This window comes from Nicotiana tabacum, chromosome 22 (assembly GCF_000715075.1).
Source record: "Nicotiana tabacum cultivar K326 chromosome 22, ASM71507v2, whole genome shotgun sequence".
In the NCBI taxonomy this organism is placed as follows: domain Eukaryota; kingdom Viridiplantae; phylum Streptophyta; class Magnoliopsida; order Solanales; family Solanaceae; genus Nicotiana; species Nicotiana tabacum.
In genome coordinates, this window is record NC_134101.1 from 165298862 (window position 1) to 165443040 (window position 144179).

The 144179-nt window shown below is 38.7% G+C and overlaps 3 protein-coding genes across 7 annotated transcripts; all 3 read right to left on the reverse strand.

The window, feature by feature from the left end:
- Nucleotides 1-24157: 24157 nt before the first annotated feature.
- On the reverse strand, nt 24158-36257 carry LOC107832312 (DNA mismatch repair protein PMS1-like). Of its 5 annotated transcripts, XM_075244823.1 has the most exons (11): nt 35699-36257; nt 34845-35168; nt 32659-33891; nt 32231-32505; nt 32017-32143; nt 31369-31437; nt 31144-31217; nt 29935-30000; nt 25266-25369; nt 24813-24994; nt 24158-24481 (listed from the first exon to the last, which is right to left on the reverse strand). In XM_075244823.1, exons 1-11 carry the CDS (start codon nt 35930-35932, stop codon nt 24350-24352), a joined length of 2820 nt encoding a protein of 939 aa, XP_075100924.1. In that variant the 5' UTR covers nt 35933-36257; the 3' UTR covers nt 24158-24349. The 5 variants fall into 5 exon arrangements, 1 of the variants encoding a protein (XP_075100924.1); XR_012705412.1 differs by lacking the exon at nt 31144-31217 and having other exon boundaries at nt 35699-36247; XR_012705410.1 differs by lacking the exon at nt 25266-25369 and having other exon boundaries at nt 35699-36247.
- Nucleotides 36258-37270: 1013 nt separating this feature from the next.
- Nucleotides 37271-90525, reverse strand: LOC107788774 (thiamine pyrophosphokinase 1-like). Its single transcript, XM_075243231.1, has 4 exons — nt 90481-90525; nt 89409-89567; nt 37696-37945; nt 37271-37473 (listed from the first exon to the last, which is right to left on the reverse strand). The coding sequence occupies exons 1-4, from the start codon at nt 90523-90525 to the stop codon at nt 37334-37336; spliced, it is 594 nt and encodes a 197-aa protein (XP_075099332.1). The 3' UTR covers nt 37271-37333.
- Nucleotides 90526-94053: 3528 nt separating this feature from the next.
- LOC107788775 (uncharacterized) lies at nt 94054-111905 on the reverse strand. Its single transcript, XM_075243486.1, has 27 exons — nt 111519-111905; nt 111129-111321; nt 110899-111026; nt 109238-109360; nt 108950-109093; nt 108189-108841; nt 107883-108004; nt 107693-107784; nt 105085-105309; nt 104852-104910; nt 103601-103749; nt 103419-103489; nt 103160-103333; nt 103004-103075; nt 99352-99453; nt 99176-99265; nt 98729-98804; nt 98540-98636; nt 98335-98404; nt 98053-98232; nt 97681-97803; nt 97519-97602; nt 97173-97357; nt 96921-97059; nt 96733-96792; nt 96371-96475; nt 94054-94527 (listed from the first exon to the last, which is right to left on the reverse strand). Exons 1-27 carry the CDS (start codon nt 111603-111605, stop codon nt 94414-94416), a joined length of 3717 nt encoding a protein of 1238 aa, XP_075099587.1. The 5' UTR covers nt 111606-111905; the 3' UTR covers nt 94054-94413.
- Nucleotides 111906-144179: the final 32274 nt, after the last annotated feature.

The window sequence follows — 144179 nt, forward strand, 5'->3', positions numbered from 1 at the left end:
TGTGGGTCGGATAAATCCGCTCATGCTTCCATAACTGCCTTGAAGCATACGCAATTACTTTTCCATGTTGCATCAGGACATATCCTAACCCGACACCTGAGGCATCACAATATATGGCATAACCATCTGGACCCTCTGGAAGTGCTAGAACTGGCGCTAAAGTCAACATGTTTTTAAGCTCCTAGAAACTCCGCTCGCAAGTCTCCGTCCACTGAAACTTAGTTGCTTTCTGCCTCAACTTTGTTAATAGTGCCGAAAGAGAAGAAAAACCCTCTACAGACCTCCGGTAGTATCCTGCTAAGCCTAGAAAGCTATGAACCTCTGTTGGAGTGGTAGGTCTAGGCCAGGATTTCACGCCTCAATCTTCTGAGTGTCTGCCTTTATACCTCCATCGGATGCAACGTGCCCTAAGAACGCTACAAACTTCAACCAGAACTCACATTTAGAAAACTTAGCATATAATTTACTATCATGGAGGGTTTGGAGTACTGCTCGCAGGTGGTCCACATGCTCATCCTCTGAACGTGAATAAACCAGAATATCATCAATAAAGACTATCACGAATAGATCTAAATATGGCCAAAATAGGCTATTCATCAAGTCCATAAATATGGCAGGTTCATTCGTCAATGCAAAGGACATGACAAGGAACTTGAAGTGGCCATATCGGGTCCTGAAAGCTGTCTTGGGAATATTTTTCTCCCGAACTCTGACCTGGTGGTAACCCGACCTCAAATCTATCTTTGAAAAGCATCTAGCTCCCTGCAACTGATCAAACAAGTCGTCTATCCTTGGAAGTGGATATTTATTCTTAATAGTTACCTTGTTCAGTTGCCTATAATCGATAGACATCCTCAATGAGCCATCTTTCTTCCGTACAAATAGTACCGGTGCACCCCAAGGTGAGGTACTGAGTCTGATGAAACCTTTCTCTAGCAAATCTTTTAACTGCTCCTTCAACTCCTTCAATTCGGCATGTGCCATTCTATACAGAGGGATGGATATTGGTTGCATTCCCGGAAGCAAATCGATGCCAAAATCAATTTCTCGCTCTGGAGGAATACCTAGAAGTTCATCTGGAAATACATCTGTGTACTCTTTGACTACTGTAATAGACTGAAGTGTAGGTATCTCAGCATCTGCATCTTTAACTCGCACAATATGATAAATGCACCTTTTTGCGATCATTTTCCTCGCCTTCATATAGGAAATAAATCTACCTCTAGGTGTCGCTGTATTACCTACCCATTCAAGGATGGGCTCACCCGGAAAATGAAATCTAGCTATCTTTGCTCGACAATCAACTGTGGCATAGCAAGCTGCCAACCAGTCCATGCCCATGATAGCATCAAAATCCAACATCTCTAGCTCAACTAGGTCGGCTGAGGTCTGACGACCACAAATTGACACCGTACAACCTCGGTAAACCCATCTAGCAATAATAGATTCTCCGACTGGTGTAGATATCGCAAAAGGATTACTTTGTATTTCAGGCACTATACCAAATTTCCCCGCGACAAATGGGGTAATACACGACAAAGTAGATCCTGGGTCTATCAAGGTATAAGCATCATGAGAGCAAATGGTCAACATACCTGTCACAACGTCTGGTGAAGACTCTTGGTCCTGTCGACCCGCTAATGCATAGCTACGATTCTGGTTACCACCTGAACTGGAACCTCTACCTCTTCCTTGACCTCTACCAGCCAAAGACTGAGACTCGCGCCCTGAAGGATGCACTGACATAGATGATCCTATTGCTGAATTCGCTGGTTGCGCCCCCCCCCCCAAATCTCTATTTGGGCAATCTCGCATCATATGCCCCGGACGTCCACATGTATAACAAGCATCTAAACCGGCTCGGCATTGGCCCAAGTGTCCTCTACCATAGATGGCCCACCGCAGCGAAAATGGTCATATCTACCCAGAACCTCATTGTCGCTGCAAACATGACGCTTGGGAGCTCTCACCTGGTCCTAACTAAATATAACGGTCATGCCTGTAACCCTGTGACTGAGGTGGCGGAGGTCTAGGTGGTCATTCGAAGTACTAGGCCTATAACTACCCTGAGACTTCTCCTGAGATCTGGCAAATCTCATCCTTTTACATTGCTCTGACTCAATCCTCTCCGTACCCTGCTGCCGACATCTACCCCTTTCTATATTCTGGGCAAATGCCTGAATCCGGGAGATATCCATACTATCCTGTAATGCAGCGGTGCCATATGCCTCGGTCAACTCTAGGGTCAACCCTGCTATAAACCTGTCGATCTTGTCCCGCATAGTAGCAAGTATGGATGGTGCATATCTGGCCAATGAGTCAAAACAGAGACTATACTCTCGAACACTCATATTGCCTTGCTTGAGGGCTAGAAACTGATCGACTCGGGTCTGTCGGATCTCCCGCAGTAAATACTGGTCAAGGAAGGCATCTGAAAAATTCTCCCAAATAGCGAGAGGTGTATCACATCCCCTGGATCTTTCCCATCCCTCGTACCAAAGGATGGCTATATCTTTGAGTCAAAAAACTGCTAGCTCAACTGCCTCTTTCTCTGTGGCATGCATAACCCGAAAGATCCTATGAAGCTGATCTATGAAATCCTGCGAGTCATACCTCTGATCTGTCCCAGTGAACTCTGGGGGACCCAAAGCAATAAACTCTCGGACCCTTGAACTCTCAGATCCCTCAGAAGGTCCTGCACTAGTGGATGCCCTAGCCTGTTGTTGTGTAGCTACCAACTGTGCCAACAAATGCACCGCTCTCCTCAAGTCCTGATCTGATGGAAGCGGATGGAGAACTGGATGTACGGTCTCCCTAGGAATCTCCTCAAGTGGCGGAGGAACCAGTAATGGCTGAGTAGGGGTCTCTCCCTGGGCCTCCGATTGGGCCCCATCTACTGGGGGTACCCTGTTGGTCCCCTCACCTACTGTTGTCTCTCTCCTCTGGCTAGACGTAGCCTTCCTAGTTATCGTCATTTGTGCATGCAAACGCCAACACGTAAGTTTAACTCAAATTTCCTATAACTCAGCTCTACAATACGATTTAAATTTGAAAGAAGGGTAACCAAGCCTAAATGCCTTGTAGTCCTCTACTTATATAATGTGGTGCACCATACATCTATAAACAAGACCATACTAGACACGACTTGTAAACTCCCTAGGAAAGAACTGCTCTGATACCACTTTTGTCACGCCGCGAGCCTGGGGGCAAAACCGGCACCCGGTTCCTCATCTATCCTTGCGTACCAACTTGCGACTCAAGAATTCTGGACATATAATGTCATACTTTGGCCAGGGGCCACATTGCAAGACAATTTGCGAAGCAAAATATAAAACTAAATAGAGACTAACGCTAACTAAATGTCAACATAAAGCTGGGCCGGCAAGGTCGTCATAACTACTATATCTGACAAGCCAACAAAATATACGTACAGGGCCTATAAGCCCAATATATTGCACTAACTAACATGATATGTCTACAAGCCTCTACTGATGGATGTACGGTGATCGGAACAGGGCCGCGACCTACCCATAACCTATCTACATACATACACAAGATATACACAAAACATATAGACCCGACAACTCCGAAGACGGGTGTCACACCTCCTTTTTCCGCACCCGAGAGGGTGCAAGGGAGTTTTTTCCAATTAAAGGACAATCGAAACGGGATTGGTTTATTTATTTCAGAGTCGCCACTTGGGAGATTTAGGGTGTCCCAAGTCACCAATTTGAATCCCGAATCGAGGAAAAGAATGACTCTATATTACAGTCTGCGTACCAAAAATCCGGATAAGGAATTCTGTTAACCCGGGAGAAGGTGTTAGGCATTCCCGAGTTCTGTGGTTCTAGCACGGTCGCTCAACTGTTATATTTGGCTTATTTATCTGATTTTAAATACAATATGAACTTATGTGCAAATTTTATCTTTCAATCGCTTTTATCATTTACCGTTATTTTTATCAAGAATTGCAACGTTATAAAATGTATCTCGAACCACGTTACAATCAATGTACCCGTGGTCATCGACACGCTTTGACTCCGTTGAGATTTGGATTTGGGTCACATCAATGTGCACCCGAGTTTAAGGAAATTAAATTATTAAAGGCGCGCCTAAAGAGACTAGCGTATTTATTTTGGGTAGGACCGTGAAATTTTACTAAACGGTCCATCCCGAAGTCTAAACAATTTTTAAAGCAAATATTTACTGAGGGCCCCGCAATTTATATTTTATTTGGCGAGGCTCATCTCATTCTTATTTTTTAAAATGAATTTTCAACGTCATGGACACGCATCTCGAACCACGTCACAATCAATGTACCCGTGATTAGAAACACATTTCAACTCCGTTGAGAATTGGATTTGGGTCACATAAATGTGCACCCGAGTTTAAGAAGGTAAGATTTATTAGGGCGCGTCCTAAAGAGTCTAACGTGTTGTTATTTTAGGAAGAGGCCGTGAAGGTTCATTAAACGGCCAAATCCAAAGTCTATTCAATGGTTATGTATTTTATTGAGGGCCCCGACGGTTTGTGATTTATTTGGCGAGGCTCGTCTCATTTTATTTTAAAGGATAAACCTATAATGACTATATTTTCTATTAAGTTCATCTCTAAAATAAAAGAAAATCTCTTAATTATTTACATGCTGAAAACGTAACTTATTAGTTATTAGTTTACGGCTAATGCGATTGGAAAATTGCGATCGAGTTTGTACAAAGAAAAACTGCTTTCATTTTTATATTCTATTATTTACTAATGCTAGAACATGAGATGGATACACAATAATATCAAAGCAGATTAACTATTCTTCAAATACTTTAAACTAGCATTATTAGATGAAGAAATCATACATATGCAGCTTCATTACTCGTTAATTAATCGACTACATTTTTATACAAAGAGAGAAAAATTAATATTCAAACACAGATCCAAACAAAAGAATTCAACAGGAACAAGAGCCTGATTAATATTTCATTTTTCGCTTCAAGCCAAGAGTGTACAAATGTGTACCTGGAAATAGCAGTACAAGAACAAAAGAAGTAGGAGTCAGCAACAGTAATAACGCGGCAACAAGCAGGTTCAGCAACACCGCAAAACCAGTAACAACCAGTAGAATGACCCAGTAACAGATTGAAAACTCAACAGTGCAAAAGTACAATCGCAGTCAAAGCAGAAGAGAGAAAAGATACGAGATGCAGTAGTTTCTGACTTTTGAATAACACACGAAGAAAAGCAAACAGAATTGTTCGAGTGAAAGTTCAAATTGTCTTTCTCTTTTACTATCACAAACTCTCTCAAGTATAAAAGTATGTCAACTCTCAAGTATAAAAAAAATCTCTCAATAATCTCCACCCTTTTTCTCTGAATGTTCAAGTTCTAGTCCCCTTTTTAATGTCAAGAATGACTCTATATATAGCAAGACAAGTCTTCCATTCCCAATCCCAAAATTATTCCCCCAATGGCATGCTTTGGCCCACTATTAAATGTCTTCTTTATTTTAAATTTTGTCCCCCATGCCTACATTAAATAAGTACATCCACACAATCTCATTATAATTTGTCTCCCATGCTTATATTAAATAAGTACAAGATTCCTCCCCATTATGTTTTGTCTTGTCCCCCATTATATTAAACAAGTACATCAAAAACCCCACCCCATTATATTTGTCCCCCATGCTTAACATAAAGAATCAAAATAATGTTCAATTACAAAACTACCCTTCCGACCTTATTGCAATTACACATCTACCCCCCGAATGCAATGCAATTTACCAAATTACCCCTCTGCTCTAAACAATCAATTAATCATAACTCAACCAAAATATAGTCAAGATGACCAATTTCTCAACAATCTTCAACAACAATTTACATGAACACGATGAACAACACAAACTCCAAATTAATGGAAATAAATCAACCATATCGGGAACCAATCCTGGTTAATTTAGACCATTAATGGATGAACAAAGAGACAATAATACAAACAACAATATGCATGATTCAAATTAAACTAACAAATCAAAACAAACATAAACTCACCTTAAATCGCTGGATTTAAACATGAACTTCAAACAAAGATGAACATGAATTAAATCTGTTTTTAAGCAACACACATGACGGATTCTAACGATTCAAACAACATTAATATTTTCTGGAAACAACATGAAACAAATTGAAGAAATAATTAATTAAATTTCAATTTGAATCTAACAAACATAAAACTAACAAATATTCACTTAAACAACAATACAAACATGAAATAAACATGAAAAATAACTAATTAACTTCCATTTGAAATCTGAAAAATTAATTTAACAAACAACACATGAACATGAACTAAAAATTAATTCAAACGATAAACAAAACAAACATTTGCCGATTTTAGATTCGAAAATATCAAAACAAAATACGGACAAACATAAAATTCAAAAACTACTAACCGGATCAACACGACATATGTATGAACTGTTTTGACAAAACTCAAATGGGAATAAATCTGTCCGGACTCAACGACGAACTCACCTCCCTTGTAAACTTGACGAACTCAAAACGACGCTCGACGACCTCGACTAAAACTCAAACGAGCAGCTCGTCTGAAGATACAGCAGCTGGACGAAGGAGAAGTGATGAACAGCAGCAGCTCGGAGGAACTGGACGTCGAGCAGCAGCAGTCCGGCGACAGCCTGGCCATGGTGATGCCCAAGCTCGGAGAAGCGAAGCAGTAACGGAGGTCGTTTGGCCATGGGGAAGATGAAGCCGTGAAGCTGGTCGACGCAGCAAGCAGAAGCAACTGGTCGACGACGTCCATGGCGAAACGGTACTGGACCCGATGGCAGCGTGCGAGCTTGGCCGTGACGAGCAGCGGCGATGGGAGCTTCGAACAACAGCTGACTCGTCGAGGCTGTGGTCGTTTGGTTGTTTGGACGATGAAGTAGAAGGCAGGAGTAGCAGGTTGTTTGGTTGAAACAGAAGCAGCAGCGACATGGACGTCGAGCTCAAGCTTGAGCTCGACGAGCTTCATCAATGGCGGATAGGGCTGGGGTCGTTTGAACGCGAAGGAGGTTGTGTCATTTGGTGGTGTTTGGGACGGGAAGCTGGGCAGCCATGGATGCTTGGTTGGAGCTTTGGAGGAGTTTTTTGAGTTTGGGGAAGAAGAAGATAGGGAAGGGGCGGATGGGTTAGTTTAGGTTTTTAGGGTTTTTGGGTTTTTTTATTTTTTTGTTTTGTTTTGTGTTTTGACAAAATGAAAAAGGGGTGTTGGGTATTTGGGTCATGGGGCGGACCGGGTCGACCCGGTCTGAAGTGGACTGGGTCGTGGAGAAGATTGGGCAATTTTTTGGGCCTTTGGCTTACAATTGAAGAAGTGGCCCAATCCGATTTTCTTTTGTATTTTTGTTCTCTTTTCTTCTTTTATTTTCTAAAACTAAATTATAAAAGTACTTAAATTATTATTAAGAACTAAATTAAGTTATAAAAGCGCAAATTAACTCCCAATAACAATTAACGCACAATTAAGTAATAATTAAGCATAAAATTGTATATTTGGACATTAAATGCTAAAAATGCAAAAGGTGCCTATTTTTGTAATTTTTAATTTTTGTAAAACTAATTTAATTACTAACAATTGTAGAATTAAATCCTACATGCAAAATGAGACATATTTTTATATTTTTTTATTAATTTAACAAATAAGCAAACACAAACAAATACAAATAATTATCCAAAAATATCACAAAAATACTCAAAATTGCACACCAAGGAAAATCATTTTATTTTGCATTTTTTGGGAGTATTTCTCACATAGGACAAAAATCACGTGCTTACAGCTGCCCCTCTTTGCCCGGAGACACGAAGGGTTTTCGTGCAAAGATAAAGCGAGCGATTTTTGCCCATCCGAGTACTCCGTGTGAAGCGTTTTTTGAAAAAGATTTAACCGAACCTTTGCTTCAAAGGTTTCCTACATATCCCTGGCTAAAGGGGAATCAGGTTAATGTAGTTCGGGAAGCTTTGGTAGCTGGGACTACCGTGGGACTGCAATGTTACAGTTGTTGCATGCTGTTATCACTGCTTACCGATCTCCTTGTTACACCGTGCTTAAAAGAAAATAAGAAGCTAGGCTAGACTAAAATTTGTTCTTGTTGCCTTGCTTTCTTGTCGGCTTGTGTATCCTCCGGTGCTTTTCTTTCTTGAATTTGGGCATGATACTGGCCTTTTGCTTTTCTGAATACCAGTTTTCATCATTTTGCTCGGTCCGCTAGGGACATGGCTTTCTTCATCAAGCTTTTTGGCGGTTCCTCTGGTGGGTACGGCTCTCTTCATCAGACTTGTTATGCTGGGCATGATTTAATGTTCACCAACTGCTTCTTTCAAGACGCCTCTTTTCTTCCTTTTGACTCATGCGCCTGAATTTGTGCTGGGACCTCTTGTTGCAACCTTCTGTTTCCGGTGTTGAGATTTTATTGTTTCCTGCTGGAGATTCTTGTTGTAACCCTCTGTTTTATTGTCTTCTGACTTGATCTTGAAATGTATGCCTCTGTTATTATGGGTGGGCTCCCAACTTCGACACTTGAAAAGTAAAGACTGAAATGTATGCCTCTGTTATCTGGGCGGGCTCCCAACTTCAACACTTGAATTTAACAACCTCTATTCTCCAGGCGGGATCCTACAACCAAAACGAACAAAACAAACGAAAATTTCCTAACCCAGTTTGCATTGGGAAAATTTTTGAGTCGTTAGCAAAATTGTAACCTATTTATACTACTGATGCAATGATGAGAGTAAACTAAAGACTAGACTAGGATGTGCATCTCCTACGAGTAAAACCAAAAACTCTTGCTAGCGAATGCGTCTGCTAAAATAAACCTCAATGACTCAAACTAGAAAGTGCTTCTTCTATGGTTGAATCAGAATGAGCTAAACTAGGAAGTGCGTCTCCTAAGTGTGAAAACTTCAAAGAACTAGACTAGGAATTGTGTTTCCTATGGTCGAACTCAAAATGAATCAAACTACGAAGTGCATCTCCTAAGGGTGAAATCTCAATTCCGGAAGTGCGTCTCCTGAAATAAAGTATAACCTGAAAAAGCCAAACTAGGAAGTGCATCTCCTAAAGTAAAAGTATAACCTGAAAAAGCCAAACTAGGAAGTGCGTCTCCTAAAGTAAACTTAATTCAGGAAGTGCGTTTCCTATGCACGAAATTAAACTTAGGAAGTGCGTCTCCTAGGGGTTAAATAGTCTTAGGAAGTGCGTCTCCTATGGGTGAAACCTTAATGATTTTGAACTAGGAAGTGCGTCTCCTATGAATGAAAATAATTTAGGAAATGCGTCTCCTATGGGAAATCTTAATTTAGGAAGTGCGTCTCCTATGGGATAAAAGTAAACTTAGGAAGTGCGTCTCCTATGGGCAAAACTAAACTTTAAGGAAGTGCGTCTCCTATTGGGTACAATAAACTTAGGAAGTGCGTCTCCTGTGGGTACAATAAACTTAGGAAGTGCGTCTCCTATTGGTAGAACTGAACTTGGGAAGTGCGTCTCCTATGGTAAAACTGAACTTAGGAAGTGCGTCTCCTATTGGTAGAACTGAACTTAGGAAGTGCGTCTCCTATGGTAAAACTGAACTTAGGAAGTGCGTCTCCTATGGTAAAACTGAACTTTAGGAAGTGCATCTCCTATGGTAAAACTGAACTTAGGAAGTGCGTCTCCTATTGGGTACAATAAACTTAGGAAGTGCGTCTCCTATTGGGAAAAACTAAACTTAGGAAGTGCGTCTCCTATTGGTAAAACTTGGCTTAGGAAGTGCGTCTCCTACTGGTGAAACTATTCTTAGGAAGTGCGTCTCCTATAGGTGAAACTATTCTTAGGAAGTGCATCTCCTCTTGGTGAAACTTATCTTAGGATGTGCGTCTCCTGTTTGTGAAACTAACTTAGGAAGTGCGTCTCCTCTTGGTGAAACTATTCTTAGGAAGTGCGTCTCCTTAGGATGTGCGTCTCCTATTGGTGAAACTTAGCTTAGGAAGTGCGTCTCCTATTGGTGAAACTTAGCTTAGGAAGTGCGTCTCCTATTGGTGAAACTATTCTTAGGAAGTGCGTCTCCTATTGATGAAACTATTCTTAGGATGTGCGTCTCCTATTGGTGAAACTGACTTAGGATGTGCGTCTCCTCTTGGTGAAACTTACTTAGGAAGTGCGTCTCCTCTTGGTGAAACTTAACTTAGGATGTGCGTCTCCTGTTGGTGAAACTAACTTAGGATGTGCGTCTCCTGTTGGTGAAACTAACTTAGGATGTGCGTCTCCTCTTGGTGAAACTATTTTTAGGAAGTGCATCTCCTTAGGACGTGCGTCTCCTATTGGTGAAACTTTTCTTAGGAAGTGCGTCTCCTCTTGGTGAAACTAACTTAGGATGTGCGTCTCCTCTTGGTGAAACTATTTTTAGGAAGTGCGTCTCCTTAGGACGTGCGTCTCCTATTGGTGAAACTTTTCTTAGGAAGTGCGTCTCCTCTTGGTGAAACTAACTTAGGATGTGCGTCTCCTCTTGGTGGAACTTACTTAGGATGTGCGTCTCCTATTGGTGAAATTGACTTAGGAAGTGCGTCTCCTAATGGTGAAACTAAAACAAACTTAGGAGGAAATGCATCTCCTATGGGTGGACTAAAACAAACTTAGGAGGAAATGCATCTCCTATGGGTAAAAATAAACTTAGGAGGAAATGCATCTCCTATGGGTAAAAATAAACTTAGGAGGAAATGCATCTCCTATGGGTGAAATAACTTAGGAAGTGCGTCTCCTATGGGTAAAGCTTAGGAAGTGCGTCTCCTATTGGTAAATGCTAGGCTTAGGAAGTGCGTCTCCTATTGGTAAAGGCTAGGCTTAGGAAGTGCGTCTCCTATTGGAACAGACGTGGAATGTATTCCCTTGTTATACAGGTGGGCGCCTAATGGTAAAGACATGAAATGTATTCCCTTGTTATACGGGTGGGTGCCTGAAATATGAAATGCACAGACAACAAGTATTCCTCTCGTTATTCAGGTGGGCGCCTGTCTATACTAAGACATAAAAGTATTCCTCTCGTTATTCAGGTGGGTGCCTGTCTTCGAGAAAATTTTCACAATGAGAAAATTTTCTGCCCCGGTTTGATGATTTTCTTTATGGCCTGTCTTTCCGCCATCAATAACGTTCATTTTCCCTGTTTCTAAATCAAAGAAAAATTTGTTAGTTTAAAAACATGGTAAGCGGTCATGCCACTCTTGTTGGGGATGGTTTCCTCTTTCTCCTTTCCCAGCTTTGTGTTCCATTATGCTATCAAACTTGTTGGGGATGATATTAATTGCTGACACTGGCCCATCCCTTTTATCAATCTCATCTTGATGGGGATACCCTTCTTGATACGGGTTTTGCGCCTGTTCCTTGTACCACTTGGATGTACTAGTTGATGGCCTATTTTGAAGTCATTTCCCACTGGTTCCGACCAAACAGACTCTACTAGGGAATTTTCCTATGAAAGGAAAAAAATAAAAAGAAACAAAATAAAAGACAAAGGAAAAGATGACTCTTTAACAAAAGAAACTATAAATAAAAATCTATCAAACGCAGATACCGACTCTAATGGCCATGACATGCGTATGTGGCCTATCTTCTGCAGTCAATCGTCTCTCAAGACCTTCCCTTGACGATTCCCCATTTGATTCCCAATCTTATTCGACTTGTAGTGCCCGAAGGGTTTTCACTATCAAGCCTCTCTCATTTTGGTTTTCTCTCAGCTTTCATCGCCTTATGGTGCCTGTGAAGGTTTTCACCGATAAGACTCTCTCATTTGTATCACTTTCCAGCTGGGGATTTGGAGTGTCGCCGGTATGACTCTTTCTGTTGGAGATTAGAGTCCTTTCTACTGTGGAACAGAATGTTATGTTCGCCGGTAAGACTCTCATTTGTCTGACTTGGCATCTTTTGAAGACTGGTCAGAAGGTCTTTCTTTGGACCGTAATGTGGGTTTTGGATAGGCTAGAAAGAAAGGGTATAAAAGGCTCAACAAAAAAATACATTAATTTTGGGTTATTAGTTACAACCTTCGGAATTAGATTTATTCACAATAAACGCAACCTTTGCCCCAGTTTCTTGCTTGGGGATATCCTAACTGATTTTTTTTCATTTTTCAAAACTATGACCGAGCCGTGAAGCGCCTACGTATCCTCTTTGAGGAATCAGGTCAAACGTAGTTCCCAATTCCTCTTTTTCATTTGACTTTCTTTTGTTTTTTTTGTTATCATTTTTCTTTTTCTTTTGTTTTTTTTTCTTCTTGTTTTTTTTTTCTTTTTCTTTTTGTTGTTTTGCTATTCTCTTTTTCATTTATCTTCCATGTTCGTATCTTCTAGTCGTTGCCACTGATTCCGAACGAGGGGTATGAAAGAAAAGTAAGTAAGGCTCAAAAGGGGTAACGAAGGATAAAGTGTTTAGGTAGCAGAATAAAATGTTTTCGTCATTCCAGTCTTCAAAATATGCCAAGTGCAAACAACACAATTAAACAAAGATTTGCAGTCTCTTCCGATGGTGCTGGATTTTGACAATTATGTTAAACATTTTATTTTTCCTTTGTCATTTCTAAAGCACCGTTGGGCGACACTCTCATTATCATGAACGACTCTCATGCCAATTTGGCGAATCTTGATTTTAACGGTTTTCTTTGTGTTTAACTTGCCCCAGTTCCACATGACTCGGGCTTCAAATAATCCCAAACCGTTCTTATTTCCTTTGAATGCTTTGATCACCTTCCCAGGGTTTTATGATTAACTTTTAAGATTAGGCCCAAACTGAGTGCGCATGTCATGTCCCTAGAATCGGCATTGAACGAAATGATAAAAGGACTAAACAAAAAAACGACTGGAAATAACAAAAGACCGGCTTTGTATTAGACTACCAGCGAAATGGTTTGATTAATAAAACAAACAAAACAACCAGAATAAAATCCTAACACAAACTGGACAAAATTTAAAACAAACTGCTATGACAAAATGGAAAGATAAGAAGGTTTGACACAGGACAAAATCCAAATTACAACCTTAATAATCCGGACAACAGAAATGACAACAAAATAAGCCACCAAATGCTTCTTTCTTGTTAACCAAGGAACAGAGCGTCCTTCCACTTTATCAAGACTGGCATCTTAGCCACTGAGCTTTGCATCGATACTGCCAAGACCATTACCAGCTTCAATATCATCAACATCGGTCAACAAGTTCTCAAGAGGATTCGCGTGCTCCCTGTCACTATCATCGATCACAATTGCCCCTTCCTGAATCATTCTTTCTATTTCCTTTTTCAAAGAACGACAGTCTTCAATGCTATGTCCTTGGACATTAGAGTGATACATGCATCGTACAGCAGGATCAAATCCTTTTGCATATGGGTCTGGAGTATAGCCAAGGAGCGGCTCAATCAGTCCTGAAAGCTTTAGCTTTTCAAACAAACTTGCGTAGGACTCCCCAATTGGCGTGAAATTGTTTCCTTGCCTTTGTTTTCCCCCATGCCCCTGTTTTCTAGGGTCGTTGGGTTCTTGAAAACGTTGTGAAGGCAAGAATGCATTACATGGTGCTTGCTCTCGCCAGCGGGGGTGACCTGATGGTTGACCCCGCGACCGGACCTTGTTCGGAGGATAATACTGAGGCGGATTATATGGAGCTCGGGGGCAGGCTTGGGCATGATGGTCTGAAAAGAGTGGCTCTGATGGTGGGTAGTAGGGTTGTGGAAGGTTGTATGGAGTGTGTGGATAATTTGGATGACTGGGCCTGGGCTGGTAGTGAGGGGAAGGACCTCTGAATTTGGACACAGTACCTGCTTCGACTGATGCGACCTCGAGCGCACCACCCGCGCCGCTCTGAATAGCCTGGGTCGTTGCCTTGAGCGCTGAGTAATTTAGGATTTTGTCAGACCTTAGGCCCTCCTCTATCATGACCCCTATCTTTACCACTTCATTGAAGGATTTCCCAACCGTTGTCACCAAGTGACCAAAGTAAGTTGGATCCAGTGTTTGCAAGAAGTAGTCCACCATTTCTCCCTCTTTCATGGGAGGATCAACTCTGGCCGCTTGTTCTCTCCAGCGGAAACCAAACTCACGAAAACTTTCCCTAGGCTTCTTTCCGGTCCTCAGCAATGTGAGACGGTCAGGGACTATCTCGAGATTGTATTGAAAATGACTTGCGAAAGCCTGCGCCAGATCATCCCAAGTGTACCATCTGCTGGAATCCTGCCTGGTATACCATTCTAGTGCAAATCCACTCAGACTTTGGCCGAAATAAGCTATCAGTAGCTCATCTTTGCCACCTGCCCCTCTCATTTTGCTAAAAAATCCCCGCAGATGTGTCATGGGATCACCGTGCCCTTCGTACAAATCAAACTTAGGCATCTTGAACCCAGCCGGGAGTTGGACGTCCGGGAAAGGGCATAGATCTTTGTAAGCTACGCTGACTTGATTGCCCAATCCGTGCAGGTTCCTAAAGGACTGCTCCAGGCTTTTGAACTTTCTCAATACCTCCTCCTGTTCAGGGGCTTTAACCGGCTTTTCAATCTCTGCCGGTACCTCCAAGTGCGGATTGTAGGTCTGTGGTTCGGGGGCATGGAATGTAGGCTCAGGGGGATAGTATTGCGTATCGTGAGCCTGAAACAATGGCTCACTGGTCGTCCTTTGCAAGGTGGCTGATGTGGGTCCCACAAAAGTGGGAATATTGGGTATTGGGAGAGGTTGATGGGGTGGTGGAGCTTGGGAATCATGAGGGCTTCTTTCTTGATGATAACAGGGATTCGGAAGGCTTGTTAAAGGGCCGGAATGAGGGTATTCCGGCATGTGCCCAGTGGCTCAGGGCTCTTTTGTGCTTTGGCTAGAGCTAGCTGCATTGCATTCATCTCTAGTCTCATCCTTTCTATCTTTTCCATTGCTTCCTTTAACAACTGGCTCACCGGCCTTTCTTCCTTGGTACTATTCTCTGAAGTAGTCATGCTTGTTGTTATCGGTCCTTTTGATCTAGTTTGGTAAGGGTGTGTTGCCAGAATTCTTTAACAACTAACTGTTTGAGATTCGGAAAACAACAAACTTGTTAGCGTTTAGAGTTTAACAGATTTGATAACAACACATTGAGGATGCAATGCTCCTAGGCAGTTAACCGTTTCTAACATGCTTTGCTTCAAACAACATACGTCACCCCGGCTTGCTTATTTGCCCCTTTGAAGTACTTTGGGAACCCCTGTATTTATTCTATTTTGTATTTTCTTTTTCTTTATTACTGGCGGTCGAATCTTATGGAGATTGCCTACGTATCATGACCCCGCATGAATCAGACCTTGCGTAGTTCGGACCAATGAGAGATAAACAATAATAAACATTTTTTTTTTCAATTTTCATATTAAAACAGACCGGGTTTCAAAGGTTTGAAGATGACTTACAAACTCGAAAATCAAACAACCCACATATTCTAATCAAAAGATTTATAAACTTCAAAACAAATGGCCAACTTCCTTCCTCCGTTTGCTAATTTTAACCAAATGGTTATTTTTGCAAATGTGGCCCCTTCCAATTCTCACATGAATTTTGAGGCCGGGGAGGATTATTTTATGACATTTTACCAACTTGTCCATTCTTTTACGAAAACAACCTTTCGACAACTGAAAGATACTCTAAGGCTATTTCGGCAAGAACGGTTTAAGACGCGGCCGAAGCTGGCTCGGCTTATTATGACAAAATTCAAACGGTATTCACCTGACCGCCGACTCTTTGTTTTTTTTTCAAATTATAATAAAAACCTGGTGTTGCAAACACGGCCCTTCAGCGCCTCGGGGACGAAGATTTTTAAGGCTGTGTGGGTCCATATCTTAAAATGACCCAAAGGTGGCTGTTTATGCCAAGTCAGCCTTCCGGCGTCCCTTTTGGGAACATTCGGCTATTTATGACAAAACAGCATCACCTGACTTATTTATAACTCTTTTTTATCGTTTTTGAATTTAGAAAAGTCAATATTGCAAACACGGCCTTTCCTTGTCTCGGGGACAAGGATTTTTAAGGCTGTGTGGGTCAACTAGACCAAATCTTAAAAATGACCCGAAGGTGGCTGTTTACGCAAAGTCAGCCTTCCGGCGTCCCTTTCGGGAACATTCGGCTATTTATGACAAAACAGCATCACGTGACTTCTTTATGATAAAATTAAACTTTGACACACATTTTTTTTATTATTATTGTTTATTTGTTTTTTGGCTATTTTAGCAAAAGGCGGGGTTGGACCCGATGAGGGTTGCCTACGTATCTCACATCCGGTGAGAATCAAACCCGCGTAGTTCGGGCCTCGCGAATAAGTAAATGAACTAACATTTTTTTTAATTGGAATTTGTGAAAGAACTGCTTCAAAAGAAGAAAGGAAGTATATATATATATTTTTTTTTGATTGATTTCTTTTTGAAAGAAAGACTTGTAAAAATTCTTTTTCTTTTGATTTGCACTTTGAGAATTTCAAAAGTAAAAGGAAGATATTTTTTCCTGAATTTTCATTTGTTTTTTTTTTTAAAAAAGAAAATATTTTTTGGAATTTTACTTTTAATAAAAGAAATGCTTCTAAATTTTTTTTTGAATTTTGAATTTTCTTTTCAATTTTGAAAGAAGAATCAAAATATTTTCGGATTTTTTTTTTTTTTTAAAAACATTTTTATTATTTTTTGTTTTATCAACAATGGAAAATAAAGATATTTATATTATTTTTGCAAGACATATCTTTTTGGAATTTTACTTTGAATTTTCTTGGCAAGACAAATACTCTTTGCAACAAATAAAGATATATATATATGTTTTGCAACAAATAAAGACATATATATATTTTTTTGGAAATTAAAAAAAACTTTTTGGATTTATATATATACATATATATTTGTGACAAATAAAGAAAGACTCTTTTATTATTTTGTATTTTTGCATTTTCATAAAATAAAAAAAACATTTTTTTTTTAAAAAAAATAAGACTCTTTTCATGGCAAAACAAACTATTTTCTTTTCTATTTTTTTTTTTTGAAAAACAAAACAGAACAATGATGATATTTTTTTTATATATTTTTCCTTTTAATAAAACAAACTAAATATTTTTCTTTTCTCATTTTCTTAAAATTTCGGCAGAGTTTTGACAGTATTCGGGCATTTGGTTTTATTCAAAAATAAGCAATCAATTCTCTAACCGCTATTTCCTTTTTTTCGCATTTCAAAATATTATTCCTGATATTCACAAGACAGTCAACACACAAGTCTGAATCAAATAAATGCGCAAATAGTAGCAAGTAAGATGCATCAGGATGGTCATTTCCATTTTTGGTACACCTGTCCTAGACAGACCCAACCCCTGTGTTGAGCCTCCAAAGTCAAATGCACGTGATGCAAACAAACGTTCCTACTAGGGATCCGGCATGAAGCTGAGTTATTCTAGGTTCATAACCTGAGTATTTGGTCTAGACTGTGTACCCAAGCGGACAACTCGAGTCGAGGAGGGGGCTACGTACCGGGGACCCGCGGGATCGTCCGGCTTTGTAACTTATCCGGCCTCTTTCTTATTTCAGGTATCGACACTAACAGAATATGGAGTCTCGGCCAGCGAGCTTCTCCCCGGAGGTAAGAAGAGAATGGTTTCTGCACAGTTTATATGTACAGTTCAAATAATATCAAAGCGGTAAAAGCAACATTTAGCACATTAGGATCAAACATGTAAAAATCAGATAAAACCAAATATAACAATTTATCTAAGCTCGAATTTCTAACCCTGAACCAGTGGTTCTGGGTTTAATCCCCAGCAGAGTCGCCAGAGCTGTCACACCTCCTTTTTCCGCACCCGAGAGGGTGCAAGGGAGTTTTTTCCAATTAAAGGACAATCGAAACGGGATTGGTTTATTTATTTCAGAGTCGCCACTTGGGAGATTTAGGGTGTCCCAAGTCACCAATTTGAATCCCGAATCGAGGAAAAGAATGACTCTATATTACAGTCTGCATACCAGAAATCCGGATAAGGAATTCTGTTAACCCGGGAGAAGGTGTTAGGCATTCCCGAGTTCCGTGGTTCTAGCACGGTCGCTCAACTGTTATATTTGGCTTATTTATCTGATTTTAAATACAATATGAACTTATGTGCAAATTTTATCTTTCAACCGCTTTTATCATTTACCGTTATTTTTATCAAGAATTGCAACGTTATAAAATGTATCTCGAACCACGTTACAATCAATGTACCCGTGGTCATCGACACGCTTTGACTCCGTTGAGATTTGGATTTGGGTCACATCAATGTGCACCCGAGTTTAAGGAAATTAAATTATTAAAGGCGCGCCTAAAGCGACTAGAGTATTTATTTTGGGTAGGACCGTGAAATTTTACTAAACGGTCCATCCCGAAATCTAAACAATTTTTAAAGCAAATATTTACTGAGGGCCCCGATATTTGTATTTTATTTGGCGAGGCTCATCTCATTCTTATTTTTTAAAATGAATTTTCAACGTCATGGACACGCATCTCGAACCACGTCACAATCAATGTACCCGTGATTAGAAACACATTTCGACTCCGTTGAGAATTGGATTTGGGTCACATAAATGTGCACCCGAGTTTAAGAAGGTAAGATTTATTAGGGCGCGTCCTAAAGAGTCTAACGTATTGTTATTTTAGGAAGAGGCCGTGAAGGTTCATTAAACGGCCAAATCCAAAGTCTATTCAATGGTTATATATTTTATTGAGGGCCCCGACGGTTTGTGATTTATTTGGCGAGGCTCGTCTCATTTTATTTTAAAGGATAAACCTATAATGACTATATTTTCTATTAAGTTCGTCTCTAAAATAAAAGAAAATCTCTTAATTATTTACATGCTGAAAACGTAACTTATTAGTTATTAGTTTACGGCTAATGCGATTGGAAAATTGCGATCGAGTTTGTACAAAGAAAAACTGCTTTCATTTTTATATTCTATTATTTACTAATGCTAGAACATGAGAGGGATACACAATAATATCAAAGCAGATTAACTATTCTTCAAATAATTTAAACTAGCATTATTAGATGAAGAAATCATACATATGCAGCTTCATTACTCGTTAATTAATCGACTACATTTTTATACAAAGAGAGAAAAATTAATATTCAAACACAGATCCAAACAAAAGAATTCAACAGGAACAAGAGCCTGATTAATATTTCATTTTTCGCTTCAAGCCAAGAGTGTACAAATGTGTACCTGGAAATAGCAGTACAAGAACAAAAGAAGTAGGAGTCAGCAACAGTAATAACGCGGCAACAAGCAGGTTCAGCAACACCGCAAAACCAGTAACAACCAGTAGAATGACCCAGTAACAGATTGAAAACTCAGCAGTGCAAAAGTACAATCGCAGTCAAAGCAGAAGAGAGAAAAGATACGAGATGCAGTAGTTTCTGACTTTTGAATAACACTCGAAGAAAAGCAAACAGAGTTGTTCGAGTGAAAGTTCAAATTGTCTTTCTCTTTTACTATCACAAACTCTCTCAAGTATAAAAGTATGTCAACTCTCAAGTGTAAAAAAAATCTCTCAATAATCTCCACCCTTTTTCTCTGAATGTTCAAGTTCTAGTCCCCTTTTTAATGTCAAGAATGACTCTATATATAGCAAGACAAGTCTTCCATTCCCAATCCCAAAATTATTCCCCCAATGGCATGCTTTGGCCCACTATTAAATGTCTTCTTTATTTTAAATTTTGTCCCTCATGCCTACATTAAATAAGTACATCCACACAATCCCATTATAATTTGTCTCCCATGCTTATATTAAATAAGTACAAGATTCCTCCCCATTATGTTTTGTCTTGTCCCCCATTATATTAAACAAGTACATCAAAAACCCCACCCCATTATATTTGTCCCCCATGCTTAACATAAAGAATCAAAATAATGTTCAATTACCAAACTACCCTTCCGACCTTATTGCAATTACACATCTACTCCCGAATGCAATGCAATTTACCAAATTACTCCTCTGCTCTAAACAATCAATTAATCATAACTCAACCAAAATATAGTCAAGATGACCAATTTCTCAACAATCTTCAACAACAATTTACATGAACACGATGAACAACACAAACTCCAAATTAATGGAAATAAATCAACCATATCGGGAACCAATCCTGGTTAATTTAGACCATTAATGGATGAACAAAGAGACAATAATACAAACAACAATATGCATGATTCAAATTAAACTAACAAATCAAAACAAACATAAACTCACATTAAATCGCTGGATTTAAACATGAACTTCAAACAAAGATGAACATGAATTAAATCTGTTTTTAAGCAACACACATGACGGATTCTAACGATTCAAACAACATTAATATTTTCTGGAAACAACATGAAACAAATTGAAGAAATAATTAATTAAATTTCAATTTGAATCTAACAAACATAAAACTAACAAATATTCACTTAAACAACAATACAAACATGAAATAAACATGAAAAATAACTAATTAACTTCCATTTGAAATCTGAAAAATTAATTTAACAAACAACACATGAACATGAACTAAAAATTAATTCAAACGATAAACAAAACAAACATTTGCCGATTTTAGATTCGAAAATATCAAAACAAAATACGGACAAACATAAAATTCAAAAACTACTAACCGGATCAACACGACATATGTATGAACTGTTTTGACAAAACTCAAATGGGAATAAATCTGTCCGGACTCAACGACGAACTCACCTCCCTTGTAAACTTGACGAACTCAAAACGACGCTCGACGACCTCGACTAAAACTCAAACGAGCAGCTCGTCTGAAGATACAGCAGCTGGACGAAGGAGAAGTGATGAACAACAGCAGCTCGGAGGAACTGGACGTCGAGCAGCAGCAGTCCAGCGACAGCCTGGCCATGGTGATGCCCAAGCTCGGAGAAGCGAAGCAGTAACGGAGGTCGTTTGGCCATGGGGAAGATGAAGCCGTGAAGCTGGTCGACGCAGCAAGCAGAAGCAACTGATCGACGACGTCCATGGCGAAACGGTACTGGACCCGATGGCAGCGTGCGAGCTTGGCCGTGACGAGCAGCGGCGATGGGAGCTTCGAACAACAGCTGACTCGTCGAGGCTGTGGTCGTTTGGTTGTTTGGACGATGAAGTAGAAGGCAGGAGTAGCAGGTTGTTTGGTTGAAACAGAAGCAGCAGCGACATGGACGTCGAGCTCAAGCTTGAGCTCGACGAGCTTCATCAATGGCGGATAGGGCTGGGGTCGTTTGAACGCGAAGGAGGTTGTGTCGTTTGGTGGTGTTTGGGACGGGAAGCTGGGCAACCATGGATGCTTGGTTGGAGCTTTGGAGGAGTTTTTTGAGTTTGGGGAAGAAGAAGATAGGGAAGGGGCGGATGGGTTAGTTTAGGTTTTTAGGGTTTTTGGGTTTTTTTATTTTTTTGTTTTGTTTTGTGTTTTGACAAAATGAAAAAGGGGTGTTGGGTATTTGGGTCATGGGGCGGACCGGGTCGACCCGGTCTGAAGTGGACTGGGTCGTGGAGAAGATTGGGCAATTTTTTGGGCCTTTGGCTTACAATTGAAGAAGTGGCCCAATCCGATTTTCTTTTGTATTTTTGTTCTCTTTTCTTCTTTTATTTTCTAAAACTAAATTATAAAAGTACTTAAATTATTATTAAGAACTAAATTAAGTTATAAAAGCACAAATTAACTCCCAATAACAATTAACGCACAATTAAGTAATAATTAAGCATAAAATTGTATATTTGGACATTAAATGCTAAAAATGCAAAAGGTGCCTATTTTTGTAATTTTTAATTTTTGTAAAACTAATTTAATTACTAACAATTGTAGAATTAAATCCTACATGCAAAATGAGACATATTTTTATATTTTTTTATTAATTTAACAAATAAGCAAACACAAACAAATACAAATAATTATCCAAAAATATCACAAAAATACTCAAAATTGCACACCAAGGAAAATCATTTTATTTTGCATTTTTTGGGAGTATTTCTCATATAGGGCAAAAATCACGTGCTTACAACGGGGAGCTTACTAATGAAGTTGAACTCGGGCAACACCTACTGAGGAGGTCTACCGGTCTGTCTGTCTGAACCTGCACGCATGAAATGCAGCGCCCCCAGAAAGGGACGTCAGTACAAAATAATATACCAAGTATGTAAGGCAATATATAGAAAGCTGAAACTAAACTGATAATCTGAACATATGCTTACCTGCTGATACTGACTCAACTCTCTCAATATAGCAAGTAAAAGGGTATATATATATAACTGCTTTGTCGTAGTATGCTCGCTCATAGGCACTCGGCCATATTAGGCTCTGTATCTCGACCAACTGGGCTCGCTCATAGGCGCTCAGCCACAGTAGGCTCGATATATAACTTACCATCTGATCAAAGGTTTCCCAACAGGGGCCTGCCCATCGATTATAACTCGATGGTAATGAAAATACTGTAATACTGTATAAAAAATTCTCTGCTCTCATGACTGGAAAAAAATATACTCAATTGAATATGAAGCCCCGATAAGGAGAATATTGTAACTTACAAGACTAGGAAAATATACGTAAATTTCGGGATATGAATTTTTCTTTATGCCTCATTATCAAACTCGTGTAATTACGAGATCATGCCAAAATGAAGAAAGGGCTTAGCCTTAACATACTTGGAGGGAAAAATCCGTATGATATTCTTGAAAAAGGTTGCATGTACTCCTTTAGAACCGCAAAATTTTACGTTGCTATGATTTCAATAATTCTTGTTGGAATTGTGTTGTTGCAAGAAATTTTGTTGAAACTTGCTAGATTATAGCGTCTGTTTGAATTAGGAAGGTGTTATAAGATTTCTTACAAAAACTTGCTAGATTGAGAGACGTCGGTTAGAAATGTTTGAATTAGGAAAAATGTTATAAGATCTCTTACTTTGTTTCTTTAAGTCCAATGAAGCCAAATACTACATGACTTACACGTATTCACTTATGATGCCACCTTTCAATTAAGATCATTAGTCACTTATTTTAAATGAAGGGGCTGCCACATTTATATCACATATATCCCTAATTAATTAGGTAATATCCCATTACCCAATAATTAACCAATTACCCACATAATTAAGAATTGTCTCAACTTACTTAAAATACTACTCATTTTTAATACACCTTATACATCATACTATTGTGGTCATATGGTACCTTGTATGGTACTAGTCCTTAAGTATCGGGTATTATAGCTCGGACCGTATTTTATCCAAATTCGACAACCTTTAACGAAACTCATTTTCTTTAATTCGTGTACCCTTTCCTTCATGGCAGTTATTGCTTGTTATAAATAGCATAAATATGCTAACCTCAAGATAATCTCATCCCCGAGTTTATGTCAATTAACTGAAGACGAAACTTTAACGTACGAAAAATGTGAGATGTAACATAATGCGTATTACAAGATATGTGTACTCTTTTTCCTTCACTAAGATCTTTTCCCACAGGGTTTTTTCTTAGTAATGTTTTAACGAGACACATTATCTATAGACATCCAATGTGGAGTGTTATGAAATATTATATTATGTAGTGGATGTCTATAACTCCTAAAGAAGTTACTTCCGCTAATCTTCTATATTAACCTCCCACTACTTCTTACCATTATGGTTGTAACTCCCACACCTCCATAACCTCCTCCATCATCTTTCCCCATTATCTCAAAATTTACCATGACATCCCTTTGTATTACCTAAATATCATCTTATAAATAGAGGGTTTGGGCATCACATTGTACATATTTCAATAAGAATCTCTCATCTCCTGCTCCCAACATTCTTATCTATTTTCTTGTTTTATATTATTACTTTGAGCTAAGTTTCTTAATAGATTTTAATTAATTTAAGATCAAGGCTTTGGTTCATTGACTCTTCATCTGATTGTTGACGCAATAAATTCTCTTTCTGGCAAGCAATTGTTGGCACAATATTTCAGCCTTCCATACTTACGCATTTCAAGGAAGTGTAACTTGAGAATCCACTCAATCAGTTAATTAAACCTCTTGCTCATTGTGGAAATGGAGAAAATCGAACAAACAGAGAAATAAACACCGTTAAAGGAACAAGATAAAGTGTTTGCAAGAAAGGTATGTAATAAAGATCGCGCTTTAAACAAAAACGAAAAAAAGAATGTATAAAACGAAGTAAATGGAAAGCAAAAGACCCCTTTCTGTGTTCTCAATTAATTCCTCAACATTTTGATAATTCTAGGCAAAATGCAGCCTTGATTTACAGGTTTCCAATAATTTACAGAAAGAAGTGCCCGTTTCAGTTTGGTGGCTGTGTTACCAACTGGAGTTTATAAGGCGGTCTCATTCTCATCCGCTTCTATTCTTCTATGTACAGTCCTCAGATCAACCAAGTGACGCATTGTTGGTCTACCATGTGGACAATTCCACGGAGACTTGAGTCGTGATAGATTTTCAAGTATCTGAAACAATGAATTTTATATCTCGGGTCATGAAGCAACCAGAGGGAAGAACAATTTTTGGCCAAAAACTCCTGATAGCTGTTCTCAAGCAAGTTCTCAGAAATATGAAATGTTTTTCAGAGTTTTGGAGAAAAAATAAAGCTTTTTTTTGCATAAACTATCAAACAAACACTTCGAAACTAGAAATAGTATTTGGCCAAAATTCTTTTTACCTTTTTTCCCTTCTATATTAAGCTATTCAATTGCAGAAGTGCAACGCAGAGAGGATGATACCAAAGATACTATGATATGAGCATAAATTTCAAGACCACGGTAAAATGGACAAAAATACCTTTTGCATCTCATTTCTCCCAAGTGGATCTCCAATAACAATAGATGATTTGCAGGCACGTGATGCCAACATTGCACGAACTCTAGGAGGACATAGTGAATCGGCGGTATCATCCTTATAAGTACCCATCATGGAACATTCTTCCTGACTATCGGCAAGAATCGCAATGAGTTCTTTCACATCTGCAAGGACAATAAAGTATATTAAAAAAAGATGAGCCAAGTTTCTTAATGCAATAAAGCAGATGCAGGAGCTAACACGACTTGTCCCCCCTTACATTCTGTAGATTACATCAGGCCCCCCTTAATGCAAAGCGCATTCCAAATTATGAAGTTCTCTTTAGTTATTTTTTTATGATGCTCTTCTTAGCTATCTTATCAAAGATGAAACACTGACCAATGTCCTGCAGACCTTCAAGTTCATGGAAGGTATGGAATGCATCTGAGTGATTACCTGCGACTCCAAAAGTTATATTTTTGCTGAAGGGAACTGCTTTTAGCTTAAATCGATGCCCTGGAGGAGCATGCAGATCCTCTTCCAATAGAAATCCATTTCTCCTGCGAGCCCAAAGACAGAAATGATATTGTCATCACTTAAGAGAGGACATATCGCACCAAATAGTTTTTAAGCTAATATGATTAGTAGTTTATCAAACAGAGAAGTGCCAGATGCCAAGATGATTCTGTGGACTGCATTTTGGCTGCTATATCACAAGATCTATTTATTTCATTGACCTCTATTTGATTAAGTAGATAAAGAACCTTCCAACTGTTAATTTTTGGCACTTCTATCTGACTTAAACCTAAAAGTCTTTTCTTACTCTTATTCTCATTTGAAATGTTTTCTTTTTCTTTTCTTTTTTAGTTTCTTCACCAAATTAGATATATCTGAAAATAGGTAAAAGGGAAACAGTAATACTCTCTATCTCTCTCTCTCTTTGTGCGCGTGTGTGTTAGGTGAAAGAGTGAAGACAACAGTCATTTTTTTTTCTTTTTTGACAAGGTAAAGTTTTATTGATAAAAAGTACCAAGTACAGAAACATAAAAGCACCAGACAACATCTACACAAACCTCCAATTACATCTTCCCTAGCAAATCCAAAAATTCCATATATTGATCCTTGTTTTCTAATATACAGCTCTTACACCAAAAAAACAAGTTATGCAGACAAGAGTTTTGATTCTAGAAATCTGATTTCTTATGTTCTCAAAACAAACATAGTTCTTCTCACTCCAGATGGTCCAAAATTACATAATGGGATAGTTCTCCAAATCTGCCTCATTTCCTTCCTTATCTTCTGTCCATGCCAGCTAGCCAATAGATTTCTAATGCTTGAAGGCATAACCCAAGTAACTCCACAAAGGTTCAAGAATAGCTCCCAACATTGCTTTGCAATTTTACAATGAATAAACAGATGGTTGACTGATTCCAAACCTTCTTCACACAGATAGCACCTATTGCTTAAATTGAAACCTCTTTTCTGCAAATTGTCTCGAGTTAAGCAGGCCTCTCTGATAACCAACCACTCAAAGCAGGCTACTTTAACAGGTGCCTTTGTACTCCATAGCATTTTCCATGGCCAATTAGATAAGTAATGGTCTGCTTGTTTTTGAAGAAGTTTATAGTCACTATTGACAGAATACTTCATATTTGCGCTTGCTGTCCGAGCCATGGTGTCCTCCTTATTTTCCTCTATCATAACTGTGTCCATTAATTGAAAAAAATTGACGAACTTCTTCCATCTCCCAATCATTAAAATCTCTTCTAGAATTTATCTGCCAGCCATTGGAAGAATAATGTTCAGCCACACTTCCTTCTTTAGTGAGGGAGCAGTTGTATAAGGACAGAAATCTGTCTTTCAAGCTCACATCCCCACCCATACTTAGACCGGAATCTGATTTTTGTCTCCTTTTCCCAACTTTAATTTAGCATGTTGCTGAAATTCATTCCACAGTTTACTTATGCTGCTCCAGGTGCTCCCTTTGAGGAAATAATGATAACTGGAGGGCTCCATATTTCCTTCTTCTCATACTTGGCATTTATAAGATTCTTCCAGATGCTCTCTTTTCAATCATTACATCTCCATAACCATTTATAAGCAAGCTTTTATTATGGAATCTCAAGTTTCTAACTCCCAGTCCACCTCCTTTCTTAACAGTCATCACCTTTTGCCATTTGACCAGATGTAACTTCCTTTTTTCTGCATTAACTTCCCACAGAAAATTGCTCCTCATAGTATTCAGTTTCTTCTCCACACTCACCGGTATCTGAAATAAAGATATCAAATAAGTTGGAATCCCATCCATTACACTACTAACCAAGGTGAGTCTGCCTCTAAGGAATAAGTATTGCTTTTTCCATGGAATCAATTTTTTGCAACATCTATCAACTACCCCTTGCCAGATCCTCTGTTCGTTTTTCCTAGCACCCAATGGAAGCCCCAAATAAGATGTTGATAACTGCTCCACTTCACAGCGCATTAACTCGGCAAGATCACCTATACAATGTTCTGCATTAGTGCTAAACATGCTACTCTTTGCCAAATTCACCTTCAAACCCGTTACTGCTTCCAAGACTAGCAAGACCCCTTTGAGATAAAAGACTTTTTCTTCTTTAGCTTCACAAATCAGTAAGGAATCATCTGCATATAAAATATGCGAGATGACACAACTTGCATCACCCCTTCTTTCAATATTTAAGCCTTTAATCCACCCCAATTGTTCAGCTTTCTTTAGCATCTTGTGGGCTTCCATTAATAAGTACTAAAAATCTTACGGTAGAGATGCAATATTCAATCCATTTTATCCATTTCTCACCAAAATTCATCCGCCTCATGATATCCAATACACATGCCCAATTAATATGATCATATGTCTTTTCTAGCTCTAATTTATAGAGTACTCCTTGCTTTTTGTTTCTGATCAAATACTCCACACACTCATTTGCAACCATAGAAGCATCAACTATTTGCCTCCCCTTTATAAAAGCATTCTGATTATCAGAGATCAAATTTCCCATCACCACCTTGATCCTTTTTGCCAGAAGTTTAGCAATTATTTTATATACACTTCCTAGGAGGCTAATTGGCTTGTAGTCTTTTATTTCCCAGCATTTTTCTTTTTTGGTATCAAGGCAATAAATGTAGCATTAAAACTCTTAGTGAAATTACCTTCTTGAAAACAGAAAAAAATTACAGTGTTCCATACATTATTTTTTACTGTACTTCAACATTTCTGAAAGAAGTGGAGAGTAAAACCATCTGGACCTGGAGCTCTCCCTTAAAATAAACCGTTTCCACTTCTTCCATTGTAACAGGTCTTTATACCCATTCTTTCTCCTCCTCTGTCAGCTTGCTTAGATCGTCTCCTAATCATTTTTGCCTTCATGCTTCAGGTTCTCTAAACAAACTTTTATAAAATCCCAGAATAGGTTCCTTTATTAATATATCATCTTCAGTCAATTCACCTTCTATAACAATCTTGTCAATGCAGTTGTACCTTTTATGCACATTTGCCTGTTTATGAAAGAAACTGGTATTTCTATCTCCATGATCAATCCATAAACATCTGGACTTTTGTCTCCAAGACATTTCCTCTGCTTTGGCAATATTTTCTAGCTCACTTTGGATAGCACACCTTTTAGCCTCAACTTGATCAGAACTTTGAGTCAAAATTGCTCTTTGATCCAAGACTTCTATTTTTTCCGAAGCCTTAATTTTCCTTTCTATCAGATTGCCAAAGACCTTTCTATTCCACTTTTTCAAGTCTTTTTTCAATAATTTCAGCTTTTTAGCCAGGACTTCATCAGCTCTGCCAAGTACATTGTATGAGTTCCACCAATTATCAACCAAGTCACTGAAATCTTTATGTTCAAGCCACATGTCCTCGAATTTAAAATAACCCGTTCCCTTACTCCAATCCCCACATTCTAGCAGAATGGGACAATTGTCTGAAGTAACCCTGGGCAACACTCTTTGTTTTAAGAGTTTAAATTGCTCATCCCATCGTTCAGCAAAAGAGGATTCTGTCTATTCTAGAGGCACATGTACTATTTCCCCCCCTAAACCAAGTGTATTTGCCACCATGAAGTGGAGGATCCAGTAACATCAATTAATCTGGAAAATTCCCTCATAGCTCTAGTGTTTCTCGCATTCCCTTTCTTTTCTGCTTCAAATCTGACCACATTAAAATCTCCAACAATAACCCATGGCTGTGAAATCAAGCCATAGATTGCACCCATCTCTTTCCACAAGCTCCTCCTTATCTTCCGATCACAAGGTGCATATACCCCTGTGAATGTGCAGTCAAAGGCAGTATTTTCCTCCTCCATAAAAGGAGTACCAGAATGTTGTCCGACAATTTCTCCTTGCATTTCCATCTCCTTTTGTCCCAATACACCACAATTCTCCCACTATTTCCTTGAGCCTCCAATTTAACTCCAACTTGTTTAATACCTTCCTGAGTTAGACCACTTATCTTTGTTTCAAAAAGACAAACAATGTCTGCGTTCCAATTTCTGAAAAGCAAATCTACCCAGTTTCTTTTCTTTTTATCAACAACTTCATTAAGAAATAGCCAAAGCCCTCCTACCTTTGCCTCTACCAACACCCACCCCCCCCCCCCCAAATAGATTTCCCTTTGAACTTCACCACAAATTCCAGCAAATTTTTTTCTCTCATATTTTTTGCCAGGAGAAATATGCGTTAGAGTGCAAAGAATGGGAGGAAAAGATAATATGCGTTAGGGTGCAAAGAATGGGAGGAAAAGATAATCATAACATTAGACCAACCAAATGAAGAAGAGAGTGTGATGTGACAAACTAGATAAAAGAATTAAACAACAAATGACATGTTTATTAATTCTGATTTAAGTTAAAAAGTAAAGGACTGCTTATCCCTGACAACTGACTGATTGGCTTAAGCATCAGTGCAGTCATGCTTTTGACTTTTCAAACAGGTTGATAAAGTTAAGGATAGCATGCAAAGGTTGAAATGATGTCATCTTAACCTCAGAAGTTGAACATAACCATACTGCAGATCTTTCAGGCAGAAACACAACCAAATGATGAAAAGAAATGCCAATAAGAATTCACCATAAACAAGAGCAATAAGGATTCTCAATCACCTGAAAGTATCATTGTGGATGGAAATAACTATTTCTTCTTCAGGCGATAACTCCATCTTCAAGGGCCTAGATTCAAGAAAAAAAGAATTACATTTGGAGCCAGGAATAAAAAGTTCTCAAGGGATGCAGAAAAGAAATATTACAACTTACAGCAGCTCCAATCAACAACAATTCTACTATAGAATATAGCATCACACCTTCAAAGATAACTGATATTAATTACAACCCATAACCCATCCCTGCTGCCAGGACAAAACAGATGATATGGGAGAACGATAAAGGTTCAGCAATCAGAGCAACTAGTCATCATGCATAAATAACTTATAAACATGTAATTTCACCTGCAATATTCCGAACAGATTGCATGACTCTCAATAGATCAACATGTCAAATGGAGTAGCATGTCAATTTGAGAACTTGCACCAATACAGTGCGGTTACATCCCACATTCGAGAAATGTCCAAAATTTCCAAGCCGGAGAATGTAAATGTAGTTGAGGGATATGAACTCAATTTTGAGAGGCCAACATAAATGCTAATTTATCATCTTTAGCATGAAATATGGAAAAGATGAATTACGAGGATTATAACTTTGACCTAGCATCTGCATGAGCCAACTTATGACATACATCAACCATACGGGCCTACTGATCTTACTTTTCAGATTATCTAGCCATGACACCAAGAAGAGAATATTTTGATTAATCCACTAGTTGTTCCGAGTTTCAACATCTAATGACTTCCCACATTACGGATGAAAGATAAAAGCAGAGATAATCACAAAATCATTCACCAAATCCTGCACCAACTCAAACCAGATAACAAGTTACTACTTTAAGATTGAAGCATCAAGATATGAGTTGGCATGTAAACTTGTTTAGTCGCTTCGAGTAAAAGTAGCTCAAATCCCATTCGAAGCAATTAAAGAAACAAAACACAAGGGACAAAAATAAAGTCTTCTCCCAGTCCCTGCTTTTAAAATTTATGCTGCTATTTTTATCGTGCAAAATGACTTATTGAGAAGGAAAAAGAGAAGGTAATCCCTTTATTCTTTTGGTCGAGTAAAGTAACATCAGTATAGATTTACCTTAATAAAAACACATCATTTTCCAGCTACTATTGTGTTGGAGGGATTGCATCTATCTTGATCCATTATGAACTTAAAAACAATCTTACACAAAACACATAGCAGGAGAATGAAGACCCTCACCGAAGCAAAGGTTGCTGATTCAAGATAGTTGACTGTGACAGACGCTCAAAATTATACTTCTCGTCTGCAGCATGCTGACCAACCAAAGAAAAATGAAAAAAAGAGAGAGAGAGAGAGATCATCCAATTCAAATCACATAAGCAACATTCAAAAACCAAACTCAAATGATAGACTAATTTACTTTTACTACAGAGAGGTCAGTATACAAAAGCAACGGAATAATACCTGATCAACAATAAAAAGGTCCTCATCCAACTTGCCTATAATGAATCCAAGATTGAATTGCCCAATCACCTGCATAACCAAATTTTGAAGTTGAGAATTTTCAAATGCTGATACTAAAACTCTGCATTTCTGCTTAAACTACTAATGACAAAAGTAAACACGGACATGGAATGATTGCCAATTGCATGTAAATAAACTAGTGCTTGACCGCATTTAGTATTGGAAGCATGACAACCAAATAGCATGCAATAAAACTCACATTTTACAGATATATAGCACAAATACAGCTCCGCAAATACTAAGAAGTTCAAAAGAGTAGGTTTATATCAGCATATCCAAGAGAGGACGACAAAAATCACTTATTATGGACTAGCAAATCTGTTACAATAATTTAAGTCAGAACACTGAAGGTTTCATGGTGTAAAGAGAGGAAAAAGAGATCAGACAAATTCCAAAATGCAAATAGTGACTCCTGTCATGCCTTGGATTGGATTGATTTTACAAAGAATAGCTGAAATTGAAAATGAGTATTATCTAGCGTTAAATGAGGGAACATGTTCAGACTGCACTTCAGAGTTGCATTACGGAGTGAAGAAGTGGGTTTATAATACAGGTTTGCTTTTGAATACTAATGGATGAGTTTTGGACCTTCATTTTAGTAAAATCTTCTTTCTTGAAAAATCTCTCCAGCTCACTGGTAGCAGCAATCAAAGCCTTTTCCTTGGCCACTTCATTTTCTGATTCGGTGAGCTCCAGGGTAGCTGCAGCATAATCCCTACCGAAGCCAATTAAAGAATTTCTTTTAACTAATTGAAAGACCAAAAGCTCTTTTCCCAAGTCAAAGGAGATTACTGTATAGTACCTTTTTGTTTTCATTCTTTGAGATGTACGATTAAGGAGTTGCAATCTTGACAGTCTCTGCTTCCTTCTTGATATGAGGTCATTCACACTAAATTGCAATGTCGAACCAATCTTTAAATCAGATGAAGCCTTAGGAGCATCCAAAGTCAGACTAGCAGGCTGTTCAAAAGAAACAGCATCTACCATATTTTCTGACACATCGTGAATGTTGTTGCAAGTAGAATTAACAAGCACCGATTCAGTCACACATAACTCGTTCATTTGAACCTCATGCTCCTGAAAATGAAATGGTTCAAAACTAAAAGGACTAACAAAAATAGCATAGAGAATGAATTGAAATTGTCTCCTGTTGCAACTATAATTCTAATCCAACAAAGCAAGGATAGTTAAAAAAACTCAGAAAGGAAATATCTACTAGTTCTCTCTTACCTCCTCAAATTTTCCATTTTGTATACTATTTCCAGGCCGAATTAAATTATTTGTTTGATCAAGGACTGTATCCGTTCTTGACTGCTTCACTTGATGAAGAAATCTATCTATCTTTGTGAACTTGGAAGATCCAGACTTATCACTGGTTACTTCATCACACTTATCAGCCTTAACTGGATTATCTGGAGATCTTAAGGATGTCGTATCCTTCAAATAATTGTCTTCTCCTGAAGGACATAGAGTCAATCTATTTCTCAGGAGAGGTACCTCAGATAATGCAGTACTCATACTCTCGTGCTTTCTCTTATTTACTGTAACAAATTTGGTGAGTGATGACTGGACAATGGTTGCACGATCCACATAATGTGCATTATCGATACAGCTTTTATCTTTTGATCCTGGGGTGAGTGCTTGTCCATCAGCAGTAATCAGACCTCCGACTTCCTTCCAGGGACTTCTGGAACTGCGATTGTCTTTCTTCTTTCCATGGAATTGAAGACTGAAGTCTTTCTCTGTTGACCTGTTTCCATCATTTAACATGCCCGTGACAGAAGTATCTTTTAATTCCTTTAGAGGTTTTTTGAGATAGTGACCATCTTTATGTAGCTCCCCAATGCAGTCACCTTCCTGAGTATCATCGCTATCTGACAATAATTGCTTGGATTGAAACTGAAAGGCCTCGAGTTGGGAATGAGTGGATGTATGTTTTTCTTCAAAAACCTCTTGGAAACTATTAACAGCATAACTAGCATGATTTGATGAGTATATCTTCTCTAAAGCTTCTCTCAAAGAATGCAATATGGAGCCTTCATCGGACAGAAATATTTTTCTTTTATCAGGAGTTACGTTGACATCAAATGCTCTGGGTGGGATCGTGAAGTCCATGATTGCAATGGGATATTGTCGAGAGTTTGCACCTCTGTACAACTCATTGACAAGCTTGCCAACTTTTGGCATATCTACTGGCCGTCCATTCACAAAAAAGTATTGTCGATCCCCTATATTGCGTCCACTACCATAACCAGGCTTGGAAATGAATCCTTCAACTGTGCAACCATCAGAAGTACATACTTTAAGAGGCTCCAGACAAGTAAAGGTACTCATACCAAATACTGTTATGATGTTATCTTTCAGGGATCCACTTCCCTGAGTCTTCAGAACTACAGACTTTGCATTTCTTACAGCTGTGTTGGTGCAAACTATTCTGACTTCCTTAGAAATAAGAGCATAGGCCTAGGAGTGCAAGAAAGACAAAAAAAATAAATAACTTAAACAACTAAAGCATAAAAATACTTCTTCAACAGGATGTCATGCCTATAATCTCTTATTAAGATTAAAAATATTGACAAGAAAAAATTATATAAGAAGGCTAACATGGATGATTTGGTCACCAAGGTTATAGCAAAATGCGACTTAGAATTGCCAGAAGCAAAGGTTTTTTTTGATGAAGTAAATCAATTTCATTAAAGTGGGAAAATCTCCCTTATGATGTATACCAAAAAAACAGATAACTTACACAAAAATATGGTTCTCTACAAATTGCACCCAATCTTCTATATAGACAGGAACCTCATTTTCCAAGGAAGATCTCTATTTTGCACAGTTGCATCCCTCTTAGAATTTGAGTTTATAAAGGGACTCAAATTCAGTCAGGTATTTCCAACTTACTTTAAGCATTTCCGATCGAAAAAAAGAGGAATATAAAAAGAATTAGCAGACATATAAAGAATATTCAAAAAACACTACAGCACAAACACAGCACAACTGCTAATATACAAATTCATCTACAATACGGTGTCAGTTAGATAATTATTCATTATCGAGATACCTCAAATAGAATGATTAATAATATATTTCCAATATAGTGAAGAAATTCTCTTCCTTTAACTCTTTTTTTTTTTCCTTTTTTGGTTGAAATAAGTATGTTCAACAAATTTCTAAGTTTAAAAATCAATGTCCTCCAAAATGTCAAAGACAGGAGTGCTACTGTAACACATAAAAGTTTGGAGCTTGAAGTCTGAACCAACTTGAACTGAATCGAATTATACCACCACGAACTGTCCTACAGTTTTGAAGGCACCAGTTGAAATTTTGATCTTCAATTATTTAGTTGAATTACAATTAAATTCTTCCTAAGAAATCAGTAGCCAAAGGCAAGTAGATAATGCAGATTAAAGGCATCATACATTCAGCAATGTAATAAGCTTTCCATATTCCTTTCGGATGTTGCGGTGAAACTCTTTACTTCGCACTGGTAAAGTGGAGAACAACTTCTTAACAGTGACAGTGGTACCAACTTGGCGAGCTGTGTTCCTTTCAGCTAACAGAAGGCCCGAACGATCAAAAGTCAAGTGTGTCGCCACTTGCTCATTCTTTGTTCTTGTTTCAACCATCAAATCCCCTAAAGCACAAAGTGAACTCAATGCCTCCCCTCTAAATCCAAAAGTCGCTAATGACTGAAGATCAGGAAAATCTGATAGTTTTGAGGTATGATGTTTTAGCGTCAGTACCTTCAAAACCAAACACACACCACTTTGTACCATTAGACCAATTCTCAATGAACACGACAAACAGTGCACTTAATCAGCACAAACTAAGAAATATTAACAAACAGTGAAAAACAGCAGCAAGGGAGCTACAGAGGACAAGAGACAACCTTGATTGAAAATAGAGATTAGCATAGAGAAAGTTTAAATGTGATACATAAGGAAACACCACACATATATATACACAATTACACACACTGGCACACACACACACAAAACACACACATGACACATATACACATATACATAAAGACACACAAAACACACACAAGACACAAATTGATTGAAAATAGATAGTAGTATGGAGAAAGCCTACACACATACACATATACAGGCATAACCGCATAAGTGTGGGTGTCTGTATGCATAATACACACACACACAGACACACACAAAACACAATTTTACTGGCTTATTCACAAATAACAAGCAAATGGAAGAGAGAGTGACAAAAATTTAGGACAAGAGCAGAAAATAGAACGGCAAAGAGAGACCTTGAAATTGTGAGGCGAGATGCCACAACCGTTGTCGATAACCTGGAAGGATTCAGCGCCATAGTCTTTGAGCGAAACCTCGATGCTGGTGGCGCCGGCGTCCAAGCTGTTCTCAACCAACTCCTTGACGGCGGAGGAAAGGTCCAAAATAACTTGACCAGCACAAATTCTATGCACGACGCCCTTGTTTATGGGCTTTATAGTCGATGGTGAAGCTGCTGGTCCTCTGTCCATTTCAATGGTGCTCGATTACAGGGCAATGCCGGTACCTGTAAGGTATCAAATCGACTTCATGCTGAGAACTTAGGGATGCATATCTGCAATTTTTTAAGCTTTTAACTGATTATTGAGTAGTGGAGCTTCAAGGACCAGAAATTAAACCAAGCAACAAAACCCTATGGTTTCCATTTGATTACTGTTCAGAAAATCACTTATTGGCCGCCAAAAGAGAATCTATCCCGGATATAAAATATATTGAAACGAGGTAACGCAATGCTGTTGTGGTGTAGTTGGTTGTGACGTCGGTCTAACTCACTGAATGTATCCAGTTCAACTTCTGGCGACGCCACTAATATATATTTTAGTTGTATTTTTAACTCGATATCATTTGGACTTTGGTGTTTTTTCAAAAGAAATTGTATTGGTCTTAATTGAAAAAAGTTTACTCAAAAATATAGACGTGTCTTTGTATATTAAACATAGTTATGTTTCAAGTGCAAGTGATATATTTTCATTCAATTTTAGAAAATTATAGTAAAGTAGCAAGGTTCAAAGGAGCAGCAAAGTTTGTCGGATGTGTACTTGCGCTTCAACTTGTCACTCGGTTAAAATGCTTGATTTACGCACACACTTGGTGTCTTTTAACCTTTGTTATCTTTCCTTCTCATGTCGAAGACAGAGAGATATACTATATATATTATGGTGCATATAAACGCAAACACCTTAAAGAGAGACACGAGCGGGCACTCTACCTTTCGCGGAATCAGATTCGAATATGATTCTTCACCATTACATTTTCTAAAATGAAATCGTCTACCATCTTCTGGTCATTCTAATTTTTAAGTAGCAAATATTTGGTAGTTCCTCTTAAGCATGCTGATTTGTTGGTGCCCGAGAATTAAACACCATTAGGAACAATTTTCAAACGATCCCTTTCTACGAGCAATTGAACGAGCGAACCCTTTCTCTCATTTATATTGCAATCTTCCGTATTTACCAACTATAGACATGTCAGTGTATCACCGGAAAATAAAAAATATACTTTTCCATGTTTCATTATAATGGTAAAAGAGTTATGTATACAAAAGATTAGAGAATTGTTGGACCAAATGCGTTTAATGAATCAAGCACACAAACAGAAGTTGATAATCAAAGTTAACCCCCCACAAGTACTCTTTACTCATAAGACCCCGTGTTGTTTGTTTCCCCAAGACTACTGCAATACAGGCACTTGACGCCAAAGAAATCTGTTGTGTGCCAGCACACAATCGGACTGGAGAGATACTATATTTCCAAAAAAATAAGAACCCCAACAATTTTCAAACGCTGCGAAACTTCTTTATCCGGAAAGAATTGAACAGAAAATGGAGGTCAGCACCCACGATTCATCTAGCAAAATTTGGCTCTTCATTTGTGTCATCTGCAAGCTGCATCCTTCATTCTTTTTTTTATAGAAATCGTCCATAGGAGGTCAGATTCAGATTGCACTGTTACTATATTCTCTTTCACGATATTAGATGTACTGACTAAACCACCAAACCTTATTTCTGTCTTGTCTGAAATAAAGTCAAGTGAACACAAGTCAATCTAGTAGAAAAAGTAGATACCACCACTATGATGGCATCAAATCTGGAGAGAAATTTATCCTTCTTGTATTGAACCAAAAACAAATAGAGATATGCAGCACATAAGGCATCAACCTATAACAAATTGAGGCAGGTTGAGTCTAAACTACTATATTAAAAGTTAATAAGAAAAGAGTAGATGGAGCTGCTCACCCAAATTCCATTTGAGACCTGTGGTTGTGGTTCTTCTAGCAGCCGTTCCAATGGGTATGAGTCCACAATGTGGGCCCTCAACAGAGGACTGGATATGAATCTTGTGATGATGTGTACTCGGAAGAAGTTGGATGAGGCAATCATCAGAGAGAAGAATAATCGGTATGGACGAGAAACGACATATGACATTAATATTTCCCATCTCATGGTCAAACAATCCACCAAGTGCTCCGGTGGCTAGAATACACAACTGTAATTACACACAGATACAAGTCAATCCTACTTAAACTACATTACGGCATTTTTTCCAGTAATGGAGTCCTATAATCTTCTAATTGCTCTGAGATTATGCTAAATTGTATTTTGGCTCTCCCTGTGTGTGCTTGTAATTATCATCTTACTATGTTAGAGTTGTAATATTGCATCAGATTTGTGATCTTTATAATAGTGGCTTTTCTCTAATGTCAGTAGATCCACTCAAAATCATAATAATGGTAATCATAAAAAGACAATAACAAATATACTGTTCATTTTAATACCACTTTATACTTCGTCATCCTGTCAAATGTTTATCATTTGTCAACTTTTAGTTTGATCCAGCACCCTTAGGTGGTGGTAGAGATGTTAATTAATTAATTGTTCAATTGGTTACAAAATACTTTACTATATTTTTTTAGCAAAGGTAATAGAAGTTTGATCAATCATGCTTACAAGTAGAAAACTTCTACTATATATGAAAAGTCATATCACATTTTTTTCCATAATAACCTTACAACATACCCTACTAGAGAGGACAAGGAAGAGTTTTTTTTTTTAAGGTAAATTGTATTAATCAAAAGGGGGAGAACTCCCGTATACAAGAAGTATACCAAAAAGTAGAAAATTTACATAAGAATATGATTCTTTACAAAAGACGCCCAATCTTCTATACAAATAGGGGCTATATAAGTGTACTAAAAAGCGATCAAAGATAAAAGACTATTCTTAAGATGTGAAAAAAGGAGACTAAATCCCCTCACAAACCCTATCTCTAAGAATCACAAGATGGCTGGGGCCTGTCTTGCCCATATAACAGTGTCAATAAATCTTAGAGCTCCGCAATCTCTCAATCTTGCATGTTCCTTCTAAATGAGAGGTCTCATACTACCTCCCCCCCCTTCATGCTCCTTACGAATCTGTTGGACCATCAATTCCTTCTGGTTTGAAACTTTGAAGATGTGGGGAAGGAAACCCTCAGAGTATCCTCTCCACACCACCTATGATTCCAAAAGCTGATTCTCCTTCCATCTCCCACCCTGTGAGAGATGTTGCCACTGAAGGATGTTCCTCCACATGCCACACCCGAAAGGTGTTGTGATAGCATTGGTCCTCCAACCCCCTCCCGTGGAATCGTACTTTTCTATTATGACCTCCTTCCATAGAGTATGCTCTTCTACCCCGAATCTCCACAACCATTTCCCCAATAAAGCTCTGTTGAATACCCTAAGATCTTTTACTCCAAGGCCACCCCACTTCTTTGGGGAAGTGACTGTCTGCCAATTCACTAGATCATACTTTCTAGTTCCATTCGCTGCATCTGAAAGAAAATTCCTTGGAAGCCACTCTAGTTTTTCTGTGATGCTCACAAGAGCTTACAACAAGGACAAGTAATAGGTGGGCATACTCGATAAAGTGCTTTTAATGAGCACTTCCTTTTGACAAGTACCGTTTTTGTCAGCCTGCTAATCTTTTTTCAACCCTTTCGATCACTGGATTCCAAACTGTACTATCCTTATGTGAAGCGCCCAATGGGAGACACAGGTAAGTAGTAGGAAGGGAGCTCACCTTACATCTGATAACATAAGACAAAGCATCAATATTAGCAACCTTACCCACCGAAAAAATCTCACACTTGCCGAGGTTGATTTTGAGACCTGATACTATCTGAAACCACTGCAGGACCTGCTTCAGGTAGGTCAACTGATCCATATCGGGATCACAGAAAACCAGAGTGTCATCTGCAAAAAGCAAATGAGAGACTCTTCGGGCACTGGGCACCCCGATCGGAGCTGAGAATCCTCTCAAGAAGCCTTCACTCGCCGCACGATCCATCATTTTACTCAAAGCATCCATCACTAGAATGAATAGCATGGGGGATAGCGGGTCACCTGAGACCCCTGGAGCTGTCAAAGAAACCACACGGGCTACCATTAACCAGGACAGAGAATCTGACTAAGAAAATGCAGAACTTGATCCATCCCCTCCATCTTGCCCCAAACCTCATCCGCATCATAATGAAATCCAAGAACTCCCAATTGACATGGTCGAAAGCCTTCTCAAGGTCCAACTTTCATAGTAAGTCGGGACCTCTATTTTTCTTTCTAGAGTCTACAAGTTCATTTGCCATCAAAGCTGCATCCAGGATCTGCCTACCTTCCACAAACGCATACCTTCCACAAACGCATTCTGGGAGGATGAAACAAACACGTCAAAAACCTTCTTGAGTCTGTTGGAAAGCACTTTAGAAATAATCTTGTAAATTCTCCCCACGAGACTAATAGGGCTATAGTCACTGATACAAGATGCACCTTCTTTCTTAGGCACAATAGTAATGAAAGAAGCATTGATACTTCTCTTGAAAACACCATTCACATGGAACTATTCAATGGCTTCCATCAACTCCCCCTTGATGGTGTCCCAACAGAGCTGGAAGAAGGCCAAGGAGAAACCATCAGGGCCAGGGGCCTTATCACCAGCACAACTCGACACAGCCCTCGTGCACCTCCTCCTCCTCGAAAGCCCTTTCTAGCCACTCACTATCTCCCTCCCCTATGTGGTTGAACTCTGTTCCCCCAAAGTCGGCCTCCAACTAACTTCCTCTTTGTATAAGTTCTCATAAAACCCCACTATCGCTCCTTTTACCTCCTCCTCTCCCTCAATCCTCACCCTATCCACAAAAGGACTCTGTCGCACCTCCTTTTTTCTGCGCCCGCGGGGGCGCGTGGGGAGTTTTCTCCAATTAAAGAACAGTCGAAACGGGATTTGTTTATTTGTTTCAGAGTCGCCACCTGGGAATTTTAAGGCATCCCAAGTCACCGGTTTTAATCCCTGAATCGAGGAGAATATGACTCTGTTTGTTATTCTGCGAACCAGAAATCCTGAGTAAGGAATTCTGTTAATTCGGGAGAAGGTGTTAGGCATTCCCAAATTCCGTGGTTCTAGCACGGTCGCTTAACCATTTTTATATTTGGCTTAATTATCTTGATTTACTAAATACCCTTTTTCTTGTTACCTGATTTTATTACCGCTTTTGTTTAGATTGTTTACAATTATATAAACGAATCACGCGTACGTATATTCGTATTATATACCTTTTATAATTGTAGAGAATCGTGCCACGCATACGTGTACACAAAAAGGTTGATAATATTTTTTATATTTTTATTATAAAAAAAAACCATACGTTCAAAATTAAAAATAAAATTAAGAACATCGTCGCCCTTGTATGATTAAACAATGAACTGCACATCTCGGGTTTTTAGGAAATTAATTTGTTATTCTCCGAAAAATCCCTTTTATTAAATATTCGCTCGAAGTTGCGCGAACGCATAATCCGAATTGCTTTTAGAAATATAATCAGGTTACGCGAACGTATCCCTAATCACAAAAATATTCTTGATGGTAGTATAAATTTGTTTACATATTGTTTATTACATCCATATTATTTTTATGTGAAAATCATGAGAAATCCCCATTTGAGATGCCCTTAAATTCTTTGAAAAGAATTCACAATTTATTAAATGTTGACCGCTGATTATATTTTTACGTGTGAATTATATTCTTCCGAGCCATTCAAATTTTAGGAGTAAAAATAAACAAAGTGTGATTAATACTACCATTTTTCTCGTAAATCCAATATATGTATACCCAAAAAGTGAATTCCATATGAAACTAAAAAAATTGAATTATGAAAGGAAGAGATGTTTTCGAAGAATTTTCATTATTTTATTTGTAACGAATGCTATATTACATTCTTAAAATTGTTACAATTTATAAGCCTAATCTCCTTCCACATCACTTGTTCTTAATCCGATATGCATGATTATTTTAGTTAATTCTGCTTATGATTGAGTTTGGGATATACCTAATCGAAACGATTTTATTCTCAACCTATGCGAACTATTAGCAAACACTAACTTTACACGTAAAAAAAAATTGTTGACTTATTGTTTACATTATTTTTTAAAGAAATGAGGTGATTGCATTCAAATAACTAGGCCATTTGTTATTAAGAAAAGAACTAATCTACCTGTTGTCTTTAATAAGACGATATCATATATAACATGAATATACCCCTACACCATTCACCATATTCCAACATTGTGAACCTAACGGATTTTATTAATGCATCTTTCGACTATTGATTATAAACATAACCATTATTACGCCATATATGAACAAAATGCAACCAACATCATCTAGCCTTAAACCACAACCAAATAATTAACAAAATATGCTAATAATGTATTTTCTTGACATTTCCATACTATTCTGTACCTAACTAACAATGTCACAAGACTTAATTAATGGCCAACTTTATGCCATGTTCCCTATCTTGACAATTCAGATATAACTATACTAATGAGATTTCGAAATGGATAACATTATTACAAAGCTTTTATACGAATTTCAAAATAAGATAATTAACTTATAGCCATCGTGTCGAACTCACTACTAGTTAACCAACATGAAACAAAGCTGAAATTTAAACTAACGAACTTAAATGTATAGAAGACAGAATTACAATTCGAGCTTCATTTATTTGTCATGTTGAAAGCTTTGCATGACATGAGTTTACAGATATGTACCTGGAAATGAAGGTAGAAGAAGTAAATTTCAGCAGTGACAGCAGTAACAAAATCAGCAGAAAATGCCAGTATTTCCACAGATTTGAGAAACAATACAGAACCCGAGAACCCAGACACAACGTAGAATGACTCTTTAAGAAATTTCAGACTTTAAACTCAACAATGGGATTTGAACAAATCCAGACAGATAAAACACAGTATTTCTGATTTTTCAAGACTTAGGAGAAGGCAAACTAACAATTTCAATCTCAGATATTCAACCTTAACACTAGCTTCTATTGTAGAAATCTGTTTTTTCCTGCTTCTGATTTTTCTTTCTTTATTTCTGTTTTCTTTCTTTTTCTTGAATCAGATTTCTATTTCTGCTTCTGTGTGTTTTTTTTCTCTCTTAATTTCTGTCCAGATTTTCTCTCTGTCTCTCTCTGTGTATATGTATTTCTGTGTGTATTAAAATCTCAGTCCCTCTCTCTTAAAATCTGCCCCTTCTTTATAAACAAATCCCTGTATTTATACAGGTCTGCCCCTTTTCCTTTCAGTGCTGCCTGGACCCCCTTCTTCTTTTAAAAATCAGAAAATCCCATTAAAATCTGCTTTTACTACTTTAAATCCCATTAAGTGATCTTATCCTGATTTTCAGCATCCCCATTATCCTTTGTTTCCCATTATCCTATTAGATTATAGCCATTAACAATCCACCAACAGCACACTAACATTATCATATGACTTTCACTGTTTCATTCCCAAAACACCCCTGAAATCCTACTGTTATTACTGTCCTTAATACAAAAATCAGAATCTAGTACAAAACATATTTAAAAATTTGTTCAAACTTAATTATCAACCTGATTTAAAACAGCTATAACCAATTCTCTTAAGTTCTGGACTGAATCTTAACTGAGAATGCAATTTTCTAACACAATTGTATCTAATCAACATTTGTGAAATTGAATTTAAACCTAACATCACAACAACATCACACAGAATTCAACAGAACAATTTAAACTGAATTTGAAATATGTATGAATGCAGGGGCATTGTCAGTATATTGACACTGCCTGAAACCAACTGCTCAGAAATTAGTACACAAATGTTTGATAAACTTTCTGACTTATTAAACAAGAACCAACTAATTAGCAAGAACTACTTAACTGATTACAACAACATGATAATAGTCAATCAAAACAGGTGAGCAGGTTATTACAATGCATTATCATAAACGGGAATTCATAATGTAACTAATCGACGAACTTAATCGAGTCGATTACACACATTGTAAACAAACATAACCAACAGAAACAATTCACTTATTTGATCAAATATACGGGTATGAGACAGAATCACAGAATTTAAATAAACAAAAATGTGAAAAATAAATTACACAAGCTACTGAAACAGGCAACAATATACACATATGATACAAAATGAAATAAGAAAAATACCTCTGAATCTTTAAATTTACACGGACTCAAGCTTGACTTTGAATTCGGACCTTTTTGAGGCTGAACAGACTTTATTCGAAGTATTCTCAATTGAGAATACCTCGATTAAAGTCTCTTAGACCTCAATCCCTTATTTAATTCGGGCAAATTCCATGTTTTGAAATTTTTAGGGTTTCTGATTCTTGGATCTTAAATTCGAACACTTCTGGGCAGATTCGAAGGGAACCAAAGATGACACAAGGGTGAGGGAAGCCTAGGGGTCATTTGGTGTTAGTTTGGAACGAATCTGAGTGAGTTCATGTTTGGTTCGAACCTTCAAAAGAAGATTCGAAGAACTCTGAGGTGATTCGAGCCAAACAAATACCAGATCCATAGCTAGGGTAGTTAGGGGAAGCTACGGTGTTAATTTGGAAGTCATCGGAGAAGGTTGGGTTTTCATACCAACCTTCAATCGAAGATTCGAGACTATGTGGTCTGATTCGAGGGAAACTAACCCCGGATCCGTAAAGAGGGGGTTGTGGGGAGTCGAGGGTGTTAAGGTGGGGTTGTTTGGACTACCGGAACCGCCGTGAGGCGATTTCCGGTAGGCGGTGTACGGTGGTAAATGGCGGAGTTCATTAGACCTCTTGAAAGAGATGATGAACAGGACACAGGGGTGGGGTATTTGGTTTGGGGGGCTGGGGTGTGGATTAGAGTTATATACGAGTGAGGTGGATTGATCTCATCCGTTGGATCAATTAAGATGCACGGTTAAGATCAGTTCATTAAACCAAACGTTGTCGTTTGGTTAAAGGTTGGGGTCAGGCTGGATTGGGGCAGTGGGTCGGGTAAGGGTTACGGGTATGGTCAAAACTCTAAGAGCCCTTGGATCAAATACACTGAACGGATCTGATTAAATATGACCATACGTCGCTGTTTGGTTTAGTGAAAGAGCTGAACTGGACCGTTAGATCAACTTGATCAACGGTCCAGATAAACATACCAATACGACGTCGTTGACTGTCTGGAAATCAGCTAAATGGGTACCATCAAAACGACGTAGCTTCTGCCCTATACTACGTCGTTTGATGTCTTTTGGGTTGACAGATCTGGGCTGGGTAAATGCTTTGCTTTGGGCTTGAATTTTTTGTTAATTAAAACGGCCCAATCCGTTTTTCTTTACACCTTAATTCCTAATTTTAATTTATAAAAAATCTAAATTACCCTTTAAAAATATTAATTACCTTTTATTAATACATAGACAAAACATTAGTCACACAATGACAAAATTAAATGACCAAAATAAGATAAATGCCTATTTTTGTGATTTTCTTTAAATTAACTCTTAAATGCATAATTAAATCCTAATTATGCATGCAACATGTGTTTTTATTTTATTTTTCATTTTAACAAACAAAGTAGACATTTACGGACATAACACAAATATTTAATAAACGCCACACAAATTCTAAAAATTGCACACTAAGCAAAAATTGTTTTATTATTATTTTTTATTTATTTTGGAGTAATTTTCGTGAGGCAAAAATCACGTGCTCACAGCTGCCCCTCTTTGTGCGGAAACTCGAAGAGTTTTCGTGCAAAGATAAAGTGAGCGGATACGAGCGATTTTTTCCCGTTCAAATACTCCGTGGGAAGCATTTTTTGAAAGATTTGACCGAACCTTTGCTTCAAAGGTTTCCTACATATCCTTGGCTATAAAGGAATCAGGTCAATGTAGTTCGGGAAGTTTTGGGTAGCTGGGACTACCATGAGACTGTGATGTTACTGCTGTTTTGTGCTGCTTTTACTGCTTGCTGACCTCCTTATTACACCTTGCTTCAAAGGTAAAACAAAAGCTAAACTAGACTATGGTATATAAATTACAAATCTTATCTAGATCATGCCCTTGCGTTTCTTGTTGTCTTGATGTCTTGGTGACTTTTGGGCATCTTTTGCTTCTGACTTGTTCCGCATTTCCTTTCATTGTGCCTCTTATTTCCTTTATTTGTTTGGGACTCTTGTTGTTTCTTGCTGGGGATTTGGTTGGACTCCTCTACTTTATTGACTTTACGTGTGCTCCTTTCTCACATGGGCGGGCTTTTGACTTCATCCGTAATGTCAAACTACATTGCCATTCTGTTCTTCAGGTGGGCGCCTGACTGCTGATCCTTCAATTGTATTCCCTTATTCTCCAGGTGGACGCCTGATTGCCTTTTCGATTCTTCATCCTCATTCTCCAGGTGGACGCCTGATTTCTTCTTTAATTCCTCATCCTCATTCTCCAGGTGGACGCCTGATTTCTTCTTTTATTCTTCATCCTCATTCTCCAGGTGGACGTCTGATTTCTTCTTTAATTCTTCATCCTCATTCTCCAGGTGGACGCCTGATTTCTTCTTTAATTCTTCATCCTCATTCTCCAGGTGGACGCCTGATTTCTTCTTCAATTCTTCATCCTCATTCTCCAGGTGGACGCCTGATTTCTTCTTTAATTCTTCATCCTCATTCTCCAGGTGGACGCCTGATTTCTTCTTCAATTCTTCATCCTCATTCTCCAGGTGGACGCCTGACTTCTTCTTAAATTTTTCATCCTCATTCTCCAGGTGGACGCCTGATTTCTTCTTTAATTCTTCATCCTCATTCTCCAGGTGGACGCCTGACTTCTTCTTAAATTTTTCATCCTCATTCTCCAGGTGGACGCCTGATTTCTTCTTTAATTCTTCATCCTCATTCTCCAGGTGGACGCCTGACTTCTTCTTAAATTCTTCATCCTCATTCTCCAGGTGGACGCCTGACTTCTTCTTAAATTCTTCATCCTCATTCTCCAGGTGGACGCCTGATTTCTTCTTTAATTCTTCATCCTCATTCTCCAGGTGGACGCCTGACTTCTTCTTAAATTCTTCATCCTCATTCTCCAGGTGGACGCCTGATTTCTTCTTCAATTCTTCATCCTCATTCTCCAGGTGGACGCCTGATTTCTTCTTCAATTCTTCATCCTCATTCTCCAGGTGGACGCCTGATTTCTTCTTTAATTCTTCATCCTCATTCTCCAGGTGGACGCCTGATTTCTTCTTTATCTCTTCATCCTCATTCTCCAGGTGGACGCCTGATTTCTTCTTTATCTCTCATCCTCATTCTCCAGGTGGACGCCTGATTTCTTCTTTATCTCTTCATCCTCATTCTCCAGGTGGACGCCTGATTTCTTCTTTAATTCTTTCTCCGGGTGTTTCCTGACACAAAATGTTGTTTTTGCCCCTGTTTCAAATCACAGAAAACTTCGTTAGTTTAAAGCAGGGTGGTTAACTGGGGCATTCTTGTCGACGGTGGGGTTTCTCTTCGTCTTGTTTTATTGCCTTGGAATGGTTGAGAAGACTGTTTTGTCCTTGTAATTGATCCTTGACTATAGGATCCCCAACTGTTGTTTTCACTTCAAACCTTTTCAACTGTAATCATATGACTCTCCTGACATTGCTGAACCACTTTTGATTCCACTTTTCTTACACCCATAACTTATTTTTTTTTATTTTTATATTACCTCCTGCCCATCATGGCCGTATTTTTGTCCTATGCAATCTTGAATCTTGGTAGTATACCTTGACATTCCTTCTTATTTGTTTGGAACAAAACTCATCTCAAAAACTTTAGAAGAGTAAGATTATCAGTGACGAAAACATGACGATTTCGAAAATCTAGAATGAAAAGAAAAATCCAAATTTGGATGACTGTTGGAAAAGGAATAAAAAACTTATCTGATTGGGATCACTGGCACCAATGATCAGGGTATGCATTTTGGATTAATCAACCCAGTCTTTTTAACCAATCTCTTTTCCAATTGTTTCATTTCGTTTTCCCAAAATTTCCGCAACCCAATTTTGCTTTTGCTAATTTACAAACCTTGTTCGACTTGCAGCATCTAAAAGAGTTTTCACCGACAAACCTTTCTCATTTGTTCATTTCTTAATTCCTTTTCGCCTTACGGTGCCTGCGAAGGTTTTCACCAATAAGACTCTCTCATTTTTCTTTCTCTCAGCTTCCGTCGCCTCATGGTGCCCGTGAGGGTTTTCACCTATAAGACTCTCTCATTTTCATTACTTCTTCTTGTTTGGACCAAAGTGTTATGAATCATCTTCATTTGTTTGACTCGGCGTTCTTTCTAAAATTGGTCGAAAGGTCTTTTGGTATGTGGTTGGAACGAAAAGGTATCAAAAGTTAAACAGTTTTGATATGGGTTTATAATTACAACTCTTGGAATCTTTTTCTTATTTCCAATACAAGTCCTGCCCCAGTTTCTTGATTGGGGTCTCTTGATGTTTCTTTTTGTGGACATTATGCATATCGTATACCCTATGACCGAGTCGTGAGGCGCCTACGTATCCTTCTTTGAGGAATCAGGTCAAACGTAGTTCATTACAATAATAGTGATTTTTTTTATATTGTTCATATTTGATTTTCATTGATTCCAAGAGAGGGTAGGAAAGAAACAAATGTGGCTCAAAGGGGAAGCAAAGGGTATAGTGTTTGGATAGCAGAATAAATTGCTTTTGTCATTCCAATCTTCGAAATAATGCCGAATACAAACATTTAATAATTATACCAAAAAATCATGCATAATATCTCTTTACCACATCAGAATTGATAGTCATGTCTATGCATTTTCCTTCGATATCTGTTAAACATAGTGCACCTTTCGATAATACTCTGGTCACAATGAATGGTCCTTGCCAATTCGGGGCAAATTTGCCTTTTGCCTCAACCTGATGTGGAAGAATATGTATTAGCACATGTTGACCCACTTCAAACTTCCGGGGACGCACCTTTTTGTTGTATGCTCTTGCTATTCTTCTTTGATACAATTGGCCATGACACACTGCGGCCAATCGTCTTTCATCAATCAAATTTAATTGTTCCAGACGGGTTTTGACCCATTCATCATCATCAATCTTTGCTTCGGCGATGATCCGAAGGGAAGGAATTTCAACTTCTGCAGGAATTACTGCCTCAGTGCCATATACCAACAAATAAGGAGTTGCTCCTACTGAAGTGCGAACAGTAGTGCGATATCCCAATAACGCAAATGGTAGTTTTTCGTGCCATTGTCTTGAACCTTCTACCATTTTCCGAAGTATCTTCTTTATGTTTTTGTTGGTTGCCTCGACTGCTCCATTCTCCTTGGGCCGATATGGGGTAGAGTTGCGATGTGTAATCTTAAACTGTTGACATACTTAGCACCGTAATCTGTGATGATCACCTTTGGGATTTCGAATCGACATATGATATTTGAGTGGACAAAATCGACCACAGCTTTCTTGGTCACTGATTTGAATGTTTTGGCCTCAACCCATTTGGTAAAATAATCAATGGCTACCAGAATGAACCTGTGCCCATTGGATGCTGCCGGCTCAATTGGTCCAATCACATCCATGCCCCAGGCGACGAAAGGCCACGGTGCCGACATTGTGTGCAACTCGGATGGTGGAGAATGAATCAAATCCCCGTGTATCTGGCATTGATGACACTTGCGCACAAAACTGATACAATCTCGCTCCATGGTAAGCCAATAGTAACCGGCTCGGAGGATTTTCTTTGCCAACACATATCCGCTCATGTGGGGTCCGCAAACTCCCGAATGTACTTCAGACATAACAGCTATAGCTTGTCTGGCATCTATGCATCTTAATAATCCAAGGTCTGGTGTTCTTTTATACAAAACTCCTCCGCTTAAGAAGAATCCATTTGCCAATCGCCTAATGGTCCTCTTTTGATCTCCTGTGGCTTGTGCTGGATATATCCCCATTCTGATATATTCCTTGATGTCGTGGAACCATGGTTCACCGTCAAATTCCTCCTCAACACTATTGCAATAGGCATGCTGATCGTGGACTTGAATATGTAGTGGATCCACATAAGCTTTGTCCGGATGGTGCAACATTGATGCCAAGGTAGCCAATGCATCGACAACCTCATTATGGATCCTTGGAATATGCCGAAACTCCACTGATCGAAACCGCTGACAAAGATCATGTAGACATTGTCGGTATGGTATGAGCTTCAAGTCGCGGGTTTCCCATTCTCCTTGAATTTGATGTACCAGAAGATCCGAATCTCCCATGACTAAGATTTCCTGGATACCCATGTCTGCGGCTAGCCTTAACCCCAAAATACAAGCTTCATATTCAGCCATATTATTGGTGCAATAAAATCGTAGTTGAGCCGTAACAGGATAGTGATGCCCTGTTTCAGAAATGATTACAGCTCCGATCCCGACTCCTTTCATGTTAGCGGCCCCATCAAAGAAAAGTTTCCAGCCAGATTTTTCAATTTGCTCCATCTTATCGATAATCATTATTTCTTCATCGGGAAAATAGGTTTTCAATGGCTCGTACTCCTCGTCGACCGGGTTTTCAGCTAAATGATCAGCCAGTGTTTGGGCTTTCATTGCAGTCCGAGTCACATAGATGATGTCAAATTCTGTGAGCAATATCTGCCACTTTGCAAGTCTCCCTGTTGGCATAGGCTTTTGAAAAATATATTTCAATGGATCCAGACGCGAAATGAGGTAAGTAGTGTAGGACGACAAATAGTGTTTCAACTTCTGAGCTACCCATGTTAGGGCGCAACATGTCTTCTCCAGATGAGTATACTTAACCTTATAAGATGTGAATTTCTTGCTAAGGTAGTAGATGGCTTGTTCTTTTCTGCCGGTGAGGTCATGTTGCCCTAATACACAACCAAATGAATTTTCCAAGACCGTCAAGTAAAGAATTAGAGGTCTTCCTGGCTCTGGCGGGACCAGCACGGGTGGGTTCGACAAGTATCCTTTTATCTTATCAAATGCTTCTTGACACTCATCGGTCCATTTGACCGCAGCATCCTTTTTCAACAATTTGAAAATAGGCTCACAGGTTGTCGTAAGCTGAGCAATAAACCTGCTGATGTAATTCAACCTTCCCAACAAACTCATTACTTTAGTTTTGTTCCTTGGAGGTGGCAATTCTTGGATGGATTTGATTTTTAATGGGTCTAGCTCGATGCCTCGCCGACTGACTATGAATCCCAGCAACTTTTCAGATGGAACTCCAAATGCGCATTTGGCAGGGTTAAGCTTGAGGTTGTACCTGCGAAGTCTTAAGAAGAATTTCCTCAGATCCCCAACGTGGTCGGCCTAATGTTTTGATTTTATGATCACATCGTCCATGCATTCCTCAATCTCCTTGTGTATCATATCATGAAATACCGTGGTCATTGCTCTCATGTAAGTTGCCCCGGCGTTCTTCAAACCGAATGGCATTACCCGGTAGCAATAAGTTCCCCATGGTGTGATGAATGCTGTCTTTTCTGCATCTTCTTCGTCCATTAGAATTTGATGATACCCGGCATAACAATCCACGAAAGATCCTATCTCATAATTGGCACAATTATCGATCAAAATATGGATATTGGGTAATGGAAAATTATCCTTCGGACTTGCTTTGTTGAGATTGCGGTAGTCGACGCATACTCTAATTTTGCCGTTTTTCTTTGGTACAGGAGCGATATTAGCTAACCAAACAGGATATCGAGTGACTCGAATGACCTTTGCTTCCAACTGTTTGGTGATTTCTTCCTTAATTCTCACACTCATATCAGGCTTGAATTTTCTCAGCCTCTGCTTGACAGGAGGCACCATTGGATCGGTGGGCAATTTGTGGACCACTAAATCAGTGCTCAAGCCCGACATGTCGTCATATGACCATGCAAAAACATCTTTGAATTCTATGAGTGCTTTAATTAACTCTTCTCGGATCCTTGGTTCGAGATGGACACTTATTTTAGTTTTTCGGATATTATTCGTGTCCCATATGTTGATGTCTTCGGTATCACTCAGGTTAGGTTTGGTTTTTTCCTCAAAGTGAATTAACTCTTTACTAATCTCTTCAAAAGCCTCTTCTTCATCATATTCTGATTCATAATCACAATATATTTCTTGAATTATTATTTCGGAACCAGATTGATTTTTAAGACTGGGCTGAGGATTCCTCATGCATGCCATATCACTACAGCCAGCGTAAAAAGAACTGTACAGAAAAAGAAGAAAAGGAAAAGCAAACTATCAGGAATGATAATGAAAAAGGAAATTGTATTTTATTGGATGATGAAAGATAACAAGGTTTGCACACTTCAAACAAACTGTAAGATAAGCATTGGGATTACAACCCTGAGGTAACCCAAACAAACTTAAGGAAAATCAAAATAAACTTCCAAGACTCCTTTCGAATGGGGAGAGGAGTGGCTTTCCAATTATTAAGCTTTGTTTCTGGCCCAACGAATTGAACTTCTGCGTTGCTACAACCTTCCCCGCTTTCCACCATATTCACATCGTCAAACAATTTCTCGAATCTTTCAATTAATTCCTCCTCAGGATTGACCAATGATTTAGGAATTGTTGTTATCGGGCGATTTTTAGCACCGGTCTTGACAAAAGACTTTGATAGATGTGGGACTGGTTTTGGAAGAACCCATGCCTTTTGTTTCAGCTTTCTGGCCTTCCTCACGTCTGTGACAGTGGGTATGAATCCCAAACCAAATGTTCCCCAGTTCTCGGGGAGAGATACTGGTTGTATAATTCCTTGCAAAGATGAGCCCAGACCTTTGCCGGGTATAAAACCATTTTTTAACATTTCATAGGCTACCATGACTGATGCAGAGGTTATCTTTGGATTCGGAAGGTACTTCCCCTCTGGAATTTTCTCTACCGACACTGTATCGGACACTTGGTATACCCATGGTCCCTGGTCATTTTCTATTCCCTCGACCGGTACAATGGCACTGCTGTGAGCATTTAAACTTTCTTCCCCATGCACAACTATTTCTTGATGATCCCATTCAAACTTGACCGCCTGGTGTAGTGTTGACGGGACTGCTTTAGCAGCATGGATCCATGGTCGACCCAACAACAAATTATAAGAAACAGTTATGTCCAGTACTTGAAACTCCATCGTGAATTCAACCGTCCCTATTGTCAGTTCCAACACTATGTCGCCAAATGAATCTCTGCTTCCATCGTCAAACCCCCGTACGCAAATGCTATTTTTCTGGATCCTCTCCTCTTTGATTTTCAATTTGCTTAAAGTGGAGAGAGGGCAGATGTTTTCACTTGACCCGTTGTCAACCAATACCCGGGTTACTACGGAGTTTTCACATTTTACGGTGAGGTAAAGAGCTCTGTTGTGCTCAGTCCCTTCCATAGGCAATTCATCATCAGAAAATGTAATTCTGTTCGCCTCAAAGATTCTGTTGGCTATTCTTCCCAAATGATTTACAGAGATTTTATCAGGAACGTGAGCCTCATTCAGTATTTTCATCAAAGCTAGACGGTGCTCCTCTGAATGGATTAGTAATGATAATAATGAAATTTGAGCGGGCGTCTTCTTCAGTTGATCCACAACAAAATAATCATGGAGCTTCATTTTTCTTAAGAATTCTTCCGCTTCTTCTTCCGTCACAGCTTTCTTTATTGGTGTTGGATTATTTTTAGTTTTTCTTAACTCTTCGGGAGTAAAACATCTTCCCGAACGAGTCAAGCCTTGCACCTCACAGACTTCTTCCTTGACTTCTTTTCCCTTGTACATTACAGTCACCCGTTCATAGTTCCATGGAATGGCCTTGTTGTTGATCACTGGTAGCTGGGTTATAGGTTTGATAATAACCCGATCTGTACGGGCTCCTTCCACGAATACAATGGGTTTGTTGGCAACCCCTGGTACTATCACTTTCGGCCTTTCTTGCTTTGTGGCTACTTTGCTCGAAGATCCCTTCTCGACTACCACAAATGGTTCATCACTATTTCTGTTCTGCTTAGGTACCGACTTCTCCTCTGTTAACTGCTTATCCGGCTTGGCTTCATGAGACCTGATCATCATGACGGTTTGTGACGGCTTCTTTGTCTCCCCATCAACCTGTACTATTTCTATCATATTAGCCTCCTGATGGGCTGGCATTGGATTTCTGTTGATATTGGGAGCTTCGGGGGTTTGAACCTCGATTTTATTAGTATCAATCAGCTCTTGTATTGCATTTTTTAAATGCCAGCATTTTTCCGTATCATGGCCTGGTGTACCGGAACAATACTCACAGCTAATGGTGTAGTCCAGATTCTTTGGAGGAGGATTGGGTAGCTTGGATTGTATTGGTCTTAGCATGTCCAGCTGTCTCAGCCTGTGGAACAGACTAGTGTAGGACTCTCCCAATGGAGTGTAGGTTTTTTTTTCTGTTCCCTTTCTCCCCTGAATGCTGGCCTAGGCCTGAAACCTGGTCCGGGATAGGCTCGTGGGTAAGTACCTGGTATGACAGGAGCACGCCAGTTAGCGTGTGCAGGTGGATGATTATATGCTTGTGCATGGTTGATGGAAAAATAAGGTTCCGAAGGGTGATAGTAGTGTTGAGATGAATTGTGGTGGTGAGTTGATTGGGGAGGTCGAGGTTGATTATAGTAAGGAGGTGATCCTCTGGATCCTGTCCAAGTTCCTGAATCAACTACCGCTGCTTTCTCCCTCTTCTTTCTTCCGATTCCTCCTACCCCGCCTTGAATAGCTTGAGTAGTCGCCTTAATAGCCGAATAGCTCATGATTTTATTTGTCTTAAGGCCTTCTTCCACCATACCTCCCATCTTCACTACTTCGTTGAATGATTTTCCTACCGCTGAAACCAAATGGGCATAGTAAGTTGGTTCCAAGGCTTGAAGGAAGTAGTCTACCATTTCACTCTCCTTCATAGGAGGATCCACTCTTGCTGCCAGTTCTCTCCACCGGAAGCCATACTCTCTGAAACTTTCATTGTGTTTTTTCTCAAATTTTTTCAAAGATAGTCGATCTGGGATGATTTCCAGATTGTATTGAAAATGGTATACAAATGCCTGTGCCAGGTCATCCCAGGTGTACCATCTCCCATGGTCCTGGCGTGTATACCACTCTAAAGCCTATCCGCTTAAACTTTGACTAAAGTAAGCCATCAATAATTCGTCCTTCCCCCAGCTCCTCGCATCTTGCTGCAGAAACCTCTTAAGTGGGCTACTGGGTCGCTGTGCCCATTGTATAAGTCAAATTTAGGCATCTTGAAGCCAACTGGTAATTGTACATTTGGGAACAAACACAAATCCTTGTATGCTACACTGACTTGTCCACCTAACCCTCACATGTCTCGGAACGATTGTTCTAGGCTTTTGACCTTCCTGAACATCTCTTCTTGTTCAGCATTTTTGGCTGGCTTGTCAATTTCGGTCGGGAGGTCAAAACGAGGAGTAGTTGAATGGATTTCGGAGGCTTTGAGGGTGGGCTCCGGGGGTAATATTGGTTGTCCTGGGCCTGGAATGTAGGCTCACTAGGAGATTTGTGGAGTGTAGCTGTGGGAGGTGTCACAAAGACAGGAGTTGCAGGTGGAGGAAAGTATGGAACTGGTTTAGGAGGGGGAGACTGCGGTGTCTGAGAGGTGGTGCCTCGGTAGTGTTGGTAGATGGGGAAATTTGGGGATAATTCAGTGGTAAGATTATCCTGAGTTTGGGCTATTGATAGAGCAAGGTTAGTTGGGTAAGATGGGGGTGACTGCCCTGTAGACCAGACCCGGTACATCTCAGCCATTTTCTGCTTGAGTTTAAACATCTCTTCTTTCATTTTCCCAACATCCATCTCCTCTAGCTCAATACCTGTGTCAACATCTGGGATAGACATACTTTCGGGTATTGGTCCTTTTGATCTCGTGTGATAATGATAATATGCCAGTATACTCTTTAGAGAAACTAACTGCTTGAATTCTGGAAATGAGCAAACTTGTTAGTTTTGAGAGTTTTAACACATATATAATTACACGTTGAGATGCAATGCTCCTAGACAAATAACCCATTTCTATTATGCATTTGCTTGGCTGCTTGTGTCATCCCAGCTTTTCTTGGTCTTTTATTGTTGTTCACTCTTATTTTATTTTATTATTTTTTTTATATTTTTTATTGTGGTCGAATCTTATAGAGATTACCTACGTATCATGCCCCCGCATGAATCAGACCTTGCGTAGTTCGTACGTAAGGCAAACACTTTTATTTATTATACAAAGATGGAACACACATTACATTTGAAAACCTTATAAGAAAATGGTTTGAAACACACACACTCAAAAAAATAAAAGACACAACTCTTAACATCTCTTATCATGCTCCACTTTCCACTTTTGTTGTCAATCATTGGATTATCAGCTCAATGTGGGGCTTGACCTGGATGACCTCCCAGCGTACGATACATCCTTTCTAACTCTATTGCTAGATGACGGGCAAAAATAGGTGCATGCTCTGTAAACCTTTCATAATCCATTCCTTGGCAGTTTACATAACTTTGAGAGGTGTAGACCGCCAGGTCGTGGATTTGTGCCCTGAAATCTTGGAGACGTTGGTCTTGGTTCTGCAATTGCTGTTGGCGAGTGGTGGCTATATCTCTGATACGGTCCTCACGATCTAAAGCTGACTCTAACTGAGCTCGGAGTCTGGCCAGATCGAGTCTTGCCTGTGCCCTTTCTCTGTCGATGTCCACACGTTGATGTTCTCTGTTGTATCTTCTCGCCTCTTCCAGTTGTGCACGAAGTTGGTCTTCTGAACGTATCTAATGGTCTTTTTCCTTCTCGAATTGTGCCCTGTCTTCTTCGAATTGCCTTACTTGGCGTTCCTTATTAGATCTGGCTTCTTCATTTAATTGTTGGATTCTTTCTTTAGCTTTGCTCAACACCCTTTCATTTTTTGCAAGAATGGAATCATAATCTTGCATTCTTTCAAAAAGATTGGCGATGGTTTTTTTATCCTTCCAACTCCTCATTGGTGTTTCAGAAGCTTTTTTCATTTTTTGAAATCGAGCATGAAAATTTTCATTCTCACAAGCTAAACTCTTCTTCTCGCCTTCGGCTTCTTGTGCTTGCAAATCTTTCTCCAGACTGAGGCTTCTCAGATTTTCCTTTAGGGCATGGATAGTTGCTTTGTACCCTTTTTCCTTTTCTTCCCAAATCAACCGCTCTTGGATTTTATCATTAAAGGTTTGAACATGGGGTCTTTTTGTCGGCCTTCTTAGCTCGGGTTCTGGTACATCATCCACGCGAGACCGTTTCTCAAACCACCTTGCATATCATGGATTTATCTCGCCCCTTGTAGTATCTGGGACTTGAGTATCACTTTTCAAGTATCGACATCCATTCCACATCTGCTGGATTAGAGCCTCGGGAATAGTGGCTTCAGGGTGTAATTCGATTACTTGCATACTCAAATCTTCATCATCAGAAACTACTTGGTATCTCCCTAGTTGTCTTAGAACTCTTAGTGGCGCATATGGCTGGATGCTTCTCAATCCCAATAATAGCAAATAACTATTTGAGGTTGACATGTGTATCACTTCCCTCATCGGGAGCCATCCCAAAGTCCACTCAATTTGATTTGACGTTAAAGCCCTTAGATGAGATACCCAGGCTTCTATCCCTTCTAGGGACTTATAATCTTTTATTCTTTCCTCATAACTCTCGATGAAATTATCATTGCTTGGCCCATACTGTATGATCTTGGGCTGATGTTGGAGATGTTCAATCACCCACATTTGCAACAAAATTTTGCATCCTTCGAAGACTTTTGCCCCTGATTTACATAAAGTCAACGCCCGATAAATATCTGAGAGAATGATCGGGACAAGAGTGTGATTTTCCTTGGTGGTGAGGACCTGTACAACTTTCGCTGTGCGAATATCAATTGTTCGCTCTTTGTTTGGGAAGACCATGATTCCTAGAAAAGCCACCATGAAGGCGAAACGATGATGAATCTGCCAGGTGTCTTTGTTTTGCTTGTTAGTAAGGCCTTTCTCATGAATTTCAAATCCATTTGGCTTTCCGAACCTTGAATACAAGAAGTTGAAAGAACAACATCCGTTGATGACATTGTTTTTCCTGATTTGATTACTGATGTTCAGAAAACCGAAGAATCGATGTACCGAGGGAGCCTTTGTGAATATCAGGTTTTGATTTCTTAGACTTCCGTCAAAACCAACATATCCAGCTATCTCTTCTAATGTATGAGTAAGCTCGAAATCAGAGAAACGAAAGACATTGTGAACAGGGTCCCAAAAAGTTACTAACGTCGCAATCAGATCATCACGTGGTTTAACTTTCATAATATCTGTGATATTTCCCAAATACTTAATACCCATTTTTGACCATCTTCGCCTAACTCATACCACCACATTTGAAGCTGAAATAGAAACTCGTCTGTATTCGTGGACGGGGGGTTTTGTATGGTGCTCATTTTGTATCTGAAATTTAATTTTAACAAAATTAAGACTCATTTAGAAAATATACACTCAAAATAAAAAAAATCATTTTTATTTATTTAACACTTTTTTTTTTCAAGATTTAAAATTATTTTTGGGAATTTTCTAAAACAACCCATTTTATTCCTCGGCTCTCACAATGATTTCGATTAAGCTGGTCAACAAGCAAATCTGAGGCAAATGAATGCACAGGTAGCAAGTAGGATGCATCAGGATAGTCTTTTCATCTTGGGTTCAGCTGTCCTAGACAGACCCAACCCCTGTGTTGAGTCTCCAAGGCCAAATGTATATGATGCAAATAGACGTTCCTACTAGGGATCCGGTACATGGCTGAGTTATTCTAGGTGAAAAACCTGAGGCATATTGTTCTAAACCTGGCTCACCCAAACGGACAGTTTGAGCCGAAGTGGGGGCAACGTACCGGGAGCGCGAAAGTCTACCCGGCCTAGTTACTTATCCCAACTTCGTCTTATTTGGTATGACCTTTAACAGAAAGGTGGGCCACGCACACGTGTGCACCATAAATTCAGAAGACTCAGAAAGAAGGGGGTTTCGTAGCAATTGTATATGCACAATTCAAATAATATTAAAGCAGTAAAAATTTCATTTAGCATATTGAGCATATATCATGTAAAAATCAGATAATAAATAAAGCCAACTATAACAGTTATTTTAAGCTCGAATTCATAAACCCTGAACTAGTGGTTTTGGGTTACAGTTTTCACCAATTCCCCAGCAGAGTCGCCAGAGCTGTCGCACCTCCTTTTTTCCGTGCCCGCGGGGGCGCGTGGGGAGTTTTCTCCAATTAAAGGACAGTCGAAACGGGATTTGTTTATTTGTTTCAGAGTCGCCACCTGGGAATTTTAAGGCATCCCAAGTCACCGGTTTTAATCCCTGAATCGAGGAGAATATGACTCTGTTTGTTATTCTGCGAACCAGAAATCCTGAGTAAGGAATTCTGTTAATTCGGGAGAAGGTGTTAGGCATTCCCAAATTCCGCGGTTCTAGCACGGTCGCTTAACCATTTTTATATTTGGCTTAATTATCTTGATTTACTAAATACCCTTTTTCTTGTTACCTGATTTTATTACCACTTTTGTTTAGTTGTTTACAATTATATAAACGAATCACGCGTACGTATATTCGTATTATATACCTTTTATAATTGTAGAGAATCGTGCCACGCATACGTGTACACAAAAAGGTTGATAATATTTTTTATAATTTTATTATAAAAAAAACCATACGTTCAAAATTAAAAATAAAATTAAGAACATCGTCGCCCTTGTATGATTAAACAATGAACTGCACATCTCGGGTTTTTAGGAAATTAATTTGTTATTCTCCGAAAAATCCCTTTTATTAAATATTCGCTCGAAGTTGCGCGAACGCATAATCCGAATTGCTTTTAGAAATATAATCAGGTTACGCGAACGTATCCCTAATCACAAAAATATTCTTGATGGTAGTATAAATTTGTTTACAAATTGTTTATTACATCCATATTATTTTTATGTGAAAATCATGAGAAATCCCCATTTGAGATGCCCTTAAATTCTTTGAAAAGAATTCACAATTTATTAAATATTGACCGCTGATTATATTTTTACGTGTGAATTATATTCTTCCGTGCCATTCAAATTTTAGGAGTAAAAATAAACAAAGTGTGATTAATACTACCATTTTTCTCGTAAATCCAATATATGTATACCCAAAAAGTGAATTCCATATGAAACTAAAAAAATTGATTTATGAAAGGAAGAGATGTTTTCGAAGAATTTTCATTATTTTATTTGTAACGAATGCTATATTACATTCTTAAAATTGTTACAATTTATAAGCCTAATCTCCTTCCACATCACTTGTTCTTAATCCGATATGCATGATTATTTTAGTTAATTCTGCTTATGATTGAGTTTGGGATATACCTAATCGAAACGATTTTATTCTCAACCTATGCGAACTATTAGCAAACACTAACTTTACACGTAAAAAAAAAAATTGTTGACTTATTGTTTACATTATTTTTTAAAGAAATGAGGTGATTGCATTCAAATAACTAGGCCATTTGTTATTAAGAAAAGAACTAATCTACCTGTTGTCTTTAATAAGACGATATCATATATAACATGAATATACCCCTACACCATTCACCATATTCCAACATTGTGAACCTAACGGATTTTATCAATGCATCTTTCGACTATTGATTATAAACATAACCATTATTACGCCATATATGAACAAAATGCAACCAACATCATCTAGCCTTAAACCACAACCAAATAATTAACAAAATATGCTAACAATGTATTTTCTTGACATTTCCATACTATTCTGTACCTAACTAACAATGTCACAAGACTTAATTAATGGCCAACTTTATGCCATGTTCCCTATCTTGACAATTCAGATATAACTATACTAATGAGATTTCGAAATGGATAACATTATTACAAAGCTTTTATACGAATTTCAAAATAAGATAATTAACTTATAGCCATCGTGTCGAACTCACTACTAGTTAACCAACATGAAACAAAGCTGAAATTTAAACTAACAAACTTAAATGTATAGAAGACAGAATTACAATTCGAGCTTCATTTATTTGTCATGTTGAAAGCTTTGCATGACATGAGTTTACAGATATGTACCTGGAAATGAAGGTAGAAGAAGTAAATTTCAGCAGTGACAGCAGTAACAAAATCAGCAGAAAATGCCAGTATTTCCACAGATTTGAGCAACAATACAGAACCCGAGAACCCAGACACAACGTAGAATGACTCTTTAAGAAATTTCAGACTTTAAACTCAACAATGGGATTTGAACAAATCCAGACAGATAAAACACAGTATTTCTGATTTTTCAAGACTTAGGAGAAGGCAAACTGACAATTTCAATCTCAGAAATTCAACCTTAACACTAGCTTCTATTGTAGAAATCTGTTTTTTCCTGCTTCTGATTTTTCTTTCTTTATTTCTGTTTTCTTTCTTTTTCTTGAATCAGATTTCTATTTCTGCTTCTGTGTTTTTTTTCTCTCTTAATTTCTGTCCAGATTTTCTCTCTGTCTCTCTCTGTGTATATGTATTTCTGTGTGTATTAAAATCTCAGTCCCTCTCTCTTAAAATCTGCCCCTTCTTTATAAACAGATCCCTGTATTTATACAGGTCTGCCCCTTTTCCTTTCAGTGCTGCCTGGACCCCCTACTTCTTTTAAAAATCAGAAAATCCCAATAAAATCTGCTTTTACTACTTTAAATCCCATTAAGTGATCTTATCCTGATTTTCAGCATTCCCATTACCCTTTGTTTCCCATTATCCTATTAGATTATAGCCATTAACAATCCACCAACAGCACACTAACATTATCATATGACTTTCACTGTTTCATTCCCAAAACACCCCTGAAATCCTACTGTTATTACTGCCCTTAATACAAAAATCAGAATCTAGTACAAAACAGATTTAAAAGTCTGTTCAAACTTAATTATCAACCTGATTTAAAACAGCTATAACCAATTCTCTTAAGTTCTGGACTGAATCTTAACTGAGAATGCAATTTTCTAACACAATTGTATCTAATCAACATTTGTGAAATTGAATTTAAACCTAACATCACAACAACATCACACAGAATTCAACAGAACAATTTAAACTGAATTTGAAATATGTATGAATGCAGGGGCATTGTCAGTATACTGACACTGCTTGAAACCAACTTCTCAGAAATTAATACACAAATTTTGATAAACTTTCTGACTTATTAAACAAGAACCAACTAATTAGCAAGAACTAATTAACTGATTACCACAACATGATAATAGTCAATCAAAACAGGTGAGCAGGTTATTACAATGCATTATCATAAACGGGAATTCATAATGTAACTAATCGACGAACTTAATCGAGCCGATTACACACATTGTAAACAAACATAACCAACAGAAACAATTCACTTATTTGATCAAATATACGGGTATGAGACAGAATCACAGAATTTAAATAAACAAAAATGTGAAAAATAAATTACACAAGCTACTGAAATAGGCAACAATATACACATAGGATACAAAAAGAAATAAGAAAAATACCTCTGAATCTTTAAATTTACACGGACTCAAGCTTGACTTTGAATTCGGACCTTTTTGAGGCTGAACAGACTTTATTCGAAGTATTCTCAATTGAGAATACATCGATTAAAGTCTCTTAGACCTCAATCCCTTATTTAATTCGGGCAAATTCAATGTTTTGAAATTTTTAGGGTTTCTAATTCTTGGATCTTAAATTCAAACACTTCTGGGCATATTCGAAGGGAACCAAAGATGACACAAGGGTGAGGGAAGCCTAGGGGTCATTTGGTGTTAGTTTGGAACGAATCTGAGTGGGTTCATGTTTGGTTCGAACCTTCAAAAGAAGATTCGAAGAACTATGAGGTGATTCGAGCCAAACAAATACCAGATCCATAGCTAGGGTAGTTAGGGGAAGCTACGGTGTTAATTTGGAAGTCATCGGAGAAGGTTGGGTTTTCATACCAACCTTCAATCGAAGATTCGAGACTATGTGGTCTGATTCGAGGGAAACTAACCCCGGATCCGTAAAGAGGGGGTTGTGGGGAGTCGAGGGTGTTAAGGTGGGGTTGTTTGGACTACCGGAACCGCCGTGAGGCGATTTCCGGTAGGCGGTGTACGGTGGTAAATGGCGGAGTTCATCAGACCTCTTGAAAGAGATGATGAACAGGACACAGGGGTGGGGTATTTGGTTTGGGGGCTGGGGTGTGGATTAGAGTTATATACGAGTGGGGTGGATTGATCTTATCCGTTGGATCAATTAAGATGCACGGTTAAGATCAGTTCATTAAACCAAACGTTGTCGTTTGGTTAAAGGTTGGGGTCAGGCTGGATCGGGGCAGTGGGTCGGGTAAGGGTTACGGGTATGGTCAAAACTCTAAGAGCCCATGGATCAAATACACTGAACGTATCTGATTAAATATGACCATACGTCGCCGTTTGGTTTAGTGAAATAGCTGAACTGGACCGTTAGATCAACTTGATCAACGGTCCAGATAAACATACTAATACGGCGTCGTTGACTGTCTAGAAATCAGCTGAATGGGTACCATCAAAACGACGTAGCTTCTGCCCTATACTACGTCGTTTGATGTCTTTTGGGTTGACAGATCTGGGCTGGGTAAATGCTTTGCTTTGGGCCTGAATTTTTTGTTAATTAAAACGGCCCAATCCGTTTTTCTTTACACATTAATTCCTAATTTTAATTTATAAAAAATCTAAATTACCCTTTAAAAATATTAATTACCTTTTATTAATACATAGACAAAACATTAATCACACAATGACAAAATTAAATGACCAAAATAAGATAAATGCCTATTTTTGTGATTTTCTTTAAATTAACTCTTAAATGCATAATTAAATCCTAATTATGCATGCAACATGTGTTTTTATTTTATTTTTCATTTTAACAAACAAAGTAGACATTTACGGACATAACACAAATATTTAATAAACGCCACACAAATTCTAAAAATTGCACACTAAGTAAAAATTGTTTTATTATTATTTTTTATTTATTTTGGAGTAATTTTCGTGAGGCAAAAATCACGTGCTCACAGCTGCCCCTCTTTGTGCGGAAACTCGAAGAGTTTTCGTGCAAAGATAAAGTGAGCAGATACGAGCGATTTTTGCCCGTTCAAATACTCCGTGGGAAGCATTTTTTGAAAGATTTGACCGAACCTTTGCTTCAAAGGTTTCCTACATATCCTTGGCTATAAAGGAATCAGGTCAATGTAGTTCGGGAAGTTTGGGTAGCTGGGACTACCATGAGACTGTGATGTTACTGCTGTTTTGTGCTGCTTTTACTGCTTGCTGACCTCCTTATTACACCTTGCTGCAAAGGTAAAACAAAAGCTAAACTAGACTACGGTATATGAATTACAGATCTTATCTAGATCATGCCCTTGCGTTTCTTGTTGTCTTGATGTCTTGGTGACTTTTGGGCATCTTTTGCTTCTGAATTGTTCCACATTTCCTTTCATTGTGCCTCGTATTTCCTTTATTTGTTTGGGACTCTTGTTGTTTCTTGCTGGGGATTTGGTTGGACTCCTATACTTTATTGACTTTACGTGTGCTCCTTTCTCACATGGGCGGGCTTTTGACTTCATCCGTAATGTCAAACTACATTGCCATTCTGTTCTTCAGGTGAGCGCCTGACTGCTGATCCTTCAATTGTATTCCCTTATTCTCCAGGTGGACGCCTGTTTGCCTTTTCGATTCTTCATCCTCATTCTCCAGGTGGACGCCTGATTTCTTCTTTAATTCCTCATCCTCATTCTCCAGGTGGACGCCTGATTTCTTATTTAATTCTTCATCCTCATTCTCCAGGTGGACGCCTGATTTCTTCTTTATCTCTTCATCCTCATTCTCCAGGTGGACGCCTGATTTCTTCTTTAATTCTTCATCCTCATTCTCCAGGTGGACGCCTGATTTCTTCGTCAATTCTTCATCCTCATTCTCCAGGTGGACGCCTGATTTCTTCTTTAATTCTTCATCCTCATTCTCCAGGTGGACGCCTGATTTCTTCTTCAATTCTTCATCCTCATTCTCCAGGTGGACGCCTGACTTCTTCTTAAATTTTTCATCCTCATTCTCCAGGTGGACGCCTGATTTCTTCTTTAATTCTTCATCCTCATTCTCCAGGTGGACGCCTGACTTCTTCTTAAATTTTTCATCCTCATTCTCCAGGTGGACGCCTGATTTCTTCTTTAATTCTTCATCCTCATTCTCCAGGTGGACGCCTGACTTCTTCTTAAATTCTTCATCCTCATTCTCCAGGTGAACGCCTGACTTCTTCTTAAATTATTCATCCTCATTCTCCAGGTGGACGCCTGATTTCTTCTTTAATTCTTCATCCTCATTCTCCAGGTGGACGCCTGACTTCTTCTTAAATTCTTCATCCTTATTCTCCAGGTGGATGCCTGATATCTTCTTCAATTCTTCATCCTCATTCTCCAAGTGGACGCCTGATTTCTTCTTCAATTCTTCATCCTCATTCTCCAGGTGGACGCCTGATTTCTTCTTTAATTCTTCATCCTCATTCTCCAGGTGGACGCCTGATTTCTTCTTTATCTCTTCATCCTCATTCTCCAGGTAGACGCCTGATTTATTCTTTATCTCTCATCCTCATTCTCAAGGTGGACGCCTGATTTCTTCGTTAATTCTTCATCCTCATTCTCCAGGTGGACGCCTGATTTCTTCTTTATCTCTTCATCCTCATTCTCCAGGTGGACGCCTGATTTCTTCTTTATCTCTCATCCTCATTCTCCAGGTGGATGCCTGATTTCTTCTTTATCTCTTCATCCTCATTCTCCAGGTGGACGCCTGATTTCTTCTTTAATTCTTTCTCCGGGTGTTTCCTGACACAAAATGTTGTTTTTGCCCCTGTTTCAAATCACAGAAAACTTCGTTAGTTTAAAGCAGGGTGGTTAACTGGGGCATTCTTGTCGACGGTGGGGTTTCTCTTTGTCTTGTTTTATTGCCTTGGAATGGTTGAGAAGACTGTTTTGTCCTTGTAATTGATCCTTGACTATAGGATCCCCAACTGTTGTTTTCACTTCAAACCTTTTCAACTGTAATCATATGACTCTCCTGACATTGCTGAACCACTTTTGATTCCACTTTTCTTACACCCATAACTTATTTTTTTTTTATTTTTATATTACCTCCTGCCCATCATGGCCGTATTTTTGTCCTATGCAATCTTGAATCTTGGTAGTATACCTTGACATTCCTTCTTATTTGTTTGGAACAAAACTCATCTCAAAAACTTTAGAAGAGTAAGATTATCAGTGACGAAAACATGACGATTTCGAAAATCTAGAATGAAAAGAAAAATCCAAATTTGGATGACTGTTGGAAAAGGAATAAAAAACTTATCTGATTGGGATCACTGACACCAATGATCAGGGTATGCATTTTGGATTAATCAACCCAGTCTTTTTAACCAATCTCTTTTCCAATTGTTTCATTTCGTTTTCCCAAAATTTCCGCAACCCAATTTTACTTTTGCTAATTTACAAACCTTGTTCGACTTGCAGCATCTAAAAGAGTTTTCACCGACAAACCTTCCTCATTTGTTCATTTCTTAATTCCTTTTCGCCTTATGGTGCCTGCGAAGGTTTTCACCAATAAGACTCTCTCATTTTTCTTTCTCTCAGATTCCGTCGCCTCATGGTGCCCGTGAGGGTTTTCACCTATAAGACTCTCTCATTTTCATTACTTCTTCTTGTTTGGACCAAAGTGTTATGAATTATCTTCATTTGTTTGACTCGGCGTTCTTTCTAAAATTGGTCGAAAGGTCTTTTGGTATGTGGTTGGAACGAAAAGGTATCAAAAGTTAAACAGTTTTGATATGGGTTTAAAATTACAACTCTTGGAATCTTTTTCTTATTTCCAATATAATTCCTGCCCCAGTTTCTTGATTGGGGTCTCTTGATGTTTCTTTTTGTGCACATTATGCATATCGTATACCCTATGACCGAGCCGTGAGGCGCCTACGTATCCTTCTTTGAGGAATCAGGTCAAACGTAGTTCATTACAATAATAGTGATTTTTTTTATATTGTTCATATTTGATTTTCATTGATTCCAAGAGAGGGTAGGAAAGAAACAAATGTGGCTCAAAGGGGAAGCAAAGGGTATAGTGTTTGGATAGCAGAATAAATTGCTTTTGTCATTCCAATCTTCGAAATAATGCCGAATACAAACATTTAATAATTATACCAAAAAATCATGCATAATATCTCTTTACCACATCAGAATTGATAGCCATGTCTATGCATTTTCCTTCGATATATGTTAAACATAGTGCACCATTCGATAATACTCTGGTCACAATGAATGGTCCTTGCCAATTCGGGGCAAATTTGCCTTTTGCCTCAACTTGATGTGGAAGAATACGTTTCAGCACATGTTGACCCACTTCAAACTTCCGGGGACGCACCTTTTTGTTGTATGCTCTTGCTATTCTTCTTTGATACAATTGGCTATGACACACTGCGGCCAATCGTTTTTCATCAATCAAATTTAACTGTTCCAGACGGGTTTTGACCCATTCATCATCATCAATCTTTGCTTCGGCGATGATCCGAAGGGAAGGAATTTCAACTTCTGCAGGAATTACTGCCTCAGTGCCATATACCAACAAATAAGGAGTTGCTCCTACTGAAGTGCGAACAGTAGTGCGATATCCCAATAACGCAAATGGTAGTTTTTCGTGCCATTGTCTTGAACCTTCTACCATTTTCCGAAGTATCTTCTTTATGTTTTTGTTGGCTGCCTCGACTGCTCCATTCGCCTTGGGCCGATATGGGGTAGAGTTGCGATGTGTAATCTTAAACTGTTGACATACTTCCTTCATTAAGTTACTGTTAAGATTAGCACCGTTATCTGTGATGATCACCTTTGGGATTTCGAATCGACATATGATATTTGAGTGGACAAAATCGACCACAGCTTTCTTGGTCACTGATTTGAATGTTTTGGCCTCAACCCATTTGGTAAAATAATCAATGGCTACTAGAATGAACCTGTGTCCATTGGATGTTGCCGGCTCAATTGGTCCAATCACATCCATGCCCCAGGCGACGAAAGGCCACGGTGCCGACATTGTGTGCAACTCGGATGGTGGAGAATGAATCAAATCCCCAAGTATCTGGCATTGATGACACTTGCGCACAAAACTGATACAATCTCGCTCCATGGTAAGCCAATAGTAACCGGCTCGGAGTATTTTCTTTGCCAACACATATCCGCTCATGTGGGGTCCGCAAACTCCCGAATGTACTTCAGACATAACAGTTGTAGCTTGTCTGGCATCTATGCATCTTAATAATCCAAGGTCTGGTTTTCTTTTACACAAAACTCCTCCGCTTAAGAAGAATCCATTTGCCAATCGCCTAATGGTCCTCTTTTGATCTCCTGTGGCTTGTGCTGGATATATCCCCATTCTGATATATTCCTTGATGTCGTGGAACCATGGTTCACCGTCAAATTCCTCCTCAACACTATTGCAATAGGCATGCTGATCGTAGACTTGAATATGTAGTGGATCCACATAAGCTTTGTCCGGATGGTGCAATATTGATGCCAGGGTAGCCAATGTATCGGCAACCTCATTATGGATCCTTGGAATATGCCGAAACTCTACTGATCGAAACCGCTGACAAAGATCATGTAGACATTGTCGGTATGGTATGAGCTTCAAGTCGCAGGTTTCCCATTCTCCTTGAATTTGATGTACCAGAAGATCCGAATCTCCCATGACTAAGATTTCCTGGATACCCATGTTTGTGGCTAGCCTTAACCCCAAAATACAAGCTTCATATTCAGCCATATTATTGGTGCAATAAAATCGTAGTTGAGCCGTAACAGGATAGTGATGCCCTGTTTCAGAAATGATTACAACTCCGATCCCGACTCCTTTCATGTTAGCGGCCCCATCAAAGAAAAGTTTCCAGCCAGATTTTTCAATTTGCTCCATCTTATCGATATGCATTATTTCTTCATCGGGAAAATAGGTTTTCAATGGCTCGTACTCCTCGTCGACCGGGTTTTCAGCTAAATAATCAGCCAGTGCTTGGGCTTTCATTGCAGTCCGAGTCACATAGATGATGTCGAATTCTGTGAGCAATATCTGCCACTTTGCAAGTCTCCCTGTTGGCATAGGCTTTTGAAAAATATATTTCAATGGATCCAGACACGAAATGAGGTAAGTAGTGTAGGACGACAAATAGTGTTTCAACTTCTGAGCTACCCATGTTAGGGCGCAACATGTCTTCTCCAGATGAGTATACTTAACCTCATAAGCTGCGAATTTCTTGCTAAGGTAGTAGATGGCCTGTTCTTTTCTGCCGGTGAGGTCATGTTGCCCTAATACACAACCAAATGAATTTTCCAAGACCGTCAAGTAAAGAATTAGAGGTTTTCCTGGCTCTGGCGGGACCAGCACGGGTGGGTTCGACAAGTATCCTTTTATCTTATCAAACGCTTCTTGACACTCATCGGTCCATTTGACCGCAGCATCCTTTTTCAACAATTTGAAAATAGGCTCACAGGTTGTCATAAGCTGAGCAATAAACCTGCTGATGTAATTCAACCTTCCCAACAAACTCATTACTTCAGTTTTGTTCCTTGGAGGTGACAATTCTTGGATGGCTTTGATTTTTGACGGGTCTAGCTCGATGCCTCGCCGACTGACTATGAATCCCAGCAACTTTCCAGATGGAACTCCAAATGCGCATTTGGCAGGGTTAAGCTTGAGGTTGTACCTGCGAAGTCTTAAGAAGAATTTCCTCAAATCCCCAACGTGGTCGGCCTGATGCTTTGATTTTATGATCACATCGTCCACGTATACCTCAATCTCCTTGTGTATCATATCATGAAACACCGTGGTCATTGCTCTCATGTAAGTTGCCCCGGCGTTCTTCAAACTGAATGACATTACCCGGTAGCAATAAGTTCCCCATGGTGTGATGAATGCTGTCTTTTCTGCATCTTCTTCGTCCATTAGAATTTGATGATACCCGACATAACAATCCACGAAAGATCCTATCTCATAATTGGCACAATTATCGATCAAAATATGGATATTGGGTAATGGGAAATTATCCTTCGGACTTGCTTTGTTGAGATTGCGGTAGTCGACGCATACTCTAATTTTGCCGTCTTTCTTTGGTACATGAACGATATTAGCTAACCAAACAGGATATCGAGTGACTCGAATGACCTTTGCTTCCAACTGTTTGGTGATTTCTTCCTTAATTCTCACACTCATATCAGGCTTGAATTTTCTCAGCCTCTGCTTGACAGGAGGCACCATTGGATCGGTGGGCAATTTGTGGACCACTAAATCAGTGCTCAAGCCCGGCATGTCGTCATATGACCATGCAAAAACATCTTTGAATTCTATGAGTGCTTTAATTAACTCTTCTCGGATCCTTGGTTCGAGATGGACACTTATTTTAGTTTTCCGGATATTATTCGTGTCCCCTATGTTGATGTCTTCGGTATCACTCAGGTTAGGTTTGGTTTTTTCCTCAAAGTGAATTAACTCTTTACTAATCTCTTCAAAAGCCTCTTCTTCATCATATTCTGATTCATAATCACAATATATTTCTTGAATTATTATTTCGAAACCAGATTGATTTTTAAGACTGGGCTGAGGATTCCTCATGCATGCCATATCACTAGAGCCAGCGTAAAAAGAACTGTACAGAAAAAGAAGAAAAGGAAAAGCAAACTATCAGGAATGATAATGAAAAAGGAAATTGTATTTTATTGGATGATGAAAGATAACAAGGTTTGCACACTTCAAACAAACTGTAAGATAAGCATTGGGATTACAACCCTGAGGTAACCCAAACAAACTGAAGGAAAATCAAAATAAACTACCAAGACTCCTTTCGAATGAGGAGAGGAGTGGCTTTCCAATTATTAAGCTTTGTTTCTGGCCCAACGAATTGAACTTCTGCGTTGCTACAACCTTCCCCGCTTTCCACCATATTCACATCGTCAAACAATTTCTCGAATCTTTCAATTAATTCCTCCTCAGGATTGACCAGTGATTTAGGAATTGTTGTTATCGGGCGATTTTTAGCACCGGTCTTGACAAAAGACTTTGATAGATGTGGGACTGGTTTTGGAAGAACCCATGCCTTTTGTTTCAGCTTTCTGGCCTTCCTCACGTCTGTGACAGTGGGTATGAATCCCAAACCAAATGTTCCCCAGTTCTCGGGGAGAGATACTGGTTGTATAATTCCTTGCAAAGATGATCCCAGACCTTTGCCGGGTATAAAACCATTTTTTAAAATTTCATAGGCTACCATGACTGATGCAGAGGTTATCTTTGGATTCGGAAGGTACTTCCCCTCTGGAATTTTCTCTACCGACACTGTATCAGACACTTGGTATACCCATGGTCCCTGGTCATTTTCTATTCCCTCGACCGGTACAATGGCACTGCTGTGAGCATTTAAACTTTCTTCCCCATGCACAACTATTTCTTGATGATCCCATTCAAACTTGACCGCCTGGTGTAGTGTTGACGGGACTGCTTTAGCAGCATGGATCCATGGTCGACCCAACAACAAATTATAAGAAACAGTTATGTCCAGTACTTGAAACTCCATCGTGAATTCAACCGGCCCTATTGTCAGTTCCAACACTATGTCGCCAAATGAATCTCTGCTTCCACCGTCAAACCCCGGTACGCAAATGCTATTTTTCTGGATCCTCTCCTCTTTGATTTTCAATTTGCTTAAAGTGGAGAGAGGGCAGATGTTTTCACTTGACCCGTTGTCAACCAATACCCGGGTTACTACGGAGTTTTCACATTTTACGGTGAGGTAAAGAGCTCTGTTGTGCTCAGTCCCTTCCATAGGCAATTCATCATCAGAAAATGTAATTCTGTTCGCCTCAAAGATTCTGTTGGCTATTCTTCCCAAATGATTTACAGAGATTTTATCAGGAACGTGAGCCTCATTCAGTATTTTCATCAAAGCTAGACGGTGCTCCTCTGAATGGATTAGTAATGATAATAATGAAATTTGAGCGGGCGTCTTCTTCAGTTGATCCACAACAAAATAATCATGGAGCTTCATTTTTCTTAAGAATTCTTCCGCTTCTTCTTCCGTCACAGCTTTCTTTATTGGTGTTGGATTATTTTTAGTTTTTCTTAACTCTTCGGGAGTAAAACATCTTCCCGAACGAGTCAAGCCTTGCACCTCACAGACTTCTTCCTTGACTTCTTTTCCCTTGTACATTACAGTCACCCGTTCATAGTTCCATGGAATGGCCTTGTTGTTGATCACTGGTAGCTGGGTTATAGGTTTGATAATAACCCGATCTGTACGGGCTCCTTCCACGAATACAATGGGTTTGTTGGCAACCCCTGGTACTATCACTTTCGGCCTTTCTTGCTTTGTGGCTACTTTGCTCGAAGATCCCTTCTCGACTACCACAAATGGTTCATCACTATTTCTGTTCTGCTTAGGTACCGACTTCTCCTCTGTTAACTGCTTATCCGGCTTGGCTTCATGAGACCTGATCATCATGACGGTTTGTGACGGCTTCTTTGTCTCCCCATCAACCTGTACTATTTCTATCATATTAGCCTCCTGATGGGCTGGCATTGGATTTCTGTTGATATTGGGAGCTTCGGGGGTTTGAACCTCGATTTTATTAGTATCAATCAGCTCTTGTATTGCATTTTTTAAATGCCAGCATTTTTCCGTATCATGGCCTGGTGTACCGGAACAATACTCACAGCTAATGGTGTAGTCCAGATTCTTTGGAGGAGGATTGGGTAGCTTGGATTGTATTGGTCTTAGCATGTCCAGCTGTCTCAGCCTGTGGAACAGACTAGTGTAGGACTCTCCCAATGGAGTGTAGGTTTTTTTTTCTGTTCCCTTTCTCCCCTGAATGCTGGCCTAGGCCTGAAACCTGGTCCGGGATAGGCTCGTGGGTAAGTACCTGGTATGACAGGAGCACGCCAGTTAGCGTGTGCAGGTGGATGATTATATGCTTGTGCATGGTTGATGGAAAAATAAGGTTCCGAAGGGTGATAGTAGTGTTGAGATGAATTGTGGTGGTGAGTTGATTGGGGAGGTCGAGGTTGATTATAGTAAGGAGGTGATCCTCTGGATCCTGTCCAAGTTCCTGAATCAACTACCGCTGCTTTCTCCCTCTTCTTTCTTCCGATTCCTCCTACCCCGCCTTGAATAGCTTGAGTAGTCGCCTTAATAGCCGAATAGCTCATGATTTTATTTGTCTTAAGGCCTTCTTCCACCATACCTCCCATCTTCACTACTTCGTTGAATGATTTTCCTACCGCTGAAACCAAATGGGCATAGTAAGTTGGTTCCAAGGCTTGAAGGAAGTAGTCTACCATTTCACTCTCCTTCATAGGAGGATCCACTCTTGCTGCCAGTTCTCTCCACCGGAAGCCATACTCTCTGAAACTTTCATTGTGTTTTTTCTCAAATTTTTTCAAAGATAGTCGATCTGGGATGATTTCCAGATTGTATTGAAAATGGTATACAAATGCCTGTGCCAGGTCATCCCAGGTGTACCATCTCCCATGGTCCTGGCGTGTATACCACTCTAAAGCCTATCCGCTTAAACTTTGACTAAAGTAAGCCATCAATAATTCGTCCTTCCCCCAGCTCCTCGCATCTTGCTGCAGAAACCTCTTAAGTGGGCTACTGGGTCGCTGTGCCCATTGTATAAGTCAAATTTAGGCATCTTGAAGCCAACTGGTAATTGTACATTTGGGAACAAACACAAATCCTTGTATGCTACACTGACTTGTCCACCTAACCCTCACATGTCTCGGAACGATTGTTCTAGGCTTTTGACCTTCCTGAACATCTCTTCTTGTTCAGCATTTTTGGCTGGCTTGTCAATTTCGGTCGGGAGGTCAAAACGAGGAGTAGTTGAATGGATTTCGGAGGCTTTGAGGGTGGGCTCCGGGGGTAATATTGGTTGTCCTGGGCCTGGAATGTAGGCTCACTAGGAGATTTGTGGAGTGTAGCTGTGGGAGGTGTCACAAAGACAGGAGTTGCAGGTGGAGGAAAGTATGGAACTGGTTTAGGAGGGGGAGACTGCGGTGTCTGAGAGGTGGTGCCTCGGTAGTGTTGGTAGATGGGGAAATTTGGGGATAATTCAGTGGTAAGATTATCCTGAGTTTGGGCTATTGATAGAGCAAGGTTAGTTGGGTAAGATGGGGGTGACTGCCCTGTAGACCAGACCCGGTACATCTCAGCCATTTTCTGCTTGAGTTTAAACATCTCTTCTTTCATTTTCCCAACATCCATCTCCTCTAGCTCAATACCTGTGTCAACATCTGGGATAGACATACTTTCGGGTATTGGTCCTTTTGATCTCGTGTGATAATGATAATATGCCAGTATACTCTTTAGAGAAACTAACTGCTTGAATTCTGGAAATGAGCAAACTTGTTAGTTTTGAGAGTTTTAACACATATATAATTACACGTTGAGATGCAATGCTCCTAGACAAATAACCCATTTCTATTATGCATTTGCTTGGCTGCTTGTGTCATCCCAGCTTTTCTTGGTCTTTTATTGTTGTTCACTCTTATTTTATTTTATTATTTTTTTTATATTTTTTATTGTGGTCGAATCTTATAGAGATTACCTACGTATCATGCCCCCGCATGAATCAGACCTTGCGTAGTTCGTACGTAAGGCAAACACTTTTATTTATTATACAAAGATGGAACACACATTACATTTGAAAACCTTATAAGAAAATGGTTTGAAACACACACACTCAAAAAAATAAAAGACACAACTCTTAACATCTCTTATCATGCTCCACTTTCCACTTTTGTTGTCAATCATTGGATTATCAGCTCAATGTGGGGCTTGACCTGGATGACCTCCCAGCGTACGATACATCCTTTCTAACTCTATTGCTAGATGACGGGCAAAAATAGGTGCATGCTCTGTAAACCTTTCATAATCCATTCCTTGGCAGTTTACATAACTTTGAGAGGTGTAGACCGCCAGGTCGTGGATTTGTGCCCTGAAATCTTGGAGACGTTGGTCTTGGTTCTGCAATTGCTGTTGGCGAGTGGTGGCTATATCTCTGATACGGTCCTCACGATCTAAAGCTGACTCTAACTGAGCTCGGAGTCTGGCCAGATCGAGTCTTGCCTGTGCCCTTTCTCTGTCGATGTCCACACGTTGATGTTCTCTGTTGTATCTTCTCGCCTCTTCCAGTTGTGCACGAAGTTGGTCTTCTGAACGTATCTAATGGTCTTTTTCCTTCTCGAATTGTGCCCTGTCTTCTTCGAATTGCCTTACTTGGCGTTCCTTATTAGATCTGGCTTCTTCATTTAATTGTTGGATTCTTTCTTTAGCTTTGCTCAACACCCTTTCATTTTTTGCAAGAATGGAATCATAATCTTGCATTCTTTCAAAAAGATTGGCGATGGTTTTTTTATCCTTCCAACTCCTCATTGGTGTTTCAGAAGCTTTTTTCATTTTTTGAAATCGAGCATGAAAATTTTCATTCTCACAAGCTAAACTCTTCTTCTCGCCTTCGGCTTCTTGTGCTTGCAAATCTTTCTCCAGACTGAGGCTTCTCAGATTTTCCTTTAGGGCATGGATAGTTGCTTTGTACCCTTTTTCCTTTTCTTCCCAAATCAACCGCTCTTGGATTTTATCATTAAAGGTTTGAACATGGGGTCTTTTTGTCGGCCTTCTTAGCTCGGGTTCTGGTACATCATCCACGCGAGACCGTTTCTCAAACCACCTTGCATATCATGGATTTATCTCGCCCCTTGTAGTATCTGGGACTTGAGTATCACTTTTCAAGTATCGACATCCATTCCACATCTGCTGGATTAGAGCCTCGGGAATAGTGGCTTCAGGGTGTAATTCGATTACTTGCATACTCAAATCTTCATCATCAGAAACTACTTGGTATCTCCCTAGTTGTCTTAGAACTCTTAGTGGCGCATATGGCTGGATGCTTCTCAATCCCAATAATAGCAAATAACTATTTGAGGTTGACATGTGTATCACTTCCCTCATCGGGAGCCATCCCAAAGTCCACTCAATTTGATTTGACGTTAAAGCCCTTAGATGAGATACCCAGGCTTCTATCCCTTCTAGGGACTTATAATCTTTTATTCTTTCCTCATAACTCTCGATGAAATTATCATTGCTTGGCCCATACTGTATGATCTTGGGCTGATGTTGGAGATGTTCAATCACCCACATTTGCAACAAAATTTTGCATCCTTCGAAGACTTTTGCCCCTGATTTACATAAAGTCAACGCCCGATAAATATCTGAGAGAATGATCGGGACAAGAGTGTGATTTTCCTTGGTGGTGAGGACCTGTACAACTTTCGCTGTGCGAATATCAATTGTTCGCTCTTTGTTTGGGAAGACCATGATTCCTAGAAAAGCCACCATGAAGGCGAAACGATGATGAATCTGCCAGGTGTCTTTGTTTTGCTTGTTAGTAAGGCCTTTCTCATGAATTTCAAATCCATTTGGCTTTCCGAACCTTGAATACAAGAAGTTGAAAGAACAACATCCGTTGATGACATTGTTTTTCCTGATTTGATTACTGATGTTCAGAAAACCGAAGAATCGATGTACCGAGGGAGCCTTTGTGAATATCAGGTTTTGATTTCTTAGACTTCCGTCAAAACCAACATATCCAGCTATCTCTTCTAATGTATGAGTAAGCTCGAAATCAGAGAAACGAAAGACATTGTGAACAGGGTCCCAAAAAGTTACTAACGTCGCAATCAGATCATCACGTGGTTTAACTTTCATAATATCTGTGATATTTCCCAAATACTTAATACCCATTTTTGACCATCTTCGCCTAACTCATACCACCACATTTGAAGCTGAAATAGAAACTCGTCTGTATTCGTGGACGGGGGGTTTTGTATGGTGCTCATTTTGTATCTGAAATTTAATTTTAACAAAATTAAGACTCATTTAGAAAATATACACTCAAAATAAAAAAAATCATTTTTATTTATTTAACACTTTTTTTTTTCAAGATTTAAAATTATTTTTGGGAATTTTCTAAAACAACCCATTTTATTCCTCGGCTCTCACAATGATTTCGATTAAGCTGGTCAACAAGCAAATCTGAGGCAAATGAATGCACAGGTAGCAAGTAGGATGCATCAGGATAGTCTTTTCATCTTGGGTTCAGCTGTCCTAGACAGACCCAACCCCTGTGTTGAGTCTCCAAGGCCAAATGTATATGATGCAAATAGACGTTCCTACTAGGGATCCGGTACATGGCTGAGTTATTCTAGGTGAAAAACCTGAGGCATATTGTTCTAAACCTGGCTCACCCAAACGGACAGTTTGAGCCGAAGTGGGGGCAACGTACCGGGAGCGCGAAAGTCTACCCGGCCTAGTTACTTATCCCAACTTCGTCTTATTTGGTATGACCTTTAACAGAAAGGTGGGCCACGCACACGTGTGCACCATAAATTCAGAAGACTCAGAAAGAAGGGGGTTTCGTAGCAATTGTATATGCACAATTCAAATAATATTAAAGCAGTAAAAATTTCATTTAGCATATTGAGCATATATCATGTAAAAATCAGATAATAAATAAAGCCAACTATAACAGTTATTTTAAGCTCGAATTCATAAATCCTGAACCAGTGGTTCTGGGTTACAGTTTTCACCAATTCCCCAGCAGAGTCGTCAGAGCTGTCGCACCTCCTTTTTTCCGCGCCCGCGGGGGCGCGTGGGGAGTTTTCTCCAATTAAAGGACAGTCGAAACGGGATTTGTTTATTTGTTTCAGAGTCGCCACCTGGGAATTTTAAGGCGTCCCAAGTCACCGGTTTTAATCCCTGAATCGAGGAGAATATGACTCTGTTTGTTATTCTGCGAACCAGAAATCCTGAGTAAGGAATTCTGTTAATTCGGGAGAAGGTGTTAGGCATTCCCAAATTCCGTGGTTCTAGCACGGTCGCTTAACCATTTTTATATTTGGCTTAATTATCTTGATTTACTAAATACCCTTTTTCTTGTTACCTGATTTTATTACTGCTTTTGTTTAGATTGTTTACAATTATATAAACGAATCACGCGTACGTATATTCGTATTATATACCTTTTATAATTGTAGAGAATCGTGCCACGCATACGTGTACACAAAAAGGTTGATAATATTTTTTATATTTTTATTATAAAAAAAACCATACGTTCAAAATTAAAAATAAAATTAAGAACATCGTCGCCCTTGTATGATTAAACAATGAACTGCACATCTCGGGTTTTTAGGAAATTAATTTGTTATTCTCCGAAAAATCCCTTTTATTAAATATTCGGTCGAAGTTGCGCTTACGCATAATCCGAATTGCTTTTAGAAATATAATCAGGTTACGCGAACGTATCCCTAATCACAAAAATATTCTTGATGGTAGTATAAATTTGTTTACAAATTGTTTATTACATCCATATTATTTTTATGTGAAAATCATGAGAAATCCCCATTTGAGATGCCCTTAAATTCTTTGAAAAGAATTCACAATTTATTAAATATTGACCGCTGATTATATTTTTACGTGTGAATTATATTCTTCCGAGCCATTCAAATTTTAGGAGTAAAAATAAACAAAGTGTGATTAATACTACCATTTTTCTCGTAAATCCAATATATGTATACCCAAAAAGTGAATTGCATATGAAACTAAAAAAATTGATTTATGAAAGGAAGAGATGTTTTCGAAGAATTTTCATTATTTTATTTGTAACGAATGCTATATTACATTCTTAAAATTGTTACAATTTATAAGCCTAATCTCCTTCCACAACACGTGTTCTTAATCCGATATGCATGATTATTTTAGTTAATTCTGCTTATGATTGAGTTTGGGATATACCTAATCGAAACGATTTTATTCTCAACCTATGCGAACTATTAGCAAACACTAACTTTACACGTAAAAAAAATTGTTGACTTATTGTTTACATTATTTTTTAAAGAAATGAGGTGATTGCATTCAAATAACTAGGCCATTTGTTATTAAGAAAAGAACTAATCTACATGTTGTCTTTAATAAGACGATATCATATATAACATGAATATACCCCTACACCATTCACCATATTCCAACATTGTGAACCTAACGGATTTTATCAATGCATCTTTCGACTATTGATTATAAACATAACCATTATTACGCCATATATGAACAAAATGCAACTAACATCATCTAGCCTTAAACCACAACCAAATAATTAACAAAATATGCTAACAATGTATTTTCTTGACATTTCCATACTATTCTGTACCTAACTAACAATGTCACAAGACTTAATTAATGGCCAACTTTATGCCATGTTCCCTATCTTGACAATTCAGATATAACTATACTAATGAGATTTCGAAATGGATAACATTATTACAAAGCTTTTATACGAATTTCAAAATAAGATAATTAACTTATAGCCATCGTGTCGAACTCACTACTAGTTAACCAACATGAAACAAAGCTGAAATTTAAACTAACGAACTTAAATGTATAGAAGACAGAATTACAATTCGAGCTTCATTTATTTGTCATGTTGAAAGCTTTGCATGACATGAGTTTACAAATATGTACCTGGAAATGAAGGTAGAAGAAGTAAATTTCAGCAGTGACAACAGTAACAAAATCAGCAGATAATGCCAGTATTTCCACAGATTTGAGCAACAATACAGAACCCGAGAACCCAGACACAACATAGAATGACTCTTTAAGAAATTTCAGACTTTAAACTCAACAATGGGATTTGAACAAATCCAGACAGATAAAACACAGTATTTCTGATTTTTCAAGACTTAGGAGAAGGCAAACTAACAATCTCAATCTCAGAAATTCAACCTTAACACTAGCTTCTATTGTAGAAATCTGTTTTTTCCTGCTTCTGATTTTTCTTTCTTTATTTCTGTTTTCTTTCTTTTTCTTGAATCAGATTTCTATTTCTGCTTCTGTGTTTTTTTTCTCTCTTAATTTCTGTCCAGATTTTCTCTCTGTCTCTCTCTGTCTCTCTCTGTGTATATGTATTTCTGTGTGTATTAAAATCTCAGTCCCTCTCTCTTAAAATCTGCCCCTTCTTTATAAACAGATCCCTGTATTTATACAGGTCTGCCCCTTTTCCTTTCAGTGCTGCCTGGACCCCCTTCTTCTTTTAAAAATCAGAAAATCCCATTAAAATCTGCTTTTACTACTTTAAATTCCATTAAGTGATCTTATCCTGATTTTCAGCATCCCCATTACCCTTTGTTTCCCATTATCCTATTAGATTATAGCCATTAACAATCCACCAACAGCACACTAACATTATCATATGACTTTCACTGTTTCATTCCCAAAACACCCCTGAAATCCTACTGTTATTACTGCCCTTAATACAAAAATCAGAATATAGTACAAAACAAATTTAAAAGTCTGTTCAAACTTAATTATCAACCTGATTTAAAACAGCTATAACCAATTCTCTTAAGTTCTGGACTGAATCTTAACTGAGAATGCAATTTTCTAACACAATTGTATCTAATCAACATTTGTGAAATTGAATTTAAACCTAACATCACAACAACATCACACAGAATTCAACAGAACAATTTAAACTGAATTTGAAATATGTATGAATGCAGGGGCATTGTCAGTATATTGACACTGCCTGAAACCAACTGCTCAGAAATTAATACACAAATGTTTGATAAACTTTCTGACTTATTAAACAAGAACTAACTAATTAGCACAACAACATGATAATAGTCAATCAAAATAGGTGAGCAGGTTATTACAATGCATTATCATAAACGGGAATTCATAATGTAACTAATCGACGAACTTAATCGAGTCGATTACACACATTGTAAACAAACATAACCAATAGAAACAATTCACTTATTTGATCAAATATACGGGTATGAGACAGAATCACAGAATTTAAATAAACAAAAATGTGAAAAATAAATTACACAAGCTACTGAAACAGGCAACAATATACACATAGGATACAAACTGAAATAAGAAAAATACCTCTGAATCTTTAAATTTACATGGACTCAAGCTTGACTTTGAATTCGGACCTTTTTGAGGCTGAACAGACTTTATTCGAAGTATTCTCAATTGAGAATACCTCGATTAAAGTCTCTTAGACCTCAATCCCTTATTTAATTCGGGCAAATTCCATGTTTTGAAATTTTTAGGGTTTCTAATTCTTGGATCTTAAATTCGAACAATTCTGGTCAGATTCGAAGGGAACCAAAGATGACACAAGGGTGAGGGAAGCCTAGGGGTCATTTGGTGTTAGTTTGGAACGAATCTGAGTGAGTTCATGTTTGGTTCGAACCTTCAAAAGAAGATTCGAAGAACTCTGAGGTGATTCGAGCCAAACAAACACCATATCCATAGCTAGGGTAGTTAGGGGAAGCTACGGTGTTAATTTGGAAGTCATCGGAGAAGGTTTGGTTTTCAGACCAACCTTCAATCGAAGATTCGAGACTATGTGGTCTGATTCGAGGGAAACTAACCCCGGATCCGTAAAGAGGGGGTTGTGGGGAGTCGAGGGTGTTAAGGTGGGGTTGTTTGGACTATCGGAACCGCTGTGAGGCGATTTCCGGTAGGCGGTGTACGGTGATAAATGGCGGAGTTCATCAGACCTCTTGAAAGAGATGATGAACAGGACACAGGGGTGGGGTATTTGGTTTGGGGGGCTGGGGTGTGGATTGGAGTTATATACGAGTAGGGTGGATTGATCTCATCCGTTGGATCAATTAAGATGCACGGTTAAGATCAGTTCATTAAACCAAACGTTGTCGTTTGGTTAAAGGTTGGGGTCAGGCTGGATCGGGGCAGTGGATCGGGTAAGGGGTTACGGGTAAGGGTATGGGATCTCAGCCGTTGGATGGATTTCACTGAACGGATCTAATTAAATATGACCATACGTCGCTGTTTGGTTTAGTGAAAGAGCTGAACTGGACCGTTAGATCAACTTGATCAACGGTCCAGATAAACATACCAATACGGCGTCGTTGACTGTCTGGGAATCAGCTAAATGGGTACCATCAAAACGACGTAGCTTCTGCCCTATACTACGTCGTTTGATGTCTTTTGGGTTGACAGATCTGGGCTGGGTAAATGCTTTGCTTTGGGCCTGAATGTTTTGTTAATTAAAACGGCCCAATCCGTTTTTCTTTACACCTTAATTCCTAATTTTAATTTATAAAAAATCTAAATTACCCTTTAAAAATATTAATTACCTTTTATTAATACATAGACAAAACATTAATCACACAATGACAAAATTAAATGACCAAAATAAGATAAATGCCTATTTTTGTGATTTTCTTTAAATTAACTCTTAAATGCATAATTAAATCCTAATTATGCATGCAACATGTGTTTTTATTTTATTTTTCATTTTAACAAACAAAGTAGACATTTACGGACATAACACAAATATTTAATAAACGCCACACAAATTCTAAAAATTGCACACTAAGTAAAAATTATTTTATTAATATTTTTTATTTATTTTGGAGTAATTTTCGTGAGGCAAAAATCACGTGCTCACAGCTGCCCCTCTTTGTGTGGAAACTCGAAGAGTTTTCGTGCAAAGATAAAGTGAGCGGATACGAGCGATTTTTGCCCGTTCAAATACTCCGTGGGAAGCATTTTTTGAAAGATTTGACCGAACCTCTGCTTCAAAGGTTTCCTACATATCCTTGGCTATAAAGGAATCAGGTCAATGTAGTTCGGGAAGTTTGGGTAGCTGGGACTACCATGAGACTGTGATGTTACTGCTGTTTTGTGCTGCTTTTACTGCTTGCTGACCTCCTTATTACACCTTGCTTCAAAGGTAAAACAAAAGCTAAACTAGACTATGGTATATGAATTACAGATCTTATCTAGATCATGCCCTTGCGTTTCTTGTTGTCTTGATGTCTTGGTGACTTTTGGGCATCTTTTGCTTCTGACTTGTTCCGCATTTCCTTTCATTGTGCCTCGTATTTCCTTTATTTGTTTGGGACTCTTGTTGTTTCTTGCTGGGGATTTGGTTGGACTCCTCTGCTTTATTGACTTTACGTGTGCTCCTTTCTCACATGGGCGGGCTTTTGACTTCATCCGTAATGTCAAACTACATTGCCATTCTGTTCTTCAGGTGGGCGCCTGACTGCTGATCCTTCAATTGTATTCCCTTATTCTCCAGGTGGACGCCTGATTTCTTCTTTATCTCTTCATCCTCATTCTCCAGGTGGACCCCTGATTTCTTCTTTAATTCTTCATCCTCATTCTCCAGGTGGACGCCTGATTTCTTCTTTATCTCTTCATCCTCATTCTCCAGGTGGACGCCTGATTTCTTCTTTATCTCTCATCCTCATTCTCCAGGTGGACGCCTGATTTCTTCTTTAATTCTTCATCCTCATTCTCCAGGTGGACGCCTGATTTCTTCTTTATCTCTTCATCCTCATTCTCCAGGTGGACGCCTGATTTCTTCTTTATCTCTCATCCTCATTCTCCAGGTGGACGCCTGATTTCTTCTTTATCTCTCATCCTCATTCTCCAGGTGGACGCCTGATTTCTTCTTTAATTCTTCATCCTCATTCTCCAGGTGGACGTCTGACTTCTTCTTAAATTCTTCATCCTCATTCTCCAGGTGGACGCCTGACTTCTTCTTAAATTCTTCATCCTCATTCTCCAGGTCGACGCCTGATTTCTTCTTTAATTCTTCATCCTCATTCTCCAGGCAGACGCCTAACTTCTTCTTAAATTCTTCATCCTCATTCTCCAGGTGAACGCCTGATTTCTTCTTCAATTCTTCATCCTCATTCTCCAGGTGGACGCCTGATTTCTTCTTCAATTCTTCATCCTCATTCTCCAGGTGGACGCCTGATTTCTTCTTTAATTCTTCATCCTCATTCTCCAGGTGGATGCCTGATTTCTTCTTTATCTCTTCATCCTCATTCTCCAGGTGGACGCCTGATTTCTTCTTTATCTCTCATCCTCATTCTCCAGGTGGACGCCTGATTTCTTCTTTAATTCTTCATCCTCATTCTCCAGGTGGACGCCTGATTTCTTCTTTATCTCTTCATCCTCATTCTCCAGGTGGACGCCTGATTTCTTCTTTATCTCTCATCCTCATTCTCCAGGTGGACGCCTGATTTCTTCTTTAATTCTTCATCCTCATTCTCCAGGTGGACGCCTGATTTCTTCTTTATCTCTTCATCCTCATTCTCCAGGTGGACGCCTGATTTCTTCTTTAATTCTTTCTCCGGGTGTTTCCTGACACAAAATGTTGTTTTTGCCCCTGTTTCAAATCACAGAAAACTTCGTTAGTTTAAAGTAGGGTGGTTAACTGGGGCATTCTTGTCGACGGTGGGGTTTCTCTTCGTCTTGTTTTATTGCCTTGGAATGGTTGAGAAGACTGTTTTGTCCTTGTAATTGATCTTTGACTATAGGATCCCCAACTGTTGTTTTCACTTCAAACCTTTTCAACTGTAATCATATGACTCTCCTGACATTGCTGAACCACTTTTGATTCCACTTTTCTTACACCCATAACTTATTTTTTTTTATTTTTATATTACCTCCTGCCCATCATGGCCGTATTTTTGTCCTATGCAATCTTGAATCTTGGTAGTATACCTTGACATTCCTTCTTATTTGTTTGGAACAAAACTCATCTCAAAAACTTTAGAAGAGTAAGATTATCAGTGACGAAAACATGACGATTTCGAAAATCTAGAATGAAAAGAAAAATCCAAATTTGGATGACTGTTGGAAAAGGAATAAAAAACTTATCTGATTGGGATCACTGGCACCAATGATCAGGGTATGCATTTTAGATTAATCAACCCAGTCTTTTTAACCAATCTCTTTTCCAATTGTTTCATTTCGTTTTCCCAAAATTTCCGCAACCCAATTTTACTTTTGCTAATTTACAAACCTCGTTCGACTTGCAGCATCTAAAAGAGTTTTCACCGACAAACCTTCCTCATTTGTTCATTTCTTAATTCCTTTTCGCCTTATGGTGCCTTCAAAGGTTTTCACCAATAAGACTCTCTCATTTTTCTTTCTCTCAGCTTCCGTCGCCTCATGGTGCCCGTGAGGGTTTTCACCTATAAGACTCTCTCATTTTCATTACTTCTTCTTGTTTGGACCAAAGTGTTATGAATCATCTTCATTTGTTTGACTCGGCGTTATTTCTAAAATTGGTCGAAAGGTCTTTTGGTATGTGGTTGGAACGAAAAGGTATCAAAAGTTAAACAGTTTTGATATGGGTTTAAAATTACAACTCTTGGAATCTTTTTCTTATTTCCAATACAATTCCTGCCCCAGTTTCTTGATTGGGGTCTCTTGATGTTTCTTTTTGTGCACATTATGCATATCGTATACCCTATGACCGAGCCGTGAGGCGCCTACGTATCCTTCTTTGAGGAATCAGGTCAAACGTAGTTCATTACAATAATAGTGATTTTTTTTTATATTGTTCATATTTGATTTTCATTGATTCCAAGAGAGGGTAAGAAAGAAACAAATGTGGCTCAAAGGGGAAGCAAAGGGTATAGTGTTTGGATAGCAGAATAAATTGTTTTTGTCATTCCAATCTTCGAAATAATGCCGAATACAAACATTTAATAATTATACCAAAAATCATGCATAATATCTCTTTACCGCATCAGAATTGATAGCCATGTCTATGCATTTTCCTTCGATATCTGTTAAACATAGTGCACCATTCGATAATACTCTGGTCACAATGAATGGTCCTTGCCAATTCGGGGCAAATTTGCCTTTTGCCTCAACCTGATGTGGAAGAATACGTTTCAGCACATGTTGACCCACTTCAAACTTCCAGGGACGCACCTTTTTGTTGTATGCTCTTGTTATTCTTATTTGATACAATTGGCCATGACACACTGCGGCCAATCGTTTTTCATCAATCAAATTTAACTGTTCCAGACGGGTTTTGACCCATTCATCATCATCAATCTTTGCTTCGGCGATGATCCGAAGGGAAGGAATTTCAACTTCTGCAGGAATTACTGCCTCAGTGCCATATACCAACAAATAAGGAGTTGCTCCTACTGAAGTGCGAACAGTAGTGTGATATCCCAATAACACAAATGGTAGTTTTTCGTGCCATTGTCTTGAACCTTCTACCATTTTCCGAAGTATCTTCTTTATGTTTTTGTTGGCTGCCTTGACTGCTCCATTCGCCTTGTGCCGATATGGGGTAGAGTTGCGATGTGTAATCTTAAACTGTTGACATACTTCCTTCATTAAGTTACTGTTAAGATTAGCACCGTTATCTGTGATGATCACCTTTGGGATTCCGAATCGACATATGATATTTGAGTGGACAAAATCGACCACAGCTTTCTTGGTCACTGATTTGAATGTTTTGGCCTCAACCCATTTGGTAAAATAATCAATGGCTACCAGAATGAACCTGTGCCCATTGGATGCTGCCGGCTCAATTGGTCCAATCACATCCATGCCCCAGGCGACGAAAGGCCACGATGCCGACATTGTGTGCAAATCGGATGGTGGAGAATGAATCAAATCCTCGTGTATCTGGCATTGATGACACTTGCGCACAAAACTGATACAATCTCGCTCCATGGTAAGCCAATAGTAACCGGCTCTGAGGATTTTCTTTGCCAACACATATCCGCTCATGTGGGGTCCGCAAACTCCCGAATGTACTTCAGACATAACAGCTGTAGCTTGTCTGGCATCTATGCATCTTAATAATCCAAGGTCTGGTGTTCTTTTATACAAAACTCCTCCGCTTAAGAAGAATCCATTTGCCAATCGCCTAATGGTCCTCTTTTGATCTCCTGTGGCTTGTGCTGGATATATCCCCATTCTGATATATTCCTTGATGTCGTGGAACCATGGTTCACCGTCAAATTCCTCCTCAACACTATTGTAGTAAGCATGCTGATCGTGGACTTGAATATGTAGTGGATCCACATAAGCTTTGTCCGGATGGTGCAACATTGATGCCAGGGTAGCCAATGCATCGGCAACCTCATTATGGATCCTTGGAATATGCCGAAACTCCACTGATCGAAACCGCTGACAAAGATCATATAGACATTGTCGGTATGGTATGAGCTTCAAGTCGCGGGTTTCCCATTCTCCTTGAATTTGATGTACCAGAAGATCTGAATCTCCCATGACTAAGATTTCCTGGATACCCATGTCTGCGGCTAGCCTTAACCCCAAAATACAAGCTTCATATTCAGCCATATTATTGGTGCAATAAAATTGTAGTTGAGCCGTAACAGGATAGTGATGCCCTGTTTCAGAAATGATTACAGCTCCTATCCCGACTCCTTTCTTGTTAGCGGCCCCATCAAAGAAAAGTTTCCAGCCAGATTTTTCAATTTGCTCCATCTTATCGATATGCATTATTTCTTCATCGGGAAAATAGGTTTTCAATGGCTCGTACTCCTCGTCGACCGGGTTTTCAGCTAAATGATCAGCCAGTACTTGGGCTTTCATTGCAGTCTGAGTCACATAGATGATGTCAAATTCTGTGAGCAATATCTGCCACTTTGCAAGTCTCCCTGTTGGCATAGGCTTTTGAAAAATATATTTCAATGGATCCAGACGCGAAATAAGGTAAGTAGTGTAGGACGACAAATAGTGTTTCAACTTCTGAGCTACCCATGTTAGGGCGCAACATGTCTTCTCCAGATGAGTATACTTAACCTCATAAGCTGTGAATTTCTTGCTAAGGTAGTAGATGACCTGTTCTTTTCTGCCGGTGAGGTCATGTTGCCCTAATACACAACCAAATGAATTTTCCAAGACCGTCAAGTAAAGAATTAGAGGTCTTCCTAGCTCTGGCGGGACCAGCACGGGTGGGTTCGACAAGTATCCTTTTATCTTATCAAACGCTTCTTGACACTCATCGGTCCATTTGACCGCAGCATCCTTTTTCAACAATTTGAAAATAGGCTCACAGGTTGTCGTAAGCTGAGCAATAAACCTGCTGATGTAATTCAACCTTCCCAACAAACTCATTACTTCAGTTTTGTTCCTTGGAGGTGGCAATTCTTGGATGGCTTTGATTTTTGACGGGTCTAGCTCGATGCCTCGCCGACTGACTATAAATCCCAGCAACTTTCCAGATGGAACTCCAAATGCGCATTTGGCAGGGTTAAGCTTGAGGTTGTACCTGCGAAGTCTTAAGAAGAATTTCCTCAGATCCCCAACGTGGTCGGCCTGATGTTTTGATTTTATGATCACATCGTCCACGTATACCTCAATCTCCTTGTGTATCATATCATGAAATACCGTGGTCATTGCTCTCATGTAAGTTGCCCCGGCGTTCTTCAAACCGAATGGCATTACCTGGTAGCAATAAGTTCCCCATGGTGTGATGAATGCTGTCTTTTCTGCATCTTCTTCGTCCATTAGAATTTGATGATACCCGGCATAACAATCCACGAAAGATCCTATCTCATGCTTGGCACAATTATCGATCAAAATATGGATATTGGGTAATGGGAAATTATCCTTCGGACTTGCTTTGTTGAGATTGCGGTAGTCGACGCATACTCTAATTTTGCCGTCTTTCTTTGGTACAGGAACGATATTAGCTAACCAAACAGGATATCGAGTGACTCGAATGACCTTTGCTTCCAACTGTTTGGTGATTTCTTCCTTAATTCTCACACTCATATCAGGCTTGAATTTTCTCAGCCTCTGCTTGACAGGAGGCACCATTGGATCGGTGGGCAATTTGTGGACCACTAAATCAGTGCTCAAGCCCGGCATGTCGTCATATGACCATGCAAAAACATCTTTGAATTCTATGAGTGCTTTAATTAACTCTTCTCGGATCCTTGGTTCGAGATGGACACTTATTTTAGTTTCCCGGATATTATTCGTGTCCCCTATGTTGATGTCTTCGGTATCACTCAGGTTAGGTTTGGTTTTTTCCTCAAAGTGAATTAACTCTTTACTAATCTCTTCAAAAGCCTCATCTTCATCATATTCTGATTCATAATCACAATATATTTCTTGAATTATTATTTCGGAACCAGATTGATTTTTAAGACTGGGCTGAGGATTCCTCATGCATGCCATATCACTAGAGCCAGCGTAAAAAGAACTGTACAGAAAAAGAAGAAAAGGAAAAGAAAACTATCAGGAATGATAATGAAAAAGGAAACTGTATTTTATTGGATGATGAAAGGAATGAGTAAAAGAAGCAATAAATGAAGCTTATACCAACCCAGATTGAATAATGACGAATAAGCAATACATCTGATCCACCATGTGAAAGATTTTCTAATGAATTGTTTATTTCAAATATCTATTCTAAATGAATAATATCCTATTATTAGCAATAATCATAAATAAGAAACAATTAGAGCACAAATATCCCACAGTGAAAAGATGCAGATATAATTTGAGCAATTATTTGGTGTAGAGATATTTTTAATGGATATAAATTAGAATATAGCATATTAATAAACATGGAAAAGGGTAAAAATTTCTAGAGCTATGTTAAAAAGCTTAACTTACATTTGGATGTTCTGGGTTTAGTAATTCACGAATATATGCAACACATTTATGAAGATCTGTGGTATCTTGATCATGAGATTCATCAATTATCTTGGTCCCATGCAAAGTCACCAAGCTATACATCTTCAAAATATAGTTCGAACCATGCTTTGTAATGAACTGCACAAACATATTGCACAAGAACAAGACGGCAAAGAACGATCTTGAGCCACATTGCTAATTATATCCAAAAGTGTAATAACTATCTAGTAACTGAAATGATATACATATATAGTCAGAATCCTCACTAACATGCTTGAAAATGAAAAAATGCACAAGTTTAATTACATACTACATTAGAAAGAATTTAAACACGACCAGATATTATTCTCTTGATCTTTACACAAAATTTAGTAAGTAGAAGTGTGGTAATTGCTCGTACACAGGGCAAAAACTTGAACTCGACAATATATTTGGAAACCACAAGGTTTTAACAAAGTGGGAATCTCTTCCAGAATCAAGAATATATTTGCACAACTCAACTATACTGTAAACAAATTTTTCACTCTCGGATAAGGTGAAAGATAGGGAAGCTCTTAACACACCATACACTTAGTAAACTGTCACATGAAGCTCCACTCCATTACATATCAAAGAAGATCCACCACAAAGGTTCTGTAAGGCCAAGGGTTCAAACACCAGATTCTTTCGGTAAGGTCAAACATCAAATTCTTTGAAGGTTGACGTCCCTGGAGGTCGGCATTTAACATAAAGTGATGATTCAATTCAAAGTAGGATAAATCATACTAATAAGGGAGACTTGTAAGTATATATCAATCAGGACTGCCTCAATCCAAATTAATTGAGATCATCTACATCAATCCAATGTATCTATTCTGCCGCACCATTCAGGTTCCATTTCATTTCAACACTAAATATTCTATCTTTTAAGGCAAATTAGTTATTCTCCAAAACTAGATGTTTTCTTACACTTATCCCTTCACAAATATAAAAATGTGGATGCTTTTAAAATTTATTGGAAAACAGATTTGCTAAGAAACTACAGAACCATCACAAGCAAGCTCTAGCTTACCAGACCTCTAAAAAAGTCGAGAACATCAGTTCTGATTGAATCCATATCTCCTTTTATAGCATATGGCTTGTACCTGCAAAAAAATCATGGTTCACTCAAATTCAATCTAAGACGACAAAATAAAAAATTTCGAATATTAAGAAATCGTGTTTTAGCCCAAAAAAGAAAAAGAGAAATCCCGATGCTTTTACATATTGTCTGCATGTGTTTTAACTCACTTACAACTCAAACTTGAATCTCAGTATTTGTCTATGCTTGGATTACTAATATGGCATGAAAATTTTCAAATAGTAACTTATTAACTCATTCTTTCCTCCAGCAAAAATCCAAGTTTTAGTTTCCTTTTGCACATTCTGATCCAAGAAAAAACATACCAAGGCCCACGTGAGGGGAGTGCAGCAAACCTAAACAAGTTCACAGAGTTCAAAGCTACTAATATATACTATTTTTTTAAAGTAGATTTTTCTTTTCTCGAAATGGTGGAAAAAAGTAAATACTTTGCCCTATATAAATCCCGATTTTATTCAGAGGCGGAGCTAGAGTGCCGGGAGAGGGTTCGGCCGAACCCAATAGCTTTGGTTCGAACCTTGTATTTGTCTTAAAAAATCCATTGAATATGTATAAATTATTAATTTATATATATTCAACTTAAAACGATAAGAATCTCGAACTCATAAGCTTGAAATCGTGGCTCCGCCTGTGATTTTATTCCTTATTATTTTGCCAATTTGCAAACAAGTTTAGAGATTGAAGAATGAACCAACAACAAGCTGCTACGTATAATCAGTAACAAGAGCAATTGGTAAGTGAATTCAGAATCACCTCTTACGAATATCAGAAGGGTCGTCATGAGGAAAAAAGCGGGGTAATTCATCAAACACCCTATTCGCTCCACCGTCAGCGCAAACATGAACCTGTGCTGCTCTAAACAACAAACATATGTCACCATTAGAGAAGTTCAAAAAAGGTTGAAAAAAGGAAGGCGCAGGGACCATTACCGTGCTCCCAGAGCAAAGGAGTGAATCGAGGGAGGTGTTGGTTAAGGATAACAAGCGCATACGTTAGAGCAGGTCCGTTGTCGGTAGGAAGATTTGGGAGGAGGAAAGTAGATGAATGAGACATCGTCCCCATCTTTGCTAACTTGCGCCCCTCAAAATCGCCCCGCTGTTTCAGTTTTTTCAATTAAGAAAGAGAAAACATACGAACCCCATTATATACCAATCAATCAATTGATTAATTAACTACGTCTTAATACTAAAGTTATTTAGTAGAGACAAGGTGCTCTAAATCTCAAGCTTATACAAACCTCAAAGGATTGGGGTTAAAGACGAGATTGATAGAAGAAAAGAGAATATTAGAAGCGGTCAACAATTGAGACGGAAGAAATTTCAGGTCAAACACTATAATTATTTCACACAAAAGTAATTTTAATATAGAATGTAGAACTTCGTGGAAATATTTCGATTGGCCAACCCCTTTATTACATGCAGATTTTATGGTTGTGTTTAACCAATTTTTAAGTCACATTAGGAAGGAGATGTACGCATTTGCTTAATATTATCTTAGAAAATAATTTTTAGTGATTTAATTTTAGAGACTTTGATTAAGTTTTTCAGTTTTACTTAATTAAAATATTTCATCTTTTATTTGAGATTTGATATGATTAGCACAAAAAAAGAGTTGAAGAGATAACGAAAAAAACGCATACAATGAAAGAGGAAGAGGCCAAATTTAATGGTTGATTTTCTTGTTGAAATGAAGAGGTACTTTTCCAAATGAAAGTTATTGATAAGAATATTTTTTATTTTGAAGAATAAATTTTTTACTTCTGCTTCTAGTTTTTTTTCAACGACAGAATAACTGCGCAGTTCAAAAATACTTTTTTGTTGGCCAAATAACCTCAAATTTTCACAAAAAATATTTTCTTGTTTGTTTTTCATTTGGTGTCTAGTATTCGTATTGACTGACATCCAATAAAATGCAAATATGCACTGAAATGTTCCACATTCCGAGTAAAGCGCAACCTAGCAAAGATAAACTCCATGCTTAGGCCGAACCCGAGATTCTAGTTAAGGATAAAAGATACTTATCACTCCACCACAATCCTTATTCAATCATAAACAAGTACTTTTAGCTTGCCAAAAACTTGGTCAAACAACTCTATTATGACCTATGTGAAAGGAAATAGACACAAACTCTGGTAATTTCTTCTTATCCCAAAAATTTAACCGTCGTGGCATTACTCCGCAATAGAAATATGAAGAATTAACCTCAAATAGTAGTCCACCTAATTTCTTAAACTAAAAATAATCCGGCGGATGTATAATATATGTAAAATTCATATATAATATGTGTATAATCTTTGTACACCGACTAGAAAAAGTAAACAGTAAATTTGGCCTGCTATTTGTGTAATCCCAAGTGGTATTCTACTTCATCATACAAATTAACCTAAAAGCCCTGGGGAGTTGGGAAAAATCAAGTGGCTAAATACAACAATTACAATTATACTAGTAATCACAAGTTGTAACCTAAAGGTCCTTTTGCGCACTGCTAAATCACTTGTTCCTTTCTCTTCCGCAATTTACCTTTCCAGGTTGGCATAAAGGCCAAATTTCAGACTCGACTTTAGTCCTCTTCTTCGACCGCACTGAACCATCTTAGTTTGTGACTTGTGAAGTTTTGTACTTTTCTTTTACTTTCCCCATTGTTTACTTAGTTTCCAATACGATTTCTAATTTCTGTTTAGCTCCGCCATGATCGTTGAGATCTTTATTCATCTATAAGTAGTGAATATGGCATCAAGAAAACTATACACTTTAGAAAACGGAGAATACTTTCCCTTGAAATATCAACATTTTCCGTACTTTATGCAAACATTGGTGCTGAAGACATTACTAAGTAATTAAATTGCACCCTCTAATAACCAAAGCATTTAAATGAAGTAGTCACAAAATTCTAACAAGATATCAAGCTTAACTGCCCGCTCTCTAATTGCTTAAACTGATGACCTTGGAAAATTTAAGTAGAATTACAATTGTCAACCGTAACATTAAGAAAGGAAGAGGGAAAGCAACACAAATATATAATAAAAATAACATTAAATAAGCGTACCTTAAGATCTATTGGTCAAAGCAGAGAGCTAGCTGATACTAATACAGCAAAATGAAACCACGCAAATCCAGCTAGACAATGTCAGTTTGACTGTGACAGGTCAGTATCAGTTATGAAATTTATGGTCATGGCAACCACCCAGAGGAGAAACAATGACCAACTGGGAATGAATGGGGAACCATAACAAAATCTCACCTAACAATTAATAGGAGATTAATAGGAGAGAGCTTCACACAGGCTCCTAAATAGTCGTCCCAGTAATACAAACACAAATTAACTTTAGCACTAGCTTTAGTCCAGGAATGTCGATGACCTTATGCCAAGACGTGACCACAATTCGCAGATGAAAGCATTTGCGGACAATCCCGTGAGAGAGGCCAGTTATTGAGGTGGTGGAAGTACTCAACAAAGCCAAAATATTATCCAAAGTAAATAGAAACATTCAACGGAACAGACATATGGAGGCCAATAAAATAGTCTGTATTTACTCCTCCAGTTAACCCCAACAAGTTTGCCCGCTTCATCATAAGAATTCAAACTATACAATATTCAATACAGAAAAAGAATATTAGAATACAGTTATTGAATTAGTCAACTCGTATATACAGAGAAGAGACCTACAAAGGAGAAAATTGGATAAGACAAGATTTGAGAGACTCATTAAGACTAGCAATTGCTAAGATAAAATCCTATGAACTAATATGATACACAATGGCCTGAGGGGAACCTGAAATGGATTATCCATGTAGGTCCCACTGCGATCTCGGGTTGCAGAACAGGAAAATAAATAAACCAATGGTATATAGTAACATATTTCCTCTACATGAAGTAACTGAGAGATGTTTTCTTCCTTGATCCACCTTCTCCATATAAGTCATTCCACTGGAGAAGCTCATTCATGTTTGAAGATTCCGAGGATACACTAGCACATACCTGCATTCATTGACACATAAACAAGTCATGAATCAACTAAATGCATACACACTATAAACAAGTCATGAATCAACTAAATGCATACACACTATACCAAACTATACTCCACAGTGATGATAAAGCAAGAAAAACACGCAAGGGCCCAAGAAAGTAGTAGTACTTAAACATTTTTCCCCACGCTAACAAGAAACAATTTCATTTGCACAAATTGGTACAAAACCATCAAAGATTCCTGGTTGGTCATCCAGGTAGGTCAAATACAAAAGCTTGCAATAAGAACATGATATCTACATCGCCTATGCAGTAACATTTCAAGAAGGACACGATATTTAGATTGAGGTTATCAATTTAGCTGCTATCTATTCCACCTGAAATGAATTAGCTGCTATATATGGAGTCACCAATTGTGATGGTCATCTGATAGCATGAACTCAACTTTAGTTCTTCATTACAGATACAGGGTCTACTGAAGTGTGCAAGCATAACAACAAAGATAAGAGATGAGCATAGATTTATGTAAGTGGACCCGCTAGAATTTACTGAAATGAGGCACCAAACAAGATCAGCTGCCTAAAGACTGGAATTTGAGCTCACAAGACTAAGAACCCAAGTTCCTCGGACCCCCAACAGTGGCTTTACCCAGTGGACATCCTCCTACCACATTATTAGCAGTCATGCACCACCGTGGAGATGGTGTTTTTTCTGTATAGGGGCCAAAGCAATTAGCTGATGAACTAGGACACTCACCACATATAATTAGGCTCCGTAAAATTAAAGAAACCACTGTGTATACCAGACTAGAAGAGAAGACTAGTGGAATTTGAGACTATATTTGATCATCAGATTGAAGCTTGGTGGCTTAAAAGCAAAGGCCAGCCAGTGAAGGTACAAGTACCTATACTAGTGGCTGACTAGGAGATACACTAGCATAAATAGAGAATCATTTCTCCATGAAACAGTGATGAAAGAAAGCCACTCGCTAAGAGAGGATTATATCAGTTTGAGGAGCTATTGATCTTTCAAGTTACATATATAGACTAGCTGATCGAAACCCCGAAATGTTGTGGTGGTCTCTTGTGCAATCACATGAACAAAATTCCTTTTTGAACTACTTCACAGTAGCATGTAGAAGACATGAGAGACCGACAACATTCAACCAGTCAATGTGATTTGTTGTGTTTAACTGGTTGAATGTTGTTGATCTCTCATGTCTTCTGCATGCTGCTGAGAAGTAGTTCAACAAACCAGTCAACATGATTTACCCCATAATTTTATGACAACAGCTCTCAAATCCCAAATCTGTATCTCGCACCATCGAATAAATAAATAAAAACTAATCACTTGAGTACATATATATCTGACGTTACGAGAGATGTTCGATTCCTTCCTCTATGATCCCTGCATTCTCTTTCTTTGTTGTGAAGTGGATGTGGATTTGGAGCCCAAGTCCACTGAAGGAACTGGATGAAAGAGCTACCTTCCTGGAGCTACCTCCTTATTGTAGATCGTTAGTTCACCAATTCAAACTCAGATCAGTTGGCAAGTGGATTTGTGCCTGGGTACGAACTACAAACTAGAAATTCGATCTTGAAAGTGTATCTAAGGCGGATTAGTTGTTTATTTTCAAAAGAGAATTTGATTAGAAAATCTGCAACAGTGTGATATCAGAAAGATCCATGAGAAAGTCCCAAACTTTTCTTGGCAGTAAATAAAGCCTACTAAAAACTTTTCTTGGCAGTAAATAAAGCCTACTAACATTTCTCCTGAACCCCAAATACTCTGCAGAGAAAGTAGAATGCATGGCACAAAAATCAGATTAACCAAAGTACGTGCAATTGTGTACCTGTTCATGTGCATACTTAAAATCATCCATGTTAAGTGGACGGATGTCTGCACTACTACGCAATGCCGGAGTTGGCCTGTTCTCTGCAACTGCCGATGCTTTCTCCTGAAATCACCAAAAATAAAGAACAATAAGTCAATAAATTTAGCAGATTAAAGTGTAAAGACTCCATAGGAGATGACGATGACTAATTAATTTAAGACATCGCCAAAGGAAACACATCATGAAGCTAGAACAAAAAGACTTCCAAACAAAATTAGTAATAGCACTTTTGTATGTTGTGATCCAGGTCACCAATTCAACCAAATGTTGGAAGGTCACAGAATTATAACGAACAACTAGAATGAACTCAAGCAACTGACCTTCTTCTCTTTCTCCAAAATTTCTCTAATCGGGCAATGCGCAGCTGTCACACATAAATTCTGGGATTGGAAATTTCAGACAGCAGTAAGTACGATATCAAATGTAGATTTAAAAATAATGCAGTTATTTAGAAGGAGGTATTGCAAAAACAAATGCATTAGGAAGTGCAAGTAATCTTGATCCAGACCTTTAAATCACTCCCTGAGTACCCTTCCGTCATATTAGCAATAGCTTCTACATCTACATTTGGCGCTAATTCTTCCTTCGCCAATATCACTCTTAAAATTTTCTTTCTGTTTGGAGCATCTGGCACGTTTACCATCAACCTGTATTGATCAATCATTGGAGCACCAGTAGCCGTAAATCATTTAAAAATCAATCATTGATCAATCAGTTACACTTACGCAAATCATAAGGAAATAATTTATTCAAATTTTACCTGCGCGGAAGCCTCCTAATAACTGCTTCATCAAGGTCGAAGGGTCTATTTGTTGCAGCAAGCACAAGCACTCGTTCCTTATCTTTTGTACGCAAACCATCCCAATTTACCATGAATTCATTCTTCATTTTTCGCATAGCTTCATGCTCTCCTGGATTTTCTCGTCTTCCTAACATGCTATCCACCTAGTAGACAAGAAGAAATGGAGGCAAAAGGACAATATAAACAAAGAACGGTGTAAAGAAAACTTTATAACTTTTTAGGGTGTGAAAAAAGAAAACCTAGCTTTGTAATCTATATAGGAAAAAAGCTTAGCCCAGCAATAGCTGCAGAAAATGTCACCAACCTCGTCAACAAAAACAACACTAGGCGCTATTTTACTAGCTAACGTGAAGACTGCTTTGACATACTTCTCTCCTTCACCGAACCACTGATAAGAAAAAGTTGTCAACCATTTTAAGAAGGGCCAGTCAGATATAAAACAACAGAAAGCAGATATCAGTGATACCTTTGACGTAATGCTTGACATTGATATGTTTATAAAGTTTGCACCAGCCTCAGTAGCAACAGCTTTTGCAAGCATTGTTTTGCCAGTACCTGGAGGTCCAAAGAGCAATATTCCCTTGCAAGGCTGTAGATAGCATCTTGTTCAGAAACATGAGTGCATACTTGACGACCAAGTTCTATCTGCCTCAACCCCCACCCACCCACCCCCCCACCCCCCCAGAAAAAAAACCGTGGGAGGAAAAAAGATCCCAATGGACTTCAACATAACGCAAATTACTTTAACCTTGGACAGCTACTCCAAGGGGGGGAGAGAGAGAGAGAGAGAGAAGAAAGAAAATCCAAATGGACCTCAACATAAAGCAAATTCCTTTACCTTGGTCAGCTGTCCTTTACAAAACAATTCTGGTCTTTGAAGAGGCAACATCACCAATTCTTTCAGAGTATCCTTGACAGTTTCCAAGGCCCCAATGTCATTAAAAGTAACACCAATATCACTAGGTGGAATTACGTCCCCGAGTAGTCTCTTCTCGAACTCATTTTCAGTAACTACATCCTGAAAGTCAAGTATCCATCTCAGATTTCAGGTAATTCAGAATGAGAAGCACCTTTTTTAAGAAGTAAATTTGCACAGTCAGAGAAGAAAAATCAGAGCCACCTTGAGGGATTTCTTTGAACTCTTGGTTTCACTCTGAATGCCTTGCAAGATATTGAGCCCATAAGCAATGCTGCAAATAAAAAGACATTTCAGTGAAATGTAAAGCAACCCAAAACAACCTTCGGCCCCTAGAGACGTGAAATAAGAGGACACTTTCTTTACATGTTATAACATTATGGACTAGAGAGTGAAAATTAAATTTGACCTTTCACCGGAGATAACTAGCTTGGCGTCCTTCACGGAAGACTCAGATTCATGCATAAAGTGATGACTCAAAGCCCAGCCGATTATCTTTTCAATGCCTTGACAGCCACATCAAGAAATATGATAGACTGTTATAATCAAGTAAACGATTTCAAAGCTAAAAGGCCAAAAACTACGAGAAAACACTTACTTTCGTTTGTGAGGGCTTGATCTTTTATGCATAAAGTTTCCAGCTCAGGGCAATCAATTCTGATTCGATTCAAAACCTGAAATCGCACATATAGTTAGAACAGCTCAATAAATCAGTTCATTGAGGATACATTTCCATAAGCATCATACTCATTTATCTTTCTTATACAAATCATCATAAACTGTCAATTGTAAATATTATCTTATGCTAACTCCACAAGTGGTGGAGTAAAATTAACTTTTCTTCTGGCAAGGGATGCACTGATGAGAAGGTGGTTTCAGCCTTTCAGCTGAATCCAGGACAAGACAGTAAGAAAATGAAAATTGAAGTGCTAAAGAAATGTTCATGGTGTTGCCTATGTGTCCTACATAATCCACAACCCAAAAACAATGAAGGGATCTAAGATAAAAGGTTTTTGCCCATAGCTGGTCAGAATAGAGCACTCACATTGCGAATGCTTGCTATGTTTGACTGAGATTTCATAGTTTCCATATCCCGATCTAACTGTTGCTTCCAGTCTGATAATAAGGTTTCATCCTGCCACAAGAAGATCCCTATTACATACTTAAATCAAAATTTAATACAGTTGGCACTTGGCAGTCTAAACATAAACTGAAAGTTACCGGAGGAATCTGTATGGTAACTTTGTTGGGGAACAGGCGGGTGAGCTGCTTCATTGTCTTAGGGGTTTCTTTGCTTCTATCATGCAGCCTACCAAAATTATCCTGGAAAGAGATGCCATTCAATGCATATTAGTCAACCATTTGACAGAGGCAAGTACTTCCAGAATGCAATTCGTAATAACCAAAAGTTCACCTAGAAGCTTCAAGGAGATGCCAATAATAATAACAACAATAGACCTTATCAAAAGAATATTAATAACAAGAAAAACAACTTTTTTGGATAACCAATAACAACTTATCAAAAGAAAATTAATAATAATGACGACGACTCTTTACTACACAATTGTCGAGTAGAGCTAGCACGTAAAACAAAAGTCCATAGGTCCGTCGGTATCTGACTCATATGAACCATATTAGTTCGTAAAAAATGGTTTAGCACGCAATGGTTAAAACAGGTTTCAAACCCATTTTTAATGGGTTTGGTGTGGGTTTAAGAAATGTTAAGTTTCTTCATTTTTTTTGGGGGGTGGGGGTGGTCTAGGAATTAGGGGGTGGGTGGTAAGGCAGAAGCTTAAGGGATTTGAAGGCACATAACTATAGCAACATGTTCTAGTCAACTTGTTAGCACACCACACCTGCCACCCTCTTCCCCCGACCACCCTAGGGTTGGGCATATATCGGGTAAAACCGATAGCCCGAACCGAATTGGTTTATTGGTATTGGGATATTGGAATAATGATTCGATAACGGTTTGATATTATTAGACTACTGGATTATCGGTTCGGGTCTCGGTTTGGCCAATTTTATTAACAGTTTAACCGATAACCCAATAAGCTATATCAAAACTATAATTTTACCCTTAATTATATAAAATCACCTTAAGGTTTCATTCTCTATTAGTACTATATTTGGATTTCTTAATTTTTAAGGTGTAATTGCTACTACTATTTTGTGTTGTTTCTATTGTGTCTGGACAACTGGAATTGAGCAAATCTCTTAAATTCCTTATACGAAAGCAGCTTTTGTGATTACCGTTGTTCTGGTTATTCAGAGCCAGCAATTGGCTGTCGGATTTCGTCCCGCAACTAGAAGAAGATCGCTTCGGGGTCACTGTGGTGTGACTGAATGTAGAGCAATCCGCCCTTACCGCCTTTGATCAGTAAATTATTTAAAACTTCGGAAGACGGTCAAGGTAGCTTGCTTCCAAGCCACTGAGTATATGTGCCACTTTTCCAAAATATATTGTTACTCCTGCTACAATTGTTGGATCAATGCATTTTACGGTATCAGTAAATTTAATGTTTCTATCTTAAACAATATAACACACGTTTGATGAAGATTAATAATGAGTTTTTCATTCATTGTCTTGGTCAGATGCAAGTTAATATGGTGAAGTCATCCTGTTTTATTTCATAATCTCATTGATGTTCATTTGAGTATGAATATGAAAGTATATTTGAGCAAAGTTTGCTATTTATAATTGGACAAACTTTTTGATGAGGGTTGACATGTGTTCGTGAAACTTGTGTTCCCTCTTTAAAATATAATTGAAAGGGGTCAAGATTATAAGATCAATTAGTGTTATACACTATGCTCTTTCGCTCTAAAATTGAGTTATCTTATCGGGTAAACCGATAACGATTGATAATCGATACCTGATAACCGATATACCGAACTGATAACATTCACAATCAAACCGAACCAACCAATACCCACCCCTAGATCACCCCAGCAAAAGACACTTACCACATCTTCATGCCCCTCCCTGTAGCATTTTCTTTCTATAACTCCCTCCCTCATACACAATGACACATCATACATATGCATCTACATATATATGCACGTGGGTGAAAGAAAACTTTCTAGTGGCCATTGGTGGGTGGTAGTAGTTTTGGTGATTGAAATATATGAGATTTGGTAATAGTGGAAAGGTATATCTAGAAAAAGATGAATAAGATAGAGATATTTGCGTAGTATAAGAAGAAAGAATAAGGATATGGGTTAAATGAGCGTGGGTAGGTTGGGTAAGGCCTGTGTAGATTACTTTCGACACACATACATTCAGATAACTAATGTGTACACATCATACACATTAGTTTTGGTGGGTGGTAGTAGTTTTGGTGATTGAAATATATGAGATTTGGTAATAGTGGAAACAGGGGCGGATCTGTGTAGACAAGAAGGGGTGGTCCGCCACCCGGTTGCTCGGGTAAAATTTCCTGTGTATACTAACATTTCACGCAAAAGAACGTAGATAAAGAACGAGTGGCACCCTGATTAACAAAGGTGGTTGTGGGTGCCATGGTTTGAGGGCTAGCTTTTCAGCCAAAATACATGTGATCAACACTCATTTCACGCTTTTAGCATTCCAATTCTACTTACCCCTTTTTATCTTCCTTTTTCTTGTCTTTTTCTTAATTTCTTTTACTTTTTTCACCTTTGTAACTCTCTTTGTGCAATTCTATTTTTATTATTTTCTTAAATTATAAAGTTATATCTGCTTTTTTCTAGTTTCTAGATCACAAAAAAACTATTTGTATTTAATTTTAGTTATTTTTCTTTTTTATCCATCTAATTTATTTTTCCTTGATTAAAAAAAACAAAAAAATTTTAGTATGGTTATCATCTAGGTATTTATGCATCAAAATTTTTGTAAAGAAAACCGAAGTAATTTCAAAATGGATCGAATTGAAAGGAAGTGAATTAATACAAAATGAGTCGATCAAATTTACATCCCAATTTAATCCCTTTGATTAGTGACAAGTTTACATTAAATCTGGTGGCACCCAGCCATCAAATTCTGGATCCGCCTCCGAGTGGAAAGGTATATATGGTACAAAATGAATAAGATAGAGATATTTGTGTAGTATAAGAAGAAAGAATAAGGATATGGGTTAAATGAGCGTGGGTAGGTTGGGTAAGGCCTGTGTAGATTACTTCCGACAAGCATACATTCAGATAACTAATGTGTACACATCATACACACACAAAAAAAAAAATTGCCATCAGAAAGTTATTTTTCAGACACACACACATATAAATATAAGAGACATGGATGGGTAAAAGTAGTTTGGGAAATTAAAAGATGAGAAAAATGGATAAAAATAGGACCCCGGGGGTAAGAGCACAAGAACACAACATGTGATGTGTGGGTTAGGCGCATGTTACAGGTTCAAACCAACCGCAGACAAAAGCCTAGTATTTAAGTGGACAAGGGTAGAGGGATAAGCCCATCATCCACCATGTTTCGAGCGACGCATTAGCTGGCCCTTGGGGACATTGTATAAGAACAAAGTATGAGGAAATCAATTAAATGGGTTTTGGTAGGTTGGGTAAGTCCGGTAGCCATTTTCTGAAAACCCAATTGACACCCACCTTTGAAACCCTAGACCACAACATATTATATCATGAGGAAAAAAGTTTGTTCTGTATTGTATGCTCCCAAACTATACAATTCTTAATGACCAATTGGAAAGACTTAGGGAATCCATAGTGTCAGTTATAGGATCAATAAAACAAATGAAAATCCATATTAAAACATCTCCCCTCAGACGTGGATATTTACATTCCATCGAATTTCTTAGGTACAACACCGAGAAAAAGAAATAGAAAAACCAAAAGAAAAGGCAATGGGAAAGAAAGTTGTACATACGGGGAAGGCAAGGTCAAGCAATGCCGTTTGGTTACTTCCAAATTTCGTAAATAGCAGGCCACCAGGATGCGACTGTAAAGCATAAGGTAAGGCAATCAGAATCACAAGCCAATTTCTTTATCCTGAAGGAATGTGAAAATAACCGTCACTGCATACTTTCTCCTTTCGGTTGTCCGACTGGGTAAGGGATGCTATGGCAACAACATTCTCTGGCAAATGTTCGAGCTTAATCTTGAAAGCAGCATAAGCCTCAGGGTTTCCCACCATAGACTTCTCAATGTCTTTGATGAACAAAACTAGAGGACTACTTTTACTTTCATTTGAAGCAACCTATATATATAAAACATAGTAAATAAAGCAAGGACACTCGACTCTGAAATGGAATAGTAACACCGAGAGGTATATTAGCAAATACCTCAAAGAGTTCATTGATAGCAAGTTTATCAATTTCATCAGTACTTGAGCTATCAAGGCGGAGCAAGTCAGCTGTGGAAGAAAAAAAGATCAGGCCACCGAAAAGACATGCTCTGTTATTCGGCATAACTGAGCCGGGCAACAAAAGCGGATCATGAGTTAAATGAGGCAGTAGAGTATTACCAGCACAAAAGAACCCATGATCTTCATCGCACAGACCACCAAGATCATTACCCTCTGGGATTGATTTATCAAATCTGACACCAATTTTAGAGGACCCATTTTCCTCAAATGCAAGAACCACTTTGCCCCTGTAACCATATGTTGGACCCCTGCAATCATGTGTGTTGATGACGTGATTTTAAAAATAAAGGAGTTACTGACAAATCCAATAGAGACATAGAGCATTCTGTTCACAATGAATAAAGGGAATATTAACTAAACAAGTCAATCCACTCTGTGCACAAAGAATAACAAGAAAAAACCATTTTAATCCCCATAGTAGTATTGCCATATAAAGCACAAAGGGGTCATAATTAAGAATCTTTGGTGCAGAAAAAAACCTCATTAAAGAAATACAGCATTAAGTGCTCATATATACCGACATTATCCAAAACATTTAAATTTTATTGTTTTTCAATAAGGTACTTTCAAAACTATTTATAAGCCTTTCATGACTAAAATGTTTATAGCCATGTTCCTATTTTATTTTCACATTTAGAGAAAGGATAAGGCTAAGGTAAGGAATCAAAAGATTTCAAATGTTTTAACTTGTTCACAACACTTTAAATTACATAAATCAAACAGAAATTATGATTTAAGCGTGTTATAAGAAAAGTTCAAATTTTTATCTCTAATTGGACCTTCTGAATAAAATTTGGCCCATAATGGTTCCATGAAACTTTTGAAGATATTACAGATTATACAGAGTCGTAATTTCAGAAAGTGGACTATGGAAGATCTTTCATAGGCACATAAGACCACTTAATTCATACAAATAAATAGATAGAGTACTAGGGCTAATAAGCAACCACTAACTCAATTACAGAATTGACTAATGTTCCAACTGATCCATACAAATGATTCAAATCAGAAACTCAAGTAAACGGCCATCGGTGAGGTACTAAGATCAACTCCTCGGGTAGCACATTATAGGCTGCCCTAACAAAGTTAGGCACCTGCACTAGCCAACCACGTAAATTATGTGTCTAAAAGTAGTACGTAGTAAATATCAGAGAATACTCAGGTTAATTGTGGAAGTCCGTAATTCTATCCATATGAAGACTTTGAATAAGACATCACAATTAAACAGTAAGTTAACAGATGGAAATGATTCAAAATGCAACCTCAAGCATAGCATATATAAGAATCAATGAGAGAACTGAACTAACATCTCACAGGAAAAAGATTTTTAACAGAACTTATTGCACTTACCTTAAAGGTGTTTGCAGCGGAGAAAAGCCTGATGAAGATCCAACATACTTCACTCTGTCACATGTCAAAATGACAGGTCCTAGCATTAAGCATAAAACTTCCACCACAACAGGATATTTTCTAACCCAACATATATAAAATATGAAATGATGTTTTGTGTCATTGTCAAAGGAAGAGAGAGAGAGAGAGAGAGAGAGACCTTAAAAAGCATTCTCGCTACGAGAGCAACAATTACCTTTTTTGAAAGTGTAATTTTTTGACGAGGCAGTAGATGTCTCCTGCTTGGGCTGAGCATGAGAACTAATCGTTGAACCACCAGTTATATCGGCCTCAACACTTGAAGCTGGCTTCTTATTAAGATGCAGTGCCGCTGCTTGTGCAGCACGTTTAGCAAATACACTAGCTCTCCCTGGCTTTGAACTTTCTTTCACAGGGTCGACATCTTTGGCAATTGAACCCTAGATGGTATATTAAAGAGGAAAAAATTAACTGCAGGATAAAGAAAGTTCAATTACATCAACCTCGTACATCAACAATAACAAAAATGTTGTGAGTACTCGTCCCTCCCATTTCACTTAATACTGCAAAATCACTCTCAGGTGACTATAGCCAGCAGTGAAGTTATAGATTACTCTTCAAATATTCTGACCACCCTCCATATGATCATTGAAAATTTTGCAAAAGTTTAGATTGGATTGCCCTGAGCGGATGAGCCTGCCATCAAGCACCTCCCTGTTTACTTCTAATTTGGCTTGCGGTGGGTCTACACGAGCAAACTAACAAAATCCCTAAGGAACGAGGTAAAAGGTAGAGGGACATCCCAGCTAAGATTGAAAATTTGCAGCCAAGTTTCCATCCCATTCTCTATTTCCCCATCGAAATGATATCTCTGTTGTTCTTGAGGTCGAGGCTCAACCAAAAATGTTTTACTTTCTTTCCCCCACCCCCTCCCCCTTACACAAGCTTTTTTCTCCTGATTTTCAAGTCATTTTGCATATGTTCTGTCAGCAAGTCAAGAGATGAAATGAACTGTCATACATGTCCTAGTGAATTAAAATTGTTTGAATTGCACGAACGAACAATGACGGTAAATCATGTCTTTTCTACTATGATCTAGCCCTCGAACTGAGTCATATCATTATACCTCATACAAGTATATAGAAATGCAACATTAATCCCATTCTCTATTTCCCCATCGAAATGATATCTCTGTTGTTCTTGAGGTCGAGGCTCAACCAAAAATGTTTTCCTTTCTTTCCCCTCACCCCCTCCCCCTTACACAAGCCTTTTTTCTCCTGATTTTCAAGTCATTTTGCATATGTTCTGTCAGCAAGTCAAGAGATGAAATGAACTGTCATACATGTCCTAGTGAATTAAAATTGTTTGAATTGCACGAACGAACAATGACGGTAAATCATGTCTTTTCTACTATGATCTAGCCCTCGAACTGAGTCATATCATTATACCTCATACAAGTATATAGAAATGCAACATTAATAAGCATCCATGTATATTTCAGGTATTGTAAAGCTAAAACAGAGCTAAAGACCTGAAATATAACACAATGATGGCCATGGTTGTGTAAGGATGCGCAATAGAGCTTATGAATTGCAAATAACGAACTTTGGCAAGAAAAATGAAATGTTCCCTTTAGCATCTGGCAAGGATATTTCTGACCTAGGGACAAGATGACGTGTTTGAATTTCTTTGTTAAGAAATGGACCTTCCGCCTAACTCTACCTTAAAAGCTAGCTCATGAGGTAAGGATTACCCAAAACCATATACGTAGACAAACAACTCATCCTCAACAAATGTGGGATACTTAACACCTCCGCTCGCCGAGGCCTGCCAACTGGAGCGTGGACTATATAACATGTGGGCCCAACATTGGCGCACACAATAACAGGAATAGACTTGGCTCTAATATAAGAAATGGACTTTGCACCTAACTCAACTCAAACGCTAGTTCATGAGGTGATGGCTGCCCAAAACTACATGAGACAAGCAACTATCCCTCAACCATCCCTCAACCATCCCTCAACCAATGTAGGACACTTATCATTATATTCCTTACTCTCTATAGTTTGGCTGTTTGAACTGGGAACTTTTCTTCTTGCAATTTGCTAAAAATTTCTTATGGTTTCTTGGTTCCACCTCCCAAATTCTTAGACCACTTTTCTGGTTGATATTGGATATATTTCCACCTGAGATCCAGTAGCAATCCACTTCAGAACCAGCTTCACCATAACTCACGTAAAAACTTGACCATGAGGAAAGAAGTATTTCTATGTGGGAGAAAAAGACGAAGATGGTGTGGACTTAAAGGGCACTTAGAATCCAACCTTTTGTCGTATATCTGTGAGAGAGTGGTGGGTGTAAAGTTATCTTGCACAAGAGAAACAGAGCAGGTAATGGGGTTTGCTACCAATGGAGAATAGATATGAAAATGAGCAATCTTATGTCCAAGAGATTCAATTGCTGTATCTCATTTAAGCACAGTAGCTTCAGCGTACTCTCTCTTAATGGTTACACTTAAAAATATAAAAAAATATCTGCCTCTCTGCAAATGGCTCGCGGTATTTTTAGAGAGAAATCTCCCTTTTTAACCTGAATAAACACGCCATCCCATTTCCATTTATTACAATGACAATGAATTGAAAAAGTGGAATAGACTGTGTTCCAAAAACAATATTAGCTTGTTGCGTATTTCTCTTACAGCGTTGAACTAAATTTACTAAACATGAATGAGGTGGGTAGGCATCTGGGGTGTTCAAGTGGGGAAAAATATGAGCCCTCAACTGAGGAGTATACGATATGAGCCAAGTAACAGAAGATACTTACACCAGGCAGCAAGAGAGAATCAACTATCAGTAGCTTAGCACCAAAGCGTTTAGCAAGTGCTTTGGCCAATGTCTCCTGATAAATTTCTGAACCTGTGAGCAGTCAGCATTGAGTCAAAAATGTGATATTGAGGGCTGGATAGAACTCAATAAAACTAGGAAGAGATTACGCATATATGGGCAATAACTACCTGCTGGACCTGATAGCAAAATCCTAGGGCACACTGTGGGGAGATCTGAAGTATATTTTGCAAACTTGTTACACTTCAAGTGTATATAAGTGGAAGCAATGAGAATATTCTTGGTGTTCTCACTGTCATAGGACAAAAAACATTAATAAGTGCAGAAATCAATCAAACAAATTCCAGAATTATACGAGTACCAACTTTAACTTGAACAAACTAAATGTTGCAACGAGAAGTAATGAAAACAACACTAAAGCAATATCAACCAGCAAATTAAAATTTAAATATAAAAAAGGTGAGACCAAGATTCACCTTAAATAATATGGAAAATTTTCAAATGAGACCTCAATATTGTTGAAATCAAGTACTCCTTGCTGTAAGGCATTCTTAAATGCTTGGCGCCTAGTTAAAGCCGAAATTGGAGGATCAAAATCCTTGAATAGCTCTCGGAAATCCCTTTGCTCCTCGAGAATTTTGGAAATGCGACCACTTAAATCAAACTCAGAAGCAGAAGATCCAGCATGTACTCCCAGGAGAGGTCGCACCTTCCCAATCTCTGCATCAACTGAATCTAGTGCAGTGTTATCAAGATTCAAGTTATCATTTCCAACATCAGGAGATATCACATCATTCTTCTCGTCCACCAAAACACGAGGTACATCATTACAATCAGAAGCATCCTTCATATCAGTATCTAAATCATCTTTCTCTGCCACTCCACTGGCAGCGGGTAGTATTGGCAACTCTGAACATTGTTTTACATCCTTACCATTTTGAGATGATGGTGGGAGAAGGGACAACTCTTTTGAAAGATTTGACAAAGATGCCAGGGTCGATGCAACTGCTACAGTGGAGGGATCCCTGGACCTTGCCTCAAGATGCAGTCCTTTGATTGATCCACTATGAGCTTCCAATATGCTAACAGGACGAGCAAAACTTGCAGCAGATAAGTTGTCATCAAAGATCTAACGTATAAGTCAAGGAAACGCTGGTAACTCAGTTCTAGTAACCAAAACGGATTTCACATCGTTTTACATGTATATGAACTCTCAAACACAATGAATTAAGGATACGTAAGAATGTTGACCAGATGACCCAAAAACAATCTCATCACCTCCTTTGAGAGGGACAGTAGAATTTTTAGGGTAGACCTTGCCATTGACTTGCACATCGCCTTTCTTCCCCATAACTTCAAGCAGAGTGATGGATACCCCTTTCTAGTCATAAAGAAACCATAAACAGAATGAATAATGTTGTTTCTCTACTCCAAGTGGAAAACAAAGGAAAACACTGTTAAATGATGAAGAAATACTACTTCTGAGCCTGGACAAAGTAGCATCTTAAGAAAAAGTGAGGTTTACCTCTGTCTCAGTGTGCTTGAGATTACATAAAGTTTTACTAACAGAAGAATCTCCTATCCACAAGTCACTGCCACGACCTTGACCTACAGTATAAGTTGCACGATGCATGACAACATGAGGATTCTGCAAAGGCAAATAAAAGTAAATTAGTGAATTAGGTGGTTTATTTCAGAAGAAAGCTCATGAAAAGTAAGCATCTGGGATGTTGTTGATACTTGATATGGTAAATATGTAAAGTGATCCAGCTTACTTTTAAAAAGTGAAAAGAGCTCAACATTATTAAGATTTAAAGAATTTAACAACATATAAAGAAACAATTTAATTGTTAACTTCCCTATGGCTAATGTTAAGACAGCCAATTGAGTTGGCCAGGGCCAAGCCTTTGTCTGCTCAACACACTAAAGTGAAATTGCACCCCGGATCCCCTATCATAAGAATAATTATAACCAGACTTAATTGAGTTAGTTGGAGTTAGTTGAGACCAAAGCAGTCTGGAGACAAATATAAATTGCACTTCGAGTTTTAAGTCTAACTCAACTTTCAAAAGGTTTCCGACACCAACCTATCATGTCTATATCTTTTCTCTTTTTTTTTCTTTTTTGGTATTTCAGCACTCATCTCACCCACCTCAGGCACATATATTGGTTTTTTGAACAGAAATGAGACACTACTTCACAGTCTTATGCTTTTCTACAAGTTCTTTTCCAGCACACAAAACAAGCTTTCTCGAGAAGTGAAATGCCGAATAATCTCAAATAAATCCTTCTTTGAACAAGTCTTCAAATTAGTTTTATCAACAAAAACAAACAAACAAAAAAGAACCAACAAAAACAAAAAGAATACCTTTAATCAGCAACAAATATCCAGACTTAGCAACTACATTTAGAAATTTAATATCCCTATATAGACTACGGATCCACATCTACTCTTTTTTTTACAGTTTGAGGGAAAACTTAAAATATTATGTGTGCTCACGCATTCCCTACATCTAAACACTAAAAACACAGAGTTTCAGCAGAAAATTGTACAAAATCAGATCAAGACATTCAATTAAAACGGAGGGAGTAACTGAAGATCAGAAGTGGAAAGGCAAAAGATGGATAAGTTGAAGCTACAAGCCCTATGCTAATCATTTTATTGAACATGAACCAAGACAATGCCAAATTTTACAAAGAGTTTGCATTGAGCTTCAAAAAAAACCAATTCGGCTATATACAAAAAAGGAAGTTGGTGCGTGCCACAGTATAAGTAAATTAAAAGATAACCCTGGATCTTCCATGTCGGCTTTTCAACTCCTTCAACGGCATTTATTCCTCTCTCCATATATTTTCAACTTCTTTAACATCCTTTCTTCCCCTCTTCCATATCATCCAAAAATGGCACAACCGTGCTAGCCTCCACGTTCTCCTCCTCTGTCCCTCATTCTCAACCTCCAAATATTCCTCCTCTCTCCTCATTCTCAACTCCAAGTCACCGGGATCTCGCTGGTTCCCATTGGCAGTGTGCTAGCTAACGGTTACTATTTTCGCGTCAAAATTCGATCAAGATCACATATTTACCAAATTTTCATCTTAAATTCTTCTGGAATCTTCACTACTTTACCAAGTTACAAGAATCAAAGATAAACATATAGAAAGTTTAAGATAAGAAGCAAAACCTACCTGAGAGCACTGTGAAACAAGTTTACCCCATGCAGCAGCACCAACATTAGATTTCAGCTGCCGCTTCTTTCCCCGATTCAATGCCGACTCTTTTGCCTTAGATTTCTCCACATCAATCACAGAATCACCTAAAACCCATCACATAAAAATTCAAGAAACCAACACAAAGAAACATCAAAAGATCAATGTTTAAAAAAAACTCAAAGCACATGCAAGAAAAAAAATTGTACCTAAAGTCATGGGTGATACCAAAGGCTCGTTTGCCGCTTCAGTTTCCAGCGATTTTTGTGGCACATCAGCAGCAGCGGCCAGATCAGCTGATCGAACCTCTTGTTCAGCAGATTCAGGCCCTGATTCATTCAACTCACCCTGGATTTTCTCCCCAAGCGTATCATTAGTCGACGATGACAATGCCTCCGTCGCCTACAAAGCGGATCAATTTATATAGAAAATTTCAAAGGAAAAAGAAATCTTTTATGCAGGGTACATGCAGGCATGTAAAAAAAATCAAGATTTAGTGGTCTGGTCTATTAAATTATACATTTTTTTAAAATCTGTTTACATGAATTTAACCCTAAATCTGAATCTATTAGGAGTTATCCGATAAGAGAAACCCTAACCTTGGAGCGCTTGCCGTTAGAAATAGGAGAGGAGGGAGAAGAGAGAGAACGCTTGGAGGACGAAGAGCTGCGTCTGGTCTCAACCATGTTTGATTTTTGCTCCTTCTTCTTCTACAGATCCAAAGAATTAGAGAAATGAAGCAAAAACCGATTTGGATGTTAGGAGTAATAAATAGAGAATTCTAATGTGTGTGTGTGGAAAATGGGGAGAGAGAGAGATAGAGAGACAAGGGGAGAAGGTGAATGATTGCGTGAATATCAGTTATAGAGTTCCGTCTGTTTGCTGAATTTATATGCTGCTAAGTTTTAAAGTGGCAGGGACCAGCTACAAGATAGTAGTAGGAATTAGGGAACAAGTCTTTTTTTTTTCATTTGATTTTCGTTTCTGGAAATTAAATAGTACCGTTGTATTGTTTTGTAAAGACCGTATGTTAAAAAAAAAATTAAAAAGATATAAGGGCGTCAAATAAATAAAATGAGTTAATTTTTTACGAGTTGAAACCATTTGAGTCAACAAACATGTCAAAACCTAATTTATCCAATGCTTACTTTGATTGGGTCGAAATTGGCTAAAAGAAATCAACCCACTCAGTTTGATTTTGAATTTAATTCCAACTCTAGCGCTTCAAAAATCTATATATATATATTAAAGCAAAAAAGTTACCATATATAACTGACATTATAGTTAAGCGACAAACTAATAAATGTCAATAGTATATGGTAACTTTATTCTATATTTGACTATTTTAGTTAAATACAAATATAATTTTGAGTTTATAGATAAAGTTCTAAAACTCGAATTTAAATTAAAAATAAAATTTATCTTTTTTTATCATGTTATCATACTTAATTCAGTTAATGATCATATGCAATCATGTTAGGAACTTTTGTTATTTTTTATAATTATTTAAATACTACTTCGCCTCTGGAAAAAAAAATACTACTCCATATAACTATAAAACTCTTACACATTTTGTCACGACCCGGATTTTCCACCGTCGAAAGTCGAAATGACGCCTACTGATGTGAGCTAGGCAAGCCAATTATTTGAACAAATTACTTCTTTATCCATTTTATACTCTTTAACAATTTTAAAGCCAAAGCGTGTAGACAGCGAAAAATTTCAATAAGCGGAAGAAATGTAGTAACTTATCTGAATATATATATCTAATACAACTGTTTGAACCTCGACCACCCAAAACTAGTGTCACAGTACCACAGACGATCTAAGAATGCTACATATAAAGTCTGAAGATAAACAATACACTGTTTTTGAATTAAGGAAATGAAACAGAAATAAAGGGATAAAGGGAGACGCCACGGTCTGCGAACGGTCTACCTTGGATCTCCGCGTGGACTGAAGGCAGCGACCCAATCTACGACCCAATTGTTGCTGCTCCGAGATCTACACGTAGTGCAGTGTGTAGTATTAGCACAACCGACCCCATGTGCTGGTAAGTGTCTAGCCTAACCTCGGCGAAATAGTGACGAGGCTAGGACCAGACTACCAAATAAACATGTGCAATTCAACTATATACAGTGGAAAAGAAGAACAATAATATACAGTCAAGTATGAGAGGGGTAACATGCTGCGGGGGAGCTATCAATTTAGAATAGAAAGACAACAGGTAATTGAAAGAAACAACATATCTCAGATATCAGCAGAGAACCAGAAATCAATAAGTGCACGACATCACCCTTCGTGCTTTTACTCTCTTCCTCACCAAAGCAATCAAGTAATGAAAATGTGCACGGCATAACCCTTCGTGCTTTTACTCTCGTCCTCACCATATAATCAATATAATCGGCACAGAATGGTACATCGTGCGGCAGGCATCACCCTTCGTGTTTTACACTCTTTCCTCACAAATCATACACGGCATCACCCTTCGTGTTTTAACACTCTCTCACTAAAATAATACACGGCATCGTCCTTCGTGCTTTAACACTCTTCCTCACCCAAACAACAATCACAAATAATAGGGCAAGGGGATTAAATGAAATTACAATAAGGATTCCGGCAAGGGAACAATAGTTCAACAATCAAGTCCCGGCAAGGGAATAACATCAAAAGAAGCATCAACATCCCGGCTAGGGAGATAACATCAAAAACAACAAATTCCCAGCAAGGGAGATAATATAATGATTCTCTTCTCTTTTTCACTTCTACTTCACAACTCACTTCACAACTTTGAGCTAATGCTCTAGAAAGGTTTAATTTCCACTTATACTTTCACATTTCATTGTACAACTTGAGCAAACGCTCCTCAATATTCAAATGTCACAATTTCTTTCACAAACTTTGCCCAACAATAGAAATCATCATCAAAGCATGAATAATACAACGAAGCCATAATAATCACAATATAAGACTCACGGGCATGCTTGACACCAACGTATAGATACTCGTTACCATGCCTATACGTCGTACTCAATAATTAGCACATAGCAAATACGACTCGACTCCTAATCCCTCAAGCTAAGGTTAGACCAAACACTTACCTCGATGCCACGAACACAATTCAAGTCTCTACTATCGCTTTACCTCTTGATTCCACCATTAATTCGCTCGTATCTAGCCACAAGTTACTTGATTACATCAATAAATGCTAAATGAATCAATTCTAATACATGAAAATGAGTTTTCTAAAGTTTTGCCCAAAAAGTCAAAAATTGCCCCCGAGCCCACATGGTCAAAACCCGAGGTTCGAACCAAAACTCAATTACTCATTCCCCTACGAACCCAAGTATATAATTTGTTTTGAAATCGAACCTCAAATCGAGGTCCAAATCCCCAATTTTTGAAAAACTTAGGTTCTACTCAAAACACCCAATTTTTCCCTGAAAGATCATTGATTTGAGTTGAAAACATGTGAAAAAGGTTAATGATTGAATAAAACGAGTTAAATTGACTTACAATCGATTTGGAAGAAGAGTTGTCTTTGAAAAATCGCCCAAGAGTGTTTTGGTTTTGAAAGAGTGTGAAAAATGAAAGATTTTCGGCTAAGTTATAAAATTGCAGGTTGCAGATATAGGAATAACTTCTGCTAAGTTTGCATTTGCGAAAATGGGCTCGCATTTGCGAGCTGGGAAATGCGACCAACATGACGCATTTGCGACGACTGGCCACAAGCTGGGGGATCGCATTTGCGATTAAAACACTTGCAATTGCGAGATAGGCTGGTCTGAGCTACTTTCGCAATTGCAACATAGCCCTCGCATTTGCGAGCCAGGCTTCGCGAGCCTGCAGGCCTGCACAGAAACAGCTGAAGCCTGCAATTCCTTAAGTTCAAAAACCCACCTCGTGGCCTATCCAAAACTCACCCGAGCCCTCGGGGCTCCAAACCAAATATGCACACCAACCTAAAAACATCGTATGGACTCGCTCGTGCATTCAAATCACTAAAATAACATCAACAACTATGAATTTAACATCAAAATCATGAAATTTCTCAAGAACTTCAAATTTTCCATTTTTCTAAAAAACGATCCGATTCACGTCGTTTCAAGTCCGTTTCTTACCAAACTTCACAGACTTATCTTAAATCACATATAAGACCTGTACCGGGCACCGGAACCAAAATACGGGCCCGATACCATCAAGTTTTAAACACTTTTCATTTTCAAAACTCAGAAATAATTTTAGAAAATAATTTTCTTTAAAAATTTATTTCTCGGGCTTGGGACCTCGGAATTCGATTCCGGGCATACGCCCAAGTCCCATATTTTCCTACGGACCCTCCGGGCCCGTCAAATCACGGGTCCTGGTCTATTTACCTAAAATATTGACCGAAGTTAACTTAAACTCATTTTAAATGCAAAATTCATCATTTTTCACAAATTTTTCACAAAATAGCTTTCCGGTTACGCGCCTGGACTGCGCACGCAAATCGAGGTGATGCCAAAAGAGGTTTTTAAGGCCTAGGAATGCAGAATTCACTTTTAAAACAAGTGATGACCCAACCTCCACCTCTAAAACAAGCGTTCGTCCTCGAACGGACAGAAGAAGGAAGTACCTGAGTCGGGGAAAAGAAGAGGATAACGGCTTTGCATATCGGACTTGGACTCCCAAGTTAATGCCTCATCGGGCTGACCTCTCCACTAAACACGAACAGAAGAAAAACTCTTCGATCTCAACTGACGAACCTGCCGGTCTAGAATAGTTACCGGCTCTTCCTCATATGACAAGTCCTTGTCCAACTGGACAGTGCTATAATCTAACACGTGGGATGGATCGCCGTGATATTTCCGAAGCATGGACACATGAAACATTGGATGCACAACTGATAAGCTTGGAGGCAACGCAAGTCTGTAAGCCACCTCTCCCACTCGATCCAGAATCTCAAACGGGCCAATGAATCTAGGGCTAAGCTTGCCCTTTTTCCCAAATCTCATCATGCCCTTCATAGGCGACACCCGAAGCAATACCCGCTCACCAACCATGAATGCCAAATCTCGAACCTTATGGCCGGCATAACTCTTTTACTTGGATTGAGTTGTATGAAGCCTATCCTGAATAATCCTGACCTTGTCCAAGGCATTCTGAACTAGATCCGTACCCAACAACCGAGCCTCCCCCGGCTCAAACCATCCAACTGGCGACCGACATCGCCTGCCATACAAAGCCTCACACGGAGCCATCTAGATACTCGACTGGTAGCTGTTGTTGTAGGCAAACTCTGTTAAAGGCAAAAACTGATTCCACGAGCCTCCAAAGTCAATGACACAAGCTCGGAGCATATCCTCCAAAATCTGAGGACCTGAGCTAGGCCCATTGGAACTGTCTGGGCCAGAACCTCATCATCAAAGTCAACCTGAGGCTCCGCCGCTGGTGCTGCTACCCTGGGCTGAGTTCTGCCCCTACCTCGGCCTCTAGCACGGCCTCGCCCTCGCCCTCTGCCCCTCGTGGGAACTGCTGCTGGGGGCTCGGCTGCTGGTCAGTGGATGAGGAAGCGCGTGCTCTCATCATCTGCGAAAGAACAGGGTAGAAATTTAATTAGCATTGAGAAACCAACCCGCACGATAGGAAAGAATAAATGTGAAGTTTTTCCTAACTCTGTAGCCTCTGTGGGATAAATATAAACGTCTCCGTACCGATCCCTCAGGCTCTACTAAGCTTGTCTGTGAACTGTGATACCCATGTAACCTAGAGCTCTGATACCAACTTGTCACAACCCGAATTTCCCACCTTCGGGAGTCGTAATGGCGCCTACTAATATGAGCTAGGCAAGCCAATTATTTGAACAAATTACTTCTTTATCCATTTATACTCTTTAACAATTATAAAGCCAAAGCGTGTAGACAACGGAAAATTTCAATAAGCGGAAGGAATGCAGTAAATTATCTGAACATATATATATAATATCTAATACAACTGTTTGAACCTCGAGCACCTAAAACTGGTGTCACAGTACCACAGACGATCTAAGAATGCTACATACAAAGTCTGAAAATAAGCAATACACTGTTTCTAAATTAAGGAAATGAAACAGGAATAAAGGAATAGAGGGAGACGCCAAGGCCTGCGGACGCCTGCAGGTCTATCTTGGATCTCCGCGTGGACTGAAGTCAGCCACCCAATCTACAGTCCAAATGCTGCTGCTCCAGGATCTGCATATAGTGCAGAGTGTAGTATCAGCACAAATGACTCCATGTGTTGGTAAGTGCCTAGCCTAACCTCGGCGAAGTAGTGACGAGGCTAGGACCAGACTACCAAATAAACTTGTGCAATTCAACTATATACAGCGAAAAAGAAGAACAGTAATGTACATTCAAGTATGGGAGGGGTAACATGCTGCGGGGGAACTATCAATTTAGAATAGAAAGACAACAGATAATTGAAAGAAACAACATATCTCAGGTATCAACAAAGAATCAGAAATCAATAAGTGAACGGCATCACCATTCGTGCTTTTACTCTCGTCCTCACCAAATCAATCAAGTAATGAAAATGTGCACGACATCACCTTTCGTGCTTTTACTCTCGTCCTCACCATATAATCAATACAATCGGCACGGAATTGTACATTGTGCGATACGACATCACCTTTAGTGCTTTACACTCTTTCCTCACAAATCATACACGGCATCACCCTTCGTGCTTTAACACTCTCTCACCAAAATAATACACGGCATCACCCTTCGTGCTTTAACACTTTTCCTCACCCAAACAACAATCACAAATATTGGGGCAAAGGAATAAATGAAATTACAATAAGAATCCCGGCAAGGGAACAATAATTCAATAATCAAGTCCCGGCAAAGGAATAGCATCAAAAGAAGCATCAACATCCCGGCTAGGGAGATAACATCAAAAACAACAAATTCCGGCCAAGGGAGATAATATAATGATTCTCTTCTCTTTTTCACTTTTACTTCACAACTCACTTCAAAACTTTGAGCCAATGCTCTAAAAGTTTCAATTTTCACTTTTCAATTTTCACTTATACTTTCACATTTCATTGTACAACTTGAGCCAATGCTCCTAAATGTTCAAATATCACAATTACTTCCACAAACTTTGCCCGACAATAGAGATCATCATCAAAGCATGAATAATACAACGAAGCCATAATAATCACAATATAAGACTCACGGGCATGCTTGACATCAACGTATAGATACTCGTCACCATATCTATACGTCGTACTTGACAAATACCACATAGCAAATAGGACTCGACTCCTAATCTCTCAAGCTAAGGTTAGACCAAACACTTACCTCGATGCCACGAACACAATTCAAGTCTCTACTATCCTTTACCTCTTGATTCCACCACTAATTCACTCGTATCTAACCACAAGTTACTTAATTATATCAATAAATGCTAAATGAATCAATTTTAATGCATGAAAATGAGTTTTCTAAAGTTTTGCCCAAAAAGTCAAAAATCGCCCCGGGCCCACATGGTCAAAACTCGAGGTTCAAACCAAAACCTGATTACCCATTCCCCCACGAACCCAAATACATAATTTATTTTGAATTCAGACCTCAAATCGAGGTCCAAATCCCCAATTTTTGAAAAACCTAGGTTCTACCCAAAACACCAATTTTCCCCCATGAAAATCATTAATTTTGAGTTGAAATCATGTGAAAAGATGTTAATGATTGAAGAAAACGAGTTAAAAATGACTTACAATCGATTTGGAAGAAGAGTTGTCTTTGAAAAATCGTCCAAAAGTGTTTTGGCTTTGAAATAGTGTGAAAAATGAAAAAATTTCAGCTAAGTTATAAAATTGCAGGTTGCAGATATGGGAATTGCGACCAGGGTTCGCAATTGTGAACCGAAACTTCTGCTAAATTTGCATTTGCGAAAATGGGCTCTCATTTGCAAGCTGGGAAATGCGACCAACATGTCGCATTTGCGACGACTGGCCACAAGCTGGGGGATCGCATTTGCGATTAAAACACTCTCAATTGCGAGATAGGCTGGCCTGGGCTACTTTCGCAATTGCGACATTGCCTTTGCATTTGCGATATCGCATTTGCGAGCCAGGCTACGAAGCCTGCAGGCCTGCACAAAAACAACTGAAGCCTGCAATTCCTTAAGTCCAAAAACTCACCCCGTGGCCTATCCAAAACTCACCCGAGCCCTCGGGGCTCCAAACCAAATATTCACACCAACCTAAAAATATCATACAGACTCGCTCGTACATTCAAATCACTAAAATAACATCAACAACTATGAATTTAACATCAAAATCATGAAATTTCTCAAGAACTTCAAATTTTCCATTTTTCTCAAAAAACGATCCGATTCACGTCGTTTCAAGTCCGCTTCTTACCAAACTTCACAGACTTATCTTAAATCACATATAAGACCTGTACCGGGCACCGAAACTAAAATACGGGCCCGATACCATCATGTTTTAAATACTTTTCATTTCCAAAACTCATAAATAATTTCAGAAAATAATTTTCTTTAAAAATTCATTTCTCGGGCTTGGGACCTCGGAATTCGATTCCGGGCATATGCCCTAGTCCCATATTTTTCTACGGACCCTCCGGGACCGTCAAATTACGGGTCCGGGTGCGCTTACCCAAAATGTTGACCGAAGCCAACTTAAACTCATTTTAAATGCAAAATTCATCATTTTTCACAGATTTTCACAAAATGACTTTCCAGCTGCGCACCCGGACTGCGCATGCAAATCGAGGTGATGCCGAGAGTTTTTAAGGCCTCAGAATGCAGAATTCACTTTTAAAACAATTGATGACCTTACAAAAAAGTTTACTTACGTATATAATAAAGTAAACATACATGCTCGAGAAAAAAACATTATAAAATCAGTCAATATTAAAAAAAAAATTGTTTCTTTTTTCTTCTTGAAGAATATTTGTTTGAAGAGTCAATTTGCATAAATGGACATCAAACAAATAACAAAACTTTGGCTATACAATTGCTATCATTAATTTCAATTTAGCACATTCAAGGAATTGAAGGGTATAAGCTGAAACCCCTTCATTTAGCTGTAGTCAAACCAATGTTGCAAGGGTATAATAATTTTTTTTCGTTGAACAATATTAGTTTTGAATCATTAGATTATGTGAAAGGTTTTTCTTTTCAAACTCAATAAGAGATAAATTAGTTTTTAATTGATAGTTTCTATAGCGACTTTTAAGTGTAACAAAGAGTATATATAAAGAAAAAATTGATATGACGTGAAATATTTTTTTTAAAATGTAAACAAATTATTTCGAAAAATCTCTTTACTTTTTTTGATTCAAAGATAATAAAAAGATAATATATTTTTGAACATTAGTAGAGAGTTTTAAAATTATTATAATAGAAGTTATATCATGGATAAACTCGAAAAATCGAAATCTTATGGAATATTTAAATAATATCTGGCCATATTTATTGTTTACTTTTTATAGCTAATATAAATAGATGATATACCGACAATACACGATTATACACATATTAGATATGGTTATATATAAATTACACATCATTCAATTTTTTAATTTAAGTGGTCGGGTGAGCACCTATTTAGACTGATTAGATAAAGCCAAAAGAAAAATATGAAATAATTTTATCCAAAGACAAAAAATATAATTAAAGTTCATATGTAGACAATTTTTATTAAAACTCATCCTTTTATAGTGGAATAAATTAATTTTTTGTAACAACAGATGATGACATAAAAAAAAAGATAAAAGAAAATAAATATTGAAAAAAATGTTAGAAAGATCTGAAAACAAGAAATAAAAGATGACAACAATTTATTCTTATGTTTCATCTTTGTTGAGTATAAAATATTGAAAGTTAATCTCATCGATTTCAATTTTTTTTTCAACTCAAATACATAGATTATAAGATAAGGATATCTTCGAATATTTTTTTTTAATTTACAATATATGTCATTTTTAAAAAATCACCATTACTAACAAAATGATATGATATTCGAATTTGAATTGGAATGCAATTTGAGTAGTTTGCGTTGAGGTTAGGCCAAGTATGATGTCGAAAAATAAACTACTTGATAATTTTAAGATAATATATGCAATATTTTATAATAATAATCAACTAATTTAACATTTAATGACTCAAAGAACAAAATTTTTGTATATATAGGGTATTAAAAATTCAAATTCTAGGGCTAGAGATATCGATAAACTTAAAGTGGAGTCATACTGAAAAAAATCCGACCAAAGAATCATTTAAATTTTTAATAGCCGACTAAAGTGAATTTATAATTAAGGATAATATCTTCACTTGCATCATTATAAAGATAATCATTATTATAATATATATAAAGTTTTGAAAATTGAAATTTCAAAATAAAAATATTTTTTTAAAGATAAAATCATACCAAATAAGAGTTCAAGTCGTAGTATAAGAGTCACGTCATAATCAAAGAATCGTTTATATCGTGTCAACCTTTGTGCTTTGCCATAAATATGAGTTATTATTTCCCTTTGTGGTTATTTTTAGGTTCCAATGAGACCTATGAGAATATTGCAAAAATAAAATTATCACTACGAGAATTGAGAAAATGTTAGTCTTTTTTTATGTAGTGCTTCTTAACTAATATCTGACGATTATTTATAATTATTTAGGAGGTCTAAATGTTAAGGTTATTTACATATAATTCAAATATCTCAAATATTTAACATGTTTAATGTCAAATATCAAAATGGAGTAAAAAAAAATTCACTAGCTAAAGAATTTTTTATAATTTTTGATAGCCAACTAAAATGAGTTTTGAATTAAGAATAATATTTCAATTACATTATTATAAAAATAATTATTATTAAAAAATAATGTTTTAAAAACTAAAATTTTAAGAAAGAAATATTTTTTAAGAGATATCAACACATCAAATAAGAGTTCAAGTAGTAGTAAAAGAGTTAAGTCTTATCCAAAGAGTCATTCATTGTCTCAACATTTGATTGTTTTGCCATAAATATGAGTTATTATTTTGCTTCCTAACTATTTTTAGGATTCAATGACACTGACAAGAATTGTATCAAAAAAGAAAAATAGAAGAAATTGTTAATTTTTTCATGTAATTAATATTCAATGATTATCTATATTTACTAAAAAAATGTAAATTTTAAGATTATTTACATACAATCCAAATAACTTAAATATTTGACATGATTAGTGTCCGCGCATCCGCGCAGGTACTAATACTAGTAAAAAAGATGACTTGGCGCTTCTCTTTGGCCAAGAAATCTATTTATCCTTTTTCTCCTTTTTTGCCTATTTCCTTCATTCCACTCATTGGAAATTGATCATTTTAATTACTATCATGTTATTGCTTCTCATTACATCTCATTAATCATAAAAACAGTTACAGACAACTTCGCATCTTTCATGCTTATTTTATTGCAGGGACATCAAAAGGACAAACGTTTCTTAGAGGCAATTCTATTCCTATTTTTCTCTTTAAAATAATTAAGATTAGCGCATGATAAGAAACATATATTGCATTGCGGGGTGGCTGAATTTTTTTTAAGAGATTAAGATTATTAGTCATGATTAAGGTCAAGTCATTTTGTTCTTCTTCGCCATCAAAAAGCAAATGCAACTCATCGAGTTTATCCACGGCACAATATTTTTGAAGGAAGTAGGGTTGAAGATGAACTTATCTTCTTTCCACTACAACCCAGTGTCCTTTCAGCCAAATGTATGACCGTTCTTAAAGAGGTAACTCTATCTCTACTAGATTTTTCTCTACATATACTTCCTTAACAAAGAAAGGAAGGAAACCAAAAAAAAATGTATGTAGTTGATTTTATATTTATGCATTTGCAATATTATACGTGTTAAATAAGTATATGATATACAATTTGGAATTAGCAGAAATTTTATTCTATTATCTTGCACTGAAAAAAATAACCTACAAATCTATACTTGAAATAGACTTCCAATTTTCAATTTAGATTTCTACGGCTTGGAATATATAATTATTCTCTAGTGATTATGATTGGAATGAATCCATAAATATCAAATATAGTAGTTTCATATTAACGTACAATTTTATCTAGAATAATTGTTATTCAAGGCGGGGAAAAAAGAGTTATACAATTTCCTTATATTTCTAATAGGTTGCGTATTTTACATAGATTATATTCATAATAATGCTATGTCACGACCCATCTCCATAATAGATCGTGATGGTGTGATGACCCATGTCACGACCCAAAATTCACTAAGGGTCGTGATGGCGCCCAACGCCATCGCCGGGCAAGCCAACGCGGAAGATACTAAATAAACTTTCATTCACCTTTACCCGAATATAGTTGAAATAATTTCTTAAGTTGAAGTAAAAATCGAAAATGGTTAATAAAGTCATAATAATCATACGACCCCAAAATGATACAGTCTACTAATGTGTGTGCCAAGACCTGGTGTCACAAGCTGTGGACAACTAGTAGAAAATACAAAAGAATCATACTATCCTACTGTCCGAAACAGAATAGACAGCAAAAAATACATAAGGAAGACTTCTTCAAGCTGCTAAACGGCATGGGATGGAAGCAGCTCACCGTAGAAGTCTCGAGTCCGCTCAGGGATGCGCACCAAACCGATAGCCAGATACACCTGCCTCAGATCCTGTACAATTAAGTACATAAGTGTAGTATGAGTACATAAACAATATGTACCCAATATGTATCCCGTCTAATCTCGAAGAAGTAGAGACGAGAGGTCGACTTGATACTTACTAGGGTCAAATAATGTGAGAAAGAATCTGTAATAAGCATGGATAACACAGTTTATTTGCATTGCATGGCAAGGATTAACAATTCTTTTTCCAAATAATATCATGGGTATCCATTTACGTTTCAAGGCATATAAGAAGTTCAGTCCACAGAGAAATACTAAGTAAAGCATGCGCAAGCAATATCGAAGGACGTGCGGTCCGATCCAACATAAAAGTAAATTGTGCACTACCGAGGGTCGAACGGCTCGAACCATAGATGCATCTATTACCCCGCTCGCAAATCAAACTTGCGACGTGGTCAAATATAAATAACACAACAACAAGCAGGCAATAGTGTATATCTAGGAAGCAGTTACTTACAGAAGTAATCAATTTCTCTTTAAAAGGCCAAGAAGGATAATGTTCCTCTTATTAGTCTCATTTACCCTAATCAACATGATTTATACAAATCCGAAGTAGACATAAAGGTACAAGAATATTACATAAAGCACACTTTTGAGTCCTAGACTACCCGAACTTAGCATAATAGTAGCTACGCACGGACACCTAGTGCATATGTAGCCCCCGCATATAGAAGCAATTTATTCAATTATTACACCTATGAGGACAATTCCCTCTTACAAGGTTAGAAAGGAGACTCACCTCGCTCCAAAGTGCTCTTCCAATACCAAGAACGAGTTCAAGCCCTCAATTCGGAGTCGAACGATCCCAAACTAGTTAAATGAGGTAGGAACTAGTCAATATAGACTCACAAGATTGAATTCTAGCTATTTAAGCAATTTTCCAACCTTTAACACAAGTTTCCTAAAATCCGACCCCGGGCCCACGTGCCCGGATTCCGAAATTTTTCGAAGGCTCCATAACCTAAGGATCAATAATATATGATTTCTAATTCATTTCGTAACAAATTTCGTGGTTAAATCTAACTTTTGCCAAAACCCTAGGTTTTTACTCAAATCTCATGATTTTCATAAATTTTAGTGTGTTAATCTACCCAAAACCCAAGTATTAAACTCACATTAAGTAGAATTAACTTACCTCACAATGCTATGTTGAAATCCCCTCTTTGAAAGCTCCCAAATCGCCCAAGTGTAGAGATAAAACGAAATAAATGGCCTAAGTCCCGTTTTTAGCTGTGTCCAGGCCTTTGATGTCACATTTGCGACACCAGGCTCCTAATTGCAAAGTCGCAATTGCGACAATATGTTCGCAAATGCGAACTAGGTCTCCCTCTGCCTTGATCGCAATTGCGATAGAGGGGTCACAAATGGGGATCTACTGGGTTCGCAAATGCGAAGCAAAAAGTCGCAAATGCGACCACTGCCCCCAGCCGGCCTAATCGCAAATGCGATGCTGACCTCGCAGTTGCGAGTTCGCAATTGCGATGACCATCTTGCAATTGTGAGATCTGCAGCAGCAACAAAAACACCAGAAAAACTGGGGTGCTTTTCTACGCCCAACCATGCCCGAAACTCACCCGAGCCCTCGGGGCTCCACTCCAAACACTCACACAGGTCCAACAACACTGTACAAACTTGCTCAAGCGATCAAATCGCCGAAATAACACCCTAAACCACGACTCCAACACCAAAATGCATGAAATCCTTAAAAACATTCAAATTCCTATATTTACAACCGGACGTCCGAATCATGTCGAATCAGTCCCGTTTCTCACCAAATTTCACAGTCAAGGCTAAAATATTATACCGAACCTGTATAGGGATCCAGAATAAACATACGAGCCCGATACCAATATGATCAAGCATTATTCCTTTTCATTAAACTCTTAGAATTTCAATTTAATAATTTTTAATAAAAATTCATTACTCGGGCTAGGGACCTCGGAATTCGATTCCGAGAATACGCCAAGGTCCCATATTTTCATCCGGATCTGTTTGCTCAAAATGTTGACCAAAGTCAAACTTAGTCTGTTAAGACAATTCTAAGGAATCAAATGGGCATATTTCACTCCAAACTCTTCCGAATCCCGCACCAACCATCCCTGCAAGTCATAAATTAGCTAAAGCAAGCACAAGGAGTTTTATTTAAGGGAACAGGTTCTACAAGGCAAAACGACCGGTCGGGTCATTACAACCCAAGAGGTCATCACTTGTTTTAAAATAAAATTCTGCGTTCTGAGGCTTTTAAAAACCTCTTTTAACATCACCTCGATTTGCGTGCATAATCCAGGCGCGTAGCCGGAAAGCCTAAATGTGAAAATCTGTGAAAAATAAAAAAATTTGACTATAAAATGAATTAATTTGACTTCAGTCAACGTTTTAGGTAAACGGACACGGACCCGTGATTTGACGGTCCCGGAGGATCCGTAGGAAAATATGGGACTTGGGCGTATGCCCGGAATCGAATTCTGAGGTCCCAAGCCCGAGTAATGAATTTTTTAAAGAAAATTGGTTTTTGAAATGGTTTAAAGGTTTTGGAAATGAATTTTGATTAGAACGTGTTGGTATCGGGCCCGTACCTTGGTTCCGGCGGCCGATACAGGTCTTATATATGATTTAAGATAACTCTGTGAAGTTTGGTAAGAAATGAAATTCGTTTGACGTGATTCGGACCTTAAATTCAAATCTGATGTTTAATGGAGTTTTGAGAAATTTCATTGATCTTGAGGTCTAATTCGATGTTCATGATGTTATTTTGGTGATTTGAGTACACGAATAAGTCCGTAGGATATTTTTGGGGTTGTGTGTATAATTGGTTTGGAGCCCCGAGAGATCGGGTGAGTTTTGGATAGGCCACGGGGTTGATTTTTAGACTTAGAAAGTTGCAGAAACTTTGCTGGTATGATCAGGTCTGCAGGCTTTGCATTTGCGAAGCCTGCCTCGCAAATGCGAAGGCTGAATCGCAAGTGCGAAACCAGCCCAGGCCTGTCTTGCTCGCAAATGCGAGGGTCCCTTTCGCAAATGCGAAAGTCCAGCTTTCCTGAAGGTTTCGCAAATGTGAACCCCGTTTTGCTTTTCCCAACTTAGCAGAGGTCGGGTTCGCAATTGCGAACCCTTGTTCGCATTTCCCATACCTGCGACCTGCAACTTTATACTTAGACGATTTTAAACTCATTTTTCACATATTTTCAAAACACAAACTCCTTTGGGCAATTTTTCAAGAACAACTCTTCTTCCAAATTAATTGTAAGTTAATTTTAACTCCTTTCCTTCAATCATTTACATCTTTTAACATGATTTCAATTTAAAATCAATGGTTTTTATGGGGGAAATTGGGTGTTTTGGGTAGAACCTAGGTTTTTCAAAAAATTGGGTATTTGGACATCGATTTGAGGTCCGATTTCAAAATAAATTATATATTTGGGTTCATGGGGGAATGAGTAATCGGGTTTTGGTTTGAACATTGGGTTTTGACCATGTGGGCCCGGGGGCGATTTTTGACTTTTTTGGCAAAACTTTGGAAAACTCATTTTCATGCATTCAAATTGATTCATTTAGCATTTATTTATGTAATTAAGTAACTTGTGACTAGATACGAGCGAATTGGCGGTGGAATCAAGGGGTAAATCTATAATTGAATCTTGAGTTGTGCTCGTGGCATCGAGGTAAGTGTTCGGTCTAACCTTAAATTGAGGGATTAGGAGTTGTGTCGTATTTGCTATTTGCTTTTTGTTGAGTACGACGTATAGGAATGGTGACGATTATCTATAAGTTGGTGTCGAGCATGACCCTGAGTCTTAAATTGTAATTTATTTTGTGTTCTTAAATAGTACTACAGATGCTTTAATTGATGATTCTCGATATTGAGCAAGGATTAAGTTTGTTTTCGTGGAAATTACTTATGATTGAGTATTGGTGTTAGCTGAGATGAGTAGAAGTTGGGTTAAGATTGGTTATAGTTGTTTCTCTCTTGCTGGGCCGTATTTATTTTTACTGTCGAATCCCTTGCCGGGATAGTGTAGCTTATTGTTGATCCCTTGCCGGGAATCTTGGTATGGTTGTTGCTAAAGGTATATAAATGTTATGTTGGATCGGGTTGCACGCCGCAACAATACTATATATGGAACGGGTTGCACGCCGCAATAATGTTATGTTGGATCGGGTTGCAAGCCGCAACAATATTATATATGGAACGGGTTGCATGCCGCAACAATGTTATGTTGGATCGGGTTGTACGCTGCAACAATATTATATTGGATCGGGTTGCACGCTGCAATAATGATATAAATGGATCGGGTTGCACGCCGCAACTGTGTTAAATGATAGGGATCGAGTTGCACACCGCAACAGTGTTATTATGGTTTTGTTGTAAAGCTTGAATTGTTCTCTCATAATTCTCTTAAGTTTCTGCTGGATTCGATATTTCCCCCGTAGCATGTACCCCTCCCATGTTAATTGTTTTTTCCTATTTATTTTCCGCTATATATTATATAATTGCACATGTTTATTTGGAGTCTGGCCCTAGCCTCGTCACTACCTCGCCGGGGTTAGGCCAGATACTTACCAGCACATGGGGTCGGTTGTGCTGATACTACACTCTGCACTATGTGCAGATTCCGGAGCAACTTTTGGACAGTAGCACTTGGGGAGCCTACCTTCAGTCCAACCAGATATCTCGAGGTAGTCCTGCAAGCGTCCGTAGGCCCGACGTTCTCTTCTACTTTATTATGTACTCTGTTTTCATTAGATTTCGAGACAGATTGTATTTCTTTAAGACATTTGTTGTAGTAATCTTAGTCCGCCTGTGATATTGTGACACCGAATTCCGGGTAGAGATGTGTGTTGTCATTATCGTACTGGCCTTAGTTATTATATTAGATTAAGTCTTTCGCTTGATTTCATTTATCGTTAATACCTAAATGTTGGATACCTGTTAATTCAGATTGTTAAAAAGGGTTAAAAATAAAAGAGTTAGAAATTTTCTATGTTTAGTGGCTTGCCTATCTTCTACGAGTAGGCGCCATCACGACTCCCGAGGGTGAGAAATATGAGTCGTGACAAGTTGGTATCAGAGCTCTAGGTTACATAGGTCTCACAATTCATGGACAAGCTTAGTAGAGTCTGTGGGATCGGTATGGAGACGTTTGTATTTATCCCCAGAGGCTATAGAGTTAGGAAACATTCCACATTTTTTTCCTGTCGTGTGGATTGGTTTCTCAATGCTAATTGAAATTCTACTCGGTTCTTTCGCAGATGGCAAGAACACGCGCTTCCTCATCCACTGACTAGCATCCCGAGCCCCCAACAGCAGCTCCCACGAGCGGCAGAGAGCAAGGTCGAGGTAGGGGCAGAGCTCAGCCCAGGGCAGAGCTCAGTCCAGGGCAGTAGCACCCGCAGCGGAGCCTCAGGTTGACTTTGATGATGAGGTTCCAGCCCCAGCAGTTCTGGTGGGCCCAGCTCAGGTCCCAGAGGGGTTTATTGCTACCCCAGTACTTCAGGATACTCTGGTCCGTCTAGTGGGCCTTATGGAGAGTGTCACCCGGGAAGGCTTGCTTCTTGTAGCACCAGCCATCTCTCAGGCTGGAGGAGGAGCCCAGACTCCTACTACTCGCACCTTGGAGTAGGTAGCTCCTCAGTTTCAGACTTTAGTAGTTCAGCCAATTGGAGCAGTTCAGCCGGGTGTGGTAGATCAGATCGGTGATGGAGCAGCTATGTCTGTCGATGCCTTGTGCAGGTTGGATAAGTTTACCAAGCTCTTTACTGCTACTTTCAGTGGTGCATCTACTGAGGATCCCCAGGATTATCTAGACAGCTGTTATAAGGTTCTCAGGAACATGGGGATAGTTGAGACCAATGGGGTCGATTTTTCCACTTTTCGCTTGTCTGGATCTGCTAAGATTTGGTGGAGGGATTTCTGTTTGGCTAGACCAGCCGGATCACCAGCTTTGACTTGGGAGCAGTTTACTCAGCTATTTCTGAAGAAGTTTCTCCCAATCACTCAGAGAGAGGCCTATCGGAGGCAGTTTGAGCATCTCCAGCAGGGTTCTATGACTGTTACCCAGTATGAGACCAAATTCATCGACTTGGCTCATCATGCTCTTGTCATACTTCCCACCGAGAGAGAGAGAGAGAGAGAGAGGGTGAGGAGGTTCATTGATGGACTTATTCAGCCGATTCGTCTTTAGATGGCTAGGGAGACTGGGAGTGAGATTACATTCCAGGAGGCGGCCAATGTGGCTAGGAGAGTGGAGATGGTTTTGTCGCAGGGAGGTGGTTATGGGTTGGACAAGAGGCCCCGTCATTCAGGAAGATTCAGTGGTGCCTCGCATGGAGGCAGGGATTCATATGGTAGAGGCCATCCTCCTATGCCCTTTTAGTCAGCGCTTCAGGTTCTCACAGTGCTTTAGGTGGTCGTGGTTCTCACATGCAGTATCTAGATCAACAGCCCTACAGTGCACCACCAGCTCCTATTAGTGCACCGCTGCTCCAGAGTTTTCGGGGTGGTCATGCCAAGACTGTGACCTTAGCTTTGCCAAGATTGCCTCGTTTAGAGTGGAGAGGGTCTCCTAGTCATTCTACTCGTAGTGTTATCTCTTATGTGAAGGCTCAACGTATGGTCGAGAAGGGGCGTTTGGCCTATTTGGCATATGTACGTGATTCTAGTACAGAGATTCCTTCTATTGATTCTGTGCTCGTTGTTCGTGCGTTTCCTGAGGTTTTTACTTCAAACCTGCCAAGTATGCCACCCGAAAGGGATATTGACTTTTGCATTGATTTGGCTCCGGGCACTCAGCCCATTTCTATTCTGCCATATCGTATGGCCCCGCCGAAGTTGAAAGAGTTGAAGGAACAGTTGCAAGACTTGCTTGAGAAAGGTTTCATTAGGCCGAGTGTTTCGCCTTGGGGTGCGCCAGTGTTGTTTGTTAAGAAGAAGGACAGATCAATGAGAATGTGTATTGATTACCGGCAGTTGAACAAGGTTACAATCAATAATAAGTATCCATTACCAAGGATTGATGATTTATTTGATCAGCTTCAAGGTGCTAAGGTATTTTCGAAGATTGACTTGAGATCTGGCTACCATCAGTTGAGGATTAGGGCATCCGATGTCCCTAAGATAGCTTTCCGCACTCGGTACGAGCATTATGAGTTCTTGGTGATGTCATTCGGGTTGACAAATGCCCCAGCAAATTTTATGGATTTGATGAACCACATGTTTAGGCCTTATTAGGATTCGTTCGTGATAGTCTTCATTGATGATATTTTGATTTATTTCGCAGCCGGGAGGAGCACGAGCAGCATCTTAGAGTGGCTTCAAACCTTGAGGGATAGTCAGTTATATGCTAAGTTCTCAAAGTGTGAGTTCTAGTTGAGTTCAGTTGTATTCCTGGGTCATGTTATATCAGTGGAGGGTATTCAGGTTGATCCAAAAAAGATTGAGGTAGTCAAGAACTAACCTAGACCAGCATCAGCTACAGAGATTCGGAGTTTCTTGGGATTGGCAGGCTACTATCGTCGGTTCATGGAGAGGTTTTCATCTATCGCAGCCCCGATGACCAGGTTAACCCAGAAGGGTGCCCAGTTCAGATGGTCGGATGAGTGTGAGACGAGCTTGCAGAAGCTCAAGACAGCTCTGACTACGGCACCGGTGTTGGTATTGCCCTTAGGTTCAGGGCCTTATACAGTCTATTGTGATGCATCTCATATTGGACTTGGTGCAGTGTTGATGCATGATGGCAAGGTCATTGCCTATGCTTCGCAACAGTTGAAGATTCATGAGAAGAACTATCCGGTTCATGATTTGGAGTTGGCAGCCATTGTTAACGCGTTGAAGATTTGGAGGCATTATCTGTATGGCGTGGCATGTGAGGTGTTCACGGATCACAAGAGTCTTCAGTATTTGTTCAAGCAAAAGGAGTTGAATTTGAGGCAGAGGAGGTGGTTGGAGTTGTTGAAAGATTATGATATCACTATCTTATATCACCCGGGAAAGGCCAATGTAGTGGCCGATGCTTTGAGTAGGAAGTCAGCCAGTATGGGCAGTCTTGCTTATATTCCGGTTGGTGAGAGACCGCTTGCTTTGGATGTTCAGGCTTTGGCCAATCAGTTTGTGAGGTTGGATGTTTCTGAGCCCAGCCGTGTGTTAGCTTGCACAGTCGCTCGCTCTTCATTATTGGAGCGTATCCGAGATCGGCAGTATGATGATTCCCATTTGTGTGTCCTCAAATACACGGTGCAACACGGAGGTGCCAAGCAGGTTACCTTAGGTGATGATGCGGTTTTAAAATTGCAGGGTCGAGTTTGTGTTCCTAATGTGGATGAACTCGGAGAGTTGATTTTAGAGGAGGCCCATAGCTCCCGGTACTCTATTTATCCGGGCGCCGCGAAGATGTATCAGGATTTGCGGCGACATTATCGGTGGCGGAGAATGAAGAAGGATATCATTGCATATGTGGCTCGGTGTTTGAATTGTTAGCAGGTTAAGTACGAGCATCAGAGGCCCGATGGTTCATTTTAGAGGATTGAGCTTCCCGAGTGGAAGTGGGAGCGGATCACTATGGATTTCGTTGTTGGACTCCCGCAGACTCGGAGGAAGTTCGACGTAGTATGAGTCATTGTTGATAGGCTGACCAAGTCAGCGCATTTTATTCCTATGGCAATCTCCTATTCTTCTGAGAGGTTAGCTGAGATCTATATCCGGGAGATTGTTCGTCTTCATGGTGTGCCCGAGTCTATTAATTCGGACCGAGGTACGTAGTTTACCTCGCATTTCTGGAGGGAAGTTCTGCGAGAGTTGGGCACACGGGTTGAGTTGAGCACATCATTTCATCCTCGGACGGACGGGCAGTCCAAGCGGACTATTCAGATTTTGGAGGATATGCTCCGAGCTTGTGTCATTGACTTTGGAGGCTCGTGGGATCAGTTTTTGCCTTTAGCCGAGTCTGCCTACAATAACAACTACCAGTCGAGTATCCAGATGGCTCCTTATGAGGCTTTATATGGTAGGCGATGTCGGTCTCCGATTGGATGGTTTGAGCTGGGAGAGGCTCGGTTGTTGGGTACGGATCTGGTTCAGGATGCCTTGGACAAGGTTAGGATTATTCAGGATAGGCTTCGTACAGCTCAGTCCAGGCAAAAGAGTTATGCCGACCACAAGGTTCATGATTTGGCATTCATGGTCGGTGAGCAGGTATTGCTTTGAGTGTCGCCTATGAAGGGCGTGATGAGATTTGGGAAGAAGGGCAAGCTTAGCCCTAGGTTCATTGGCATGTTTGAGATTCTTGATCGAGTGGGAGAGGTGCTTATAGACTTGCATTTCCACCGAGTTTGTCAGCCATGCATCCAGTGTTTCATGTGTCCATGCTTCGAAAGTATCACGACGATCCATCCCACGTGTTAGATTTCAGCACTGTCCAGTTGGACAAGGACTTGTCTTATAAGGAGGAGCCGGTAGCTATCCTAGACCGGCAGGTTCGTCAGTTGAGATCAAAGAGTTTTCCTTCTGTTCGTGTTCAGTGGAGAGGTCAGCCTCCTAAGGCATCGACCTAGGAGTCCGAGTCCAATATGCGGAGCCGTTATCTCCATCTTTTCCCCGACTCAGGTACTTCCTTCTTCTGTCCGTTCGAGGACGAACGATTGTTTTAGAGGTGGAGAATGTGATGAGCCAAGAGGTCATCACTTGTTTTAAAATGAAATTCTGCATTCCGATGCTTTTAAAAACCTCTTTTAGCATTACCTCAATTTGCGTGCGCAGTCCGAGAGCGTAGCCGGAAAGCCTAAATGTGAAAATCTGTGAAAAATAATAAATTTTGACTCTAAAATAAATTAATTTGATTTCGGTCAACATTTTGGGTAAACGGATCCGGACTTGTGATTTGATGGTCTCGGAGGGTCCGTAGGAAAATATGGGACTTGGGCGTATGCCCGGAATCGAATTCTGAGGTCCCAAGCCCGAGAAATGAATTTTTTAAAGAAAATTGTTTTCTGAAATGGTTTAAAGGTTTTGGAAATGAATTTTGATTAGAACGTGTTGGTATCAGGCCCGTATCTAGGTTCCGGCGCCCGGTACAAGTCTTATATATGATTTAAGATAACTCTGTGAACTTTAGTAAGAAACAGAATCCGTTTGATGTGATTCGGACCTTAAATGCAAATTTGATGTTTAAAGGAGTTTTGAGAAATTTCATTGATCTTGAGGTCTAATTCGATGTTCATGATGTTATTTTGGTGATTTGAGTACACGAATAAGTCCGTAGGATATTTTTGAGGTTGTGTGTATAATTGGTTTGGAGCCCCGAGGGCTCGTATGAGTTTTGGATAGGCCACGGGGTGGATTTTTAGACTTAGAAAGTTGCAAAAACTTTGCTGGTATGATCAGGCATGCAGGCTTAGAAAGTTGCAAAAACTCTGGCTCGCAAATGCGAAGGCTGAATCGCAAGTGCGAAACCAGCCCAGGCCTGTCTTGCTCGCAAATGCGAGGCTTTGATCGCAAATGCGATTAGTCCTGTTTCAGCCTTGAGTCGCAAATGCGACTCCCCTCTTGCAAATTCCTACTCGCAAATGCGAGGGTCCTTTTCGCAAATGCGAAAGTCCAGCTTTCCTGAAGGGTTCGCAAATGGGAACCTTGTTTCATATTTCCCAACTTAGCGGAGGTAGGGGTTCGTAATTGCGAACCCCTGTTCGCATTTCCCATACCTGCGATCTGCAACTTTATACTTAGACGATTTTAAACCCATTTTTCACATCTTTTCAAAACACAAACTCCTTTGGGCGATTTTCCAAGAACAACTCTTCTTCCAAATCGATTGTAAGTTAATTTTAACTCATTTCCTTCAATCATTTACATCTTTTAACATGATTTCAACTTAAAAATAATGGTTTTCATGGGGTAAATTGTGTGTTTTGGGTAGAACCTAGGTTTTTCAAAAATTAGGGATTTGGACCTCGATTTGAGGTCCGATTTCAAAATAAATTATATATTTGGGTTCGTGGGGGAATGAGTAATCGGGTTTTGGTTCGAACCTCGGGTTTTGACCTTGTGGGCCCGGGGGCGATTTTTGACTTTTTGGGCAAAACTTTGGAAAACTCATTTTCATGCATTCAAATTGATTCATTTAGCATTTATTGATGTAATTAAGTAACTTGTGACTAGATACGAGCAAATTGGCGGTGGAATCAAGGGGTAAAGCTATAATTGAAACTTGAGTTGTGTTCGTGGCATCGAGGTAAGTGTCCGGTCTAACCTTAGCTTGAGGGATTGGGAGTTGTATCTTATTTGCTATTTGCTTCTTGTTGAGTACGACGTATAGGCATGGTGACGAGTATCTATACGTTGGTGTCGAGCATGAACGTGAGTCTTAAATTGCAATTTATTTTGTGTTCTTAAATAGTACTACGAATGCTTTAATTGATGATTCTCGATATTGAGCAAGGATTAAGTTTGTTTTTGTGGGAATTACTTATGATTGAGTATTGGTGTTAGCTGAGATTAGTAGAAGTTGGGTTAAGATTGGTTATAGTTGTTTCTCCCTTGCCGGGATAGTGTAGCTTATTGTTGATCCCTTGCCGGGACTCTTGGTATGGTTGTTGCTAAAGGTATATAAATGCTATGTTGGATCGGGTTGCACGCCGCAACAATACTATATATGGAACGAGTTGCACGCCGCAACAATGTTATGTTGGATCAGGTTGCATGCCACAACAATGTTATATTGGATCGGGTTACACGCAACAACAGTGATATAAATGGATCGGGTTGCACGCCGCAACAATGTTACATGATAGGGATCGGGTTGCGCGCCGCAACAATGTTATTATGGTTTTGTTGAATTGTTCTCTCATATTTATCTTAAGTTTCTACTGGATTCGATATTTCCCCCATATCATGTACCCTTCCTATGTTAATTGTTTATTCCTGTTTATTTTCCGCTGTATAGTATATAACTGCACAGGTTTATCTGGAGTCTGGTCCTAGCCTCGTCACTACCTCATCGGGGTTAGGCCAGGCACTTACCAGCACATGGGGTCGGTTGTGCTGATGCTACACTCTGCACTATGTGTAGATTTCGGAGCAGCTTTTGGACAGTAGCACTTGGGGAGCCTGCCTTCAGTCCAGCCAGAGATCCTGAGGTAGTCCTGCAGGCATCCACAGGCCCGGCGTTCTCTTCTACTTTATTATGTACTCTGTTTTCATTAGATTTCGAGACAGATTGTATTTCTTTCAGACATTTGTTGTAGTAATCTTAGTCCGTCCATGATATTGTGACACCAGATTTCGGGTAGAGATTTGTGTTGTCATTATCGTACTGGCCTTGGTTATTATATTAGATTAAGTCTTCCTCTTGATTTCATTTATCGTTAATATCTAAATGTTGGATACCTGTTAATTCAGATTGTTAAAAAGGGTTAAAAATGAAAGAGTTAAAAATTTTCTATGTTTAGTGGCTTGCCTAACTTCTACGAGTAGGCGCCATTACGACTCCCGATGGTGGGAAATTCGGGTCGTGACAGATGGCGCCCAACACCGTTATCAGGCAAGCCAATGCGGAAGTATTAGTAAATTCTTATTTTACTCACCCAAAAGAGTTACAACATTTTCTTAATTTGCAATTAAAAACAGGCGATAATATGCAACATTCAATAATAATTATACAACCCAAAAAAACGTCTACTAATGTGTGTGCCAAGACCTGGTGTAACAAGTTGTGGGAAATTAGTAGAATTTACAAAAGAATAAATCCATCCTACTGTCCGAAATAGAATAGACAACAAAAATAAATAAGGAGAGACTCCATCAAGCTACTGATAGGCACAGGAAGGGGCAGCTCACCGTGGAAGTCTCGAACTGTGCTCAAGGATGCGCATCAGTCTGATAGCCAGATGTACCTGCCTAGGATCCTGTACAATTAAGTACAAAAGTATAGTATGAGTACATAAACAATATGTACCTAGTAAGTATCCTGTCTAATCTTGAAGAAGTAGAGAGAAGAAGTCGACTTGACACTTACTAGGGTCAAATAATATGAGAGATGAATTATACCGAGCATGGATAAAACAATTAATTAGCAGGGTATAGCAAGAACTAACAGGTCCTCTCCTAGATAATGTCACAGCTGGCAACTCCCATTCCAGGACAAATAATAAACTCAAGTCATAGAAGAAACAATACCGAGTAAAGCATGCACAAGTAATGCCGAAGTCGTACGACCCGATCCAACATAATAGTAAAATGTGCACTGCTGAAGGTCGAACGGCACGAACCATAGATGCATCTATTACCCTGCTCACGAATCAACCATGCGATGTGGTCAATATAATTAAACACAGCAACAAACAGACAAGAATACATAACTGGGGAGAAATTACTCACTGGGTTATCAACTTCTCTTTAAAAAGGCCAAGAAAGATCACGTTCCTCTTAACTAGTCTCATTTATCATAATCACCATGATTTAAGCAATCCAAATTAAACATAGAGTTGCAAGAATACCACATAAAACATGCTTCTGGGTCCTAAACTACCCGGACTTAGCATAATAGTAGCTACGCACGGACTCTCGTCACCTAGTGCGTACGTACCCCCGCATTTAATGGCAATTTATTAGATTACATCACCTATGGAGACAATTCCCTCTTACAAAGTTAGATAGGAGACTCACCTCGCTCCAAAGTGCACTGCCAATACCAAGAACGAGCCCGAGCTCTCAATTTGGAGCCGAACGATCCAAAACTAGATAAACGAGGTGGTAACTAATCAATACAAGCTCACAAGATCACATTATAACTATTTAAGCAATTTCCCAACCCTCAATACAAGTTTTTCCTAAAATCCGACCCCGGGCCCACATGCCCAGATTCCGAAATTTTTCGAAGGAAGTTGTTCTCTATACCCTAAGGATCAATAATATATGATTTCTAATTCATTTCATAACAAATTTCGCGGTTAAATCTAATTTTTGTCAAAACCCTAGGTTTTGCTCTAACCCTATGATTTTACCTTAATCCTAGTGTTTAATCTACCTAAGACACAAGTCTTAAACTAGGAATAGGTGAGATAAACTTACCTCAAGATGCTTTGTGGAGGTCTTCTCTCAAAAGCTCCCAAAATCGCCTATGGAGGGGTGAAAAGTAGTAAAAATGACTTAGAGCCCGTACTAAATGAAGCTCATTGCTTCAGTGATTTCCGCATCTGCGGTCAGGGACCGCATCTACGAGAAAGAAACTGCATCTGCGGACTTGGCCAAGTGGGCTGGGACCGCTTCTGCGGTCTAGACGCCGCTTCTGCGGCTTGGGAGCCGCTTCTGCGGCTTGGGAGCCGCTTCTGTGGTTTCTTGCCAGGCCTGCCTTGGCCGCATCTACGAGAGGGCGACCGCTTCTGCGGTCTCGCACCTACGGCTGACCAACCACAGGTGCGATTATGACAGATACCAGATGCTTCAGCCCTTTTCGAATTTTCTAACTTCACTCGAGCCTCGTCCGATTGACGCTCGGGGCTCCCAAGCCCCGCTCGAACATACCGACAAGTCTGAAATCATGAAAAACGGACCTGCTCAAACCTTCGGAACGCCCAAAACAATGCTAAATCTAGTAATCACCCCCTAAAACCAAATGAATCAAACTTATGAACTTCAAGGTCTTAATTCTCCTCTAACGAGCCGAAACGCACTTAAACTACTCGGATTGACACCAAATTTTGCGGGCAAGTCTTAAGTGTTATATTGGACCTGTATCGGGCTCCGGAATCAACATATGAGCCCGATACCCATGTGTTCAATCATTAATTAGTTTCTTTAAATCCTTAGAATTTCAGTTAAACAATTTCTAATAAAAATTCATTACTCGGCCTAGGGACCTCAGAATTCGATTCCGGGCATACGCCCAGATCCCATATTTTCCTATGGACCCTCCGGGACCGTCAAAATATGAATCCGGGTCCGTTTGCTAAAAATGTTGACCAAAGTCATACTTAGCCTTTTAAGAAAATCTTAAGGAATCAAATGGGCATATTTCAACCCAAATTCTTTCAATTCCCAAACCAACCATCCCGCGGGTCGTAAATTAGTTAAAGCAAGTGCGGAAAATTTTATTTAGGAGGACGGGATTCTAAAAGGCAAAACGACCAGTCAGGTCGTTACATGCTACCTCTTTTTTGTTTTCAATTGGTTTAGTATGAGGAGGAGTTTATATTCATGATATCCATCAGAGATGTGATCATTAGATGATGAACTAATCTTTTTATTGCAATGCAATTATTTGTTCTTTTTTCACTATTTTTTTGTGTATATGATGATCTTTGATTTTTGTCATTTTTATCACTTATCTGTAGTCATTTGCTAGGAGCTTTGATATTATTCAATTCATTTAGATTATTTTGATGTATAGAAATTAAATTCCTTTATTTTTTGTTCTTTTTCTGATTCTAAGGTGTACACTAATACATACTTCTATTTTATTCTACTTTATTTGTAGTATTAGTGAATTACAAAATGTACAAATTTATAATCAAAACTTGTCATGGCAGATGATTATTTTATATTGATGATTTCTTATTTGATGGAAATCTTGTACCGGAAATGGAGTCAGCTATAAATGTAGTAGATGTAGATAGACTTGCAGGACTTAACACGGGCATTTGTATTGTTCGTGTAAATATTTTACCATTTGGCCATATACCTCGAATTGATTTATTTTGTAGCTAGGTAGTAACTCCAAATTATAATTAAGTATTGGTGACTTCAAATTAATCTCTTTGTTCTTCAATATTTACAAGTAAAAACAGTCAACAACATTTGATGAAAAAGTGTCATGCACATTAAAATATTCAAGTATTATTTAAAATAAATAGAAGTAAAAGAACTATAAAAGCTCTAATAAATATTATATCTCGTGAGAAAATCACAAATATATTTAGATATTTTTTAAAGAAAATCTTGATACAAAAATTATAAAATATATACATAAAATATTGATATGTCGGTTTGATTTAATCTTTCTTATTTCCTCAATATCAAACTGAACCAAACCAAACTAAACCAAATATATATTAGTTTTTAATGTCAGTTTGATTCAATTTGGTATGAACACCATGTATAACACATTTGAATCGCCAATATGTAGCGTTAAAACTTCATCTACATCAAGTAATATTATTTATGTAAATATATGTACAATCATACTTATTTAAGGAATAAAAATAAAATTAATTTTGTAAGAAATAAAAATTTATTCAAATATTTATAAAAAGTAAAGACGGACTATAAACATTATGCAAAAACATAGGTAACAAATTTTTGCGATTTTTTCTTTTCAAACAAAATGTTAATAGTAAATTGAAAACTAAAGGCCATATCCGGATTTTTTGAAAAATATCTGAATACACTAATAGTATATACACTTGCTTTTTGGTTGTTTTTGATTGTCAGATATTAAAAAAAACATTACTTCATGATCTAATGAAATTATTTATACACCGCACGAAGCGCGGACAAATTTACTAGTATATATATAAATGTGGGAATATAAAAAGTGATTTGACACCTCTCTTTGGCCAATGATCCTATTTATCTTTTTTCTCCTTTTTTTTTTACCTTTTTCCCTTTCATTCTTTTTATTTAAATTATTTAATAATTGGAAATTAATTGTTTTCTATAGTATTAATTACATCAGTTAACCATTCTGCCCATAATTAGGTTCATTACAATTATTAATACACTTATCCTTACTATTACAATTACTCAATATATGTTACATTTTCTTTTCCTATACTCAATGTAAGTTACTACTTTTATTTTGGTTACTATAAATATCAAAGCATATCCTTTCCTTTGCATCACTCTCGTCTCTTCTTCTTTGACCATTCCTTCTCCTTTTCATTTGAAATTTTTTGTACAGAAGTTCACTTTTTTTTTTCTTCTTCTTCTTCTTTTTTATCGACTTTTTCTTCACATTATTGGCGTTTTTGGAAGAGTTATTTGTCCATATACAATATTGGTGCATAACTTTCATTGGTTAGGGAGTGAGCAAGAGAAGAACATATGGCATTATTTTGTGGGCAATATTTAGGATTCAACTTCAACCTTGTTAAGTACACTTCCATTTACTCTAGGCTTGTAGTGTCACGACCTCGGTTCGTCCTCCGTGAACCATCATGACGGTACCTTGTCTCGGGATCTCTTGATATCCTCAATATACGTGCCAGAAATCTCTTGGTATCCCGCACCTCAGTCCAGATCATAAATACGTACAGGGAATCTTCCGGGATGCCGTCCCGTAGTCCCAAATTAAAAACACATAAAAGCAACACAAGAATACGCAATTAAATGCAAATTTCGTACCAAGTAAACAATTAATTCTAGCCTAACATGCTTCACGTAATGCAATTAAAGCAATTTAAGCAAATAGGTAATTAAGTCAACTAAACATGCTCTAAACTACAACAGGCTAAATTCGCAGGTAGAATAAAGCAGGAAAAAAAGGAGCTCAATTGAAATACTTAAAGTAAAACCGGATTTTCAACAATTAGCTCAAGTACGCACTCGTCACCTCACGTACAAGGTATTTCAATTACCAAATATATCATATCCTAAGGGGAAGGTCCCCCCCACAAGGTTAGACAAGCCACTTACCTCGAACCAGCTCAAAATCAACCCGACACCACGTCTTTGCCACGGGTACTCGACTCCAAAATGGCCCAAATCTATTCAATTCAATTGTATAATGTAAACAACACTTCAAGTAGCTGATTCTACAATTAAAGTCTGAGCTAATATGCGAAATTATGTAAAATGACCAAAATGCCCCTCAGGCCCACGTCTCGAAATCGGGTAAAATTTACATTTTCAGAAAACTTCGTACTCCCAGGAGTCTATTCATAACAAGAACACTGAAGTCGGAGTCCAAATGATCCCTCCTCATTTAAAGGCATCTTAAACTCAAGCCCTAATTACCCACTTTTCCCAAATTTCTCACCACTACTTAGGTCTTTAATCACATAAAAATGACTTATGAAGTCAAGAACGTTACCTCTAAATGATTCCCCTTTGTTTTCCTCAAAAATCTCTCTCAAAAGCTTCAAACCCGGATGAAAATGGTGAAAGAATGGCTTAAAATCGCAAAGGCAACTATTTATATGTTCTGCCCAGCGATTCCCGCATTTGCGTCTCTGGGATCGCATCTGTGGAAACTACATCACATCTGCTACTTTCATTTAAATGTCAGACTCCGCATCTGCGGAACTCTAACCGCAGGAGCGGTTGTGGTTCTGCGAAGGTTTCACCGCATCTGCGGTTCTTGAGGAATTCCCAAATTCCGCTTCTGCGGCTCCGCATCTGCGGTCCCCAAACCGCAGATGCGAAACTACGAGAAGCAGCAAAAGCATACAGCAACTGCAACATTTCCTCAAACTTTTCGTTAACCATCCGAAATCACCCCGAGGCCCCCGAGACCCCAACCAAAAGCACAAACATCACCTAATACCTTATTCAAACTTGTACCAATCCTTAAAACACCTAAAACAACATCAAAACCTCGAATTAACCATGGATTTAAGCCTAGGAACTCCAAAATTCTCAAAATACACTTTCGATCAAAAAGTCTACCAAACCTCGTCTGAATGACCTGAAATTTTGCACATACGTCACATTCAACACTACGGAGCTACTCCAACATCCAAAATTCCATTCCGACCCTCGGATCAAAATCTCATTATCGGATCAGAAACTTCAAAAATTCAACTTCCGGCATTTCAAGCCTAAATTAGCTACGAACCTCCAAAACACACTCCGAACACGCTCCTAACCCCGAAATCACCCAACAGAGCTAACGAAACTATCAGATCTCCATTCCGAGGCCATCCTCACACTATTTTGACTACGGTCAACTTTCCAACACTTAAGCTCTCATTTAGGGACTAAGTGTCCAAAAACTCTCCGAAACTCAAAACCGAACATCCCGGCAAATCGAAATAGCAAAAATAAACTTGGGGAAAGTAGTTAATAGGGGATCGGGGCGTTAATTCTTAAGACGACCGGCCGGGTTGTCACATCCTCCTACACTTAGACATTCGTCCATCCTCGAACGAGCATAAAGACATACTTGAAGTAGTGAAAAGATGAGGGTAACGGCTGCGCATATCCTGCTCGGTCTCCTAGGTCACCTACTCGATCGCCTGACCCCGCTATTGAACCTTTACTGATGCAATGTTCTTTGACCTCAGCTTTCTAACCTGCCTATCCAATATCGCCACCGACTCCTCAACATAGGATAGATCCTTGTCCAACTGGACTGAACTGAAATCCAACACGTGCGACGGATCACCGTGATACGTCCGGAACATTGAAACATGGAATACCAGATGAACTCTGGCCAAGCTGGTAGGTAAGGCAAGCTCATAAGCAACCTCCCCAACACGCCTCAATATCTCAAAAGGGCAAATAAATCTTAGACTCAACTTTCATTTCTTCTCGAATCTCATAACGCCCTTCATAGGTGATACCCGAAGCAAAACCCGCTCTCCAACCATATAGGAAACATCATGAACCTTCCGATCCCCGTAACTCTTCTGTTTGGACTGGGCTGTACGGAGTCTATCCTGAATCACCTTAACCTTCTCCAAAGCATCCTGAACCAAATCTGTTGCTTAATAATCTAGCCTCACCCGACACAAAACAACCCACCGGAGATCTACACCGTCTCCCATGTAAAGCTTCATACGGTGCCATCTGAATACTGGACTGATAGCTGTTGTTGTAAGCAAACTCCGCCAATGGCAAGAACTGATCCCAAGACCCTCCAAACTCAATCACAAACGCACGAAGCATATCCTCAAGAATCTGAATAGTTCGCTCGGACTGTCCGTCCGTCTGAGGGTGAAATGTTATACTCAACTCTACCCGAGTACCCAACTCATGCTGAACGGCCCTCCAGAACCGTGATATAAACTGAGTACCTCTATCTGAAATGATAGACACTGGAATACCATGCAGACGAACAATCTCCCGGATATAAATCTCTGCCAACCGCTCCGAAGAATAAGTAGTACACACAGGAATGAAATGAGCAGACTTGGTTAGCCGATCCACAATCACCCAAATAGCATCGAACTTCCTCAAAGTCTGTGGGAGCCCAACTACTAAGTCCATGGTGATCCGCTCCCACTTCCACTCCGGAATCTCTATCTGCTAAAACAATCCACCCGGTCTCTGGTGCTCATACTTCACATGCTGACAATTAAGACACCGAGCTACAAATCTAACTATATCCTTCTTCATCCGCCTCCACCAATAGTGCTATCTCAAATCCTGATACATCTTCGCGGCACCCGGATGGATGGAATACCGCGAACTATGGGCCTCCTCTAGAATCAACTCTCGAAGCCCATCAACATTGGGTACACAAATCTGACTCTGCATCCTCAATACCCCATCTATCACCAATAGTCACATTTCTGGCATCACGTGCTGAACCTTGTCCTTGAGGACAAGCAAATAAGGGTCATCATACTGTCGCTCCCTGATATGATCAAATAAGGAAGACCGAGAAACCACGCAATCTAGAACCCGACTAGGATCCGAAAGATCCAATCTCACAAAT

Excerpts from the sequence above, each read along its gene's own strand:
- LOC107832312 (XM_075244823.1), bottom strand. The coding sequence starts at position 35,932 with ATGGACAGAGGACCAGCAGCTTCACCATCGACTATAAAGCCCATAAAC. Across the intron at positions 32,506-32,658 it reads AAAATGGAAAATTTGAGGAG|GAGCATGAGGTTCAAATGAA; the intron begins GTAAGAGAGAAC and ends TTTCATTTTCAG. Across the intron at positions 31,218-31,368 it reads ACCTTTTTATTGTTGATCAG|CATGCTGCAGACGAGAAGTA; the intron begins GTATTATTCCGT and ends TTGGTTGGTCAG.
- LOC107788774 (XM_075243231.1), bottom strand. The coding sequence starts at position 90,525 with ATGGATTCAATCAGAACTGATGTTCTCGACTTTTTTAGAGGTCTG. Across the intron at positions 89,568-90,480 it reads TCGACTTTTTTAGAGGTCTG|TTCATTACAAAGCATGGTTC; the intron begins GTAAGCTAGAGC and ends ATGTTTGTGCAG. Across the intron at positions 37,474-37,695 it reads AGGTCTCAAATGGAATTTGG|ACAAGACAGAAATAAGGTTT; the intron begins GTGAGCAGCTCC and ends ACTTTATTTCAG.
- LOC107788775 (XM_075243486.1), bottom strand. The coding sequence starts at position 111,605 with ATGGTTGAGACCAGACGCAGCTCTTCGTCCTCCAAGCGTTCTCTCTCT. Across the intron at positions 107,785-107,882 it reads TTTGCTATCAGGTCCAGCAG|GTTCAGAAATTTATCAGGAG; the intron begins GTAGTTATTGCC and ends GACTGCTCACAG. Across the intron at positions 105,310-107,692 it reads ATTCTCTCTTGCTGCCTGGT|GGTTCAATTGCCAAAGATGT; the intron begins GTAAGTATCTTC and ends TATACCATCTAG.